The sequence below is a fragment of the Ambystoma mexicanum genome, chromosome 6p, assembly GCF_040938575.1.
Source record: "Ambystoma mexicanum isolate Mex_15411 chromosome 6p, UKY_AmexF1_1, whole genome shotgun sequence".
NCBI classification, from domain to species: domain Eukaryota; kingdom Metazoa; phylum Chordata; class Amphibia; order Caudata; family Ambystomatidae; genus Ambystoma; species Ambystoma mexicanum.
Window position 1 is genome coordinate 79,327,757 of NC_090935.1, and position 144,179 is coordinate 79,471,935.

At 46.1% G+C, this 144,179-nt stretch overlaps 1 protein-coding gene across 1 annotated transcript; it reads right to left on the minus strand.

Moving 5' to 3' along the window:
* Window positions 1-45,340: 45,340 nt before the first annotated feature.
* Window positions 45,341-120,935, minus strand: LOC138510680 (vomeronasal type-2 receptor 26-like). The gene is made up of 5 exons (XM_069626458.1): window positions 120,768-120,935; window positions 118,362-118,595; window positions 108,640-108,763; window positions 69,661-70,554; window positions 45,341-45,693 (listed from the first exon to the last, which is right to left on the minus strand). Exons 1-5 carry the CDS (start codon window positions 120,933-120,935, stop codon window positions 45,341-45,343), a joined length of 1,773 nt encoding a protein of 590 aa, XP_069482559.1.
* Window positions 120,936-144,179: the final 23,244 nt, after the last annotated feature.

Sequence of the window (144,179 nt, forward strand, 5' to 3'; positions counted from 1 at the left end):
TTGTGCAATCACTGACTGACGCACAGCACGTCCCTCCTGTGCATCGGCACCGCGATGATGTGCAGCCTCATCTTCTTCATCCCCTTCATCATCACCAGGTGGTAGCGGTTGAATGTCAGGGGGCAGGGGCACATTTCGTCGGATACACATGTTGTGCAGCATGACACATGCCATGATGATCTTGGCAACCTTCTCATGCATGTAGAGGAGTTCCCCACCCGACTGGCTGAGGCAACGGAACCGTGCCTTCAACAGGCCAAAGGTCTGCTCAATGACCACACAGGTATGGGTGTGTGATCGATTGTAGTTCTCCTCGTAACTGTTCTGTGGATTTAGGACAGGGGTGAGGAGCCACGGCTTCAAGGGATAGCCACTGTCACCTGCAAGGGAGGCAAGGAAAGGTATATGTCAGACGATTCATGATGGACAGCTGTACTAGACACACATGCCTGCAGATTACCATTGGTCAAATGCACATGTCCCCGGTTATATGCATGCCATTTTCAAGCCCTCAATGTGTCCTGTGCCATGGAATAAAGGTGTTGGTTGCATCTTCAAGATGATACATGGTGTGCACTGCCGTCTTGTTGCTCATGCATTGTGTATGCATACAGCTGAGTTTGTGTCATATTTGTGATGTGTTGTGTTCTGTATGATTTTCTTACCAGGAGTGTTGGCAGTGGTCTCTTCAATATTAGGCATTCAGCACGGAATTTTCACATGGTGACATGCAGCATTCCTGTGGTTGTGGCGGCCCTGTGACAGACAGTGGATTCCCTTGGTGGTTCAATTCAATGCACTCCCAAGGATGCTTGTCCTGTGTGGTGATTTGCTGGAGACAGCAACATAGTGCATATACACTGCATGTTTCTGGATGGTGCTACGAAGGGTGAGGTCCGCTGATGAGTGGTGCACGTGTTGCGGGATGTGGGGTGGTTTACTATTAGTCATGTTGTGATAGTTGTCGACCTTACTTCATTCATATGGGATATGGGTGTCCTGTTCCGTTTGGGATGCTTTGGGGCACAGTGTTTGGTGATGTGCACATCGTGCAGTCACATGGACATTGACACCATGGTGGTGTGTGCATCTCTCCCCCATTTCAAAGCCATGTGCTGGTCATGCAATTTACCAAGCAGTCAGGCACGTCGTCCAGCATGTCGCTCCATGAAGCTTGGTAGCGTGGAGTTCCGCAGGACGATAGAGTCATGAGTGATCCGGGACATTGGGCACAATAATGTCTTGCTGGCGTTGCATACCATCTGCACATTGATGGAGTGGTATTGCTTGCGGTTGCGGTACACCACCTCCATGGCATGCAGGACCACCATCTCCACGTGGGTGCAGTCGAGGGCACCTATACAATTTGGCATGCCTGCCAGTGCATGGAAGGCAACTTTTGTATCAAAAATGTCCTTGGGAGTCTGTGGTAGAGATATGTAGTCCCTTGTGTGCTTGAGGAGGGCATCCAGCACTTGCTTCAGAATGCGAGAAAATAAGGATTGTGATATGCCATGCATGTGCCATACTGTGTGCTGGTAGGTGCCTGTGGCAAGGAAGTGGAGCACAGACACTACCTTCAGTAGAGGGGGGATGGCGGTGCATATTTCAATGAGGCTGACAATGTTGTTGTGTATCATGTCAACGATGGTGGTGATGGTGTCCCGGGCCAGACGGTATAGGGTGCGGATCTGCTCAGGGGTTAGATTGAAAGGACTGGCTCTGATGCGAGGGATTGGGGCTGCCTGCGTGGTAATGCTGGCTGCACTGGTGGGGCATAATGGGTCTGTCTCACCCTCCTTCTCCTCCTGCGTCTCCTCTGTGGTGCCTGCTGTTGCTGTTGCTGTTGTTGTTGTTGTTGTTGCTGGTGATGCAATGCAAGCATGTCCTCCAGCTCAAGTATTGCTACTACTATTAGAATCATCTTGGTGTGGGAAGGGATTTGGTGTGTGGGTGTTCTCCTTTTGTACTGACCCAGACTCCATTGTCTCCACCTGTGCTGATTGTGTTCACCTGTGGCAGTTGGGAACACTGCGCATAGCATTTTACGGTTGGTTTTCAATGCCAGTATTTCCGGCATGCCGGTATCCGCTATTAGCGCCTTCATGATGCTGGTATTTGCTTGTCCACCTGACTTGTGATTTCCTCCCTTTAGGGCATGCCTCTATTGCTGGTATGATGGGCCGCATGCCCGTGCCCATGCCGCTATTAGAGGCACCATTATCGTAATAGCCCGGAGCGGTATGCAATGCCAGTTTTTCCCTTACCTCCAACATCGGAAAGGACCCCCAGTGTCTTCTTCCAGATCTGATTCTTCAGATACTGGCTTAACCACACAAGGTTGCACCTCACAATGTGCCTCAGCAGGTGTAGGAATCACAGCGGTGACTTTGGACAATATTGGGATGTCCTTGTTGGTAGCACAGGGGTGCTGACTGACTTTTTCCTGGAGGTCTTGGGTTTCCCCCTTGCCTCTGTTTTTTTAGAAATAGCAGTGAGCAACTCCTGTGGAGTGGGAGTGATAGTTTCCTCTATCAGCTCCCCTGCAGAGCCTCTCAAGGATCTCTCCCTTGCAGACCTAGTGAGCTCCTGTTTCCACTTACTTGGAGGCCTGGGGGTCTTGACACAACTCCAAGAGTTTTCAGGTCATTACCCAACAGGACTTCACTCTGCACACTAACAGTTATTTTGACAATCATATCATTACACTGGATGATAGCTGGTAACTGGGGAAGCATTTGCACAGGGCCTCCAGCTAACTTGGTGAGGCGTTTGGTTGCCATAGCAACATCCTCCACCTTGAAAAACGATTCATCCACCACAGTTACGCTGGCTCCAGTGTCTCTGATGGCAGGGGTTTCCTGACGATTCACAAGAACACTATCTTTATAATACTCTTTAGTATTATCTGGGATGGAATTATAGACATCTAAATTATGTTGTTCCCACTAGCCCATGGACACTAAAGAAACACTAGCTGATAATCTCATGGGTTCATCAGCCAGTAGGTGAAAGCGTCCATTTGCCATAGGTACTTCTTCCTCTGGAGAGAAGGCTAAGGAGAGAGTGTGGGCCCCTGAAGGTTTACCCTTACATGTGGGATCCCCTTTCACATGGTCAGTTGACCCACAAAAATAACATTTCACAAATGTTGTGATGAATGGGGGTTTGTTCTGACCTCCATCTGGTTTTGGTCCACATGGTGCACTAGCCTGATTTGGTTTCACTTGTGGTTTACCCTTATGTTGTTGTTTGTGGCCCTCGTTTGGATGGGAGGCATCAGCATTTTCTTTGTTATCTTTCTTTGGCTGTTCCCCTCATCCTTTTTCTGAGTAGCCCCAGAATCCTTGTGAATGGCCATGTTGGCAACCAACAAGTCAGCAGCCTTAGCTAGCTTCTTTGGATCTATCTCCTTAGAATCAGCCAAGTGCTGTCTGAGCTCAGGAGAGCAGACATCAAAAATAGACTCCAACATAACAAGATGTCTCATTCCTTCATAAGTGTTTACTCTGTAACCCTTAACCCAACCATCTAAGTTTTTCAAACATTCACATACCCAGGTAGCCCAAGGGGTACCATCATGCTTTTTGAGGGTCCTAAACCTCTTAAGGTACTGGGAAGGGGTCTTCCCAAATCTAGCAATTAAAGCTAGCTTCACACACTCATAATCCATCCTATCCACCTCCCCCAACTCCATCACAACATCAGATGCAACAGTAGGTAGCCTAGAGAAGAGCCAGGGAAGCAATTCATTCCCTGTAAGACATTGCATACTATGGTTATATTCAAACATTGCCAACCAATACAAAATATAAAGCTTAACCTCATACATACCCACAATTTCTTTAGGCATACGGGGTCTCTTAGGAGTGGAAGACCTAGAGGACTCTGGGAGAGAAGCATTTTCAAGAGACAATCTTTTCATTTCTAGACATGATTCAACTCCATTTCTCTGAGCTTAAATTCTTGGTGTTTGTATTCACTTTGAGCATTTAAACTTTGTAATTCCAGTTCAAGCCTCATTTACACTAGAGCAAAGAATTCAGGACTGAGTGTAGGATCTGTGGGGGTCCCAGTGGACAAAGGTTGAGGTTGCTGAGCAGGCAAGGGAGCAGAGAGACCTACATTAAGAGACACATCTACCTCTTCCAACTCAACATTAACAGATACATTATCATGCTCAATACTTTCCACATTTGCTAGAGTCGGGCATTTCAGACCCACTCCCTAGACTTGGATTCTTTAACAACTTCTCAATCAATTCAGACTTTTTGCCTTTGGCAGAGAGTTTCCTTTCCTTACACATGTTTCTTAAATAATCAACAGTGTATCTAAGGAGGGTCCCCTGACTGTAGCTTTCCATATCAGACATGATAATTATTGCTTTTTAGTGATATTAGCCTTGTGGTTAGTTGATCCAAGGTAATAGCAGCACTCTAAGTGTAATTACTATACTTTGAGCCTCACTGCTGTACACAAGTGTTAGGCAGATTTATATGCAGTACCCTTTGGGAACACCACACACAATTAAGACTACACGTGACAGTACAAATATCACATTTGGTACAAGCCTGTTCTACACAGTTAAAGTGGTAGCAATGGCTGAGTAGGCAGGCTTAGCTCAAGAGTAAGAGAGAAGTATTAAATAGTTGCACAAAGGACATCAATTACTATGATTCAGGCAAACACTGACTCAAGGTTTTCAAGTAAAAGAATATACATTTAGTTCACTCTTCAGTTGTATAACTTTACACTATTATAAGCAGTTTAAAAATCACACTCTTAATACACCACACCACTTCCCTTACATTCCAGACAAGTTAAGCTCAAAAAACGAAGTGGGAGCAAAATCGCACTTGAGCAATTTAAAAAGGAGGGAAAGACAAAAGTTAAAAGAAATTGAAAAGTACTCAGGGCAATTGAACAAGAGAGACTACAGTGATAAAATCAGATAGAAAAGGCTTAGGGCAAAAGTCAATGGGTCAAAAGTCTTTTACTCAAGATAATACAGTTCAGGGTAGTTTGCGGTAAAGTTTGTGCCACGGATTCCGGATGAGGTTGGTTGGTAAAAAAGTTAGTTCAAAGAGGAGAGAAGGACAAGCGTTCGGTTTGGAGAAAGATTTCAAACATTTTCGCCGCAGCTAGATGAAACGAACAACCGGATTTGCACAGTACCTTAAAACGGAGAGGAAGCTGTAGCTGAGGCGGACGATCCTGGTAGATCCTGCCGGCTCACGGTTCCTGAAGCGACTGTCGGACTGACAAGAAGTAGGAAGACTGGAGGGTCCTGCACTGCCCAGGGAAGAAATCTGCAGCAGAGCAAAGCAACAAATAAAATGTGCGCTCCTTAAAACCCAATTAGGGTCCGACCTTCCTGGCTATCCGGTCCACTGTAGCTCTGTACAGCGAATTCGACCAGAGGAGGGGTTCTGGCTTGCATTTTGTGCGAACTGGTAGGTCTTACCAGCTCAAGGGAAGAAGCTTCCTGGAGGATCTTCTATGTCGTCAGATTGTGAAGATTCATACGTGCAGCAGGGCTTCACCGGGCGGTACAGTCATTGTAGGGGTCCTCTTTCATCAGCTCCTCGTTGGTTCTTTTGTTCCAATGGTGTCTCTGTTCTTCCAGTCCCAGAGACCTGCTTTTTATGCAGTTTTGCCACATTCATACAGCCTGGGTGTCAATCACACAGCAGGGTGGCTGTCCTGGCAAGGAGAGTCACCCAATCAATCAAACAGGAGTGCGACTTGGGTTACCATGGGAACCAATGGCAGGGTTCCTAAGACCCCTCCTTCACATCCTGCCTATGCAGACTTTCAGGCGCCTTAAGGAGGGCTTCTTAGCAGAAGCTCGCGAAAAAGACGGCGAACAAAGGGACCAAACCTGGCTTGGCGCACAGAGTAAAACACGAGAAAGACATTTGCAAAAAGAAATGGCGAATAAACGCAGCCGGAACCATAATAAAGTATATATGGTCAAGCGGGTTTATGTTTGAGGCTAATATAATAGCCTTAAACAATACCATGGTTATTTAAGATAACTGCGCTATAAAAAATAGGGTAGCTACCACTGCCACCAGCCAAGTCTTAGTGTTAAGGGAGCGAATCAATGCTCCAAGAGACACAGACAAAAAGGGATAAGAATTAACCCTTTCCAATACTCCATGTAAGATGGGTGTACTGGGTCTGTGGATTAAAGTGACTATTATGAAGTTAATGGCAACTTTATCTTTTCTGGTGGACAGTAGTCAGCCCCAGAAAAATGGAGTCAGATGGAAGTCTCAAATACAACACTGTGTCACTACACTGAAGGTGCTGTGTAAACACATGAACAATGATGCTATGGAGTAGGTGAGGCTCCATTGCCCAATATCACACAAAAGGTAGAAATACACACAGCAAAACACATGTAAGAGTGTGAAAAAGGCCCACACTCTTACCAAGTGAAAAAATAAACCCTAGAAATCCAGCAAAGCTGCTGAGGGACTGATTAGGTAAGGGAACTCAGCCATTTATGAGAATTCTCTCTAACAGTAACAAGCCAGAGTAAGAAGCAATCAGATCAGCATATGGTTAAACTAGGCATCAAACAGCTACAGCACTGGGACACGGCCAACAAAAAAGAACAAGAGAATGGTGACGTATAGATCAGATCCCACTTGCAATTTTCTTTCGAGGAGGACTTCAGCAATCCAAATCATGCCCTGATCTTCAACACCAAGGAAAAGCCTAAGGCAGTTGAAAAAACTTGTATGGTTTAGAGCAACACATGTCGCCGAAAGTTCAAGAAGGGTGAGGATCGCTGGGATGCCTTTGCACAAGGAGCGACGATCACCATCATAAAAAGCAGTGCTGGTTCAGTACCCCTTAAGGGCTAGAATCTGATTGGTGATTGTGTTGTAGATTGTTAGATTCACTATGGAACAGCAGCATTTTGCCAATGATTTTCCTTTTGAAGGGGCTAGTAGTGATTTGCCTGTAGTTGCGTAGGACAGTTGGATTATCCAATGGCTTCTTAAGGAGTATGGTGATGTGGGTTTTCTTTAGACCTTGCAAGAGACAGCCTGAGTTGTGGGAGTTGTAACCCAGAACTGTCAACCTGGGTGTAAGATCTCAATATTATCTTTCATCATGGCTGTAGTGCTGCAGCAGAGCTAGTCAGATTCCCTCATTTTCTAGATGATCTTGATGTCTGAGGGGGGCACTAGGTCAAAGATAGAGGAGGTGCATTCTGGGGAGGTTGCAAGATGCTGAGGGGCCGGAGACTGTAAGTATAGTAAGATGCTGATTTGAATTGATTCCACTTGTTCCAGGAAGGAGGGCGGGTTGTCAACCAGGACCTGGGAGACAGATCACTATTGATCTTTGCAGTTTGCAAATTTGGTACAGCCTAATATCATTTTTAAACACTTATTCAGACATTTTTTGGGCCTCTTTGATGCAGTTATGGAGGCAGGTTTACATCTGGTTCGTGATTGGCAACCTCCTGAAAGCCTGTTTTCTTTACTCTGGACTGGGGGACAGATGTCTAGAAGCCTAATCTATATTGTGATAGGGACAACTCTGGGAGATGTAGCGAAACCAGTTCAAGGTAGCAGTGGCGAGTGGTCTAGTCTAAGTCTCAAGAGGTGGTGAGCTTATAAAGGGTCCACAAGGAGTACACACAATGAGAATCACAAATCACACTTCGAAAATATGTATAAAAATGCAATTATTTATGTATGGCCAACAGCACTATGAACATTGACTACTAACAGGTAGAAGTATCACACAACACTAAAAATAGAATGCACATATACAGTCACCACAGTAAGTCATAATGCAGATCAAAACCCTGTAAAGGAAATACAGATTTGATTATGCACTACAGGTCCACAGAGAATTAGCCCTAGCTTCAAAGGTCCTTCCCTAAGTTGTCTGGGACCTAATACCCAAAGGTTCAGGAAAAGTTCCAACACCGTTTGTAACGCTGGAACAAATGAAGGTAGGGTCTCTGGGGTCCAGTGAATGATTCCAAGTGTTAGGGGACCAGTTATTCTAACTAATAAAAATGTCCCCAACTTTCGGAAGGCTTGTGCAAGCAAGTATTGACAAAGCCAATGTGTGACAAAAGTGTGTAAAAGTTAGCAAAACGTTTAAAGGAAGTTTAGGGGACAGGTAAGAACCATTGTAAGTCACCCCTGTAGAGCGATTCTTTACAGGACTTGGAAGGTCCATGGTCACTTTTCCCATCATCATCCTCAGCCCTTGATTCACAGGGGTTGCAGTTTTGGCAAATCTCTGGTACAAGGACTCTGGGTGGAAGACGCAAAACATGACGCAGAGCACCTCTCAGGACTGGACTCGATTTAGGTGAGCTGTTTCGGACAGCAGTCACTGCAGCACGGCGACACAAAGGGACTCACTTGTCACGGTTGGAGTTTCCCTCCTGTCTCGGGTCCCCTTGATGCTAAGACTCAGAATTTTGCTTAGGTAGGTCTTGTAGGATGAGCTGAGGAACCCCCAAGTCCCAGCCCTGACGTCGGCAGCACGGCAGCCCAAACTCAGAGCTGGCGAGCCACAGGGCAGTCCCAGGGCACTTCCGAAGGCTCTTCTTCGCAGGTCACTTAGCAGACATCAAGAATGGATGTTCCCTCCATGCTGAGACGTTGCTAGGGGGAGTTTAGTGGGCTTTGGCCCCAGTCTTTTGGTTGTAGCCACGAATAGAATCTCAGGGTCTACAACCAAATGGCTTGCTAGCCCTGAGTCCCGACAATCCCAACATTAGTGTAGCCCCGGATCTTTTCAGGACCTAGCAACCCCTGCCTCCACTCCAAGGGTTGCATCTCCCTCGCAGAACTGCTGGAGATCGACAGCAAGAGAGGGCTCTTCTAGGACAGCAGCAGAAGTTGGTCGCCAGGCCTCCTTTAGACGGGGCACTGATCTCCTCACGGGTCTCACAGCTGGACAGAGGTTTTGGCTCCTATGGGTTTCTCCAGGACCGCTCTAGAGTGGGTGCAGGGGTCCTTGTCTTATTGCAAAAGACAGGTAACTGCAGAAAGTACCACAAGCCAATTGTAGAACTAGCCCCCACACACACCCCAGCAGTGGTCCAGTCTGAACCACTGGCAGGAACACTCATGCATATCACTCAGACACACTGAAACCAGTTTGTGGATTGGGACCAGACAGTCCCAGCCCACATTTTACCAGCAAACACACATAGCCCTCCAGTAGCCCGCAAAAAGCCTCTGCTTTCCTGGCCACTTGTAGTCCATATAAGGATTTTCCTGGCTTCACAGGCCAGGAAGAAGGCTAAAAGACAAGATGGCCGAAGAACAAGCAAAAAACCTTGTGGCATGGCCATGTTTGGTCACTAGCCACAGTTAGTAGCCAAACACGGTAAAGGAAGTAAGGCTAAAATGAAAATCACCAGAAAATGGTAAAAGGTCACTGCTGCCACCAGCTTGTCCATTTAGCACACTTAAAGTAACCAAAAATCCTCTCAGTGTTGGTCTAGGGTAAACAGAAAAGTACCCTACTGTACTGCATTGTAAGATGCATGGTACAATGATAAAAGTTATACAAGTGATACAACCCTTACCAAAGTAATAACAACAGTATCAAGGCTAAAGGAAACAATGTTTCCCAGTACTGACAGCCCGAAAGACATGTCAGTGTCCCCATAAGTGATGAACAGAAGCCAGTGTAGTGCAGCTGGAGGATTCACTGCACTGCACAACAGAAGGTCAGATTCAAAAATAAAAAGTAAAACGTGTGGGGGTCCATTAAAAATGGAAGGAAAGGTGCAGTAAAGAGAAATCTTTCCTAACACAGCCTAAAGCAATTCATCTTTTTTTTCTGTAAACTGTCATTTTATAATAGTTGTACAAGTATCTGTTTCTTTCTTTTTAAGGTTTTTTCCTCTTAGTGATAGTGGGTGCAAGGAGGTGTAGGGGTCATTTTGATCCCGCTGCTTAGAAATGAGAGGAAATGATGTGAGTGACCTGAAGGGATGGCAGAGCTGTTACCATGTCTGATGAGACTCATTTGCAGGAGGTCAGCACCCTGGGCCTGAAGAGGGGTTGGGTTATTTCCCCATCTGCTAAGCGTAGACAAGAGAAAGGTGGTGATGTGACCATTAGACAATTCATTAGACAGTAGAGAAAGTCCCCATGCAAGGAGAGTGTCCATGTTATGGGTCTTTTCTCAGTGAGATAGAGATAGCGTGGGCCTCTCAGAGATTAAGGAAAGAGGGCAGTGGAGGTTTTAACTGAGCTCACTAGATATTAAAATCACCCAAGAGGGGTATTTTTTTTTAAGTCATCTGTAAGTGGGCAATGAGGCCAGGCAATTTAATGAAGAACAAAATGGCTTCCCTGAAGGCCTAAAAATGGTGACTGAAGGGAAATAGGTATTGCAATCAAGTAGAACATTCCTAGCACCTGAACGACTTTGGTATTCGATTGGGTACTATGGTAGAAGAGATACACACTTGGGAGATGAGGACAACTCCTCCTCCAGTTCCACTTAGTCTGTTCGTCACAAAGATATTGTATCCAGCAGGTACAAGGGGGTCCACGGGCGCTGTCTGGTTGTAAGTGAACCAAGTTTCTGTGACCCTCAAGAAGTCTGTGTCATAATCTATCAGACAGTTCTGTATATCACCTTTGTGCTTGTTTGATGAGCAGGCTTTTTTATTTTATTTTAATTATTTATTCAGTGTTTGTAAGGTGCCTACACAACAAATGGTGTTTCAAGGCACCCAAAGACAAAAGGCGGGGGAAAGAGTGAAAGAGTGAAAGATAACAATAACGGTCCTACTAGGCCTTTTGATTTTTCGATCGTGTAAGTGCAGTAACAAGAAGTGCGAGGGAGAGTGAGTGCCAGTTTGCATGAAATGCAAAGGGCTATGATGGGAAGGGAGATGCAGGGCAGCAGGAGAGGGGGAAAGTGAGGGTCTTGAGGAGCTTCCAGAACCTAAGGAGATCTGTCTCAAACCTGAGATGCGCCGGGAGACCATTCCAGAGGAAGGCTCCTGCAAACCAGCGAGATCTACTCCACACTATCTGCTTAGAGAAGCATGTGATCTGCAGAGAGTTGGAGCTAGAAGACCGAACGGCACTAGAAGTGAGGTATTTAGGGAGAGATGGTTGGATGTAGCAGAGTCCCAGGCCCCAGAACGCCTTGTGGATTATGCAGCGGGTCTTGAACTTGATCCAAGCAGCAACTGGGAACCTGTTCAGGAGAGCAGTTTGCATGTTTCTGACTTCTCTGAAGCCAGACCGGTGGTCGTGGAGACATCCAACATATTCAGTGCATTGGATCAGTTGGGAGATGACCAGCTTCTCCAGGAGTTTGCTCAGGAAGGGGGTAATGGAGATAAGGTGGTAGTTAGCTGGGCATTAGCGGTCGGCAGAGGGCTTTTGAGGAGAGGATGCACAAGGGAGTGCGTGAGGGGTAGCAAGAAGGAGGCAGTGGCAAAGGAGTTATTACAGAAATTGGCTCAAGTCTGAAGCAAGGGAGGAAATGTTGTCCTTGAAAGTTCTGGAACATCAGGGGAGCACCTGTTTAGAGGAGACTTTCATAAAGAGGACTTATCTAGAGACCTCGTCCAGTGCTAAGGGCGACAAAGAAGAAAGCAGGAGGGAAGAGCACAGGGAGGTGAAGGAATGCCTGGGATCTGTGGAGGGAAGAGGTTGAGGACAGGATGCTCTGAGTTTTGGTTAAGAAGTGGGAGGCTAGTGAAGTACAGATGGCCAGCGATGGCAGGTGAGAAGTGGAGACTGTTGTAAGATTGGCTAGTTCTTTGCACATTTTAAAAAGTGGCAACAGAGATGCAGGCTTGGATATGGGGCCTCTTCTTCAAGTGGATGGACAGTCAGTATTGCCTTTGGAGCATGCAGCATGCCAGTCTGTCAGAGGATGTGCCTGAAGCCCGCCACTTCTGCTCAGCAACTATGCACTTGCTTTTCAGCAATGCAGGGTCGGAGTCATACCAGGTGTTGCGCTTGGAGGCAGGCTTCATGCAGATCATCACGACAGCAGCAAAGGGTGTTGGTGACTGAGAGGTGAATTTTAGCAAGGGGAGAGTCAGTGTTGGAGTCTGTTGCAGGAAAGAGAGGACGAATAAAAGTGGTGGCAAAAGCAGCCACTTACACTCACTCCATCGGTCGACTGATGGGTAAGGAGACTGCAGTGCAAGCAGAAACCTAGCCAGGGACCTAACAGATTCAGGTGAGAGGACAGGAGAGCCTGTTCAGACCAGGTGAGAGGTGTAGTGAGAGGGCTGGAGATGGGGGTGTCTGCTGAGATGAGAGCATCCAAGGTCTGACCAGCTGAGTGCGTGAGACATTTGAAGGAAGTGTATGTCTGAATAGGAATGATAGAAGCAGTGACACATTCAGGGTAGATCAAGGCCACTCCGCTTCCAGAACAGTTAGGTCTGGGCGTAGAGAGCAGAAGCACCGGCAAGGTTAGCACTGGACTCGTAATGAGGCATAATGTGGGGAGTCCATAGGTCTAGAGAGGGAGCAACAAAGAGGATGTCAGTGACAGTCCACCTGGATGAAGCTTTGGTATAGGTGTCAGTGATGGGCAGGCCTGAATTGAAGATCAGGAGATGTTTTTTTAACGTTTTCCTTCCAGGCTTCGAAAGAGAGGTACAATAGGTGATAGAGTAGCAGTTTGGGTATATAAGGGAGATGGAGAGCACCATGGGAGGAGAGATCCGAGATACAGAAAGGGGAGGGATAGAAACGGAGATACTGCAGAATGCATGACAAACTCACCAGTTGGCTTAGCAGCAAGACAGGCACAGACGAGTCAGGAGCACGAGATGTAACAGGTCGCCAAAAACAGGTGTTGGGCTGCTCCAGCAAGAGGGGGGCAGCTCCAGGGCCGAGCACGAGGGTGGTGTGATCCACGGCGACTCTTGATGGTAAGGGAGGCGCGAGATGTCCAGAGCAGAAGCCATAGGGACTTCAGGCTGATCCAAACGGCCAGGCAGCCTAGCAGCAAGAAAGGTGCAGATGAGAAAGGAAGTGCAGACCAGTGTAAGAGAGTCGTGTTGCAGTCGGAGGGCGAGCTCTGCGAGGAAGCTAAAGACTTGATCCTTTGATGTAAAGAACTCCTGCAGCAAGTCCTTCAAAAGCTCTCATTCAGGTCAGGTAAATGCCACAGGGGTTCGCCCACTCATTCCAAGGTGGCCATCTTTGTTGATTTCCGAGCAATAATCTCATATTTGGACATATTTGATGTAAAGAACTCCCGTAGCAAATCCTCCAACAGCTCCCACTCAGGTCAGGTAAATGCCACTCATTCCAAGGGGGCCATCTTGGTTGATTTCCAAGCAATAATCTCATATTTGGAAATATTTGATGTAAAGAACTCCCGTAGCAAGTATTCCAACAACTCTCATTCAGGACAGGTAAATGCCACAGGGATTCATCCACACATTCCAAGGTGGCCATCTTGGCTGATTTCCCAGCAAGGATCTCATATTTGGGCCAGCACATGTGGGCAACACTGGGCACCTTTCTTTCAAAATTTCACTACTTTCCTCACTCTCCCTCACAGAGTAACCTACTAACATTTGCAAGCTGGCAGTAAGGCAGGGAGTACAGTAATTGAATGCAAGCTGCAAAACCTTCTATTTTGCCTACAGCCATGGTTTCTGTGGTTATCAGGCCAATGGTCTGCCTCCTATCACATACCCGTCTCGGGTCACTGGAGACAGAGCTGTGTTCAAACAACAGCAACATGTGCAATAGCATATAGGGCAATCTCCTGACCTCCCGGTGGCACAGTCTTGACTGTAGCGGACGTGTCACAGCGAGATATGCCGGCCATATGTGTTTTACAACACCACATGGGCCACCAAGCAGCAGTGAAAAGTCAGCAGAAGTCACCCTCCTCCAACAGCAGGTGTAACGTCAGTATGTGCCATATGTCAGAGTATAGGATTTGTTGACACAAAGCAAAAAGTGACGTTACACTGGCTGCCTTCCCAAGTGCATTAGTGCTGTTTCTCTGTTGCTTCTTCGGGATCAAGAAAGACAACCAAAAAACACATGCATCACATGTGTTTTCTAGATACCTGGAGATGGTATCACTAGTCTTAAATAAGGCATTTTACCAAACCCTGGCTACGATCTCAGCAGACAGGATTTACTCAGATATATTAATCAGCCCCGTTTCATGGCCCGGGCGGGGCGGGTGACAGCCCGGGGCACAAAGCTAAATAGATGAGGAGGTGGGCTCCGTAAGGGGCCCGACCCTGAAAGCTGCTTCTGAGCTTCCCAAACAGCATATTTAAGCAGCCTGCTGTGCTGGTGAGTGCTCCTCTGCGATGTGCGGGTCGACTTGTGGATGACTGCTAGACTAGTGCGCACACCAGATGGCAACTCAATGTCACCTGGCACCTTTATTAGGAAAGTAGAGTTCATTGTGTGTTACCGTGCAGACAGTAGTCCATGGCAAATCAATGCAGTGGTATGTTTGCAGCAATGATTTGTGCGCTGCACAAGTCACCACCCTGTTGGTTAACGGTGTCTATGTGGTGCTCTCTTATGTAACTGAACATGTATATAAACCTGTTTTTGTCTGATGTGCCCAATGTCCATACAAGAGCACACTGGGATGTTTTGTGCATGTGGCTCTGACTAACAGGCCATACTTTGCCCACACTTAAACACATAAAGCAATCAAAGAAGTTGCCTCCAATTGTACATCCACATGGTGAAACGCCCTTTCTACACTGCTCCTCTATGATTTCCACTAGCTGCAGGCCAGCACTAAGAGATGCTAATGCTGGCTCTGTTAGATAAAGCATGGGCCTGCTTTTTTTACCGAAAAAAACCCTGAGGCCTGCTTAATAGTGAGGAGGTAGCAACAGAGGATCTGTGGACCCTTAACCATGCATCAGAAGCCGGTTTTGTTTAAAACTCTTCATCAGCTTATTACAAGTCAGGCTAAAGTTTGAAAGAGGTACAATCCTTTCTGTGTAGCCTTTCTCTGCATTGTTTATTGGGTCTTTCTTGTGCAGGATCCTGCCCTATCTGTAGATATAATTCCCTAAAGATGTTTCTGTATTGGGTTGGGCATGCCCACACTGAGACCCAGCCCTACCCCCTCTAAATAATTCTTCAGAAACAAGAAGCAAAAGAGCCCTTGTATCCCATTTGGGTGGCTGATGTTGCAGCCATTTTATACTTGCATCCAAAAACGCAAGCTGTCCAAATCAGCATGCATGGTTCATGGTTACAAACATTTTAATGTTAGGGGGAGTATTGTGAATGTGATATAAGCACCAAGCCATGCATCATTTATGAATTTAGAGATTCACACATACAATCCTTTTATCACATACTTGTTTATCAAATGTATAAATCTCTGATCACTGTTATAGTCCTGAAATGCTGATTTAATGCAAAGCATACAGGAATCCTCATTGGTGCTATTTGTCCCCTTTCCCACTCTCAGAGAGGTATTTTGAAAGAGTACAATAAGAGTGTACCAGACTGTCCATATTGGAATGATAACCTTCTATCACAAAATAATGCATATGGTTAGTCTAGTATTGCCCCTTGCAAAATACAAGTGAGGTGGTAGGAACAGAACACCTGCAATGCAGGGCCAGGTCAGTGGGCACTCAGACCCCGTGGTAGGCTGTTCAACCACAGTGTGCCAGTATAGACAGTTTGAATCTGCATTCAGGGGATGCTTCCCTAAGAGCAGGTGACAAAAAACATTTACTTGGACAGCAACAGCTGTTTTTTCACATTAGAATTCTTCTGTAAAGTACTTGAATTACAATGTAATAAAACCAGCTTCATTTATATAACAATTATTTATTCATATTGAGGAGGGGTTGACAGAGGTGTAGTTTGGGAGTGACATGTGCCATTGGGGGGCACATTCTGATGTTTTGCCCTGGGCACCAAGTTGGCTAGAAACTGCCCTGATATTAATAATAAAGTCTGGAGCCCTGTTCTCTGTTCCCTGTTGTGAGATCGCTGAAATGCAGAGCAAGAGAGTCAGGCTCCTCTAAGAAGAGGATGCCAGGAGGCTAACCAATCAATGGCACCATGTGTTGTCTTTCCATCAGGATATTCTTATACCCACAATCCATAGCAAAAATCTGCATAATTATGATCTGTTACTCAAATATAAAAGCTTTATTTTTCAAAAAAGTAAATGAACAAACTCATTGTTCATACATCAAGACGTTCTACATTGAAATCATAAAGTACGTAAGTCGTCCTATATTTTAGAGGTTACAATTGTTTTAGCGAACCGTAATACGTTTAACACAAAAGATATTATTTTAGTTAGTCGGGTGTTTATAGCAGGCTATAAACTCAATTTTTGAAACCATCACGAGGATGGTATTCTACTTCATCTGGAACTCCAAGATAGATAAAGAGAGCAACCATGATCAAGACACATGACAAAGGCGGGAAGGGGCTAACGGTCATCCCCACCATGCTGAGAGGCTTCTTCACCTGCAACTGCGTGAGGCTCACGCTGAGGAGCAGTGATGAAAGTCACGTGGGATTCCTTATGGCCCGCTACTTCCTACTCCCGGTATGGCGGAGGCTGGGATGGGTGGTGTGGGACGCCAGGATCCCATACAACTGGATGGCCCCCTGGTACTATGCTGAAGCGGAGTGTTTTGTACGAGAATTCCAGCTGGAGGCGGCGGCGCCGGACCAGTGGAAGAATGGGGCCATCCACAAAAGCATTCATAACTGGGATGTTTGCGAGCAGATCAGGACCCTATCATCAGAAGCCGCAGAGCGCGTATGGGGCAATGTGACATCGAAACGTCTCACGAACAAGCACACAGATGTCGCCTGGATGGCCATCCAGGGAGGTATGCTGGTGCAAGCGTTCATGCACGCCAGAGGTCTCACCCGCTTCAAAAACTGCCCCCGCGGCTGCACGGCGGACGAGACAGAGTACCACCACTTCTGGGATTGCCCCTACGCACGTGACTTGATGCGGGACTTGGCCACGGAGCTAGGGGGCACGATCCCGACAGCAAACATCACTGCAGACGCAGTGATGTACGGTTTGTTTCCGGGGACCCACGCCCAGGAAGACATCCAGGCCTGCTGGAGAATCATGTGCTGCGTAAAAGATGTGCTCCTTTTTTCCAGAAACCGCCTGGTGGTAGGGAAGAAAGAGACAACAACGGAATCCTGCCGACGGATGATCCACAGCCTCCTGAGCGACTACGCGATTATCGACGGGCTGGAGGACGACAGCGACGACGAAGAAGAGTGAGTAAATGTACATCTACACAACATGTTCTTGTGCTTTTTCTCAAACAAGACCCACCTTGGGGTGGAGAAAACGAGGGAATCGTCGACTGCACCCGAGGCGGTAAGACGAGGATGCGTAAGTAATGTGCACCATAACCTAACATGACCTTTTTCCTTTTCAGCGAAAAAGGTCGACAAAGTCAGGCTTGTGCACATGTTGTCAAGACTACTCTTGAAGACTGATGAGCAAAAGTGTAATTCTGAAAGTGAGGATCTCCCATATCTGAACGGATGAAAAAAATAAATAAATAAATAAACTCAATTTTTGAAGGTCCTGATACATGATGACATGTCTGAGACCAATGTAGTCAGTAAAGTGAAAGATTTGGTAATGTCATATACGTGTTATGCGTGCACACAGGGAAGATGGCAGATTTACCACAACAGTGCATACAGACCTATCACGTGACCCTCCACGAGCCCCAGGAGGGGCTTCGGTCACAACAGTTCGAGAGTGAGTTTGTCTGGTTTTCACGGCAATAAAGAATGGCCGGTTTCACTTGAGCGGCCCTTTGTTTCTAAATGGCCGCCCAGGGCTTTACGGCCGGTGTTGTGTAATAGTTGGTATCCCGTACTGTTTCCGCTACACCTGGCCTTTGTCACATTCGTTCCGCTGATTGGCTGCATTAGCCTGAGCCCCTTTACCCGTGAGCCTGTGCGCTGTCTATCCTTTCTGCTGGATTCCGCTTCATGGGACCTCTAGTAGCAGACTCTGGTACTGCAGCCTAGAATTTCCAAAACCAGAATCCGCTTCAATGGACCTCTAGTAGCAGCCTCTGGGACTACAGCCTAGAATTTCCAATGCTGGAGTCTGCTTACAGGGACCTCTAGCAGCAGACTAGGGGATTGCACCCTTGAATTTCCAATGCTGGAGTATGCTTACAGGGACCTCTAGCAGCAGAATCTGGGACTGCAGCCTAGAATTCCCAATGGTGGAGTTATCTTACAAGGACCTCTAGCAGCAGACTCTGGGACTGCAGCCAAGAATTGCCAATGCTGGCGTCCACTTACAGGGACCTCTAGCAGCAGACTCTGGTACTGCAGCCTAGAATTTCCAAAACCAGAGTCCACTTAAATGGACCTCTAGTAGCAGACTCTGGGACTGTGCCATTGAACATTTCTTACAGGGACCTCTACCAGCAGACTCTGTGACTTCAGGCTGATCCAAATGGCCAGGCAGCCTAGCCTTCCTCTGAGCCTGACATTGTTCAGATGCTCCATTTAAAATTACATTCTTCGCTCTGATAGATTCCCCCCCTAGGGCAGGCAGGGGTTTAGCTTTGTTTGTTTGTTTGTTTGTTTATTTAATAAAGCGCAACCAAAACCCCCAGGTAGCTGGGCGCGAGCATTACAAAGATACTTAAAATCTTAGTTACAGGGTAGTTATATACATACATGAATTGCTAAACATAGTTACATACAGTGATAAACATAGTTAGTACAGCATAATTTACAATATTACCAGAAGGTCCCAAAGGATAAACCAAAGAATAGAGTCAGGTGGTACAATGGAGTATGTACAATTGGAAAAGGACAGGCCTAGCGGTCATAATAAGATATACAGTCAAGGTGTAGGATCAGTTAGGTGTTGAGGAGGTCGGCAAAATTAGGCATCATTGGTCCATAACCAGGATAGAACTTTTTGCCTAAATCTAGAGTAGGGTTGGTCTGTTCTAAGCTCTAAAGGGAGTCCGTTCCAAGATTGGGCAGCTATAACCCGGGAAACTCGAACCACCGGCTGTAGTCCGTTAATATCTGGGAACCTCTAGAGTGTAGGCATTGGCCGATCTCGTGGGTCGGTCGGAAGTTCTCTTGTTTATTCTTTCTACAAGGTAGAGAGGCACTATGTTATTTAGGCATTTGGAGGTGAGCGAAAGTGTTTTGAGGAGGTTCCTGTCCTTGATCTTAAGCCAGTGGACATCTCTTCTGAAAGCAGAGATGTGATCTCTGTTCGGTATATTTAGAGCTGCTCTAAGGGAATTATTTTGGAGTCTTGCATTTTGTCCATAATGTACTTATTGGAACCCGCGTATAAGGCGTTACAGTAATCCATTCTAGATAATATAAGTGCATTGGCTAAGGTGATGCGGCTAGTTTCATAGAGAAATGGTCTGCAAGCTCGGATCAATTTGCAGGTATATGCTGTTGCAATGCTATTGAGTTAACTTGCTTCTTGAGGGTAAGCGCAGAGTCAAGATAGAAGCCAGGGGTTTTGACTGCAGGCATCACTTTAATGACATTGTTGTCAATGTTGAAAGAGGCATAGCTAGGGTTGAGTTTTTTAATGGCAGTCTCTGATCCAAGGATCAATAGCTCTGTTTTATCGTCGTTCAGGCAGAGTCCATGGGATGCCATCCATGCCTGAATGAGGAGGTATATCCTATTTACTAAGGCTGAGGCTTCCAAGAAGTTGCCCGAAAGGGGGATGAGGATCTGGGTGTCATCTGCATAGTTAGTATAGGTGACACCCAATCTGTGCAACTTGTTGTACAAGGGCTTAGTAAAAATGCTATACATGGTGGGGGAGACACATGATCCCTGAGGTACACCGCAGGGGACTTGTATGGTTGATTCATGGATTATCTCCAACCTGTACTTCACTTGCTTTGAATCACAATCTTCCTTGTGAACATTTGCTAACTCGGATACAATGGTCTCCTAATATAGCTGTTTACATGTTGCTGGTTTATAGGCCTCCTTCTTTATCCCTGCTTAATTTTGTTTAAAGTTTTGCACAATGTGTTGCTGATCTGGCTTTATTTTACCCTAATCTTCTTATCATGGGAGATCTTAATGTTAAGCCAAATAATCCTACTGATACGCAAGCAAAAAATGTGATTAGTACATTGGGCGACATGGGTCGTGAGCTGTGTCATCATCTTCCTACCCACACAAGGGGAAATGTGCTTGGTTTAACGTTTTTCTTCTTAGAAAGACTGAGTAGTATTATTCAACCCACTGTCTCTTCTTTAGTCCGATCATTTTTTCTCCCTTATACTATTTAGTTTTTTGTTGCCTTCTGGCTGTCTGTCTAACACTCTCTGTCAACGGCGGCACTGGGGTAAGGTTTCCCACGGTTGCCGCAGCCAAATGCCTTGTAAGCAGCACTAATCACTTATTTGCCAATGGAATGCAAGACCTCTGTAGTGCCCTGCTGAAGGCCATGGTGGAAGCAGCAAATGTTGTTGCACCCGTTAAGGCTAGTAAAACCCAGACTAAGCCTCTAGGCACCCTGGTTTAATGCTGAGCTAAGGTCTCTTAAGCAAGTGTGCTGCCAACTGGAGCACAAATGGAGAGTCGAATATAGTATAGCCTCCAAAGCTATTCATAAGCAGAAGTATCTAGATAGGCGTATCGCGCTGTGCCCAATATTTGTCAGATTCGCCACATTATTGACAGTGTAACAAAGATCGTAAGATTGTAAAAGATTTTTGAACAAAAATCTGTTTAATTTCTTCACAGAGACAGCCAACACGTGTTTCGACCAAAGTCGTTTTCAAGGCAGTCATCCAGTATTCCGTGAAAATAGTCAATGTAGTAGTGCTCGATTATTTGGATGAATCCTAATGAGGCCGTTCATCAATATTGAGTGTATATGCTGAAGTACAGATCACTAATGCTGTTGTTGCTCCCCAATCTGTATTGTGAGTGAATTACTGTTTCAAGTCCGGTCATCAGTTGTTAGCATACACACGCTCACTTTTGGGATTTAACCCTCGGACGACCAGCAAGACTCTGGTTATAAGACGGTTGATACCTGTATCCAGCAATATTCAAACAACTGATGACAGGACTTTAAACAGTAATTCACTCACAATAGGGTTTGGGGAGCAACAACAGCATTAGTGATCTGTACTTCAGCATATACACTCAATATGACTGCCTTGAAAATGACTTTGGTCGAAACACGTGTCATCTGACTGTGAAGAAATTAAACAGATTTTTGTTCAAAAATCTTTAATCCATGGATCTTTGTTACACTGTCAATAATGTGGCGAATCTGATCAATTTTGGGCTGAGCTTGATATGCCTATCTAGATACTTCTAGTTCATACAATCTACAGGTGCTTATGGGTGCACCCGTACCTTGATCGGACGATGCAGCCGCCCAAACACATATAGTAACAGTGGTCTTAGCGCACTCTACAGGGTCTAACACCCATACCTTAATTGTATTTATAAGCAGTCTGTTTCGTGGTATCAAGAGGCGATTTGGGTGGCTAAATATCAGCATTTTTCTGAGCGGATGCTATCGGTCTCCTGATCAGCATGTGAACTCTTTAAGGTAGCAAAGGAGCTCTCATTGGTAACCCCTCCTATCGATCCACAAGTTCACAAGTGTAGTGTGATCTAATCAGCTCCTTTGATTAAAAGATTCAGACAATTCGCAAATCTGTCTCTGGCAATGGGACAAGTGGCCTAGAGGAGAGGTTCCAGCAGCAACCCCGGAATTTGGTGTAAATCCAATCCATTTTTTTAAAATGGCAAAAAAGTAGGTTAAAAAAAATAGTGGAATCTGGGACCAGTCCGCAGACTCCCTTCCTGATTCATTGTCCGCGGACACCTCTGGACCAATCAGAGAGCAGTTTGACATTCCCGGACATCGTAAGCGCTTGCTGATTGGTCAATCAAAAACATGAGGTGTGTCAAAACTTTTGAAACGGTCGCCACGTTGGATTCGCACACTGCACCCGTAGCCCACGAACATCGCAGTAAAAACATATTAAAAAACACAACATTACACATGTCAAACTAATAAAAACAATTCTGTGGAGGTGAGGGGTGATGAGGATGGGATGGGATATGGACGTAAAAAGCCAGAAATTGGTGTTTTTACATCGCTGAGGTCCGCAAACATCTCACATCTTCGGGGGCAGTCCTGTGATGTCAGCGAACATCTCAGATGTTCATGGCCATCCATGCATATTTCTGCATTATAGGATCAGTGAAAAGCAGTTTAGGCCCATTGAGCCTCATTACAAGTTTGGCGGTAGCATTGCCAGTAAAACCGGCAGGCTACCGCCAAACTTGCGAATAATTCTGGCACCTGGCAATGGGGAAATACAGGGGCATTACAGCCGTGGTGGACCCTGTATTTCCCCATGGCCAGGCGCAGGAAATTATTAAACCCTATTCCCATTTGAGCCCCATAGGGCTCAATGGGAATGGGGAGACTGTTAGCACCGGCACCATTCAGAATGGTGCCGGTGCTACCATCAGTGTCTGCGGGCAGGTGCTGGTCCGCCCGCCAGGGCAGACCTGGCGGGCGAGAAGGCACCCGCCCACAGAACTCGTAGTTTGCTGGTCCGGTAGCAACAGTGCCGGTAGCTTACTGGCACTGTTCCTACCAAACCGGCAAGCTTGTAATGAGGCCCATTGTCTTGGAAAGTCAATAACACTAGGATAGCTTGGATAAGATGGACCTCTAGCCCTTGGCAATCGCATGATCAGTAATATGTTAAGGTGGCCATCCGGCATGAAAAACTGATTTTTCTCTGTGCAAAGCCAATAACACTAGGACATTCTGTATAAGATGGACTACTAGACCTCGTCAGCCGCAGTATCTGTGATCTGTTAAGGTGGCCATCCAGCTTTAAGAACTGATTTGCATCTGTGCAAAGTCAATAATACGAGAATATCTTGGATAAGATGTTCTACAAGACCTCGACACCTGAAGAACTGATCTCTCTCTATGGAGAGTCAATAAGACTAGAATAGCTTGGATAAAATGGACCTCTAGCCTTCGACATCAGTACGATCTGTGCTATGTTAAGATGGCCATCCCACCTGAAGAACCGATCTCCTTCTCTATGCAAAGTCAATAGCTTGGATAAAATGGACTACTACCCCTCGACAGCAGCAGAATCTGTGCTATGTAAGATGAAAATCCCACATGAAGAGCTGATCTCTCTCTATGGAACGTCAATAACACTAGGACAGCTCAGATAAGGTGGATTATTAACCCTCAACAGTGGTATGTTCTGTGCTATGTTAAGATGGCCATTCCACCTGAAGAACCCGATCTTGCTCTATGGAAAGTCAATAACACTAGGATAGCTTGGATACAATGGACTACTAGCCTTTGACAGCAGCAGGATCTGTGCTATGTTGAGATGGCCATCCCAGCTAAAGAACTGATCTCTCTCTCTATGGAAAGTCAATAACACTAGGATAGCTTGGATGCGATGGACTACTAGCCTTTGACAGCAGCAGGATCTGTGCTATGTTGAGATGGCCATTCCACCTGAAGAACCCATCTCTCTCTCTATGGAAAGTCAATAACACTAGGATAGCTTGGATACAATGGACTACTAGCCTTTGACAGCAGCAGGATCTGTGCTATGTTGAGATGGCCATCCCAGCTAAAGAACTGATCTCTCTTTATGTGGAAAGTCAATAACGCTAGGATATCTTGGATAAGATGGATTAAGATGGCCATCCCACCTGAAGAACTGATCTCTCACTATGGAAAGTCAATAACACAGGAATAGCTGGGATAAAATGGACTGTTAGCCCTTGACAGCGACATTATCTGTGCTATGTTAATATGGCTCTTACACCTGAAGAACTGATCTCTCGCTAATGAAAGTCAATAACACTAGGATATCTTGTTTAAGATGGACTACTAGCCCTCGACAGCGGCATGATCTGTAATATGTTAAGGTGGCCGCATGGATGTGTACAATCTCACTTTAAGAGGCGAAAATGCAGTGCGTCAACAACATCTTTGCTAATCCATGTTCTTCATTTAAAAACCGAAGGAAAGTGACAGTCAACAAGCACTTTCCAGATACAGTGCTGAGATTTTTTCAAGGAAAAGAGTGAACTCTATAGGACACATTCAGGGAGTGTTCTTACCACATTTAACAGCAACAGGGGGTCTGAACATTAGGTTTTATCCTTGAAATATTCCTTGTAAGACACTGATCTGACCTAGGAAGCTCATTATATCAAATAGAACTTCCTTTTGAATTGGACATTAGCACAACATGCTTGGTATGACCATGAACTAACTCAGTATGAGTTGTGAGTTGTGTATATTGATTTGTTTTTATTGATATATGAATTACAATATGTTTCGTTTCGATATTGATAGGATGTTTTCTCTGAATAAAATGTGTCAAAACGTATTGGTCTACGGGAGTTAAGTCTAGTGACTAACCCCCTAGGGTTTGTCTGTGAGGTGGAATCTCTTTAAGGAAAGTCAATAACATTAGGATAGCTTGGAGAAGATGGACTACAAGCCTTCGACAGTGGCAGGATCTGTGCTATGCGAAGGTGGTCATCCCACCTGAAGAACTGGCCTCTCTCTATGGAAAGTCAATAATATAAGGATAGCTTGGATATGATGGACTACTAGCCCTTGACAGCGGCATGATCTGTGCTATGTTAAGATGGCCATCCCACCTAAAGAACTAATCTCTCTACATGGGAAGTCAATAACATGAGGGTAGCTTGGATATGATGCACCACTAGCCCTTGACAGTGGCATGATCTCTGCTATGTTAAGATGGGCATCCGACCTGAAGAACTAATCTCTCTCTATGGAAAGTCAATAACACTAGGATAAGATGGACTACTAGCTCTCAACAGCGGCAGGATCTGTGCTATGCTAAGCTGCCCATCCGACCTGAAGAATTGATCTCTCTCTCTATGGAAAGTCAATAACACGAGGGTAGCTTGGGTAAGATGGACTACTAGCCCTCGATAGCGGCAGGGCATGTGCTATGTTAAGATGGCCATCCCACCTAAAGAACTGACCTTTTGTCCCTGAGTGTAGTTTGGGTTACAATTGTGACATCTGACTTACAGCTCTGCCACTTTCCCATAGTTAGCTGATACACACATGAAGCAAAAACAATTATTTTTGTTCCTGTGCACTTTTTCAACATTTGGAGGAATGCAGTCAATGCAGCATGTTCTAAGGCCCCTGAATACAGTGTTTTTTGGCATTTAGTGCATTTCCTACCGGAAAAGTTCACTTTTTTGCACTTTGCAGTACTGTTGATACAGAGAAAAATGTGGTTTTTTTTCAATGAAGAAAACACAATACAGTGCTGAAAATTCATTTGTGAACTCACTCACACCATGCCATTGTAGCCATATAATTTAAATTCAGGCTTTCTTTTGCATTTAGTGCATTTGTCACAAAAATGTTGAACATTTTGGCATGACGCAGTGAGAAATGTGTTTATTTTCTCAGTGAAGGAAGCATTGAAAGTGCTGAAAAATATTTTGTGATCTCACTAGTGCCATGCCATTGCAGCCATCTAATTCAAATTAAGGCAACACGTAGTACATTTTTGAGCATCCAAGGGGGACAAACTCAAAATGTACATGACACAGAGTTTCATGACATCAGGCCTAAGACGCCCTACGGAAAAAAAAGTGTGAAAAGAAAATTGAAATAGGCTATCTACTTATGTGATACAGCCCATCTACACGGCCTGTGGGTTAGTTGATGTTATTATTATTAATGAATCTCCTGGAACACAACATTAGTGATGCAATAAGGCTTCACACTGGAATGTTCACATTTTTCAACAAAAAAGAAATGTATATATAGGTTAGATACATATGCAGGAAACTCCATCTACACCAGTGGTGGGTTCTGAGTTGTACTAACGCCATCATAAACACAAAAACTATATTTTACCTTAATATGAAACTTTTTTCAGAAATCTGCCTTGCTTGTCGATACTTCTTCATAAGTTCCCAGATACTACATATATTTGCTAGTATGCTCAGTAAAGATGCTAATATGCAAAGTTAAAGTGTACTGGTGTCAACAGATGTTGGTTTCAGAATCGGTTGTCACAAGTGAACTGAGCAATAAGGTCTCACACTGTGATTTTCAGGTTTTCAAAAAAGGTTGTATCTGTCATTTAAATACATATGTAGGACACATATGTAGGACACTCCATCTACACCAGTGGTGGGTACTGAGATGCACACCATCAGAAACACAAAAACTATATTTTGCCTTGACATAAAAATTAGTGACTTTGTGGCAAATGTGCCGTATAGGACCCATTTGCCAAGATTTCACTTTTCTCCAACATGATGCTCGACTCTTGGGGAGCAAGTATCACATACTCTCTGAAAACCTGAAAGGCTCCAGCAAATGACACTTTTAACATGAGTGCTGCAAAGCACATATTTAAAACACAGAGATGCACCTATGGGTTAATAGCCACCAATTATCACTAGACAGCCAGCCAGCAGGGAGCACTAAATGCCCACTTAAAAGCTATAACTCCTTCTTTGACAGCAAGGCACTGATGAGGAGGAACTGGTGTTAAAAGGAACCAAGGTGATAATCAGTGGGTATATAGTGTTTCAGCTCCCTGCTGGCTGACAGTCTTGTGGGAATTGATGGCTATTAACCGCTGGGTATAATTATTTGTCTCTATTATAATGTATGCACCACAAGGGTGCCTCACACTGTTTCGGCTCAAAGTAGGGGCCCCCAACCATTATGTTGAAATGGTCCCTGCACATCATCAGCCAGGCCTGATTGTATGTGAGACTGCCCATTATGGGAAAAATGCACATGTGATGCACAAACATCACTCAGAAACAAAACGTTACTCCCAAAAATCCTGACCTTCGACTCAAGGCCAGAAAGAAAGTTGTGTTTTGTTTATGTATTTGGCCACCCCCATTCATTTGAACCTCACTTTCTTTAAAAATATTGACGGGTGGATTTTTTCAGAGAACATCATTGTTTCTCTGGCCTAAGGTCTAGGGCTTTTGAACAAGACCGTTTTTGTGCAAATCATCAACTGTATGAATTGACTGCAAATATTGACGTCTTGTGTAAAAACGTGAATTTAAATGATTATTTCACCAGACTTAGATTTTTTTCTCAGGATCATGTTAGGCTTTGGGCCAGTATGCTTTTATGATTTTCCATCTATCATCAACAAAATTGCTTTGAGGCATGCAAGCATCACATATGATGCTCTCTGAAGAAAATCAGCCTCAATATTCTTTTACAACAAAGTGGGGTTCAAATTAACATGGTTGTCCTAAAACATTAAAAAACACAACTTATTTTTCTGGACTTGAGTCGAAATGTAAGGTGATGATGGCTGTCCTCACCCAGAAGAATTCACAAGGACACAGACCTCTGGCTTATTATAACGATCATTTAGATCCAGTAATGCAGGGACATTTTCCATGTCAGCAGGCAGTTGCAGCAGCAGCATTTACATGCCATAAATCATCCACTATGGGCTGACCAGTGATGCTCTATGTGGAGCATGCAGTGTTTGCTATCCTAGACAAATCCAAGTCTACCCTTACCACCCAACGTGCTTCAGGGTTTGCAGTAATAGTGTCAAATCGTTCGGTTAACATTGTGAGATGTCACATTGTTAATCCATCAACATTTCTCACTGAACCAGTGCAGATAATATGACTAGTTACATAATTGTACTACCTATGAAGACACATTAGAAGATCTAACCCATGCTAAGAAAGGAGAAATTCTTTTTGTTGACGGGTCATCAATGATCGATCAGAACTCAGGTTATTGGCACACGGGTTAGCAGTAGTATGCTATGAGGATGGTGAGTTTCAGGTAATGGGTCTCATCAGGAGTCTGCCAGTATCCCAGTGGTAATACCAGTGCAAATAGCATTTCCGCTGCTCGGCCCAGTGCTATTAGCGCTAGACCACGAGTAGCAGTACAGCATCTATTGGACCCAATGAGGTTGGGGCGCTGTTACCGCTGGTGGTAATTGTGCCAGCAGTAATAGCAGCAAAAACGGCTGAACACAGGAAGTAAGGGGACATTTCTACCTCCAGCCGAAATCTGAAGGTAAAACTCTCACTTACCACCCGACTCTTGATTGGGCAAACCCTTAAGAGCGGTTGTAGTAGCCAAACCACCGCATTTAGAGGCTAAGGCCCAACTCATGATGAGGCCCACTGTCAAAAATAAGACTGTTGCTGCACTGTTTTGCACAAGCAACACAACTTGTGGCATTAATAACAGCAATAGAAATATCAAAAGGGATTCTGTTTCACCATTTATTCAAATTCAGCATTTGTCACATCAACAGTGCACTCATGTTTATCGAAATGGCAGAGAAGAGAGTTTGAGTAATCAGATGGCACACCCATACAACAGGTAAGGAAGCACATAAAGTGAAGCACCCCATAATTTGGACACCGGAAATGATTGACTCATTAGAAGAATTAAAGAATGCACCTGTTTTAATAGTCAGAGATTATGCACCTGTTTTAACAATCCCAGATTATAAGAAAATTTGAGGTTTTCTACATTCTAATGGTGGGGTGATCATGGCTGTCCTCACCCGGAAGACTTCACAAGGACACAGACCTCTGGCTTATTGTAGCAGTCAATTAGACTCAGTAATGCAGGGACATTGTCAATTCCAGCAGGCATCTGCAGTATATAAATCATCCACAGTTACTATGGGCTGACCAGTGAGGCTCTATGTGGAGCAGGCAATTTTTGTTATCCTGGACAAAACCAAGTCTACCTTTATCACCCAACAAGCAGGGGTATGCAGTAATACTGTCAAATCATTCAATTAACATTGTGAGGTGGCACATTGTTAATCCATTTACCTTTTTTGCTGAACCTATGCATGAAGGCGACTATGTACATGATAGTGCTACCTGTCAGGACACATTAGTAAATCTATCACATGTTAAGGAAGGAGAGCTACTTTTCATTAAAGGGTCATCAATGATCGATCATAACTCAGGTTATGGACACACCAGGGCGGCAGAGAAACGCTCTGAGCAGGGGGACTTTCAGCTAATATCAAAAGTAAGACTGCTGCAGCACTATTCTGCGCAAGTAGCAGAACTTGTGGCATTAATAATAGCAATAGAAATGTCAAATGGATGCTGTGTCACTGTTCATTCAAATTCAGCATTTGTCACATCAACAGTGCACTCAGGATTGTCGAGATTGGCAGAGGTGAGGGTTTCGGTAATCAGATGACACACCTGTGCAACATGGAGATTTACTTTCCAGATTAATAGAAGCTGTGCACCTTCCCTCAGTACTAGCAGTTGTGATTTGTGCAGCCACACCAACGGTACAGACTTAATATCTCAGGGCAATGATGTAGCAGACACAGCAGCAAAAGAAACAGCATACTTACTGCACATTACAGAATAGGTTTCTGTGTTGACAAACATTCCATAATAGCAAGTACAACTCACTGAGTCCTATAATGCCCTGCCTATGGCCCAAATCATAAGCTACAGGGCCATGCCTCATAGCAAGAGCAGTAACTATAAACAAAGAGAGGGTGTTTCCTATCCCCCACAGAATTAAAATGGAGACAAAACATTAAAGGGAAACCTGTGATGCCCCAAGAGTTACTTAAAATTGTCCTGTATCAATTGCCTTAACCAGCACACACATCCAAAGAGTATGTTGCAGCAGACCTCCACAAACATCACAGCAAGGAGAGCACCAATGTAGCACACAACCTAAAAAGGACAGCAATTGGTTTCCAAAATATATCATTAATAATAGTAATAATAATAATAATAATAATAATAGTAATAATAATAACACAATAATGTAGTGATTGATCCAGTGCTTCCTGCAGACAGAACAGTCTACTTCTAAGTGCTTTGAAAATCATTGATGCAACCGATTCATTATAACTTGTTTATGGACTAAGAAGGATGAAAGGGTGAAGGATAACAGGTTCTACTTTTGTGAGATTCTGTGCAGATTGCTTAATATTCATATATAATAATAATAGCGACCATGCGTTTGCATGGCACAATGCATAGGTCTCTTGACCTACTCATGGCAAATTATTTTAATGTAACGTCCCCTGATGTGTGCACTAGAGTATCACAGGCTGATTTGACACCTCGAGAGGCCATTTTCTGTATTGCCACTTACTGTGATGTCAATGCATACTCAGATCTTCAATTTAAGAGGGTACCACACAACTAGAAGAGATAGCCTTTCAGGGAGAGTTGATTTGTTTAATGAGACGATAAGACTCTGTGGGTAACAGCCCTCCACTCAAGTTAAAGACCTGAGTGCAAGTACCTTTCATACGCATCGCAGCGCCGGATGTACTGCTGTTTGTGAAGTCCGTTTTTCATGTTGATGACTCTCATGTCATCAATATGAAAACACATTTCACAGATAGGAGCACGGAACAGCGCTGGGCCGTGCACGTAAAGTATGTTTATTTATTTATTTAAAAAAACACCATTAGCATCCATGTAGGAAACTACATGGGTGTTAACTGGTGAAGGAGGAGCAGGGAAGCCTGGTTTCCCAGGCAGCTCATGTTCAGAGATGTCATATTCGCCAGCGCCCCCATCCTTGGTGCTAACTGCATTTCCATGTCTCTGCCTTTCTTCCTCTCCACTCAGGGCTGCTGACTTTTTTTTAAATGTTTTATTGGTTAAAGAAAAGAAATGTCAACCTTTAACATACATCCTTTTACATGTCACCCTTAAATTGGGACTTGTCAGAGCCTTAGACAACAGTTTAGGTTCTCCGGTCTTTTTAGTTTATAGTTTATTCCCCATCCTGTATCACCATGAAAATCCATTCTGCAAATTTAAGGGCATCCAATGTACACCCAAGTCTATCAACCGTCACCAGTCTTTCCCAATAGTCCTCCTCCGTGGTCTGATTAATTTGTTCCACCCACTCGCCCAGAATCCCTCTTCTTTGGGATGAAAGTCTCGGGCAAGACAAGATCAGGTGTCTCGTTGTTTCCAACGTTTCAGGTTTGCCACAAAAGTGGCATCCAGCTTCTTGAAGTGTAATCTGTTTCCTCAGATATTGAACCTCCAGAGATGGGAGAATATTAAGTCTACATCGCATCAGGAGATCCCTGTATCGGGGCGATGGGAACCTTCACAAATATGGTGGAGGATCATTCAATGATTTACGTTCCCATGATGTTGTGACAGTATTCATTCACTCTTTTCAATGTATTTGTAAACTCCCAATCTTTTCCCCGAAGAGTTTTCTTTGCTTTGTCGGGATTTCCCTTAAGCGGCTCTGTTTTGATGTTGTAATATGCCAAGGTCTCTAGACATCTCTTCTTCCAAGCCTGAAAAATGTTGTCCTTGTTTCTCACTTCTGTATTTGCCACAATTTCAAACTGGATTGTTGGATTATCCTGGATACATTTGCGGTACAAGGGGATGGTTTTCCACAGAACTATCACTTCCAAGGATTGCAACCTCAATTCGTATCTTATCATCTTCACTGGTAGACGGTTCGGGAGCCTAAGGACCTTTCGCCAAAAGTAAGCCTCAAGTGTTTCCCATATTTCCCATGGAAGATTTAAGAGGAATTCAGCGCCGTAGGTCAAAACGGCCACACCTTTTGTTTATAGAATGTGATGACTGGGATCATCGAGCAGGCTCTATATCTCTGGTGAAGAGCACACCCTTGATTTGATAATTTGACGAGCCTCTCCCTGATAAGACTATGGTGAGCCTGTTCGTTAATGTTTTTGTTGATCCTGACTGTGATGCTGGAAATGCATTGGAGGGTCAGGGCCTCCCTGTCCTTGTCCTGTAGTCCTTTTTCATTTGTGTTCGGTATTGTTTTCTGCCCAGGAGTCCGTGTGGGACTCCTGGCAGTGCATCTCTTCCTGTGTTTGGTTTGGTGTACAGACTCATGGGATACCCTTATGGCACCCATGGGTGGAGGTACAACCCTGTGCCCCTAGTGTATGTTTTGGGCACCTGTGTGTGGCCCACAGAGCAGGGTATGGGCTGGTGGCAGCTCCATGCTGAATTTGACAGGTGCCCTAAGTATCCTCCATTTTGGGATACCCAGGCCCTTCCATTGGAATCAGTTGATTCCTCATAGGAATCAAAATGCCCCCTGTAGCCTCTTGCTTTCTATTGACTGTTACCTTGTTTTCCCAAAGTCCTGGGAAGCCCTGACTCTGCCCCTTCCCCCTGACTGGCTGTTGAGTGGAATTTCCAAAAATGGTGTTGTTGTGAAGGCGCAGGCCAGACTGGCTGGAGCCTTCCCAGTGACTGTATGTTGTGGGTACACCCTGTGGGTGGGACCTGGGTGAATGGAGTGTGTGACCAATATGCACTTCTTGTTGTGGATGTCTGATATCTGGTGTTTGACAACATGCCTGAGACAGCCCTGCCCGAAACTGGCATGAATGCAGTGTGTAGTGTTGAATGGCTGGGTACTTGTCCCAATACACATTCCTTGTTGTGAGTGTCTGAGAGGGAAGAGTATGGCCTGAATGCACTGTATTCCTGATTGGCTGACTGACTGCTGAATGCCCTTCTGAGTGATTGGTTGCCTGAGTGTGACCCAGCAGAATGAATGAGAGATCAACTAGTATATCTGTGGACCTCACACTGCTAGAATTCGTTCAGAAGCTGGAGTTGAAACTAACATTGAAACTGAAGCTGAATCTCGAAGCCGAGCCTGAGGAAGAAGGTTGACTGCTGTCTTCCTTTTGGCGAAATCCGAAAGCTGAAAGCCGTCGAGACTGATCCAAGAGAGGACCTGGTTAGGTGCCCTCTTCCCATGCTCCGAGGGATCATCGAGCACTGCTAACCTTCGCCGAAGCGCTCTGGAAGTCAGACCCTCGACAGGCTGCCGACCGGAGACTGGGACTGCCGAGGAGAACAAAGATAAGCACCGGACATTCCGTCCACCGTCGTCGACCAGGGTTCGCAGGTGTGCATAACCACTGAAGGCCCGTCTAAGCCATGTTGCCCAGAAGAGGGGACCGCTTGATGCTGTGCCATCGACAACCAGAGCCGCGCGCTCCTTTGAATAAGACTTTTGATTCACGGATGCGTTCGTCCGCTCCGCCGCCCGCCTTATCCTGTATGGGGACTGCACTGTACTTAAGAAACAGCCTGCATGACCTCCTGAGAAGCTAGGCCCTGTTTGCTCGCCCATTGCTACCAACAATAGAGAATCTTGGCTGGAGTCCTCTGTGCCTCTCCTCTACTATATAGAGAGCAGAAGTACAGACCCCCCTCCAGTCTTTCCACTGACCCCCAGATATATTGTTGTGTCCACTATTTCCAGGACCTGGTTTTTGATTGTCCATACAAATGGAATCTTTTTCCTCTTAGGACCTCTAGCAGACTGCATGATCATGATCATGGATTTTGTTATATTGATCTTCATGCTGTTGTTATCGAGAAAGATCTTAAATTCTTCTCTGAAGACCTATCGCTTTTTGATCCAAAATACAACATCGTCTGCTTAGAGTATCCAGGGCAGTTCTGTCTCTTCAAATATCGGCGGGAAGGTCCGTACATTTTCCTGAGACGCCTTAATGTCTGCCAAGTATAAGGCAAACAGAAAAGGGGCCAAAGCACATCCCTGCTTGATGCCCTTAAAGGTCAGAATCTTTACGGTGACTTCACCTCCTTTAGAAACCACAATTTGCACTGAGGTGTTGGAATATAATGCCTGAATGGCTTCGAGAAGATCTTCCGGACTATGCCATTATTTTAGTTTGGCCCATAGTCGTTTTCTGCTGATTCCATCAAAGGCCTGTTCTAGGTCGATAAAGCCTAGATAGATGTTTCTTTTGGTTTCCAATGCATGCAGCTTTACTACATTTTGGAGGAGTAAGTTCAGTGAGGTCCCAACTCCGGACATGAACGCCGTTTAACGCTTATCCAGGATTCCTGCCTTTATCGCCCAGCTTTTAAGGTCCCTCAAGAGGATGGAAGAGAATAGCTTGCCTTGCCAATAGAGTACAACAAGGCAATAGGCCTGTAGTTCCTGGGGTTAGAGCGATCCCCTTTCTTGTAAATAGGTACTATAAGGGCCTCCTTCCATGTTTGCGGTATGGTTCCGGTTTTTAGAACCTGTTAGAAAAGCAGGTAAATAAAGTCTGCCCAGGCTTCCACATTTTCTTTCAACATGTGGTTGGATATTCCATCCGGTCCGGCCACTCTTGAGGAACCGAGTTTCTTAATCCACAGTAGGATGTCTTCTCTGTCGATTTCAATGAACCACAGGGTTCAATAGCTCTCTCTTTGCAGATCTTCGACCGTATCGGTCTCCTGAAAGAGAGTCATGTAATGTTTCACCCATTGCTCTTTTGGGACTTGATTTGAAGTCAGGGCGGCCTGGAAATCTTCTCCTTTATTTATAAGCTCCCAGAGGGAGCTTGTATTAGATGTTCTTATTGCTGCTAGCATTAGCTCTGCTTGTGACCTCCAGGCCCTTGAAGACTTAAGCAAATTTTTATATGATTGTTTGCACTGTCTTATCATTTCTTCTTTGTTATGGTGAGAACTTTTCCAGAGTTGATGCAGTTCCGCTCGATAAACCCTCCTTTTTTCCATCAAGTCTGGATTATACGCATGTTTCCTTAATATTGTTTTGTTTTTATTCAGATCGGTCTTCACTTCAAAGTACTCAACTGCGTCATGATTTCTTTTGAAGTTCTCAGCAAGGCGGTCCACTAATTTAGGAATGGCATGAGGTTTTATTTTGAGCCTATTCCTGCCCCATGATAATTCTATTGTGGTGCCGATGTGGTGTTTCGTCTTATTCGCTCTCCATAGAAGTTCTATTTCCAAAAGTGCATGGTCACTCGCTTTTTGCTTCTTGACTATAAAGGTGTTGATCCATTTTAGTGTATTCCCAGTGACAAAACAGTAGTCTAGACATGCGCTACACACATTTCTGGTCCAGGTGTCAACCCCTGGCACATCACCTGTGGTCTGTCCATTCAGCATTGTCATCTCCTTGATATCCATATCTTTCAGCCAGCGAGCTTCCTTTGTGTCTAGATATGATCTTTTTTCAAATAGCCCTTGTTATCTAGAAGCTTCAAGTTCAGGTTGCCACATATAAAGATGAGTTGGTTTTTATCCTCCAGCATTGACAGATCGATGACCATCATAATGCCCGCTAGGTATTTTTCCATTTCACAGTCCTTGCTGCTCCAGTAAGTGTTGATTAACAGCAGTCTGTTCTCCTGTGGACCGCTGTTTTTAGCTAATTTTAACACTTGAACGTAGGGGTTTGGTATCTGATGTTCTATTACCTGCATGTCACGCTCATCTTTGACCAGGGTTACAAGACGCGCTCGGGGTCTGCCCAGTGGGCCTTACTGTGCAGGTTTAATAAAGACTTGGCATCCCTCACACATTGGGGTTGTTCTTATCCAGGATTCATGCAAGCAGATTAGCTCATAGTTTTCCAGAAAGTTACTTTCACCAGAGTAGAGGTGGCCAAAGCTGCGAGAGTTCCATGAGGCCAGGAATTATCTTTTCTCCCCTCCCTCTGCAGTAATCTATTGAGTCTTTTCATCAGTCAATGTACCAGCTGGCTGGGGAGCTCTGGTAGGTGGTTGCTGTTTTCTGTCCTCCAGGCCTACCTTTTTTTTCCTCGAATTGGAGTTATCGACCGTAAACCTTAATTTTGATTGCGTGGTCTCCGTCAATTTCTGCATTCTTTTTCCCAAGTTCTCTGAAGGTAGGTTATCTCTCCTGGCTTCCTTGGATCGATAGTTGCCACTGGATCTTAGTTTATTAGAATCTCTTTGTGTGTGCCTATAACCATTGGGCTCCTCTCTGTTCCTTACAGCTTCCAATTGTTCTGTTTTTGGGCCAGGCAGGTCTTTTACCTTTTGCCTCCCATAGCTAGGCTTTACCTCAGTGAGCTTGGAACCTAGGTCCGCCAGCTTATCATTTGCACGGCATGCTCGGTCTTGAAATCTCTGCGATCTCACGTGTAGTATAACTTGGTCAGTTGTTATGCCTTGAAAAATTTTACGGTTACTATATCATCAGTTGAGATCTTCAGGTATGTTGGGAGCTTATTAAGTAGAGACGACAGGTATCTTCTGTTTAAGACAATCATCTTTCTGTCTCTCCGGGATCTTTCCAGTTTCATTTTATAGGTTTTGCCAGCAGTTTCTCCCCTCTCTCTACTCTCCATACAGGTGTCCTTAGCTGCCTGTTTTTAATGTTGGTGTGATGTGTTTTGTTGGTCTTCTCATTCGACCTTGTCGTTTCTGCTTGGGTTTGTTGCCTTAATCTACGTCTGATTTCTAGATGCATCAATAGATCTGGGCTTTTTGTAGGCCTGTCTCGTTCTCTGTTAGCTCTTGAAGATGCTCTGGACATAGGTGTGTGGGCTTTAGGAGTCGCGCTTCTTCTTTCTGACCTGTGTCAATGGGGGGTCATCTTCCTATGATCATCTCGCTTTGTTCCCGTGGACTGGGGATGTTTATACAACCTATTTCCCCTAGTAGGATCTTTGTCCAGTTTCTTTTTTCAGCGCCTACTACTCGCCTTTTCACCACTGGATCATTATTTGAGTGGTTGTCTATTGCTTGCCAGTCTGCAGGGCTGATGTTGTCCCACAGTTCTTCCTCTTTATTGGTTTTGATTATTTCAATCAGATCACTCAAGCATGCACTCGATTCCAGGTCTGTATCAATTTATATTTCCATCATTTGGTAGTGATTTCTGGGGTGCCTGATCTTTTGGCGCATGATTTAGTTTCATTTCTCTCCTTGGCTTCTTTGCTAGAGGTTCTGGCTCCTCAGGTGTTGGTATTTTAATGTTCCTTAGGAAGGCTCTGGAACCATTTTGCTTACGTTTGTGATCTTGTTTTTTTGTTTTCTTCTGGAGGGACCCTGTGGGTTCTTTCTGTTATGCTTTCCCTTGGCTTCCCGCTACTTTCTTACTTGACTGGTTTGTTTCTTGGAACTTTGCGTAGCTCGTTCTTGGTACTGCTCCACCCGACTCTGAAATGTCATCAATGGAGGCCGGGCCAGGAAGGCTGAGTCTCTTACCCAGGAACAAAGGACCCCCTACAAGCTGCCTTGCTTGCTCTGCTTCTGATCGTTTCTTCCCCTTTCCTATAGAGTCCAGGTTAGCCGGGGATCCCGGATGTATATAGTGGTTTGCAAGATCCTGAGCGGCGCTTTGCAGATTGTACTTTCTGATCCACTTACGATGTTCAAGGATGGCCTCCATCAACAGCTGTTTATCATTTGATTCTTGTCGGGCTAGGTCCCCTAGCCGATTTTGCCATTGTTGAGCCAGATCTGATTCCTTTTCCATTCTCAGGTCTAATCTTTTAGCGAAACCTTCAATTTCATTTAGTTTTTGCCTTGTTTTCAGGTTCAGTGCATATACTGATTGCAAAGTGTCATTGATGGTTTCATACAGTTTAAGGAAGGGTGCGATCGCAATGTTCAAGACTGCCATCACCACATTCTGAGTGTGGATAAAATCATCCATTCTTCCCTTACTGCAAAAGTCACTTATTTTCCTCAGGGAGATCTCATCAATTCCCATATGCTGTTGATCCTTAGGCGCCACGTGGGCACTCTCGCTAACTGCATCCGAATGATCATTAATGGGTGTGTATGTATTCTTTTCCCATGGCCTGGAGTTCATCTGTTCAGTAGTAGCCGAAAGCGTTTTGTCATCCAATGCAGCCAACTTCTCCATTATGAAAGACATACTTCTCCTTTTTTCCCTTACGATTTTACCTGTAAGGCTCGATATGTCTTGGATCAATTTATTGGCCAGGCTTGAGTTATTAAGCTTCATCTGGCCTGAGTCTGTCTTCCCTATAAGGTTCTCCCCACTTAAGGCTTCATCCGAGTTCAGACACCAACCTCCCCTGCTCCATGTATGGGGGGCATCTGGATCCTTGGTGGGTAGCACACTTTTTAGAGGTTCCTTCATATCACCTTTCCCCATTGTACAGTAACTTACTAGATCAATGATTTGGGGAGAGGTCTTTGATGGCTTGCTCATTTCTATCCATGTACCTTCCTGTTGCCAGCTCATTATCTCTATTTCACTTAGATCCTCAAAACAGGGTATGTCGGGGTCGGTCCCTTTAGTTCTGGCTCCGGACGCCCCTGATTTGTTTCGATGTGAGTTGGTCCAGGTTGGTTTATCAAGTTCGGGAATTTTTGGGTCATTGCCTCCGGATGGTATGTCCATTATCCCCGCATTCCCCCCCACCCCCTTGGTGGTTCCTTTACACTTGTTTTTGAGGAGGGTTCCTGCGGGATCTCTTTGGAGATTGGGGCCAGAGTCATGTTTTTTTCAATTGGAAGCTGAGATGGATTTACGAGGGCCGTCGGGCAGCCATTACCCTGTAGGCTTTCTGCATCCTCTGCTCGTGAGTTGGCGGGTTCCGCAAATCCTTCCCTTTCCAATGTTTGACCAGCAGCCTCTAACGTCACGCCCATCTCCTCCGTTTGAATGATGTGAATCTCCTCGATAGATGTATTACTCGTATAGGTCTTCGGTGATGGCATGGAGTGAATGTCCACTCCCTCCACCACATGTGTTATTTTCAGGTTGACATCCGAGTTCAAGGTGGGAGGTGTCATTTCCTCCTGGCAAAAGTCCTGTGAGTCCAGGGGGGGGGAAGGTGTAGCGTGCAGGTCTCTCTCTAACCCTTACCTTAACTAGTTCCACTTGCTCTTTATTCACAAAGGCCAGGCGGGACTGTCTTAGGGGCAAGGTTGATTTGCTTATTTGCATCGTAGTTGGTGACAAGGAAGAAGGGAGAGTGGGATGAGAGGTGATTCGCAGCCTTACCTGCTGCCATGTTTTAGTCTGCTGCTCTGCCCCCTGGTCTGTTGAGTCACTCATCAGGCTTCCCATTGCTCCCGAAGTGCAGCTCCTCAGTTAGTGGATCCTCAGGTTGATGAAGCTTAATCCGGTTAGGTCGGAGATGCCAGCCAGCCCCTTCCAGCAACACCGACAACACCACTTGCGCACCACTTCCGCTCTGCTGATGCGGAACTGGGTGCTTTTGATGGTGTGTCGGCCCGCAGCTGGCTCCTCCTTCAAGCCTTAAGGGGCTAGCAACAGAGCGCAGCGGCTCAGCGAATGATTGTGGCAGAGCGACAAGTAGCCAAACTTTCTGGTCACTGTCACGGACCGCAGGATTTGCTAATCCATTTCTGGCAAAAGACATGCAAGCCCCCCCTAAAATGCATATATATTGACAACCACACAACTTTATTTTTCACATTCCATTTGAAACCTAAACATATCAGAGTGCAAATTAAGTGAACCTTGATGATCCCCAGTGTGTTCTAAGACTGATTCATACATGCTTCCTCTTGCTTCCACTGTTTCTGTCTTCTTGCTCCACTTGTATGGAATTCTATTGCCGACGACATCCAAGAAACAGTCCACTCAGATTTGTTTGAAGATAAATTGAAACGCTACATCCTTGCCTATTAATTATCCTCTTAACCTACGTCTCATTTCCCTTTGAGCTAACATTTTCCCCTGACCTATAACCTGCCTCTGTCCTCACATTATCTGCCTCCACTCTAACACTTCTTCCATCATAGTCACATCCCTAACATAGCTGGCCGTACCACATAAGTGCACTTAAAATTATCTAATGTTGATTGACCTTAATCCATTTAACTCCACCCACATATTGACCCAGGTGACATTCTCATTTACTCCCCACCACAACTTTGATTATTGGCTGTCTGTGCTCTGAAACCGAGACGATGAAGGAGGAGGCCCTAGTGTGGGTGTACTAGCCTGTCCTGCCTGCAAAGTGCAGCAAAAGGCATCTTTTTTTTGAAGCGCCGGACTGTGTGAAGTTTTGAGTGGATTCACTGCCTCGGGCAAGCCGAAGACAGCAACAGCAGATTGAGAAGCACTGCTCACCTTCATAACACGGTGGGGCTCGGCTGAGCGGAGTGTGGCTTACGACAGACGTGTGAGGGGCCTGGTGCGGAGAGCCCTGCAATGGCAGTCCCAAGACAGCAGCACTTTATGGTGATCAGGTGTGAAGGGGTGGTGTTGGTAATGAGGGAGGAGGAGGTGCACACAGCACAGGAGACTTCTGCTGACCTTGCAGGTCTATACGGTCCCTCATTATCAAAGGAGCTACAGCATTTACTTGGCGCTGGCCTTGGAATTGATGCAAGTTGTCCCCGTATCTACTGTGGAACTGATCCTCCATTCAGTGCAGACATAGCAGGGCTTGAGCGGGGTGCCCATCGTGCGAGTGTGGATCCTGGAGCTGGCAACACCTGCGACTTTGGTTCTATGATATTGGCACTGCTCTGTGATCGAGTGAGTGGAAACTATTCCCTATGAGAGTTGGTGAGTGAGCAGGCGGTGCGCATATGCCCGGAGTCCTTAGCTGTCTTTGGGGTCTGTAATCTGTCCCTCACTATTCGAGTGGTACAGTCTACTATTTGGTCTTCCACAGAGCCAGTCCTGCATTAGCTGTGGATTGTGAAGATATATATACCCAATATCTATGACGTTCTGGTCTACAACAGGGATCACATACTTTAACTATTTACCCCTGCTTTGTGTTACTCACTTATACGTTTCATTTGAGTACCCAAGTCGTGATCTATGTTTATGCCCCTCTTCGTACCTGATTCCTGGCGGCCATATTGGAAGGGTGCCTGATATATATTGTATTCAATTTTAGGAAGTAGGTGCTCACAGTGCTGCAGGCGTAAAGGAAGCAGTGATTGGAGGAAACAAGCGTTAATCAACACAGGACGTACCTGAAGAAACATTCAGAGCATCCTTGCTGTTTTTCCCCCTCATCAAATGTTCAGAGCCAGAAGTCTTTTTTTAACATTTTATTTAGTTGTTTTGGTTTTTAAAAAACAAAACCTTTAAAAAATGCACAGTAACGTAGCAGCGGCAGATTCTCTCAGAACAATATATAAAATAAAAAAGAAAAGCTTCAAAAAGAAAGAAAAGAAAAAAAGACCATAAAACCACAGGGTGACCTAGCCATAACATAACAACAGTCTTTCGTGCTTTGTATATTTTCCCTCTCTATTGTGATGGTACTTGTTTTCAGTACTTGGACTGGTGTTGCTGTTAACATGGTCTCATGTCCGGCTATCATTCTGTCCCAAAAAAACTCTGATATCAGGCCCTCCTCTCGAGCCACGAATCACCTGAATAGCAATAATCTGGCTTGCCAGGTGCCTGCGCACCCCATTAATAAGTGTCTTAATGATTGTTTACAGGGCAATTCACATTGTCCGCAGAGTTTTTTTGCCTGGTCCCCCTGATTTCCTTTTGCCAATATTTCCCCGGTATGGGCAATATTTAACCTGAGTCTCAAAAAGTTATTTCTCGCTGTTTTATCTGGGAATTTTTGTAGGTATCGTGGTAAGCATCCTATTTCTTTTCCACTTTAAGAAATACGTTTGGGGGATTGAGAGATCTCACCCCAGCGATTGTGTCTATCCAATCGCTTGTTTCTAATGATCTTTTCACTTTCAATGGGTTTGAAGCTAGGGTTGCCAGATTCAGATCGAGTCTGTTCAGGGTTTCTCTTGTTTTCTGCTCCAGGCTAAGAAGTATCTGAGATCTTGAGTTTTTGAGATGCTCATTTACATCCGCATAAAGTGAATTTTTCTCTGCAGTGATTATTTCAGGATATATTGTGATGAGCTTCCAATCTGCTCGACACCCCAAAGATACTAGGCCCAGTTCAAATAGTAGGCTCGAGATTGGAGTACACATCGGGAGGCCCAAAGCTCTTTTCCAGAGAAGGCCCTCTAATTTGTTCCAGTTTGTCTGCCAAAGCAATGGTTTTGCTGCCAGGCCATAGAGTAGAACTCGGATTGCTTTGGCCGTGTAGAATCTGATTAAAGGTAAAATGGAGAATCTGCAATACTTGGCGTTTAATTTTATCATTTGAGGTGTTATTTCTGCTGCTTTCTCCATAATTTCCATTTCAACTTTGTTTTTGGCTGGGGAGGCAAATATCGTATATCCCAAATATACTAGCTCTTCAACACAGGTGATGGATTTCCCATCCAAGACCCAATTTCCATAACCAATTTTCTTTCTTGGTGCTTGAAAACTAGAATTTGGGATTATAGAGGGTTGATTGAAAGCCCGTTTAGGCTAGCATACTCCCCGAACATATTTAGGAGACGTTGAAGGCCAACTGCAGACCTGTCCAAAAGTACTATATCGTCCGCGTAGGCCAGCCAGTGGATCCTCCTTCCATTTATCACTGGACTGACCAACGCTGACGAATATAGAAATGCTCTTAGATCTGACAGGAAAAGATTGAAAAACAATGGTGCACCCAGGCAACCTTGTCTAACCCTTTTAAAGACGTGTATTAGTTCTGACAGGTGCGCTTGTTCGTCCAGCCGCAGTCTTATGGTGATGTCTCTATGTAGGTCGATTAGCATTGCTGGCAGAGAGTCTGGAATCCCCCAGCTATATAGTTTTCGCCAGAGCAAGGATCTATCCACCTGATCGTAAGCTTTGGATAGATCTACCCAACCCCCGTAAAGGGGGGTACCCGCTTTCTCCCTTGACTTTGCACTTACCAAGTTTAAAATTAGGCAGTTGAGACTGGTGGAGTGTCCCTGTCTAAACCCTGTTTGGTGGCATGATAGAATCTGCCTTGACTACACCCAGTGTGTTAGCTCTCTCAGGAGTAGCTTCATGAAGAGCTTGCTGTCAATATCAAGGAGGGCGATTGGGCGATAGTTTGCCGGACTTAGCCGATCGCCCCCTTGAAGAATGGAATGACGAGCGCGTTCTTCCACGAAGGGGGGAATATGCAGGTCTTCAAGATTTCTCGAAAAAGAAAATGTAATATCTTATCCCAAAGTTTTGGATTGTTTCTCAAAACCTGATAGGTCAGGCCATTTGGGCCTGCAGCTTTAGATGTGGATGATTTGGATATTATTTTGAGAATATCTTGTTCATCAAATGAGAGATGCCAGGGAGCATCTGTGACCAAGATATTTTCTGTTGCCCCAGAGCGTTTAAAGTTTTCTGAGAGATATTCCACCCATTTTGCTTCTGGGACTAAGTTTCACAGGGAGCTGTTGATCCCCATTTCTAATTGTCCCAACACCACCCAGAAGTTCCTGGAGTTATTCACACTTAGTCAATGTAACATTTGTTCTCCATCTTGGTGTAACCGTTGGTACCTCTGATTTTTTGACCAGTTCCTAAAAGTCTGCTTTGCTTTTTTTAATTCATGAAAGAGTATAGAAGGATCACTGTGCTTTTTTTTAAATTGTGCATTGTGCATCTTAGTTCCCTTTTTTTCCTTTGGGTCTCCTCATGGAAGATAAGAACATTTTCTTGCTTCGGGTTTGCACCTGTCTTACTCGGGGGATGTATAGACCAGATAAACTTTCCACATTTTTCTGGGTGAGACTCTTCCCTCCAGGTCACATTCTGTATTTCTCCTAGTTTCTTATTTAAGGTTTACCCACCTTGTTTGTATTTTGTCACTCTCAGCTTTCCTTTGAGTCACTCCACTTCATGCTCATTCATGGCACATCGGATGCTTTGCATCTCGGGAAAGGACAGTTCCAACCTTGCATGGTTGCTCCCCCCTTCATGTTTTATGACTAAACTTGAGCGGAGACGAGACAAGCCTGATGACACAAAGATGTAATCCAGAGTGGAAGCTGAGTTGCCCCTGCGCCAGATCACTGGGGCATTTTCTCCTTTCGCGGTATTCCCCTGCATCATCTCTAGATCCCATGAGGCCAGGAATTCCAGCCAGATTTGTCCTTTCCTCAAGGGTTTCCTTCCTGTTTGGCAGGGCTTTCTACTATCGTAGCTGGTACACTCTGCATTAAAATCGCCTGCTAAGAGGATATTTATTCCCCCAAACTCAGTTTTCACCCTTGTTAGTAGGGAGTCCAATTCCGCTAAGAAGTGTTGGAGTTCTGAGCGGGCGGTATTCCACTGGATATTGATGATTACCACTTTGGGGTGTGGCATATCTATTTTCAACTCAATTTTGCAAGCTTGTATTCCCATTGAATTGTTACACAATGGGATGATTGATTTAACAATAGAGTTTTTGATTGCCAAAAGGAGGCCCCCTGACGGTCTCCCCTTGGCTTTTTGAAGTGCTTGAAGATTCTGAATTGAGAAGCCCTCAATCTCAATGGGGTTTACCAACCAAGTCCTCGAGTAGCGAAATGTCATTTGGCCAAAATAGATCTTCTTTTAATTTCTTCCTTTTAAACAGGCCTGGGCCTCGCGTATTCCAGCTCACCAGCTACAGGCCACTTTGCCTAAAGACAGTTTGTCTACACTCTTAATTTTTCAAATATTTGAGAGATAATTTCTTGAGGTTTTGACAAAAGATTTCCATTTGTATTTATATCCAGATCTGATCTCCAGCAATGCCCTCTTTCTTACTTCTTTCTCTTTCCACAGGGCTTCTCTTGTTTGGAGAGCCTCTTGGTTGGTCATCTTTCATGGTTTTAAGCACATTAAGGCCTGCCCGGCCTAGTTCTTTCATATTGTTAAGTATTGCTTGCTGAGACCTTTGCGATTTTAGTCCAATTTCCACAAAATACTGATCTTTCTTGTGCGGGAATTTCCCATATTCAATGTCATCACTCGCGAGTTAATAGAGGTTTGGGACCTTTTTGAAGTGGGATAGTATCACTGATCTGCAGAGTGATTTATTTTTATAATTGCAAACCAGCCTTAACTAAACCTTTGGAATTGAGAAGTCGGCCACTTCTATTTCCTCTAATTCAACCAGGTCTTTGGTGATAATTGCTACTTGCTCCTCCACAGGGCTCCTGCCACTCATGATCTCCAGTCTCTACATTTTCCCGAACCATTACTTGCGCCCTTAGCTCTTAAAGTTTTCTCTTGAGGGGCCCCCTCTCCTTCATGCATGATTGGTTTGGGGGGGGGGCTTTTGCCCAAGTGGGGCGCAGGTTTCCTGTTCTGTATTAAGAAGATTGGTGCCAGGTCCTTGATTACCTTCGGAACATCACTTTGGATTTTGGGTTCAGCAGTGGTTTATTGATCCATGATTTGTTTCTTTTTTCAAAAATATTGGGGCTATTTTAATGCTGGCTTGTCCTTTTTCCCTACTCGACAAGCTCAAGGTCTTTGGGGAATGCTCCGGTAGATCTGTTTGTAGGCCAATAATTGTTTTTTGGATCTTGTTTCCCTTTTGGCCCACAGCTTTCCCCATTTGCCGACTTTTTTCCCCAGATAATTTTGGAAGCGACTCACTCTGTCTTATTTGTGTGTTGCCCTCACTCTGGACAGGTCCTGATGGAACGAGGACAGGGGGAGTAACCTCGGCAGCCTCGCTTTCCACAGGCAAAGACACATTTTTCAGAAACATGTTTACTCCTGTATTCTTTGCACATTGATTTTTCTGATTTTTTGTCTTTTTTGATGCTCTTCTTGCCTGTGGGAGGGGTGTTCTTAGCCGGTTTCTGCTCCCTTTTTCCGTTTTGTTCTTCTTCTACCTTTATAGTTTTGGCAGGACGCTGGTGTCCATGTATCTTCTTATTCCCCAAATAGTTTTCTTCCTCGCTCACCGAGGGTTTGTCTATGATCACCACATCATCATCATCGACCACATTTGCTAATCTCCGAAATTCTTCCAATATTGATTTGGATAATAGAGTATCATCAAATATCATCAAATATTGGATTTACATCCATTGCCCTCTTCACTCGACATTTGTCCGGGATTTGGATGTGGCTGTAAACCCACCGAGAGTTCTTTTATAAGCTTGTTGATAGTATCATTGTCCTTTTTCCCTATCTTCAGTAAATGGTAGATTTGGGCAATGTCGAGCCCTTATTTCACCCCTTCCAGTTGAGTCTCCTTGAGAGTTGGAATCAGGATGCTATTCACCACATTACCTAGTCCCACCATTGCGGATTCACTTTTTGCCGTCTCATTTGTTAATTCTAACAAGAAGCCGGCTTGTGCTTACACTTCCATTTTCAGTAATTCAAATACTGAAACCAGTGAGTTCAGCACAAAGCTCAGCGCCGAAAGTGTACTTTCGCTTGCCTGTGGTAAAGTGTCTTGTATACCGCCAGAGGTTCTGTCTGTGGGGTTCTGTATTATGAGCTGACTCGCCTCTCCTTGGTTGTTCGATTCTACTGCAGGGTTTTCTCTGGTATGCAAAGTGCTCCCTCTTGCATTGATTCTGGAGTTTGCCACACTCTATCTTGTTAATCCTCTGCATCATTAAGGCTTTTGTTTCTTTTTTTTATAAAAATGGTCTTTGATTCTGCTCTGGATTTGTTTTGTGGTTATAGTATATTCCAAGCCCCGCTTCCACCCCTTTCTTAGTGATGTGCTTGTGTCATCTTCCCCAATTGCTTGATGTATATGTGTATGAACAAGAGCACGTGAGCTGTGGAGTCTCATTATGAAAAGGGTCTTTTGTTGGTCAAACGGGGCGCAAGACTCCCGAGGGGAATACCAAAGTTAGAATGAGAGTATTTCCTTTTACGGGACTAATATAACACCTCTTTGGGTTTTCAGAGTAACACGCAGATTCACTCGCGTGTTTAGCACAGGTTCTGTGCACGAATGTCAAGCTCAGTTTTTTGCGAGGGGGAAGAGGTGTGGATGGCCGACCAGTGCTGACTAGGGCTAAGGTACTCCGCTGCAACACTTTTACCCCGACTCCTTGCGCCTTGCTGAGCTTTGATCTATCAATAATACAGCTGATATTCTAAAGCGCTTTTCGAAAATCGAATAGTTTTTATAGTTTTGTTACTGTTACCTTCTGATGTCGGTCCTTTCTGGTGGCAGAAGTTAGTTGTTGTAGGGGGCAGGCATCTGCCTCTACCTCTCCACCCCGGACACGAGAGCTGGCGGGCTGGAGGACTCTGCAACGATTCCGCTAAGTATTCCTATGCCCTTTTACCTCCAGGGCTTCCAGAGCCAAACAGCAGCAAAACAGCACAGACACCAGAAGTGCACCGCCCTTTGCTCCGCGGCCGGGCTTCACGCCGCAAGGGCTCGGTGAACTGCTTTTTCCCTTCCTGGTTTCAGGTAGCGTGGCTTGCAGCTCCGGTGGCCTTAAAGTTAGAGGCACCTAATCCAAATAGCAAAACAAATGCGCTCGGACGCGTGATGCATGTTATGATACTTACACATTGTGGGGTGCAGAAAATCAGGCTCCAACAGTCACCACACCAGAGCCACACCAGCAAAACAGCACAGACACCAAAAGTGCACCGTCCTTTACTCCGTGGCTGGGTTCAGAGCCAGGAGTCATGGCCAGAAGAAGGTCCTACACAATAATAGGGAAAGGTCTTCTTAAGCACCCGTCTCACAGTAGAAGATGGTCTAGCTACAATGGGATAGCCCCCAAGAGGGTGACCTGGCCACGATCCTAGCCACGATCACTACACTACAAACCACCAACCACCAAAGAACTGCCAGCCCTGTGCTCCTGATCCAAGCTTGTACAGTGAGGACCGGGCATCTAGTGGACTGAAATACCTTTCATGGCCAATGTGCCTCCTTTTCACTTGTGCCAGTCTTCTCAGAGGCACGACCTGGTGCTGGGACAGTAGTTGCAAACAGAGTCAGTGCCAGCACACTGAGGAAGATTCTTGTTTGAGGGACACCGCTACACAGAGCAGAAAGTCCAGGACGGAGGGAGGCGGGTGCTCAGTGTTAAGACGGATTTCTGAACTCTGTCCCGGAGGTGCAGAGGTTCAGAAGGCCAGCCTAGTTTCTTGGAACAGGGTAACCTCTAGACAAGCCAGACCAACCAAGGTAGCGATCGCGGCGGTCAAGACTAGGTCTCAAGAGGGGTGAGGGTGACTGAAAGCCTGCAATGAGCACACAAAGCAAGGACACATACAAATTACTCCAAACAGGTGTTATATCAAAAATATAGACACATTTATTACAAGGCCTTTGTAATATTGACCATAGCAAAGAATCACAATAACACTCTCGTAAACCAACACATCACAATCAGAATACAATATATATACAATACCAACGGGTCTACAGAGTTAGACGCACAAAATATGCAGACCACCTAGATGGGGAGGAAAACAGGCAGTGCGAATAATAAGTAGACCCAGTCCGCCTTCAGAGGCACCTAACTAGAAGGAAGTCCGAGCCCTACGAATAGTGGAGCCTTGTGCTCAAAAGTATATGCACACGCTGGTGCCAAAGGGCAAAAGGGAGTCTCTTCGAGGAAGTCCGGCAGTTCAGATTGGTGAACAAACAAAGGTGAACAAGTATCCGCGACTCAAGCGCAGCCTCCACTGTGGGCAGAAGCAGAGCGCGAGTACGGAAGGCGTGCTGTTTGACACAGCGGGGAAAAGCTACGGGCTACTGCAGGTGGGCGACCTGTTCCTAGCGTTGCTACTCACCGGTCCTCGATGCAGGCAGACCCAGGCTTCTCCGCGTTTGTTTCAGTGCTGGCAGGTTCATATGCGAGCAGGGGACATCTCGTCATTGTGTAGATTCCACGGCAGCAGAAGTTGGAGTTGAGGATGTCCCAAACGCAATGAACCCACACAGATTGTTACCACAGCAGGGCAACGGAGCGGCTGTGTGTATTTCAGCCCAATGTACACTACTCACTTCAGACCTGGGAACGCCAAGTGTACGAATCGTGTGAGAGTGTCAAGGACTCGTAATACAGCAGCAACCTGACGGCGGTTACAGAGCAAGGCTCCTGGGTAGGCTGGTCAGTCAACTGGATGGCCCAGAGACACTACCGAAGGCTTACATGCGGGAGATGGTGAAGATGCCGAGAATAGTTGTTCCCACTATTCCAATGGGTCAAAGTACCAGTACAGGCCTTCTCGTTCGATCAGAGGTAGAAAGGGTTTCACAAGTGACAGCAGTGCAGAGGAGCAGTCCTTCAGCGGGTCACCAGCGATTCCTCAGTCCAGCTTCTTAGTTGCAGGATACTTGGCTCCTGTATTCCTTTGTTCGTGAGAACTCAGGAGATCGACATGGTAATGGTGTTTCCAGCCTCCTCTTATCCAGAGTTTCCTTCGCGCCAAAACGGAGAGGACCCAATGGGAGATCTGCTCACAAAACACTCACACCATACGTGGATCTATCACGGACCACGGTGGTCCCAGGCATTCAAGACACACTAGACTCTCTGGCTCCCAGGATGTGTATTGGGACCAGACATCCCAGCCCACATCCTGGAGGCTCACACCAGACCTGTAGAAGCCCGCGAAAGAATCTGTGTTTCGCGGGAAAGTACATGCCCAAATAAGGAAGGCCCCGGGTCGGCTCGACCTGGGGAAGGTGAAGGGGGCAAGACAGTCAGCGGACAGGACAAAGAGCCTCGTGGTCTGGCCATCTTGGAAGCCAGGCCACCCTTTCGGGCTAAGCGCGAGACACGCGCTTGAACAGCCAAATGGAGCTCAAAATACAAAGAAACGATCGCTGCCACCAGTCCCGTCCGTGATTCACTTGCACCGTTCGTTAACAATCCATGAGAGTATCTAGGGCCCAAAAATGACTAGAGACCCAAGAGAGCAGTAATTTAGCTTACAGTGCTCTCTTGTGCCATGTTGCTCGAAAGCTGCAACATGAGTGAAAGAACTACGGAAAACAACGTCTCCCGGTACTGACTGTTTTAAGGACATGTCAGTATCCCCGTAAGAATGGAGCGAAAGCCCAGAGGAGTGCAGCAGGAGGCCGTGCTTCTCTGGCAAAGTCTAGTTCAGGGTGTAAAACAACAGCAAAAAGTTTATGGGTTGCCACATGGAAGGAAAATTACCTACAATTAGAAATCTTTCCTAAAACTCAGGAGCCCATGTGCATCTTGAGGAGGACTCAGTGCACTGCTCCGCCATGCGCATGGGGCGATGCCTGCTCTGAGCCCAAAGGAGTTACCATAATCCTGCCGCTTTCTCTGGCATGTGGCCATTCACGGGTGCCTCCTAACCACAATGCTTGTGGTCTTCCTTCATCTTGTGCCTTCTCTGTGGAATAACATGCCTTGCTTCTTGTAAGAGTTTAACATTGAGATAGAGAAGATAATGACAGGTCTAGCTGCTAAAAGGAAGCCTAATAATCCATCAACATAGGAGAAAAACAATTTTATTATGTATCAATAAACAACTTAAAACTAACAAGTAAATTTGTCATATGTTCCTGTTCATAAACTGGTAAGGTGCAACCATTTGTATTGATGAAAATTGAAATTAAACAGACACTGGGCCTCATTCCGAGGTAGGTGGTAAGGGATTACCGGTGCCGGTAATCCCTTACCACCCTATTCCGAGGTCCCTTAGCGGGTCCCTCGAGTAACACCTGGTCTGACCAGGCGTTATGGACGGGACCCGTTAAGGGACTTCAGAGCTAATAACGGTACCGCAATTTGCGGTACCGTTATTAGCTACTTCCCCATTCGCATTGATCCCTATGGGGGCTCAAATGGGAATGGGGAATGTTTTTTTCAATGGGGTCTTACCGGTCCCTCCAAGGTTGGAATGGACCAGTAAGTCCCCATTGAACCAACCCGGAGGCGGTACCGGTATGGGAGGCAGCCATGGAGCTAATTGCTCCATGACTACCACCATACTCGGAATGAGGGCCACTGGGTTGACGTTTTTTCCAAACAAAGGGCCTCTTTCCGACCTTGACGGTAAGGGGTTAACTGCGCTGGTAAGGATGCCAGTGCTGTTAACCCCTTATCGCTGCATTACAAGGTCCTTTAGCGGGTCCTGCTAAGGGCGGCTGGTTTTACCAGGCGCCCTTAGTGGGAGCCGCTAAAGGAAGAGGGAGCTAATAACGGACAATTGTTAGCTCCCTCCCCTTTCCCATTGAGCCCTATGTGGGCTCAAATGGGAATGGGTAAATTGAATGAGGCATTACCGGGTCCTCCAAGGTTGGAATGGCCCTGTAAATCCTCATTCAAGGAACCCAGACCCGGACCCGAGTTTGGAGGCAGCCATGCCGCAAATAGAAGCATGGCTACCTCCAAACTCGTAATGAGGTCCAAAGTGTTTTTAGCAAACACAATACCTGTGAAACACAGTGGTCAAATTGTTATTACCTACTCCATTGGTGTTTATCCCTATGTATTAATCCATAGGTCACAATCTCAACATGTTTCTGTCCTGTTATACTTAATATTGAACATTCTTCAGGAGAATTCAACAAGTTTGCTTCCTATCATAGGTGCCCAGCTGGATTCTTTCTGTTAAAATCTGCTTGGCCTGTCAATAAAAATGAGAAATAGAGTAAGCTGTAGTGGCTTGTATTCTATTTACATTCTCTTAGTGAACACTGAACCTGTATCCATGGTTGGTTACCTTGGCTGGCTCTTGTGGGGGCATACAACTTATATTTTTGTTGTGGCAGGACTGCGTCATGGTCCTGAGGTGCCTGTTGCAAGGAAAGCGAAACATGGCTTATAGTCGCTTATCTAGTGCTATGGTACTCGTACCAGAGAGGCCCTAACATATGCAGACCACTTTCGTGGAGCAAGACACCAACCAGAGTCTGTGTTGCTTCCCCCCAAATGTTTTTGTATTCAATCTTTTGCTGCTGCTGTGGGGTGGTGGGCATCCATACCATAGTTCTATATGTGTAGTCCCTGTATACAAAACATAAGATGGATTTTGGTAACGCTCTCCCTGTAAGTCCATTGTCGGTGGGAGCGTACTGTTGAAATGCAAGGCGCCATCTTGGAATGACATCTTTTGTCAATGGAATCGTCATTGAAATCCACTGGGATCGATGTTACAATGCGTTAGTTCCTAAAGCTGTCAAAATTCAAGGTGGCCCATGGTGTTATTATCGAAATATCGCCGCAATGGAGCTCGGATGGTAGCCTCAATGGGAATCAGGAGCTCAGATCTACAATTGATAGAGTGATCAATTCGGGGTGTCGCATTGGTAAGGGTGCATTCTATGGTATATGGTATAGGGAAAAGTTCCCTGTGTATTAGTAGACCAAGATACTTATCGGGGTGGCACGCACACCCTTATTGGCACTCAAGACCATAGTGGAGTCCGTTCTTTATTGGAGTAGTGCAGATGCCACCTGTATTAATGATCCATTCTTAAGGATGTTTTATCTTTTAATTTTGTGCCATTCAATGCATTCATTGAGCCCGCTCGTGTCACTTTTCATAATGTATTTCCTGTTCTTTTTGAGTAATCTGTCTTCTAATTGGGTAGAGTTATCGCCCTTTTGGACCTGTAGTACAGTCCATGTGACATCTTTGTGGCCATGATTTTTTATAATAACATTTTCACCGATGGCGCTTTCTTTATCTTGTTACGCAGGCAGCTACGATGTTCGATAATCTTTTTTTTTTGTTTTCCTGTATGTTTTCCTAACATATGGTAGGCCACAAGGGCATCTGATGAGATAGATGACATGCTCCATGTTACAGTCTGAGAAGCTCTTCTGTTTCCATTTTCTCTTGGTGCCAATGTCGATTTCCTTACTCTTATTGATCAGTTTACATACTCTGCAATTGCCACAAGGATAATGGGCCTCATTACAAGGTTGGCGGTCTGGTAATAACGATACCGGTAAGTGAATACCAGCATCGTTTACCAGACTGGTGCATTACGACCCACGATGCCGGTGCTACTGGCATCTGCAGGGACCCGTTGCGACGGGGTAGCACCGACACGGAATGGGCGTGGGCACGCAGCAGCAGTGCCAGTAACACCAGCATGCAGTAAGTAACTGCACATTACGAGGTTCACGAACATGCACTTACCGGCATCCAGATGCCGGTAAGAACGTGTACCATGATGCCGTTAACACCGGCATCACGGGGCAGCCATTAATAGCAATCTGCTGTGCTGAAACCTGCCACAGGTACACACAATCAGCACAGGTGGAGACAATGGAGTCTGGCACAGCACAAAAGGAGCACACCCACACACCACACCCCTTCCAAACACAAAATGCTACCATTAGCAGTTGCAATACTGGAGCTGGAGGACATGCCTGCACTGCCACTACTCCAGCAGGCATTGAACCAGGGAATGCAGCTGAGGTGCAGGAGGAGAAGGAGGGCGAGACAGGGCCAGCACATACCACAAGGACAGGCAGTTGTACCCTGCAGGCAGTCACCAATACCTCGCCTAAGGGCCAGTCCATTTGACCTAACCCCTGCACAGATCCACACCCTGTACCGCCTGGGCAGGGACACCATATGCACAATAGTGGACCTCATCCATGACGACCTGGTAAGCCTCATTATGGAGGAGCCTCCAGAACATGATCCATATCAATAAGTCTCTTATGGAGGTGCCTCCAGAACATGATCCATATCAATAAGTCTCTTATGGAGGGGCCTCCAGAACATGATCCATATAAATAAGTCTCTTATGCAGGGGCCTCCAGAACATGATCCATATCAATAAGTCTCTTATGGATGCTGCTCTGGTCTTCTAAAGGTTTCCTGGCATACTGCAGTAACAGTATAAACTGAGGTGTGATAAGAAAATGACATCACCACTGCTCTGTAATCAGTTATTACGCTTCAGTTTTGATGTCAGATTGCCTGCAGCTAGAGTCAGCTGTCATGGCCATTTAAGCTGTGAAAAGCTTTTCAAAAGCCTTGCTTACATAATATGTTTCTGTGTCGCTTTACAACCATTCATTGACAAGGGACTGTTCATGGTAGAATGTTTCATTTGTGCACTGCTGGAGTTTAACAAATGAGAGCAAGAATCTGCATTTTATACTTATTTTAGAGCAGAAAATGAAAACGCTTTTTCGATAAATTTTATTAAACTGCTTGAACTATTTTTCTGCATCACATTAGAGCTGCATTTCAGATTTTTTTAATATCCAAGCAGATTTTACAGTGATTACATGGATAAGCAAATGTAAGATCTTATGCATTATATTAAAGGATAGTTCCGGGACTTTTTTTTATTGTCCCTACGGGTCGGCCATGTGTTTGTAAGCATAAATCGGTAGATCGTAGGAAACTTTCCTATGGACCTTACCCGACTTTTCGCCCATTATCGCACTCGAAATCAGCCTCCATTTTGTGATAATCCTATCATTCCGCCGCATCGACCTGGCTCACCTGCCTTTGCGGCACTAAATCAAATCCCCCGCCCCTGAAACAGACTTTATCAAAACATTCATATTCCCCGCCTCTATCCGTGACGTGACTGAGCTGCGTAGGCAAACGCGCCCAGGCGTCTTCTACGCGACTCCACACAGACCCCGGAAATCAACACAGATCAGCTCACAATACAGCGCACCACAATTCGGAATATGAAACTGTACTTTGAAATCAAACCGCAAGATTGTAAATGTGGTAAAGTACATTTATTTGACATCAAATGTTTAGAGAATATTCAGCGATTTGCATTTTTATTTGCTCATGTTCCAAAAAGTTCGTATTGAGGAACGCGATGGTCCTTTGCTGTACACAGGGTCTTAGAGCATCTCACAATACAGCACCACAATTCGGAATGTGAAACCGTGGTTTAAAAGCAAACGGCAAGATTGTACATTTGGCAAAGTACGTTTATTGGACATCAAATGTTTAGAGAATATTCAGCGATTTGCATTTTTCTTTGCTCTCGATCCAAATTAGTTCGTCTTGAGGGAAGCGATGTTCGTGTGCAGTACACAGGGTGTTGGTTTACGATAAAAATAAGCTCTTCTGTCGCACTGATAATCGCATGGCTGTTCCAACAACGAGGCACTAGGCCACCACAACGGTAGGTATGTTGCATCTAACCGTTAGTACCGCGTAAGGGCATACTTGTACTTGGCGATCGTCCCATAAAATGGTCAGGGTGGTAACGTTGTTCACGCGGAGAAGCAACTGGCGGCTGTAGAAGCCGTCCGCCGGTGTCTGGTACTCGTGACACAGACAGTAGTGAATGATGTACCTAAAAACATAAAAAATGAAATTAGTCTCACCATCAGATCCTTATTAAAATTATTCATTTCATAGCGAGGACAGCGCTACTGGGTGTACACAAGTGTTTAAAGGCGTGGCGAGGCATGGAGGGGGGGGAGTGGAGTACAAGGTAAGTAGCATAAAATAATAAATAAATAGGGCCAGCTGGTGGCAAGTGCAAGGTAAGTGCAGAACAAGTGCTGGGAAGGGGGGGCTGTAGGATACTGAGACAGTCCCCCAGTGCAGGGGTTGACAGGGAGGCAGTGCAGGTGGAGAGTGGAAGGGCCCAGGACCGAGGTCGCAGACAGTGGACCAGTTGTAGCAGGGGAGAGGGAGAGAGAAAGCAGAAGCAAAGAGGAAGGTTTTGAGGTGCTTCAGTAAAAGCAGATGTTTCTCCTCCAGATAGTGCGCGGTAGAAAACACTATGCCACATAGAACGAACAAGTACAACTGAACCCGTCTTTAAAGCCACTGTATAGTAATGAAATTGCGGTATAAACTCATCAAAAGTTACTTACATTATATTTGCATTTTCCATTGTGTCTCTGTGTAGGGCAGACCCGAAACACCACTCCTTCTTTGCCGACGTTACTTCTTCTAATGAACGTGGCTCATCGTTTCGTTTCTGAAATTTTATTCATTATCTTTTCTTAGTCTTTCAGGATGGTCCCGGCCTGTCAAGGTCAAATCACAATAGAACCTTATATTGGGTCGTGGGCCGTTCCGCCTCCCGAGCAAAACATCAAAGCAGCTGACCTTCACTTTGAGCGAGCACACATTTCTAGTTAGCTCCAGTTAGTGTAAGGGCATCTTGTCTGCGTGCCTTTTTTTTTATTGTCCCTATGGGTCGGCCATGTGTTTGTAATACGGAAACATTCTATAATTTTTGTAAAAATGATTTATATTACTGTTTGGTTTAATTGCAATGGGCCTGCAACATGAGGAGACTCGAGAGAACAGACAATCGAATTACAATCATTTAAACCGTGATGTGTATTTCTCAATGAGCTCTGCTTTAGGTGGACATGGAACAGAGGCAATGTTGGGTGGCAATGCAGTTGTCCCCTGCATAGGTTCGTTCACCACTCCATGTATGTGCCTATCGAGGACATCTACGATAAGTCTCTCAATAAACTCATATTGCATATCCTCAAACACTGGTTTGATCACCCATTGTTTACTTCTTTTAGTGAAGGCCTTATTGTAGCGAAGCGTCCCTAAAGTTCCGGTCGTCCTACTTTGTTGACGGCCAACATTATGGTTATGTGCCAAGACCGCTAGAAGAGTCCGATTTATCATGCCTTCCATGCCAAAATGCAATCTTTTGGGCCTGTACTTTAGGCACATATTGTGGAACACCTCCAAATCTCCTGTGTGGCAGAATTCCGTGAGTCCCCTCAAATCTCTTGTTATAGTTTTATCAAATACAATCTTTTCAATGGCCTTGTGAGTGGGTGATGAAGGAATCAACCACTTCTTCTTCCGTGCCTCCTCTGTGGACAAATGGCCATGTTCACATTTGTGGAAATGCTCATTTGTCGACCATCGATGTACGTTGCTACAGTGCAACATTACTGACCGCCATTTTTCCAGTAGAATTTCCAACGACCCTTCACATGTTTTTGAGCTCCACCAAAGATGGTTGCTGATTGACTTGGACCACTGTGAAATACCTTGCATATCTTTTTTTTTTCCTGCAGCCGACAATTTTTTATTGATTGATTTTGCAAGATGCCAAACGTCAAATTGGTGATTTATATTTTTGTACTGTTCTCTCATTGTCTTGGCAATTGAAACGTGTCTGTCCGTGGCTATCAGGTCGATCACCATTCCCCGCGATTGTAGTTCTTGCAATGATGCTACAAAGCCAACTTTCTCCATGGCCACTGAGGATGTACTTTGTGACACCTGCACGACCACCGAACTCACAATTTTCTTACTTTCCATGTCCTGAAAGTGGTAGGTGCAGTACTTGGCTGAAAATCCTGGACTGTCGCATTGTCCATCACCGGCTAGCCTGAAGCGTTTGCCCGCGAATGTACTTTCCATTGACATTTTTTCCATTCTCCAAGCTTCGCTGATGGCTGGAAATAGATAATCGGTTTGGTATTTGTAGAACTGACTTTTCGCAATGAAATGGATTCCCACAAACTGAAAGAAATACTGTAACTTTTTAAAACTTGAACCACTAAAAAGTGCGGCCGCTGCACAAAGTAGATTGCCTGCTGGCAGTTGCCCCAGCATGGGTTGTGCAGACCATGCGAACGGATGATATTGTGTACAGGTGGCATGTATTTTAAGGTTAGTGCCTCGAATTGCACGAGTCACATTAATCAATGGCTCCCCACATACTTCCCCACCAACCCAATGCCCACATTTCATCATCATAATAATATCCATCAAACAGCTATCGAATACAATGAATTTGGCCTCTTTCCTTATACTGTCACTCTGCATCCCAGCTGGTTCGGCCTGTAACGTTGAGGACATGTCACTCGCATGAAAGGTACAATCTCTGATATCGTCTTCCGCTATGCTGAGTGATATTGATGGTGTTTCATTGTCGTCCACTTCATTCTCTTCCATTGCAACATCTGTTCCTTGTCCGGAGATGGGAGAAAAAAACAATGTCTTCAACTTTCGCCTGCTCTTATTTTTTGCGGGTGTGGATTCTGTGAATTGATCTACGACTGCATCCAAACTACCAGGAGGACATTCACTATCAATGGCTGGTGGTGGTATAGCTCCGTTGTCAATCACTTCATATTCTTCCCATTGGCACGATGCATCTCCAGTCTCAAGTCCCTGCCAAAAGGTTTGACAAGCAACATCTCTCGTTCGCTTCACTGTCTGTGTAGATCTAGTTCTTACACCCACTCGCAACTAGAGGACAGATTAGAAAAGGGATGTTCAGTTTAAACACAACTTACAGTATTGAACTATTGACAGTGAAAGACAACATAATATAGTGAACAGGACACTAACCTTCTTTTGCTTTCTTTTCTTTGAAACTTTCTTTCCTCGAACTTCAACATCTGGACGCTGTTGCTCCGACTCGTGTGTGCATGTCTCCACTTCCTCTCGCGCTGCAACGACTATACTTTCATGATAAGCACATCCATCACTCACTGAGGCTCCATCGACTCGCTGAAACATAGAACTTTCATTAGTATGTATAATAATATTGAAAACACAAAATGTACTTGGGGACCAATACCCATACGTACATCTCAATAGCAAAACACGAATGAACGCATTGTGTAGAACATTCAAACGACAATAGTTCACGCATTGTTGATCTAGTTAGATTGAACTGTCAAGATCCATACCTCGGGCTCCGCATAGACTTCCATTGATGATATTATTGAAGATGACGCTTCAGCAACTCCCTGAAACACAGTAATTGCATTAGTATGGTTTTCTATTTTGTTTAAAAGAACATAAACTTTCTGCAGGCGTCAACGGCTCATCTAAATAGACCTGCACAAATGATCAGTTGTCTAAAATAAATAATGGATATCTAAATATGATTCGATTTGCTCCATCGTTGGAAGTGTCACCACCCAGAGATCTGCATCAACTACTAGGGGTGATGTTCTTGTTGAAGAAGCTCCGTCAGCTCCCTGAAACATAGTACTTGCGTTAATAAAGAAGGAAGTATAGCGGATGTAATCACGTCATTTGATCTCGCATGATTGATCTGTCAGTATCCATACCTCGAAATGCATAAGAACATCAAGGGACGCTGTAACTGCGGTGCACACTTCTGCAAGCTGTTGCGCCGACCCGTAACTGCATGCTCCCCCTTCCTCTTGGACTAATGCTCCATCGACTCCCTGAAACATAGGACTTTCATTAGTAATGAACACAATATTGAAAAAAGAAGACACATAGGAGGGCGACGACAGAAGGACATACCAATGGCTAAAAACGAAAGAAACATTGTGTGTAACAATCACGCTACAAGAATGCAAGATCTGATGATCTCCATCGATGGAACTGTCCGGAAACGTACCTCGAGCATCTGAGTGACATCTACGGTTGTCGTCAATGCGTTGGACTCCTCAGCATCTCCCTGAAAGACAGTACTTGCATTATTTCGGATAACAATAATTATAACTGAAAACAAAGACTAGAGGACGAGTACTGTGGTGTACCATTAGGTAAAATAATTACACGATCAATTAAAACTATTGATTTACATGCCTAAAACAAGTCAGTGTCAGAATAGCTAAGTAAGATTACCCGATAGGCGCTTGAAGTGGCTGATGACTGCAATAACGACACGGATGGAGAATCTTCAGCCTTCATATTGAGTGGATACATAAATGGGGAAATTATTGTTAGCTAATGCTACACACTACCGCAATGCCGAGAGATAAATACGTAAACTTGACTCACCAGTGGAGGGATGTGGACGAATAGAGTGGGAATAGCGGTTGAGAGCAATTTTCGCCTCGCTCGCGGTGTTTTCGTCCTTATTAGCAATGATGTGGAGTACATGTCTGGGCTAAAGTGCCTGCTGCAGATGCGGTATCGATCACCCCTCTTGTCCGCAAAGACTTCTAGGACTCTACTTTCTATCTCAGAGGCTGGATATCCGCAATATCGGACCCATTCTCTTATCTGATCTATTGTCTTAGGGAAAACATGCATTATAGTACCTTCAGATTTGTTATGGGTCTTCGAAGGGCAACCGCCAATGGAACAGGCAGGCATTATGGAAAGTTCTGAAAAGTAAAGATCAACAATTCTCTATGAATACCAATGTGTTAAAACATTAAATGACACATAAAAGGTTCAATGCAAGGTCCGTTTTGGTTCTTGGAACTATACACGTTATTCACATGCGGATAAGTATTTCAATAACTTTCAAAAAATAGAAAAAGTAATTTGACTAAACTCAGAACATGTGACTAGTTCCTTGCATGTACTGTCGTGAACGAAAAGAAAACATGGATGCAATTTGATGACTACTAGCAAATAGATATAAATTAAAAAATTGGACGCAAAATGATTATGGTACATGGACTTACCTTGACGAACAAACAGTTAGATGCAGGGATCAGAGTAGTTTCTTGTCGTAGAACAGGGAGCAGTTCACAGGTTGCAAACTGACGAGTTTGCTCAAAGTGGTCACGGAAGTTCACAGAGACGAAGAGCAGATAACCAGCACCTTCACGGGTTGACTAGCAAAGCGCAAAGAAGTTCTCATTAGAAATATGAAGTGGGTTATAAAGAATTCGAAACAGGGGTGTGTTTGTGAATGAATGACGTGTATATGTCGTGGCATTATGCGGTCTGCAGGGGGCCGTCCAGCGTGAGCGGGGATGCTTGGCAGGAGACACGGGGTCTGGAGGTAGACATGGGAACAACAACCCATGCTCTATAGACCACTTTGAAGTGTACATGGTCTTTGGCACCTCTTGGCCTTTATCGCTCCCTGACAGCTCCACTTGCCAGCACAAGTACCGCGGTGCGAACTGCCTTTGATAGGGCGGGGGGTGGATCGGGGCGGTGGTCGTGCAGACAAGACACAGGAAGACTCATGAATGGAGACACACTTATGTGGATTGCAGGGGGCCGTCCAGCGTGAGGGGGGATGCTTGGCAGGAGACACGGGGTCTGGAGGTAGACATGGGAACAACAACCCATGCTCTATAGACCACTTTGAAGTGTACATGGTCTTTGGCACCTCTTGGCCTTTATCGCTCCCTGACAGCTCCACTTGCCAGCACAAGTACCGCGGTGCGAACTGCCTTTGATAGGGCGGGGGGTGGATCGGGGCGGTGGTCGTGCAGACAAGACCCGTTTGCCGCAGGGCCTCACCAAGGAGAGGCCATCTAACTGAATGTAAGAGGATGGCTGCAGGATCTACTACATGGAATGCAGGGGGGTGAGTTTATAAATACCTCACCCTCCCAGGAGAATATACACTAGATTCATTTAAAAAATCAAAACAACCATTGTTAAAATATATGTTGGGCTTTATTTTAGATTTTAATTAAACATAAATAATAAACATTACACATTGTAAAGTTGAGGTTGCAGCACATCAAGGGAAAATCCGCGGTATTGTCCACTGTCACTGGGGAAATGTTGTCTAATGGCAAGTACCGCACAGGCAGGTATTACTCTCCGAACGCGGTTTCCGAGCCTCCCGTGAAGCCACCAAGTGAAGCAACGATAGGCCACCAGCCTGTACCACCTGTGAAAAAAAAGATGCAAACTGTATTAAACTGACCAAACTTTCTTATCAATGTCGATTCAGGTAACACATGTCATTTTTCTTAGAAAAAAATTATATCTAGAAAATGCACTATATGGAACAAATTTACATGCGTTCGAATGATATGTAAATGTAATTTTATATGTGGGAGACGACCATGAAATAGTGGTGGCATCACTGACATCACAAACAGAGTATACTTACTCGTTACTCGGATTACGCGGACGAACAGTGCCGCGAAGTTCGTGCATAAGCACCATCATCATCCTCAACACGGTCCGTGAGAGGCAGGCTTCCCTGAACTCTGGCAGCTCGGTGATGCATTGCGGACTTTGCTCGCCTTCCTGCAGACTTTGCTCGCTTTCCGAAATGTAGGCCAAGCACCCGGAATTTTCACGGCAGCAGCAGTTCTCCTCCTCAGTTGGCATTAGCTCGCACCGATTGCACGTGCACCAGGTGGAGACGCCGTCCATGCGACATGGTCCAGGCTCTTCATCCGTTGACTGGTCCTCCCAACTGCCGTCCGAATCCCCATCGTTTTCGCGTGCTTGACTTTCCAGTAGTTCTTCCTCGGTGTACTCGGGCTCGTACATATACGGCATTATTGTGGCCATTGTGCGGTAAAGATAGTAAAATAATTTACAGAGATGGTACAGGTGTTCACACGGGCTACAAGCGGCGAAGGTAGCTGACCAGAGCACTGAAACGAGTCACAGAATACTCAAAGTAACACAGAGAGAGGAATGGAATCGAAAATCTGCTGCTGTGTGTTGTGAAACGGTCTGTTTATACTTATTGGGGAAAGAGGCGTCCTGCCATTTCCATGGCAACACGTCAATAGCTGAGGCGCAGCGATTGTTGACACGAGACGTGCTTGAAATGGGCAGTACGCGTCTGCTGATGTCAGGCTCAGGGGCGGGGGATTTGATTTAGTGCCGCAAAGGCAGGTGAGCCAGGTCGATGCGGCGGAATGATAGGATTATCACAAAATGGAGGCTGATTTCGAGTGCGATAATGGGCAAAAAGTCGGGTAAGGTCCATAGGAAAGTTTCCTACGATCTACCGATTTATGCTTACAAACACATGGCCGACCCGTAGGGACAATAAAAAAAAAGTCCCGGAACTATCCTTTAAGCAAGAGATGCAGTATTAAAGAGAATGGCCGTGTGTGGCCATGTATCATAAGGGATAAAATACCACCCACCTACCATACATACAAATGATATATTGTAGGTCATCTTGGAGTTTCTTGATTTTATAAAGGAACTGGGCCTTCAGCCTTGTTCCTCCATTCTGCTCTCTTCTTGACTTGCAGCATTCTTATAACGTATGATAGGGGGTACGTTAGCCCAAATATTACAGACTAGTTTTGACATCACAAATGACCTGTAATAAGAAAATGAGATCACAACTGCTCTTTCATTTATTTATTGGGTATTTATAATGCTGCTATTCAGCCAAGGTGTTTCTAGGCACAACAAGACAAAAGGGGGTGGGGGAACAGGGATGAAACAAAACAATAACGGTGGTCCTACTAGGCCTTTTCTCATTGGGATCATGCAAATGCAGTGACAAGAAATGTGGGGGAGCGGGCAGGGGGAAGTGTCAGACAGGGCAGAAGGGCCAATGAATTATGCAAGTGCCAAGGGGAGGCCAGATGAACACATGCTAGGGGAGTGCACAGGGGAATAAGTTCCACGTGCTAAGTGCGAGGGACGGGCAGGAAGGACTCAAATGGGTGCAGGTCCAGCCAGGCTAGTGCAGTGAGACAGAGCCTGGAGGGCAAAGGCAGGTTAGGGGGTTCATGGGGAACCAAGTGCAGAGGTAGACTGGTCGAGCAGGGCCTGGTGCCCTCACAGAATCTTAAGGACCCAGGCAGCCAGACAAAAAAGAGGCAGAGGTGAATATTAGCAGGGGAGGCAGAGGGAAGGAGGAAGTAAAAGGAGGGTCTTGTGAAGCTTCTGGATCCAGCTCAAGTCTGAGAGGGGCAGGAAGCCATTGCAGAGGGAGGCACCTGCGGAGGAGAGAGATTTATTTTAATTTTATTTATTTTATTGTTCATTTGTAATACGCCTATACATGTTAGTGTCACAAGGCATAACAAGGCAAGGGGATGGCGGAGGGGGGGGGCAATCCTACTAGGCCTTGTACATTCAGATCGTGCAAGTGCAGGTATTTATAACATGCTTAATACCCAAGGTCAATTCTAATCCTGGATCCAGGATGTGAACCAGTGTTACTAAGCATGATCTTGCTTCCAAGACCCACATATTGCCAGTGGGCTATCCTCCTGGATAGAGAACTACCCCCCTTGCTCTGCTTGGAAAGCCATCTGGTCTGCAGAGAGTTGGAGCTAGAGGACCGAAGGGCTTGAGCAGGAACGTAATTATGGAGAGAGAGTTGGATGTAGCGGGGTCCCAGGCCCCAGAAAGCCTTGTGAATGATGCAGAAGGTATTGGACTTGATCCTTTCAGCAACCGGGAGCCAGTGGAGAGATTTTTGGGCTGGAGAGATGTGGTCCCTGGTCTTGAGGCGAAGTATAAATCTTGCAATCCTATTCTGGATTAGTTGAAGGGGTGAAGAGAGGAGTTAGGCAGATTGAGGAAGAGGCTGTTGCAGTACTCCAGCCTGGAGGGGACAAGAGCTCTGGAGACATTGAGTTTCTGGGGGAAGGTGAGGAAAGGGACAATGCCTCTGAGGAGGTGGGTGCAGAAAGTGGACTTTCTTGGCAAGGTCACTGATGTGAGGGGAGAAGGAGAGAGAGGAGTTGAAAATAACACCAAGTTTTTTTGCCTCACATTAGGGTGAGGCGAAGGGGCTCATGGAGGGCGGCCAGAATGTAGGATGGAAGGAGGGAGCTAGGGTCCCAATGAGGAGGATCTCAATCTTACTGGCATTAAGGCAGACATTGTTAGCAATGCACCGTGTTTAAATAGCAGATAGACAGTCAGGAAGGAGAGAGGAAGAAGAGGAGGCAACGGAGGGAACCTTGAAGGAGAGCTGCTTGTAGTCTGCATAACACTGGAAGTTAGGTGAGAAGGCAGAGATCAAATGGGCTAGGGGGGCAATGTAAATGTTGAAACGCCATCGCGAGAGGAAAGAGCCCTGAGGGACACCACAGGTGAAGAGTGATATGGAGGAGAGAAAAGGGCCCAGTTGAACCTGAGAAGGTCGGTGTCCGGTCTTAAAGGTTCCTGTCCGCAGAAGCTGCTGAGCACCACAGTCCCTCAGTAAAGTGTGGTCAACAACTGAGTCAAGAAACAGCTGAAATCCCAACTTCACCGGGGCAAAGGAGAAGTGAAGAAAATAAAAAAGAACACGTTAAAGGCACCTATCTGTAAAAAATGAGACACAAGAAAAAAGATTAAAATCAAACTAACTCTGAGCATCCCCCCCTAACCCCTAAGAATGGGTTATACCTGTTTTTCTTCTGCAAGATGCTAAGTGGACTTGAACTTAGTTTATTGTCTCATGGAAAAATCTTTAATTGCATTGGGAACTTTCCAATATTTCATTTTCAAGAAAAGTCTTTTCAAAAGGTAACTTCAGACAGGCTAGATCCCAGTTGAATATTCTTGAAATAATCTTGAGAGCAGTTTATCCTACACTGCTGTGAAGCCAGCCTGGTGGTCGTGGAGACAACCCACAGAGTCAGTGTGTAATTAGTTATTATGCTGCAGTTGTAACATCACAATGCCTGCTGCTTGAGACAGCAGATTGCAGAATTACAGCTGTTCATTGCAGTAAATAAAGCAGCGACAAGCTTTTAAAATTCCTTTCTTGTAAAATAGTTTTCTGTGACACTTTACAGCCAATACTTATCAAGGAACTATTTATGGTACAATGTTTAAATTGTGCACTGACAGACACTATTGCAAGAGACCGCCACTTTCAGAAGCTCCCTGTGGGTGAGTAGCATGGCAGAGTGTGACTGAGTGTACGGTTTGGGTTGTGCTGTCGGGACCGCCCAGATACATCGGCTTAACCTCTGGAGGAAGGATGTCTGAAGTTTGCCAATACACTGACGTCCTGAGCACTGAAAGCTAGGCTATGAGGAAGTATCCCGTCTAATGAACAATCTTCGTATTGAAAGCAATGCACATAATCAAGCGGTTGTCCTTCTTTTATCTTGTATACTATTATATGCCTAAAAAAGTACAACCTACCTAGCACTGCGATGTACCACAAAACTAAATCAGCAAATGTGACCGGGTGTGATGCTACAGAGCTTAACAAAGAGATCCTTGTCACAACAACACCTTACAATGCAGCTTTGAGGAGCACCATAGAAAACGAAAAAATAACAAAATACTTTGTACAAACTAATGAAGCATCATCTACTGAACACCCTGACAATAGTACTAACAAATCAGCTGATACTAATGCCTCGCTAATACTACCTACCAGTAGATAACAACTCATTAATGAGTTTTTGTTGTTCATTGTAAAATGAGGTGAACAAAATAACTAATGTTGATCAGAACGTACAGCATATTAGCAGAATCAGCCCGGAGAGTAAGAAGGCCTCTGCAATATCATCAAGACCGGTTGACAGTCTTACTGTCACTGCTGTCCTGTTTGGGGACTGCGATTTGACAGAATTCTCTAATACTACTGCATCTGTTAATAATAATAAATCAGTCTCCAATGAGGCTTTACATGTTGCTATGAAAATATCACAAACTCTGTCTAGACATTCAACACCAAGTCAGGATACTGGAAAGAAAGGAGCATTTCTCATTTAATAAACAACCTTTCCAAACTTCCCCTGACTGCCACAATCTGCCATAAGAACCTCCAGAGCGTTGGTCTCCCTTAGTCTCTAATAGATCATCCAGGCACAGGAGAGACACAATGGAATCCATTAAAATGGGCCTTGAAATTCCAGAAGATGTATGTGTTGAAGCTTTGGGGGACAGCTCCAAAGAGATATATATGACACACAAAGAACATGGGAAGTTGAAAAAGATAAACATTCAAAAAGCCAACAATAGGAAAACATATTCCCACTGTCTACCCAATGATACCGGTAATAAATAACTGATACTTATGCCTGGCGAACCCTCTATACAAGAGGTAGTAACTGAAAAAGCAAAAAGAAAACTCAAGAGGGGAACTAAACCGCAAGGTACACTGACCAGCTGGGTAATTAGATCCAATGAGCCTCATTCCGAGTATGGCGATAGGGGGTTAACATCACTGGTAAGGATGCTGGTGCCGTTAACCTCCTACTGCCACATTCCGAGGTCCCTTAGCGGGTCCCACCAGGAACGGCTGGTCTGACCAGCCGTTCTTAGCGGGACCCGTTAAGGGACCATGGAGCTAATAACGGGCCTGCAATTTGCGGGCCCGTTATTAGCTCCTTCCCATTCCCATTTAGCCCTATGGGGGCTCAAATGGAAATGGGGAATGGTTTCCTGAATGGGGACTTACCGAGTCCTCCAAGGTTGGAATGACCCGGTAAGCCCCCATTCAGAGACACCGGACCCGGGTTTGGAGGCAGCCATGGTGCTAATAGCCAAAACATGACAGCATAATAGCACCATGGCTGCCTCCAAACTCGGAATGACCCCCAATGATTCAATACAAGATGATAGAAGCTCCCTGATAATAAACCAAATTGATGCCCCAGGGAAAGCATCTATTTCTGATCCCTCGGTAATTAAACCCAACAATACAACACAAGATGACAGTGGCTCCTTGATAATAAAGCAAACTGATGCCCCAGGGGGGAGCATCTATTTCTGAAACCTCAGACTCACCAGTAAATGCTAGACAGTATGCAGTGCCGAGGCGGTGGCGCACAGACATCTTGGGACGTATAATGCAGCTTTGCGGAATGACGATGACTATGTCTTGCCTCCCCACACCTTATCATCGGCAACAGAATTCAGTATTAGCATAGCTCTCAACCATTTATGTCGCAAAAGCGGGTGAAAACACCCGATTTTACTTTTGGCGGGTGAGAGGCCCATTGAAATGAATGGGCGTGCATGAGGTTTGGCGGGTGAGTCCGCTGTTTACATGGCGGGTGACACCCGCCAAAAGCGTGTGAGTTGGGGGCTATGTATTAGCAACAATTTCACTGATGGAAACAACTGCCCTTGAATCGCTCCTGTCTACTGCAACTGCTGGGATGCATTCCTGCATTTAGAGTGCTGCCCAGCAAGGACTTTGAGTATATGGAACAACTCGATAACCCCCCCACATCAATATATACGGTACATTGTGAATCAAGTAAGTTAGTGAGAACAATAATATCTCATTCATATTCATTGCTAAAAATGGGTTTTCAAAGAAAATAGATAGTTGCAATGTCAAACTAAGGATACAATAGACAACACAAGACACAAAAATCTATTAATCTCCTTTATTTTGCTGAGCGGTTTGGGGGATTTCCTGGAGGAATTATGCAAAACCACCCAAAACACTTACAAGAGTTTCTGGTTACATCGTATGAATGGGTCAGTAGCTTAACCTAGAAAACAGGCCTCTTCTAATAGGACATATGGTCCTAGTCCAATGTCCAGTTTCCAGCTCTACACAACAGGAACTTGGGTTGTGTCACCCCAGAAGCATCCTGCAGAGTACTTGGGGCCTCATTACACGGTAGGCGGTAGGGATTTACCGGTACCGGTAAAATACCGGTATCGGTAAATCCCTGCCGCCTTACTACGAGGTCCCTTAGCGGGTTGGAGTTTTAACGCCTGCTTTTTGCAGGCGTTAAATACCAACCCGCTAAGGGACCTCGGAGCTAATTACGGCACCGCTAAATTGCGGTGCCGTAATTAGCGCCTTCCCCATTCCCATTGAGCCCTATGGGGCAGAAATGGGAATGGGGAAGGGCAATGGCGGAAGGGGGATTTACCGCACCTCCAACCTTGGGATGGGGCGGTAAATCCCCTTTCCGCCAAGGCGGTGCCGGTATTTTACCGGCATGAGCCATGGCGCTAATAGCGCCATGGCTCACCGCCTACCGTGTAATGAGGCCCTTAGTCTCAGAGTATTTAAAGTGCCTCAGCATGCTTCTTTCTTGGTCTTGATGGTCGATCCAGAAGGCAAGTAGCCCAACTGAGATCTGTAGCTTTTAATACAGCACATCCATGTCTGTGATCCCTCATACCCTATAATCTCCTTCAACTGGTACCAATGGGAATTTCTTCCCCCCTGACTGTTTTTTTTTTCAGAACAACAGTATAATTACCCACATTACAGTGTCGCCTTCCTAGGAACAAGCCCATGACATGTTCTGGTTCCACCTTTGAAGATGTGACCCCACAACAGGCTCTGGCATCTGTTTTTCAAGTCTTGTGTTCTCCACAACATCTGGGTATGTGGCCCTATGCTGGGTAACAAAGCTGGCAAAACTCTAGCTCTGTACCTGTGCTCCTTGACTACCTCGAAGGTTTTGGTTATAGCAGGAAAGGAGGGTCTGCACAGGATATCTCACCTTTCAAGATCGCACACAAGGAAACGTTACCTCTTACCACCTCTATCTGTTTCTCTCCAATCACCTTCTCCTCTACAGTAAACACACAAACTTTCTGGTACATTGTCCCAACTCCCTCATTCATGCCATCTTTTCGTGATCTTTTTTTGTTTTTCTGACAACTCACATTTTCTAATAATAGAAGGAGTTTGCTGTGCCCTTCTTCCCTTGGTCTCTGGGTTTCCTTATTGTCATTTGCATGTGTTGTGTATATCCAGACTTCCTGTCCAGACCGACTGTCCTCTTAGGATTTATCAGAATCAATATGGCATTGCCCTGACCTGTTTCTGTTTGCTTTCTCATGGGGTTCTAGGCTCATGGCTAATTTGCTCACAGTCGTTCGTGAGACACTGCTCTGCTTTGCCTTTTTTTCAAGATTACTCCCCAGCATGTGAGATGCTAGATGAGGAATCATTAGGTCCACCAGATGCGTGTGGACTTTGTCAAGCAATACTTGTGTAGTTCCTGTCTCTACAGAATCTTTTCTGCAGCCACTTTATTACTGTGATTCAGAGCAATTCTGACTCTTGGCACTCAGGGCCCTCTGAGGCTCCAATATGTGAGATCTCGCCATTCTGCATATATAGTTCACCAGGTTCTCTGTACGGAGAGAGTATCATTTCCGGACGAGGCGTTCCAAGGTTCCCTTCTGTAGGGATTTGGGGAGTCTGGGTGGACTCTGGGGATCCCCAATATACTACCACAAGGGGTTGTCTACCTGAGACCCCATATCACCCCCTCCACTAAATGTGACTCCATCAAAACATACTGTTATTATATTTTATTGAAAGTCATTGATTTTGCATTCGTTATGAAATGCAATTTAATATTTCATGCAATTCTCAATAATATTCCACTACAATCTTTACAATTTCTTATGGTATACAATAGTTCAGATTGTTCTGTAAAATAGGTTAATGCATATCTTTTATTGAAAAGGGAAGAACAAATACATTCTAGTATAATATGCTACAGTGACTACAAATTACCCCTTAAGGCTAAAGGTTCTTTGGTGTTTAGATCTGGCCTGAGCAAAATAATATAACATTTGGGAATGAATATAAAGCCAAGCAGCCCAGCACTAGAAGCCAAGATGGCAAAGACCTCCACAGCCACCATGTACCTTCCCTTGGTGCTGAGGTAGGTTGGGATGAAGGAGATCCAAACGCTGCAGAACACCAGCATGCTGAATGTGATGAGCTGGGCCTCGTTGAACTGATCTGGGAGATTCCGAGCTAGAAATGCCACTGTAAAACTTGCAAAGGCTAACAGACCCATGTAACCAATCAAAGTATAGAAGGCAGCGATAGATCCCACATCACACTGCAATATCATCTTCCCAGTTTCCGAGAGCATGTCAGTGTCTGGATGAGGGGGAGAGGTGAGCAGCCAAGAGAGACAAATGGCCACTTCTCCCAGAGTGCACAAGAGGACCATGGAGCCTGATACCCAGGATCCCAGCCACCTGCTTAATCTGCTCCCAGGCCGGGTGGCATTAAATGCAATGACAACAATGAGGGTTTTTGCCAATACACAAGACACAGCAACAGTAAAAATAATCCCAAATGCAGCTTGTTGTATCAGGCAGGTTGATACTGCTGGGCGTCCGATGAACAAGAGGGAGCAGAGGAAAGCCAACATTAGGGAGATTAGAAGTATGTAGCTGACATCCCGGTTATTGGCCTTCACCATCGGTGTGTCCTGGTGCTGGAGAAAGATTCCCAGCACTCCTGCTGTGGTTATGGAAAGGAACACAGCAATGAAAGCTAAAACCACACCAAGGCCATCGTGGTATGAGAGGAAAACTATGACCTTGTTGATACAGCCGTCCTTCCTGTCATTGGGCCACTGGTCATCAGGACACTTCAAACAGTTTTCCATGTCTGTAAGTAAAAAAGTGACATAATTGAACTATATTAAACAGTTTAGAAATCAAAACTAAATTACAAGATTCTAAAAAGTGCTTCAAGCATCAAAATTCATTGACAATTGAAAATAAAACAGTCAGATGACCAATGATAGCCTTTCTTTAAATTGTAAAGCTCTTTGAAAATCTAAAGTAACTCATAATGAATACATATTGATGGACAATAGCATTATTCTGTCGTTCACACACAAGTCACTGTTATCACTGTGGGTATCATAATATCTTGTGCAACAGTTTTATGTGTTGAATTTGCCAGTTGACGGGCAGCAGTGAAATCATCAAAAGCATAATTGTAACTACAAGGCTGGCTTAGTACTTCATATTTCATGTAAAAAGACACCCTTCACTGCCACAATATCTAGCCCCTGCTCTGAAGTTGTTTTCCTGTACTGGGAAGTAATTGCACCTGAATACTCAGCTAGTGATCTGTTTCATACTAGACAACCCGTCCCATTCCATTCTGGAGTCCAGTCCCGTTTCTTCTTTCCTTGCATTTCCATACTTGCAGTCCTGGATTTAGCAATTATAAATCTGGGACTACAAGTCCTAGAATGTAAAGAGAAATAAGTGAATGGACCTACATATCCCAAATTGAATAGTTCATATTGGCAAGCATGTTACTGTGAAACAAGTCGCCTACTCTGACATTACCCATTGTTGAGATATTTCAAACAGCAGTGCTGATATTGGGACAATGTGCCTCATTACGATGTTGGCAGCAACCCACCGGTGAGAGAGGCGGGTTGCTGCCAACCCTGTAACGCTGAATCCAGCACCTGACTTCCCAGTGCCACTGGGACATTACGAGTCCTCGTGGTGCAGGAAGTCAGGGGCCGAATTTCATAAGTCCCCATTCCCATAGAGCCCCATAGGACTCTATGGGAGTGGGGAGACAGACGCACTGGCACTGTTGGTAATGGTGCTGTTGCTTCTGTGGCGACTCTGCCTACTGCAGTGGCCTGGCAGGCAGACTCGTAGTGTGGCAGTTTGGAAACAAGGGTGCCGTTGAGCTTACTCAGGGATAGGATGATACCAATTTGTATTGACAATTGATTTCTAACATAATTCACCAGAAAATAATTTATATCTATCAGAAGGAATTCCAGGTAGAAATCACTGGAGTCTGTGTTCATTACCAGAGGTTATTCCTCACCAATCTGAGTAGGCAGATGCATCTTTCCAGTGTACCCCTCTCACCTATGGTAGCTGTGCTCAAGTAGCAAAGACACAAAGGGTGTGGACCTTTAGAAACGGAAGAATATTCCTAGAACTTCAAATGAATGGAATGCGCAAACTTAGCCATAATAGTACTTAATCTGCAAGTACAAAAAATATACACATCAGGGCATCACACATCAGCTACACCAAACCCAGCACATCCTGACTAATACTAGGAGGGTTAGTGTTCAATCGAAGGAATGGGGTGCTTGTGTTGGAATCCTGATGCCTCTAGGTATTTCCCTCTGAACTGTGGCTAGCACCCTGAAATAAGAGTGGAGAGCCCGAAAGTATCACAGTGGGATTTGAATGAGATCACAGTTTTACTTTATCTTTTATTGCCCCCCGGTTATCTTGAGCATAACCAAACACACCAAAGTTCAAAACTGCCTAACACTGTTGGATGTCAATGGGGCATTCCTAGTGCATAGACCTGCGGCTTCACCATTGATTGTGATCCCTCCCTCAAAGCCAACTCACACATTGAAGAAAGACACAAACAGCATGCTACAAGCTCTTCCTCATGCACCGAATCAAACCCGTCACCCCTGCACTTCAGATCATTTTTCCAGGCCATGGTACTATCCCGCTTGGATGGTGGTGCCTCAACCACTAATCTGTCTCCTCCAAAGATGTTCAACACACCGCATCATGCCTCATGATAGGTCTGAAGAAATACAACCTCTTTTCTCCAACTCTTAGCTAACTTCACTCTCTACCACTACAAGCTTTCATCACCTTCAAGACCACCTGTGTCACCTAAAAGGTTCTAAGTTCCAAGTCACCACCATACTTTACTGAAAATGCCACATCTCAGGTTAATGCAACTCCAGGAGGAAAGATATCACCAGACTGGAATCCCAGAAGTACAGGAAGGACATGACCGGAAAACAAGCCCCTGCTCTACAAGGAATTCTTGAATGATAAATGAGAACCATAGACTAACAAGATGACCCCACCCCACTATCTTCTACTCCCCTCATTGTACAACACTCAGTTGCATTCTATGTTGCATTCTATGTAGGTTTCTGCTATTGAAATCACCTACATACATGTATACACACATTCAACACTGACCATGCCTGTACTGGAAACCCATCAAACGGGCATTGGATGTACTTCCAAACAGATTTAAAAGCATGCACATGACTGGTGGTGCCTTCATGCACCAACTAGACACATTCTGTTCCACTGTGATTATGTTACATAACGCGATGTGACTATGACTGAGGAGCCAGAAGAAGATACAGACTTTGACGATGGCCGTGATGGCTATGAAAGTCAGACACATGGACGGCAACAACAGAGGGCCAGTGTCGATGGACTTGTCCTTCGAGATGTAGTCCTCAATAGAGTTGAGTTCATCACCAACAAATTGACACATCCACGTCCCAAAGCCCTTTCATATGTGGCAACAGAAGATAGAGCACACATGTACTCTTCAAACATACTTGTTTTAAACTTGGAAGGGTTTCAAATGTGCTGCTGCCCCATGGGGATGTGCTGTAAAGCCCAAATCTAAAGAAGTTGGGAAATATCCATGAGAAAACACACAGCCCAGGGTTTAGCAAAAGAAACCCAGGGGTGAACTGAGGAAAATATTCACAAATGGAGAAAACTAGATTATAACAATTGAATTGTCTGCACACAGCAGAGAGGTTTTTTTTTCCTCCCCTACTGTGGCCACTTGCCCACCTGCCACTGTCTGGCTGGTTCTCAGGCAGGGCAAACCACCAATGGGGCAGTGGCAGGGTGGAGTGTAGACAGGAGACTGATGGACAAATGTAGGAGCAGTGGATGGTAAAGTGGACAAAGAGCTGTTAGAATCCTTCACCTGACACTGTTGCATAAGGGTAAGGGAGTGCTCCTGCCAGGTCAGTAACCCATCCTGCGACTGGGAATGCTTCAGGCTGGCCTCCATCCGGTAGCCTTGGGAATCATTGCTCCTGTCCAAGTGATGCACAGCAGAAGAGGTGGAATGACAGCACCACAAATGGACAGGCTGTGCTTAGAGGCCTTCTCACATGCCAGGTACCAGCAGATGCCTGCTCTCGTTCCAATCAGGTATCCTCTTAGACGCTACTGGAGGCCTCTGCAGCAGCCACAGCAGAAGCAGAAGTTTAGACCTGTTTCTGAGCCATTCAGGCATCATTTGGGAACCCAACGTAGGCCTCTGTAGCTGCAACAGCAGCAATAGAGGGATTCTTTCAGCATGATTTGGCATCCAAACGGGCATTCTCTCTGGCATGAGTGCATGCCTCTTATGATCTATAGCTACAGCTGCATCAACGGAGGCCAGGCAAGCATTCTCCTTCAGCTCTTGCCAGCCTGCTGTATCTCACCTACGAGGTCTTGCATCTGGCAATGGTTGACCGATTGCTCCTAAAGCCCATTTATAGGGGGCCTTGAGTGGCAATGCAGTGAGGGAAACTTTTATAAGGATTCAGGATTGGTGGATTCCTTGGGAGACAGGTGGATATGGAGAGGTATTCCTGTGATATACAGCGCAAATGTTCCTTTTGCAGAGGACAGTCAGTACTTCATGTCCACTGGGCCAAATCACATTGCGAGTGAGGCTCAGAGGAGAGAGGGAAGGTGGGCACATATGGAGCATGCAATATATTTCATACTTTGATGGAGCAAGTGATGGATGCGAGAACAATATGAATATCTGACCTTGTGAGGGCCAGGGGAAGAGGAACAGGAAGTACGGGCAGTAGGAGGTGATTGAAAGAAGGAGTGAAAAGGGTGATAGAAGTATGGACAGTGAGTTATTTGTGTTTGTGTTCTGAACGGGGGGAGAAGGAGTGAAGGATCACGGCAAGTGCGAAGGGTGATAGATGGCTGTTTAATTTTGGCATGGTAGATGAGGGTTTTGTGGGTTATGTGTAAGGACCAGTAGTGGCCAGTGATCCATTTTTAGGGAGGGTGGTTGATGGATATAGTTTAATGGTTGGGAAGGAACATGGCTTTGAGAGAAATGGAAAGAGAGGATGGTGAGAATATTAGTGTCCATGGGTCTGTGATGTCATAAAAACGGTGAAATATAAGCATGGTTAGTGGATGTGTGGATGCAAAAATATGGGCAGGGACTATAATTACAATGCAGGCAAAGGTACTCACAGATGCATGGGCTTTACAGATGTATTTTTGAGTGGGTGTGCTGAAAGTGTACATACTTGTTTGTGCCTTTTTTTCAATACATCGGACTGCATTGTTTGATCCTTGATACACCACAGTAACATTGCAGTGGGCAAGGTTCTCGCCCATTGACCGATTTGCAGCAATAACATAATCACTTGATTATGCCCCCATGTGAGTCTTTATGGTCCTAGCAAGTTCCAGAGTTGCAGGAGATACATTTCTTTGGGGCATGGATTTTTGGCATGACAGAAATTCACTGATTACTCTCTAGGACTCTCTAGCGCCTTGCCGTCCCATGACTGTAGCTCCAGAGATCAGGCTGGTGAGTCACCACCCGTGGCCAGGCACTCCCTAAGACCTCTTGGCACCACCTACCGGACATGCCCAAGTAGGTCCTGCCAGCACTTCTCAATCTGGGCCACACTGTGAGATGTTGTTGTCACTGCATTGACCTTCTTTATGATGGTCTTCCAGATCTTATTGCACAGGCAGAATGTAACTGTATGCCACTCTGAACTGTGTGGTTGAATGGCAGCTCCACGATCAAATGAACAGAAAGGCCATGTTAGGCCCTAATGTGCTGACATTCATTATTCTCATGGAAACGCACACTGGCAGAATGAAAAGCCACCCTCCAAACTTTAGCACAGTCAAGGTGCCTAGTGAATTCAAACTGTGTGCATTTCTGCCTTTGAAAGAAGAAATATGCGAAAAATAAAACCAGATTGCAGAAAGGAACTGGAAAGGCACATTGTGAGTTGATAGACGAAAAGGCAGCATTTCATTTTCAGCTGGCACGTTAAAAATGCTGTGTGCAAATCAAAAGAAGTACACTTACTCAAAAGAGCTTTGCATGCAATTGTTAGAACTCAACTCAAAAGGCCTATTTTTTAACATTGGCAACTTTGCCTGACAAAACAAAGATGTCTTGGAAATGTGGGTATTTTACAGTTTGGACGGAAAGGAATTGTTTTACAGTGAAACTCCCTGGCCTAAACCCTTCAAATAAACATCATAAAGTGAAGTGAACATTGATGTCATTAGGAAATATATTAAACAGGCTTCACATTAAAAGTAAATGCCACAGATTGAAAGGGCAGTATATTTTTTTTCAGATGGGCCTAATGTGCCCATGGAAATGTATCCTTCACTAATATAAGTGTCTGTTGCTAGCGGCACAACAGCACGTTTCTATTTCCTGATTGAGAGTTGGTTCTATTCAGGACACTTTGATGACCAGCAAGGGATTTTATGAGGGCCTGTTCTATCAAATAATAATGTTAGGGAGAATTCTCCAGAATGGCTAATTTCCCTTACCTACTGAGTCCCTCAGCAGCTTTGCTGTATTTCTAGGATTTGTTTTGCTGTGTGTGTTTAACATTTTTGTGTTTATAGACTGTGGAGCCTCAACTACTCCACAGGCATCATCTTTTTATTGTGTGTTACACAGCACCTTCAGTGCAGTGACACAGGGTTGTCTTTTAGACTTCCCAACTCAAACTCCATTTTCTGGGACTTACTGTTAAGATGGATTTCTGAACTCTTTCCTGGAGGGGCAGAGGTTCAGAAGGCCAGCCTAGTTTCTTGGAACAGAGTAACCTCTGGACAAGCCAGACCAATCAGGGTAGCGATGGCGGCGGTCAAGACTAGGTCTCAAGAGGGGTTAGGGTGACTAAAAGCCCGCAATGAGCACACAAAGCAAGGACACGTACAAATTAATCCAAACAGGTGTTATATAAAAAATATAGACACATTTATTACAAGGCCTTTGTAATATTGACCATAGTAAAGAATCACGGTAAAACTCAAGTAAACCAACACATCACAATCAAAATACAATATATGTACAATACCAAAGGGTCTAAAGAGTTAGACGCACAAAATATGTAGACCACCTAGATGGGAGGAAAACAGGCAGTGCGAATAATAGTTAGACCCAGTCCGCCTTCAGAGGCACCTAACTAGAAGGAAGTCCGAGCCCTAAGAAGAGTGGAGTATTGTGCTCAAAATTACCTGCACACGCTGGTGCCAACGGGCAAAAGGGAGTCTCTTCGAGGAAATCAGGCAGTTCAGATCGGTGAACAAATGAAGATGAACAGATCTCCGTGACTCAAGTGCAACCTCTACTTGTGGGCAGAAGCAGAGCACGAGTACGGAAAAGCATGCTGTTTAGATACAGCGGGGTAAAGCTACAGGCTACTGCAGGAGGGAGACCGGTTCCTAGCGTTACTACTCACCGGTCCCGATGCAGGCAGACCCAGGCTTCTCCGCGTCAGTTTCAGTGCTGGCAGGTTCAAATACGAGCGGGGGACGTCTCGGCATCGTTTAGATTCCACGGCAGCAGAAGTTAGAGTTGAGTATGTCCCAAACGCAGTGAACCCGCACAGATTGTTACCACAGCAGGGCAACGAAGCGGCTGTGTGTATTCCAGCCAAATGTACACTACTCACTTCAGACCTGGGAACGCCAAGTGTACGAATCGTGTGAGAGTGTCAAGGACTCGGAATACAGCAGAAACCTGACGGCGGTAACAAAGCAAGACTCCTGGGTAGGCTGGTCAGTCCACTGGATGGCCCAGAGACACTTCCGAAGGCTTACGTGCAGGAGATGGTGAAGATGGCGAGAATAGTTGTTCCCACTATTCCAAAGGTTCAAAGTACCAGTACAGGCCTTCTCGTTCGATCAGAGGTAGAAAGGGTTTCACCAAGCGACAGCAGTGCAGAGGAGCAGTCTTTCAGTGGGTCACCAGCGATTCCTCAGTCCAGCCTCTTGGTTACAGGATACTTGGCTCCTTATCCTTCGTTCGTAAGAACTCAGGAGATCAACATGGTAGTGGTGTTTCCAGCCTCCTCTTATCCAGGTTTCCCTTCGTGCCAAAACGGAGGGGACCCAATAGGAGATCTGCTCACAAAACACTCACACCATACGTGGACCTATCACGGACCACGGTGGTCCCAGGCATTCAAGACACTCTAGACTCTCTGGCACCCAGGATGTGTATTGGTACCAGACATGCCAGTCCACATCCTAGAGGCTCACACCAGGCCTGTAGAAGCCCGCGAAAGTGTCTTTGTTTCGCGGGAAAGTACATGCCCAAATAAGGAAGGCCCCGGGCCGGCTCGACCTGGGGAAGGTGAAGGGGGAAAGACGGTCAGTGGACAGGACAAAGAGCCTCATGGTCTGGCCATCTTGGGAGCCAGACCACCCTTTTGGGCTTAGCGCGAGACACGCGCTTAAACAGCCAAAAGGAGCTCAAAACACAAAGAAACGATTGCTGCCACCAGTCCCGTCCGTGATTCACTTGCACCGTTCGTTAACAATCCACGAGAGTATCTATGGCCTGAAAAATGACTAGAGACCCAAGAGAGCAGTAACTTAGCTTACAGGGCCCTCTTGTCCCATGTTGCGAGCAAAAGAACTACAGAAAACAACGTTTCCCGGTGCTGACTGTCTTAAGGGCATGTCAGTATCCCCGTAAGAATGGAGAGAAAGCCCAGAGGAGTGAGGAAGGAGGCCGTGCTTCTCTGGCAAAGTCTAGATCAGAGTGTAAAACAACAGCAAAAAGTTTAGGGGTTTCCACATGGTAGGAAGAATTACCTACAATTAAGAAATCTTTGCTAACAATGACTACTGTCTATAAAGATGCCATTAACTTTATTAGCCTCTGTAAAACCACAGACCCAGTACACCCTATCTTGCATAGAGTACTGGAAAGGGTTAATCCCTTTGTGTCTGTTTCTCTTGGAGCATTGTTTTGCTCCCTTTTCATCAAGACTTGGCTGGTGGCAGTGGTAACTACCATATTTTTCCAAGCTTGGTATTGTTTTAGGCTATCTTGGTAGCCTCAGACTTAAACCCGCTAGACCATATATGTTTTATTTCGGATCCAGCTGGGTTTAGTCGCCATTTCTTGTTGTAAAAGTCTTTCTCGTGTTTTACTCTGCGTGCCAAACCAGGTTTGATTCCTTTGTTCACTGTCTTTTCACGGGCTTCTACGCAGAAGCCCTCCTTAGGTGCCTGTATGTCTGGGGGGACAGGATGTGAGGGAGGGGTTTAGGACTCCCTGCACAGGGTCTCCAAGGAGACCCATGCGGCACTCTGAAATGATTGACTGTGGTGACTGTCCTGGCGGGACAGCCACCCTGCTGTGTGATTGACAGCTAGGTGGGGTGAATGGGGTAAAACTGCATAAAAATCAGGTCTATGGGTCTGGAAAGGCAGAGTCGCCACTGGAAGGAAAGAACCAACGAGGAGCTGACAGAAGAGGCCCCCTCAACGACTGAACCACCCGGTGAAGCCCTGCTGCAGGTCCGAATCTTCAGACTCCAACGACAGAGAAAATCTCCAAGGTTGAGCTGGTGGGACCAACCAGTTTGCCCAAACTGCAAGCCAGGAGTCCCTCGGCTGGTCGAATTCGCTGTACAGAGCTACAAACCCAGCTTGGGTTTTAAGGAGCGCACCTTTTATTCGTTGCTTTGCTCTGCTGCTGGATTCTTCCCAGGGAAGTGCAGGACCCTCCAGTCTTCCTACTTCGTGTCAGTCCGACAGTCGCTTCAGGAACCGTGAGCCTACAGGACCTTCCCGGAAACATCTGCCTCAGCTACAGCTTCTTCTCTATTTAAAGGTACTGTGCAAATCCGGTTGTTCATTTCGAGCAGCCGCAGTGAAAGTGTGTGAAAACGTTCTCCAATCCGAGGGCTTGTCCTTCTCTACTCTTTGAACTAACCTTTCTGCCGACCAACTTCGTACGGAAATCTTGGCAAAGACTTAACCGCGAACTACCCTGAACTGTGTGATCTTGAGCAAACAACTTTTATCCTATTGACTTTGGCCGTAAGCCTTTTTGATTTGATTCCATCACTGTAGTTCCTCTTTCTAGATTGCCCTGCTTACTTACCTGTTGGTGCTACTTAATTTCTTCCTAAACTTTGTCTTTCCCTCCCTTTTAAATTGCTGGAGTGCCATTTTGCTCACACTTCATTTATGAGCTTAACTTGTCTGCAATCTATTGGGAGTGGTGTGGTGTATTAAGATTGTGATTTTAGAACTGCTTTAACTTTAGTGAAATGTTATACAACTGATATGTAATTAAATGTATATTCTTTTACTCAGAAACCTTGAGTCAGTGTTTGTTTGAATCATAGTAATTGCTGTCCTTTTTGTAACTATTGATACTGCTCACCTGCTCTTGAGATAAGTCTGGCTGCTCAGCCATCGCTACCACTTTTACTGTGTAGTACAGGCTTGTACCAAAGGTGAATATGTACTGTCACTTGTAGTCTTAATTGTGTGTGGTGTTCCCAAAGGGTACTGCATATAATTCTGCCTGACACTGGTGTACAGCGGTGAGGATCAAGTATAGTAATTACACTTAGAGTGCTGCTATTACCTTGGATCAACTAACCACAAGGCTAACATCACGAAAAAGCAATATTAATCATGTCTGATATGGAAAGCTACAGTCAGGAGACCCTCCTTAGTTACACTGTGGATTATTTAAAAAATCTGTGTCGAGAAAGGAATCTCTCTGCCAAATGCAAAAAGTCTGAATTGATTGAAAAGTTGTTAAAGAACCATAGTCTGGGGAGTGGGTCTGAAATACATGACTCTCCAGCAAATGTGGAAAATATTGAGGATGATAATGTGTCTATTATTGATGAGTTAGAGGAAGTAAATGTGTCTCCTAATGTCGGCCTCACTGCTCCCTTATCTGCTCAACAACCTCAACCTTTGTCCACCAGAACCCCCACAGGTCCTACACTCAGTCCTGAATTCATTGCTCTAGAAAAGATGAGGCTTGAATTGGAATTCAAACGTTTAAATGCTCAAACTGAACAAAAGCACCAAGAACTTAAGCTCTGAGAAATGGAGTTGAATCATGAACTAGAAATGAAAAGGTTATTTCTTGAAAATGCTTCTCACCCAGTGTCTTCTAGGTCTTCCAGTTCTAAGAGACGCTGTATGCCTAATGAAATGTGGGTATGTATGAGGTTAAGCTGGAAATTTTGGATTGGTTGGCAATGTTTGAATATAACCATAGTATTCAAGGTTTTACAGGGAATCAGTTGCTTCCCTGGCTCTTCTCTAGGCTACCCACTGTTGCATCTGATGTTGTGATTGAGTTGGGGGAGGTGGATAAGATGGATTATGAGTGTGAAGCTAGATTTAATTGCTAGAGTTGGGAAGACACTTTCCCAGTACCTTAAGAGGTTTAGGACCCTCAAAAAGCATGATGGTACCCCTTGGGCTACCTGGGTATGTGAATGTTTGAAAAACTTAGATGGTTGGGTTAAGGGTTACAGAGTGAACACTTATGAAGGTATGGGAAATCTTGTTATGTTGGAGTCAATTTATGATGCCTGCTCTCCTGAGCTCAGACAAAACTTGGCTGATTCTAAGGAGATAGATCCAAAGAAGTTAGCTAAAGCTGTTGACTTGTGGGTTGCCAACAGGGCTACTCACAAGTATTCTGGGGCAACTCAGAAGAAGGATGAGGGAAAGCAGCCAAAGAAAGATAACAAGGAGAATTCTAATACCCCCAATCCAAAAGAGGGTCACAAACAGCAACATAAGGGTAAACCACAGGGGAAACCGAATCCGGCTAGTGCACCATCTGGACCCAAACCAGATGGAGGTCAGAACAAACCCCCATTCATCAAGACCTTTGGGAAATGTTATGTTTGTGGGTCAACTGACCATGTGAAAGGGGATCCCAGATGTAAGGGTAAACCTTCAGGGATCCATACTGTCTCCTTAGCTTTCTCCCCAGAGTAAGAAGTACCTAAGGCAAGTGGAAACCTTCACTACTGGCTGATGAACCCATGAGAATCTCAGCTAGTGTTTCTTTAGTGTCCCTGGGCTTGTAGGAACAACATAATTTAGATGTCTATAATTCCATCCCAGATAATACTAAAGAGTATTATAAAGATAGTGTTCTTGTGAATGCCCAGGAGACTCCTGCCATCAGAGACACTGGAACCAGCATAACTGTGGCGGATGAATCATTTTTCAAAGTGGAGGATGTTGATAAGGCACCCAAATGCCTCACCAAGTTAGTTGGAGGCCCTGTGCAAATGCTTCCCCAGTTACCAGCTCTCATCCAGTGTAATGATATGACTGTCAAAATACCTGCTAGTGTGCAGAATGAAGTGCCTGGGAGAACCCTGTTGGGTAATGACCTCAAAACTCTTGGAGTTGTGTCAAGCACCCCCAGGCCTCCCAGTAAAAGGAGACAGGAGCTCACAAGGCCTGCAAGGGAGAGGACCTTAAGAGGCTTTCCTGAGGAGTTGATAGAGGAAACTATCAATCCCACTCCACAGGAGTTGCTCACTGCTATTTCTGGAAAGAAAGAGGCAAAGGGGAAACCCATGACCTCAAGGAAAAAGTCAGACAGCACCCTCGTGCTACCAACGACATCCCCAAGATTGTCCAAGGTCACACCTGTGACTCCTCCACCTGCTGAGGCAGAGTGTGAGGTACAACCATGTGTGGTTGATCCAGTTTCTGAGGAGTTAAATATATGGAGGAAGACACTGTTTTGGTTGGAGATCTTGACCCTGTTGACCACCCTGAGCTGCAGTCTTTACTGGCAGAAGGTGGACCCAACAGGGCAGACTTCAGCAGAGGACAAAGAGAGTGTCCTACTCTCGAAGGTCTTCGACAACAGACTGCTAACCAACTTGATGGGCAAGAAGTTGGAAAGCATAGGCTAAGCTGGGAAGATGATATGATATGATATTCTATGTAATTTATAACGTACCTTTACACAAGTGTTTCAAGGCGCAACGAGGCAAGGGAGGGGGAACAAAGGGAAGACAGACAACGATTTTACAAGGCCAGCTGTCATTCAGATCGTGCAAGAGCATGGGAAGGGGGGAAGGAGGGAAGGGAAGTGCGTGGGGCAAGGGAGAGGGGAAAGTGCAGTACATGGGATAGTAGAATAAATAAGAAAAATAAATAAGGGCCTGCTGGTGGCAAGTGCATGGTAAGTGCAGACATAAGTGCTGGGAGGGGGACTGTAGGTGTACAGAGACAGTCCCGAGGTGCAGGGGTGGCCAGGGAAGCAGTGCCGGTGGGCAAATGGCGGGGCCTGGGCCCAAGATTAGTGAGAGTGGTCAGGTAACCAGTGTAGTTTCAGTAAGGAATTTAGCAGGGGAGAGGGGGAGAGAGCAGAAGCAAAGAGGAAGGTTTTGAGGTGCTTCCGGAACCGGAGATGGTTCTCCTCAAGTTTCAGGGAGGCAGGAAGGCTTTTCCAGAGGGTGGCTCCTGCCGCAGAGAGAGATCTACCCCCATCTCATTGCTTGGAGAAGCGACTGACCCTGAGGGAGTTGGAGGTGGATGAGCGAGGAGCCCGAGAAGGAAGATATTTAGGAAGAGAGAGTTGAAGGTATTTCGGCCCCAGGCCCGAGAAGGCCTTGTGGACAATGCAGAGGGTTTTGAACTTAATCCTCGCAGCCACTGGGAGCCAGTGCAGAGATTTCAGTCCTGGAGTGATACAGTCCCTGGGTTTGAGGCAAGGACAAGTCTTGCAGTCCTGTTCTGGATAAGTTGCAGAGGGCGGAGAGTAGAGGCAGGCAGATTTAGATAGAGGCTGTTACAATAGTCCAGCTTAGAGAGAACCAGGGCTCTGGAGACAGTGAGCTTCTGGGGGAAGGAGAGGAAAGGAAGAATACCTCTGAGGAGGTGCAGCTGGTAGTGTGACTTCTTAGAGACATCAGAAATGTGATAAGAGAAGGAGAGAGTGGAGTTGAAAATGACCCCAAGGTCTTTTGCCTTGCAGGTGGGAGCAGGAAGAGGGCCAAGAGAGGCTGGCCAGAGAGCTGCAGGGAAGGAGGGAGTGGGTGTTGCCAATGAGTAGAATCTCAGTCTTACTGGCATTAAGGCAGAGGTTATTGGCGGCACACCACTCCTGGATAGCAGACAGACAGTCAGAGTTGAGGGAAGGAGAGGAGGAGGCCGAGGGTACCCTGAAAATGAGCTGGGTATCATCTGCATAGCACTGAAAGTTGGGCCAGAGATGGCCTCTTCTACAGTGAACCGACTGAGTCTATCCCTGGGGACTGCAAAAGATTTGTAGTGCCCATTGCCAACAGACTACAGTTCCTACAGTTGGCCCATGAGATACCTTTGGCTGGTCATTTGAGTTTCATAAAGACCAAGGAGAGGCTCTCCCTCTACTTCTACTGGCCTAAAATGGGTTCAGAAGTTGAGAAATTCTGTAGGCGCTGTCACACTTGCCAAACCTCTGGCAGGAGTGGAGCCAAGAATGTGACACCCCTGGTTCCTCTCCCAGTGGTGGAAGTTCCTTTTGAGAGGGTGGGCATCGACATTGTTGGTCCCCTTGGCCCTCCCACATCTTCAGGGAAGAGGTTTATCCTGGTTGTAGTAGACCATGCTACAAGATACCCAGAAGCCATACCTGTGAGATCTGTTACGGCTCAGGCTGTGGCTAAGGCTCTACTTGGTATTTTTACCAGAGTAGGGTTTCAGAAGGAAGTGATATCAGACAGGGGATCCAATTTTATGTCCCACTACATGCAAGGCATGTGGAAAAACTGTGGTGTCACTTACAAATTCTCTACAGCCTCCCATCCACAGACAAATGGACTGGTAGAGAGGTTTAATCGTACTATGAAGAGCATGATAGGTGCTTTAGAGGAACCCCTTAAAAGAAAGTGGGTCCTTCTACTGCCATGCCTTCTCTTTTTTTTATAGAGAAGTCCCTCAGTAGGGAGTTGGATACAGTCCATTTAAACTTCTCTATGGCCATCCAGTCAGAGGTCCATTGGCCCTGATTATGGAGGAGTTGGAGAGTGCTCCTTCCCACAAGCCAGTCGGAGTGACTGACTATGTGATAGGTCTCCAGAGGAGAATGTCACACATGATGGCAGAAGCTAGTGATAACTCAAAAGCAGGTCAGGTTCTGGTCAAATATTGGCATGAGCAGAAGGCCAGCATGGTTGAGTTTACTCAAGACCAGCTTGTATTAGTTATGGTGCCAACAAGGCAGAGGTCCTTGCAGGACAAATGGATATGACCCTTCAAGGTTGTGGGTAAACTTGGAGAGGTGAACTATTTGGTGGACGTAGGCAGACCTAAGGAGGCTCCCAGAGTCTTTCACACCAACCGTTTGAAGGCATATGTCTCGAGACCAGAAGTAGGAGCTTTGCTTCTAGCTTCAGCTCAAGGGGAGGAGGAGATTGAGCCTCTACCTGACCTCCTCAGAGGCCAACCTTTGGATGAGAAAATAGAAGGAGTCAATCTCTCTTCTCAGCTGACTTCTGAACAACAGGAGGAGTGCAAAGTTCTGTTAAATTAGTTTGCCTCCCTGTTTTCACTTTCACCAGGCCTGACCCCTTGGAGCCAGCATGATATTCTCACTGGTGACTGTTTACCTGTGAGAAGCAGAGGTTACAGAATGTCAGAACATGTGAGATCCCACATCAAAGGAGAGGTCAACAAGATGCTTGATCTCGGGGTTATAGAACCCTCTAAAAGTCCATGGTCTAGTCCAGTTGTTCTAGTACCAAAGGCAGGATCCAAGGAGTTGAGATTCTGTGTGGACTGTAGAGCTCTTAATGCAGTCACAAAGACTGATTCCCATCCTTTGCCAAGGACAGATGAACTGGTGGATAGACTTGGTTCAGCCAAGTACCTCAGTACATTTGATCTGACGTCAGGCTATTGGAAAATAGCCCTGACAGACTATGCCAAGGAGAAAACTGAATTCTCAACCCCAGTAGGCCTCTACCAGTTTAAGGTTATGCCTTTTGGACTAAAGAATGCCCCTGCTACATTCCAAAGGTTGGTCAATCAAGATCTGAATGGGATGAAGGACTTCTGCATGGCATACTTGGATGACATTGCAGTGTTCAGCCCTACATAGAAAGAACATATTGATCACTTAGGATATCTTTTGCAGGCTCTTGAGCATGCCCATCTGACCATAAAGGCAAGCAAATGTGAAATTGGTCAGAGCAAAGTGGTCTACCTTGGTCATGAGGTAGGAGGAGGTGAAATAAAGCCATTGCCTAGCAATGTACAAGCTGTACAAAACTGGGCCACCCCTACTACTCAAACCCAAGTGAGAGCTTTCCTAGGTCTCACTGGGTACTACAGGAATTTCATAGAGAACTATGGGACCATATGTTCTCCCTTGAATGTGATCCCTTGAATGTGATCTCCTCTCCAAAATTCCCTAAAAGGGTTAGATGGAATGGGGAGTGCACTCAAGCCTTTAAAAACCTTAAGAAAGCCCTTTGTCAAGCTCCAGTCCTAAGAGCTCCTGATTACCACCAACCCTTCATTGTGCAGACAGATGCATCCAATACAGTTATAGGTGCAGTCCTTAGTCAACTGGATGAGAAAGGTAGGGAGTACCCCATTTGCTTCATCAGTAGAAAACTGAAGGAACCAGAAACAAGGTGGGCAACCATAGAGAGTGAATGTTTTGCCATTGTGTGGTCTTTGAAGAAGTTTATACCATACTTGTATGGATCTACTTTTGTGATTTAAACTGACCACCAACCCTTGAGATGGTTAATGCAAATGAAAGGGGAGAACCCAAAACTTCTGAGATGGTCAGTCTGCCTGCAAGGGTTTGATTTCACCATTGAGCACAGAGCAGGATATCACCACCAAAATGCTGATGGTCTCTCTAGGATGTTTTTAACTGACTAGAGGTAGAGATTCATCCAGGAGTGGATTAAATCCTCCTGTCCCTTAATCTGGGGGGTGGGGGTGAGTGTTAGGGAGAATTCTCCAAAATGGCTTATTTCCCTTACCTACTGAGTCCCTCAGCAGCTTTTCTGGATTTCTAGGATTTGTTTTTTCACCTGGTAAGAGTATGAGCCTTTTTTTCCCGCCATTACATGTGTTTTGCTGTGTGTTTTTAACATTTTATGTTCATAGACTGTGGAGCCTCACCTACTCCACAGGCATCATCTTTTTACTGTGTGTTACAAAGCACCTTTAGTGCAGTGACACACGGTTGTCTTTTAGACTTCCCAACTCAAACTCCATTTTCTGGGACTGACTACTGTCTCCCAGAAACCTATAAAGTTCACATTAACTTTATTAGCCTCTGTAAAACCACATACCCAGTACACCCTATCTACGTAGAGTACTGGAAAGGGTTACTAGTTCTCCCTTTTTGTCTGTTTCTCTTGGAGCATTGTTTCACTCCCTTTTTGTCAAGAATTGGCAGGGGTCCGTGGTAACTACCCTATTTGTCCTACCGTGGTTATCTTAAATAACCTTGGTATTGTTTTAGGTAATCTTGGTAGTCTCAAACTTAAACCCACTAGACCATATATGTTTTATTTAGTTTCCGGCTGGGTTTAGTCGCCATTTCTTGTTGTAAAAGTCTTTCTCGTATTTTACTCTGCTAGCCACACCAGATTTGATTCCTTTGTTCACTGTCTTTTTGCTGACTTTTACGCAGAAGCCCTCCTTAGGCACCTGTATGTCTGGGGGGAACAGGATGTGAGGGAGGGTTTTAGGACTCCCCGCACAGGGTCTTCTTGGAGACCCATGTTGCACTCTGAAATGATTGGCTCTGGTGACTGTCCAGGCGGGACAGCCACCCTGCTGTGCGATTGACAGCTAGGCTGAGTGAATGGGGAAAATTGCATAAACAGCAGGGATCTGGGTCTGGAAAGGCAGAGTCGCCACTGAAATGGAAGAACTGATGAGGAGCTGACAGAAGAGGACCCCTACAATGACTGAAATGCCCGGTGAAGCCCTGCTGCAGGTCCGAATCTTCAGACTCCAACGACAGAGAAGATCTACCAGGAATCTTCTTCCCTTGAGCTGGTGGGACCAATTAGTTCGCCCAAACTGCAAGCCAGGACTCCCTCCTCTGGTCGAATTCACTGTACAGAGCTAAAGTGGACCGGATAGCCAGGAAGGTCGAACCCTGCTTGGGTTTTAAGGAGTGCACCTTTTATTTGTTGCTTTGCTTTGCTGCTGATTTCTTCCCTGGGCAGTGCAGGACCCTCCAGTCTTCCTACTTTGTGTCAGTCCGACAGTCGCTTCAGGAACCCTGAGCCTGCAGGACCTGCCAGGAACGTCCGCCTCAGCTACAGCTTCCTCTCCATTTCAAGGTACTGTGCAAATCCGGTTGTTCGTTTCGTCCAGCCACAGTGAAATTGTGTGAAATCTTTCTCCAATCCGAGGGCTTGTCCTTCTCTACTCTTTGAACTAACTTTTCTGCCGACCAACTTCGTCCGGATCTCTTGGCATAGACTTAACCGCAAACTACTCTGAACTGTGTGATCTTGAGCAAACGACTTTTGTCCTATTGAATTTGGCCCTAAGCCTTTTTGATTTGATTCAATCACTGTAGCTCCTCATTCTAGATTGCCCTGCTTACTTACCTGTTGGTGCTGCTCAATTTCTGCCTAAACTTTGTCTTTCCCTCCCTTTCAAATTGCTGGAGTGCCATTTTGCACACACTTCATTTATGAGCTTAACTTGTCTGCAATCTATTGGGAGTGGTGTGGTGTATTAAGAGTGTGCTTTTTGAACTTCTTTTACTTTAGTGAAATGTTATACAGCTGATGTGTAAATAAATGTATATTCTTTTACTCAGAAACCTTGAGTCAGTTTTTGTTTGAATCATAGTAATTGCTGTCCTTTGTGTAACTATTGATACTGCTCACTTGCTCTTGAGATAGGTCTGGCTGCTCAGCCATCGCTACCACTTTTACTGTGTAGTACAGGCTTGTACCAAAGGTGAATGTGTACTGTGACTTGTAGTCTTAATTTTGTGTGGTGTTCCCAGAGGGTACTGCATATGATTCTGCCTAACACTGGTGCACAGCGGTGAGGATCAAGTATATCCGCATTAACTTTTGAACTGTGATACTTACAGAATTGGGACACGTATCATTTTACATCTTATTACGAGCTTGTGATGATGATTTCATTTGTATCAAACACCAACCTTTGGAAAAGGTTGGAGTGGTCAGTAAAGGCCCAATGAGACAGAGGTGTTCATGTTGCACGCACCATATTGGGGACTGGGGAAACCCTGTTACAACCTAAAATGTATTTCTAGCTCCCCAGCATCAGTAACTTTGGAGTGGAAACTGTTACAATTATTGCATAAAGTGCATGAAATTTGCATTTAAACCTGCAACCTCCTGCGGAGATAGTAGTCATCTTGATAAGTCCGGCATGAGTAGAGGAACACAAAAATATATATTGCTATGCTTATTTGTAAACCAACAATTTTTCTCATGTGGGATTTTTTCAGTGCAAAAAATGTCAAATGAAGACTCTGGTCGGTGGGTTCATCCTTCTTATCAATTCAACTTCATAATGTACAGGGGCCTATCCTTAGAGAAGTGTTGGGCCTTTGGGTATGATAAGGGCATAAACCTCCAATGAAAAGTCAGAACCAAAACACTTGCACCTCCTAATATTAATATTTATGAGGTGTGTCTTAGAGGGTAAAAAGGCCTCATACCATGAAAAGTAATAGAGCTGCCTCAAAAACTTCAAGGGAGACTTGCCTCAAAACCATCTGGTTAAATCCTGAGACAGCTGCCTGAAATGATCTGCGAAGAAGGCCTAACACTACCTATGTTGAAATTATTGAAGATTACTGCTGGATTATTTTTACCTGGGAGACAACAATTGGGAATTTCTAAAATCTGACTGGGCCATATGACCAGGGAGAGCCAAATAGACAGATGAGTGCTGGTGGGTATCTTTGAATGATGTTCCTGGCGAGATCCCTGTGTTTCCACAACAGAGGGTCCTGGAATGCTGCTGACTGTCCTGCGTGCAAAACCCAGAGAAATCCAATGTAAGCAGCTTATCCAACTGAACCAAGTATGTGGGGACTTGTTTGATTTAATACCTTCACCTTACTTAATGGGTGTGGGTATGGAAGTAGAACCTTAGTATATTTGACAAATAACAACAAATTTAATTCCCCTATAGCCAAATACCACAAGGTGATTTTGTTAACATTCAAAATTAACACATTTCATTTCCAGTATACTTTAAAAACTATAGTCTGTAAAGTAATTGCGTATACCTATTCTTCTTTTCAACCCCAGACTTTCCTAAAGGAAAGGAGTATCCTTGCACAAACACAAAATTCCTAACTGCGACCATTCCTTAGATCTGGCCTTTAAGCAGAAAGGTGCTGAATGTCACTGAAGGTCTGGGTCTGCTTTTTCTAAATGTAATAAAGTGGTGTGAGTATGTGACCCTGATTAAATAGAGATTTGTATTGCTTCAGGGTGAAGGAAGAACGGTTCTATCAATCCAAAGTATTACCACAACTCTCTTGTGATTTCAAAACTGCTAGCATTTTCCAGTGTTCAAGGACATTAAACATAGAAAGTGCTGCAGGTGTGATTTTGCTTTTGAACACAGGAAAAGGCTGCAGTAGTTTTAGATCTAAACCTTATCAAGAAATGCTAATGCTAATGATCTGGTAATGTTCCAAGCTATTGTTTACATTTTGACTTAATGGAGTTCATGGGACAAGAGGTTTGAACTGTTTATTTGGCCTGTGTTCCATATTCAAGAGACCCAACAGAAAAAAAGAATGAAATAGTGAATTTTGTATTAAACCACGTATTTAATAATTATATCGTCTTTATGTACCCCGGCTTAGATGTTTTTTTTTTTTTTTTTTAAAATGTATTTTATTTTATAACGACCACACAGTGCAACAGAACATAAATAGAACACATCAAGCCACAACAAAGGCCAAACAACAGATATGAAAGAGAAAAGAAAGAAAAAAACAGAACAGAATTAACTTAACAATCCCCTTCCCTCCCCCCTATGAGCCTGTAGGGTGTCCACCGTCATTGTCCGTTTCGTGTGGTGGGGTTCCATCGCTCTCAGATCCAGCCGAGGTCGACCCCGTACTAAACAGTTCAGCCAATAGCACCTTCCATGCCATGAGGGAGCTCACCTCTTCCTCCCCTCCTGCCCTGCTGGCCTCCCACCATGCTGTCGTCTCGGCGGCAGCCCATTTCTGGAGGTCACGCCACCATACCTCCACCCGTGGCTTCTGACAATTCTTCCATCCCATGGCTATTCTGCGTTTGGCAAGTGTATAAGCCAAATCTTTAAGCTTCTCCACGTGCCGAAGCTTGCGCGCCCTGGGGTACCCTCCAAGCAAACAGGCCCAGGACGAATCTATCTTAAGTACAATGCCCCTCCCTGCCAGCTTCTGCGCCACTTCACTCCAGTAGGTTGCAATCACAGGGCAGGCCCAGAACATGTGAATCATAGCAGCGTTCTCTGTGTTACACTTAGGACACGCCTGGCGCCCAGCGTCTCGAAATCTGGAAATTCTCAGGGGGGTCATGTATGCCCTATGCGTGATATATAGTTGTATCTGTTTAAACCGGGCATTCCTCGATACTTTTTTGTGGTACCCCAGGGCGCGCTCCCACTGCCCATCCGCCATCGGGGCCCCCATCTCTGTTTCCCATTCCAACCTCAGGTACCCCAAATCCTTCCCAACCTTTGCCATCAGCATCTCGTACAGCCTGGAGACCTCATGCCCGCCCTCGGATGCGTCATACACAATCTCCAGCGTCGCATCCGGCTCGTCAGCCAATACGGTCTCGGGCCAAGTGCTCCGGACCTCCCTGACCACTCTGTGGAACGTCATGTATTGCCCCGCATGCAGCCCCGCCCCCGCCTCCAGATCTGCGAACTCCGCCAAGGCCCCATCCTGCCAAATGTCCCCCAAAGTGACCAGCCCCACTGACTCCCAGTATGTTCGCAGGATGGCCCTAAGCTGTCCGTCTTCCCCTGCCAAGGCCACCAGCGGCAGCTGCGGCATGCACGGCAGGGGATCCCCCATCATCCGGCAGGCTCTTCGCCACATGTTCCTGCCCAACGCTAGCATTTTCGGACGCCCCCTCATCCATGTGCTGGATACCCAAATAATCTCTCGCAGGTAGAAGGGGGAGCAGTCCTTTCCCAACAGTCTATGTTCCGGGGTTTCGTCGTCCGAAAGCCACTTGGCCACGTACTGCAGCTGCGCTGCCACGTAGTAGGCCTCAAAGTTCGGCAGCCACACGCCGCCTTTCTCATAAGCCTTCTGCAATTTCCACAATGCGACCCTGTTACGCGTGCCCTGCCATAAGAAATCTCTACATACCCCATGTAGTCTAGCAAAAAACCCCTTGGGTATCATGTATGGAATGTTATTGAAATAATGCAGCAGCCTAGGTAGCACGACCATCTTAAGCATAGCACCCCGGCCCATCATCGCTAAGGGTAGTTTCTCCCAAAACCTCATGCACTTCTCGATCCTCCCCACTGCCAATTCAGTATTGTGCCTGTGTTCCTCCCCGGTCGTGTGATATACGTCTATGCCAAGGTACCGAAAGGTGCTTGTCGCCCATGGGATTCGCAATACTGGCAACCTCTCAGCCGGTATCCCCACATAGCCGCCCAGCGGGAACAGGGTGGATTTCCGAGGGTTGACCGCTATACCAGAAAGCCAAGCAAACCTCTCCATCACCTCCAAGACATATTGCAAGTTCTCTTCAGGGTATTGGAGGTACAACAGCATATCGTCGGCATACAGGGATATCAGATGGCTCTCCCCCCCACCTCTATGCCCACCGGGTCATACTGTTGCCGGAGGTAAATTGCCAAGGGCTCAAGGGCCAGGATGTACAACATTGGGGACCAAGGACATCCCTGCCTGGTGCCTCTACCTAACTGCCACCTATCCGACACTACTGCCCCCGTACGAACTCTGGCTAGAGGCGCGCTATATAATAATTCGGCCCACCTCCTGTACCCTGGCCCCATTCCGAAGTGATCCAGTGCCGCCAACAGCCACGGCCAACGAACAGAGTCGAACGCCTTGACCGCATCCAGCGCCACTATCGCCATTTCGCCGTCTTTGCTACATCCCCATTCGACCACTCTGTGTAGGCGTCTATGGTTGTGGGTAATGTTCCTGTCCGGGACATAGCCCGTCTGGTCAGGGTGAATCAGCTTGCCTATCACTCTCCTCATTCTAGCCGCCAAGACAGCTGTTAGGATCTTGCTGTCCTGGTTCAGCATTGACAAGGGTCGATAGGAGCCGCAACCGTGTCCCGGTGTATTGTGCTTGGGGAGTGGCACTATGACCGCTTCCCTGAGTGATTCTGGTAGCTGTCCCAGCTCAAACGCCTCATTAAACATGTCCAGCATGGGCGGGAGTACCTCCTCCCCATACGCCTTATAAAACTCACTGGGGAACCCGTCCGCCCCCGGGGCCTTGCAAGTGGGCAGCTGTCGCACTATTTCTCTGAGCTCTTCCAGAGTGATCGGAGCATCCATCTCCTCTCGCTCTTCATCGCTGATTCTGGGCAGGCCTATATCCCCGAGTACTTCATCTATCTCCTCTCGGCTCCCCCCTTCCCGATCTTCATACAATGTTTGATAGTATTCTGCGAATGCCCCATTTACCCCTTCTTGCGTATCGATCTCCGCACCCCCTTCAGTGATAACCGATCGGATCGGAGCCCTAGGGGTTTCGCTCTTATATAGCCAAGCGAGGAGCCTGCCTGTCTTGTCCCCACCCGCATGCAACCTCTCAATGTACTTCGTATAATTCAGGTTACAAAGTCTGTCCCAATGCCCAGAGCACCGCTGCTGCAGTTCAGTAACTACTTCCACATCGGTCCCACCCTTCTCCAATTCTTTTTCCAGCTCGATCTCGGCCTCTCGCAGGCCGGTCAGGATTCCGCCCATTAATCCCTTGGACTTCGCGATAGCAACTCCCCTCATCACCACCTTAAAAGCCTCCCACAAAGTACCAGCCGATTTGACACTCCCTGTGTTCGACTCAAAGTACGCGACTATCTCCTCCCTCATGTCCTCCTTGAATACCGGATCCCGTAGCGCTTCCGCCCGAAGGCGCCATGTTGGAATCCGTGCACGTGGGGGGCGCAGCCGCCAATGCATGATTAGGGGCGAGTGGTCCGAGAGGACCCTCGCCCTGTAGTCAATCTGTTCACACTCCGTAAGAATGTCTGGAGTGGCAAAAAAGTAGTCGAGCCTCGTGTGCAGTTGGTGCGGAGCCGAATAGTGCGAATACTGCCTCCCACCCGGGTGTCTCGCTCTCCACACGTCTACCAGGCCTAGATCCGCTAGCAGCGACTGCAACACCTTGGCCGCTGGGCTGGGCCTAACCATTTTGTCATCCGACCTGTCCTCCCTGGGGTTAAGCACACAATTAAAGTCTCCACCCCAGATTACTGTGCTCCCCATCCCTTCACTGAGTCTCGCGCACAGTGTCTTGAAGTAAGTCACTGTGTCCTGGTTGGGCGCATAAGTGTTTATGATACAGACAACTCTACCTTCCACAATCCCCCGAACCATGGCCAGCCGCCCGTCCGACTCCACAACCTCCCCCAAAAGCTTGAACGGGACATGTGGTGCAACCCAAACCAGCACACCCCTGGCATACGCAGAGAATGTGGATCCAACCACTGTCCCCCTCCATTTTCTCCGCACCATTTCAAGTTTATCCCGTGTCAAATGCGTCTCCTGTAACAAGGCCACGTCTATCCTCTGCCTCTTCAAATACAACATGACCTTATTACGCTTCAGGTAGCTATTCAACCCTCTAACATTCCATGTCAATACCTTAAGGTCTCCCATGATTTATCCGTAGTTCCCACTTCCCCCTCTGGTCTGATCGCCTCCCCCCAGTCCCGACTACATCCCTTCTCAGTTTCTTCCCCAGGCTCATATAACAACTAACACCCCCCACCCCCCTAACCCAACCAACCGCCCAGCTCCATCCCTGGATCTCAGGCATCCCCGTGTTCGGTTCTCCACGGAAGCCCCCGTAGAGAACCCGACAGGGTGTCACACCCCACACAGTGACTAACCTAACCACACACTGGGGTACGAATAAAACGGCCCTCGGATGCCCCCTACACATTTATATCCGCGCTCGCGGACCATGTTCGAACCAGTTAAAAAGTGCATCCCCATCACAAAGTGGCAAAGACTATATTCCAGTCCAAATGTTCAAAGTCCGCCAGGCCCACTGTTTCACTTAACTCTCCCTGCTCCGTCCGCCATCTGCTCATCAGGCTCCTGAGGGCAGTTCTGCGCATCGAGCCATTCCATGGCCTCCTCAGGGGTGTCGAAAAACAGCGTCTTAGCCTTGAAGAAGACCTTAAGTTTGGCTGGGTAGAGTAACATGTACTTGAAACCGGCCGTCCGCAGGCGCCTTTTGACCGCCCCAAAGTTCATCCGACTGCGCTGCACTTGTAGAGTGTAGTCGGGGTAAGCAGTGATGGTTGCCTCCCCTCGCCATATGGTGCCCCCTTTACGAAAATGTTCCAGAATCTTCTCCCGGTCTTTGTAGTTGAGGATCTTGGCGATCACGGGCCTGGGCGGATTACCCGGCGGTGGCCTTCTGATCAGGGCCCTGTGTGCCCTCTCCACTGCAAATCCCTGCGTTAGGGCACCTCCGGTGATCTCCTGCAGCAGCAAAGTCTCAATAAAATCTGTGGGATTCTGGCCCTCAGCTCCCTCCGGTAGGCCCACAATCCGGATGTTGTTTCTACGGGCCCGACCTTCTGCCTCTTCAGCCCTGCTTTCCAGGTTGCCTACCCTCTGCACCAGGGCATGGATCTCTCGTTTGTGCGCGGTGCATTCCGCCACAGTCGGGCCCATCTCCTTCTCCAGGGTCTCTGTGCGCTCGGCCAGGGTTCGCACATCTTGCCTCAGGAGGTTCACGTCCTCCTGTACCGCCCCGACCTGAAGTTCCATCGCAGTTTTCAGTTCGGCCACCGCAAGTTGGAGTTTGGTCTCCCATGTCGCCTTCAGATCTGCGATCGCTGCCAGGACCTCCTGGTTCGTTCCTCCTGCGGCCATCTCCTTGGGCTGGGCCTTCTCTTTGCTCCTGGTCCCCTCGGTGCCAGGCGATGTCTTGGCAAATTCGTCGAGCGTGGGCTGTTTATTCTTCGCCCTCAGGAGCTTGCTCGTCATATCTTCGATCAGGAGCGTCCCTTCGATCTCGCTTAGGCCCCAGGCCTGGGGGCACTATGTCCCCCCGTCGCCACACAGTTTCGGCTACCTCCAGTCAAGCTTGCTTCGCTGGATCGCGTTGAACGTGAACTGAGGAAATCGCCTCCAGAATCCGGTCCCCGATCCTTTGTCCCAACATCAAGCGACGGCGGCCATTTTGTCTGCCGGCGAAGCTCCGGCCCAAAAACTTCACGCGGCTCCTGAGTACACAAGCGCTGCACAATCCCGTATGAGAATGCATCCACATGTGCAGCTGAGCTTCGCATTTACAGTCATCACCGTCTATGCCACATCGTAGCGGCCGTTGCGCGGATTCAGCCGGATAATGTTCGGATCAGCGGGAGCTCCCGTTCAGGCACGTCCTTTCACATGGCGTCCAAGCCACGCCCCCTCCCCGGCTTAGATGTTCACACATTGTGCCACAGGGGAAGGGATCTACATGGCTCTATATGTGTCATAGACAGGGCTAGCTTGAACAAAATAAACATATTAGATGTGTTGTGTGGTACCTTAATGGGGGGAAGGAGGAAGGGACTTCCCATGTTAAGGGTGGTCTCCCAATATATTGCTACAAGTGGTGGCTTGTTTGCCAGGATCTAGCTTGCTGTTGTTGGCTCATGACAAGTGCATTGTGACAGGCTATTCATTCTGGTGTAACAGCATTTAGGTGGATAGAAGGTTGTTCATGCAATTGTTAAAGTAGCACTGTGGCTTGACCCCTGAGTTTCAGGGAGGTGTAACGAGAGATACCATTGTGCAGAGTAGTGCAAAAGAAATCCGATTTGAGTTGACGTTTGATTCGACATTGATTAGGGAAATCAAGCAGGAATAGGGTGAGCTTTTACTCCTGTACAGAGAGAGTGTAGAAGGGTGCATAAAGTTGTGTTTAAAATGAGTGCCATTAAACATAATGAGGCCAGGAAACATATCCTAGCTAAGTTATTTATTCAAGGAGAATAGGATGGTAATGAAGCTGGGAGCTGGCAAAACAGAATGATGCAGGAGGTTACTTTGGTAAGCACTAACATTTGACTTGAATGTGGGATGTTACCCAAAGCTTTAGTGGCATTTTACACAACCCAAACTATTCGTGAAGAACAGATTCAAATGGCTCAGCTTGTGCTTCATTTATATTTCCATTTGCAATTAGTTGAAGAGTGATTGCACAATAACGAGTCCAGTGTGCTCAATCAGACTGAGGTCCTGAAACAGAAAACACTCACACAGATAGAAGATAAAGCAAAGCAGAGTCTAATGTTTGAGCTAAAACAGGAAAACCTCATTGAGCAACTTCAAAATGAGCTCAAAACCCATCTACATGCCAGCGCAGAGTCATACATAGAGTTTGCTGCATTGCTAGATACACGCAAAGAGAGTGCAGAAACCGTAAGCTGCCTTCACTGCCAATTGAATGACCACACTAGTTACAAAAGAGGGTTGTTGGATGGCATTATGGCCTTTAAAAAGACCATTAATTAATTGAAAAGTGAAAACAGTCAGTACATCATAAAGGTGATTGACTCACAACAGAAATTTGATAAAATGGGACAGGATTTAAATATTCTGAAGCAACAGAAATGACAGCTGATTAAAGACCAAGATGCATTAAAGTTGAAAATGGATCCAGAAAAGGGTCAGTCAGATTCTCAGGAACTGACTAGAATTAGGGAGTAAAATATAGAGCGTATGGAGCATTTGAAGAAAGCAGAAGCTGACCTATCAGTGGAAGTGCATTGTAGAGACTCTAAAGAGAAAGAACTTGGCATCTTGAAAGAAAAGCACTGCCAAAATGCGTGCATAATACAAGACTCTCAGAAAGAACAAGAGACACTTCAAGATGAAGCATAGAAAATAAAGGGTCAATTGGTGGCTCAGAGCAGGGTGCTTGAGGCAAGCCAGTCCTTGGTGTCAGAGTTACAAATTCAGAGTTTAGAATACAAACAGGAAATAAGGACAGAGAAAAGCAAGTGTGAGAGTTTTACAAATGAAATTGAGAAATGTAAACAAGCCTTGAGGCACCCTGACCAATCAGGGTATGGGAAAGGGTGCTCTGATCAAGGAGCGGTGCTCCGTCCATCAGGGACCTCATCCCAGTTATCCACAAACTCCCATGTACAGACCGGAAGTGACATCATGCATACCAAGGTCAGTCCTTGTCTGACATTAATGAGAATTCACCTAGCCAAACAGATGGGATGGTGGCTGGACCAGTGTGTCCTGGGATATCAAAAATAATCATGTGAGTACTTCTGACCCTGAAAACACCTTTGATGATAACATCAGGCAGTTAGATTTACAGAACATGAGATTACAAAGAGACCGCCTAGCCTGCTTCACTGGAGGAGATAAGCCAGAGCTACAGCCTAGGAAGGGCATATTCAAAACCTCAATACATTCAGTGGAATGGGGAATTTCCCCAGACTACCAGAAAGGAGGGATGAAGAGGCTGAATTCTATCCTGTGCGTAGAAGTGAGAACAGGGAAAGTGACCGTGGGAGTTCATGAAGGCAAAGGCGAGAGGAGTCCAGACCCTGTGATTCTGGGAGGTATTCCCAATCTCATAGAGATAGGGAGCAGTTAGGGGACAGGCAACAGAGTTGAACTAGTAGCTCTGAGTCAGAAGGTGAATGGACACAGGTGCAAAAGCAAAGAAAGTCAGCAAAACAGAGAAAGGGTTTTGTTAAAGACCCAATCAGACAAATTAGATCAGACATCTAGGGAATTTATGCAGGAATTAAAATGGCATTTGCATGGATTTGTGACCACCTATTTCCATGCACTCCCCAAATGCATAATTACTCAGTTGGTGCTTGATTTCCATGAGCGCAGGACACTGGACTGGGTAATAGAGTTAGCCACCAGGATATATGAGGTCCAGAAGCAAACTGAAAATAAAAATAACACCAAAACCACAAAACCATCTACCACACCTGCCGATGAAACTGTGGCAGAGATGAAAACTACCCCTCCTTTGGACCTGGAGATGGCAGAGGTGAAAAATACTCCTCCTGCCAACAAACCAAACGAAAGGTAGAGGGGACCCCATGCCCGACCCATTTGAACACTAGCCAGGCAGGATTCATTAACAATGATACCTCTGACCCTGCCACCAATGTAAGCCCTGGACATGAGGGTACCAAACTGATCCTGGGGTATATGCACACACCCCCGGCACAAGGGGGTGAAAACCAGGTAAGTACTTCCCCAGGAAACTTACCTCCAAACATCCGATGGAGAGAAGTACTACTCCACCTCGCATCCTGAATATTTTCATCAGATACCCTCTGAACCAGAACCTCCAGAACAATCCTCCCTTTTCTCCCTGGTTTCAAGACAACAAATCCCTGAACTAGGGAGAAGGGAGAATCAGAATGGAGAATTATGGGGGAAATTTCCAATACCCAAGCTACTCCGGGAGAACAGACAGTTACCCATTTGGGGAGCAGCAAAGGTATTAATCGAGACCTCCCTGCAACCCAGAAAAAGCTGCACAGCTGGAGCAACAGGTCCAGCAACTGACTGAAGACCTGGGGCGCATGCTGAGGGCTCATTGAAACCCTCAACATAACCCTGCTTATCATAATTCTCCATCACCCAGGTCGGAGACACTTGTGGAGGAGATGATGGATGGAAAGTTCCAACAAGCAGCAGGTTCCTGAGGGTGGTGCCTGGGTAGAAGGCCGATGCCAAGCACTAGAGGAAGCTTGTTTTCTCACCAAAAAATAATCCCTGCAAACCTCTCAACCTGAAAGTGAATCTTCTATCCCTGGGAAGTTAGAACCCAAAGAGCGGGGAAGTAGGAGAAGTCAAATAAGCACCCACTTTGAGGAGGAGAACAAGATAATCCCCTTAGAAAGGGAAGAATCTGTGGAGGAGTCAGGCAAGCAAATCTTCTCTTTCAGGAATGGGGGGATACCTCAAAAAATGGGTCCCTAAAAACCATGAGTTTGACTGGGTAAGTATGGAGACCGACCACGCTAAAGAAACTCTTAGTGCCCAAAAATGTGAGCCAGAAAATATGGAAACAGAAGAGGTATCCTCCCCACAAACAGGTTCTAAGAACTGTCTTGAGATAAATGGGACAGTGAAGAATCTGGGGAGAAAGAGGATACCCCAACTACTCAAATTTCCAGATGTACATTTTTTCTTATTGGGAAAGTCGGCCAAGATCACATAGTGTCAGAGTTCAAAATCAGGAAAATGACCACTGACATGGCAAATAACTCATACTTTCTTTGCACCCTTAAGGAGAAAGAGGGCAGATTGTATGCCTGGTCAGGGTACAGGGTCAGTGTGAATTATCAGCTCTGGTGGATACTGGATCCCAAGCCACCCTCCTGCCCAAAAAGGCATTCGACCAACTAAACTTAGTAAGGGGGAGGGTCACCGAATTCCCTGCATACCTTGTCCTGGGCAACTCCAAAATGCTGATGGAAATGACATTTCCATTGAATTGACAGCGGTTCTGGAAACAAAAATTGGGCAACATCGGTTGCAACATCAGGTGATAGTCGAGACTCCAGAAGGCACACATCTGATCAACTCTGTGAACAAGGTCCTCTGGATCCTGGCTAGCCGGGCCATGAAGTTAGAATTGAGAACAAATTCTGTGAGCTTGAGTGGCATCTGCCATTTAATCGAACAACCTTCAGAGAAAGTGGAATGTAATTTCAAGAACAATCAGATCGCAGACATGAACAATCAGATCACAGACATCACCATTTCTTTGTAGGAGAACAAACTAGTGATGGGAACCTTACTCAATTATGGAAAATCAACCTTCCTCCCAGTTTTAAGTGGAATTCTACACTGGAAAAGAATACCCTGAAATTGTACAATAGTCCAAAGCCTGAAGAAACACTGAGTTGCATGCAAAAAAATTATGAAGAAGTTCAAAGTCTGACCAACATTCAGCAAAAGGGCAAACAATTGTTTTTCCCCATTCGGATAAATGAGGGGGAGGAGTCTGCTCTTACCAGAGTATGCCTGAATAATAGAAAAAGCTTCATCAGCAAAGGATTATTAAGGAAACTCTGAAAAGATTAGACTGTTCTCACATTTAAATTGATTGATAAATGGGAAGTGGGTCTGGAAACTCCAAATTCCAAACATTTCCTGCCTAGGTGGTGCATGCCATCCGTTTCCATTGGCAACAAAAGCATAGAACACAATTGTTGGGTCGTAAGAGATGTCCTATCTGCCTGAAATTGTGAAATGAATCTCAGAATTAAGCCTGTCAGTATGTGGCCATAGGTTTATATTACACATTACTTTTTCCCCATTAACCTTTGAACCATGATACTTACATAATTGGAACAAGTCTCATTTTCAAGCTTATTTCGAGACCGTGAGGATGATTATATTTGTATCAAAAACAGACTTTTTGAAAATGTTGGGGTGGTCTGTAAATGTCCCAAAGAGAAAGAGGGGTTCATGTTGTGCACGCCATATTGGGGACTGGGGGATCAGCGATGCTGATGCGATATTGCAATTTAACATGTATCTAGTGTAATTAATAAGAATGGGATAAGCGTTACTTTTAGTGTTACTTTGTGTTTAAGTTGATGCATGTTAGATTCAGACACGCACAGCAAGAAAAATGTCAAAATAGCAGATGCAAATATAAACAATGTAGGTGCGGTGTTCCATGTAGTGCCTAGAAACTGGGCAATGAGGAGCTTCATATGCGCATGCGAGAAAGGAGATTTGCCATGAAGAAACCACTGTGAGGAGGATGTGGTAGTCTTGAACATGCATGCATAGACATACTTACATGGAGGTCTTGAGGGATATATGTTTGGGACAGTTGGGTTACATGGTGAATATACAAATCTGTATGCTGCAAAGTCCTTTCATAAGCTACACTTGTGCTGGCTCTGAAACCTGGGTTGGCGAGATGAACTCTGTATGATTGGGAAACCTGGTTTAGCAAGGTTGAAGGCTGAGGAAGGGTAGTGAGCAGCAGCAATATCAGATGGTCAGTTACAGTCAGGCTCAGGTTTTTACGACTTGACTCTATTGCGGAAAGGCGATGCAATCTTTTTAAGCAAATGGGCGCCTGCTGTTCATTGTCCAGAGAGGTCCGGCCATCTGTTCACAAATACTTTATAGGTTTCGATTTGTTTCTCAGGATGTGTTTAGAGGCTGTGCGTGTTGAATAGTCGTGTAGATTTGTGTGGAACAAGGATGGCAGCAAATCTGGGCACGTATGATATTTATGGACAGTTCAAAGATAACTTGTTTATTTCTCCCTAAACTCATGTATTTTGAAGTGTCTTTGCAAGCCATGTGCAGCACGTCTGGTGTATGAGGCCCCAGGCCAGCTGGAACTTGTAATGAATTATGTATGTGTGCAAATATGTAAATATGGGACGACATCAGGACCTACTACAGAATGATCCCAAAAAGGGGTCTGCTACGAATATGAGCTGATGATGGTAGTTTAATAAATGTGTCCAATATGAGCATGGGATTTAGAGAGATTGGATTTCTTTCGTATAGATTTGACCAATCATGTGTGGTGGAATCATTTGTAAAAACATTTTTTTGAGTATTTTAACTGTTAAAAAATGTATTAAATGTGTAAACGTTTGTGGTTTGAGGAGACTCAGGTTAGTTTGACTATACAGTGTCATCTAGCTCCTCCCGGCCATTTGTTCAATAAACTTGCTTTACGGACAAATGTACACTCGGTTCTTAAGTGGTTGGCTTACTTTAAGTTAAGGTGATCAGAGGCTCATGCACACAACACCCTGTTACAACTTAAAATGTGTTTTTCAGCTCCCAAGAATATGGTATGAAGCCAAAAGTTGGGGTGCTGGTGGCCTATTCAATTAAAGATCGGAAGGTGGCGTGTGTAATAATCTAGTGTCAATATTCATTGAACCTTAATAAATATATATTCCTTCTGTACCCCGGCCTGCTTCATCTCCCATCATGGCACAGAGGGAGGAATCTATGAGGCTCTATATGAGTCACAGACAGGGGTAGCTTGAACAAAATAAAAATAACAGATGTGTTGTATGACACCTTCACTGGGGGGGGGACTCCCCATGTTAAGGGCGCTCTCCCAATAAATCACTACAGATCCTAAGGGACGTATTGCCCCTTTCACAACATCCTCCACCAGGAAATGCAGGTCATCATCTTAGAATGCAATACTTTGGTACTATGGTATGACAGTTAGTGTGGGGCAACTAAGAGGCATGTTGGTCTGGCAGGGAATGGTACTGTGAATTAGCATGGAGGACTGGGGATTTAGAAGGTGCACTGGGCTGCTGTTACGCTCACCTGGTATCCACGGGGACGCCACCCAGCCGGGTTACTCATTGGTTACTCACTGGTATGCTTCTCAGCTTTGCTCTGATCTGGTCTGCGGGGAAGGTTCTGCCTGAAAATACAGGAGGACTGTGTTCAAGACTGACCGTCTGGGGTAAGTATCCTCCCTCCACCCCCGTATGATTTCAGTCCCTCTGGCGCCCTCTCCTCACCTGTGGTAGAATTAGGCGTGCTCTCCGCCCTGCCTTCTTTGCAGGGGCGCGTTGTCTTTCATGGGCGAGTGCGGTCCAGTTACTTCACTGACGCCGGACCGTTTGATATTGTTCAGGTAGGTCTTATTGCTGTTCTTTAGTTTTGTTGCTATCCTGCATGCCTTTCTTTGTTTAAAATGTCTCTTTTTTCTCTTAATGCTTCAGCGCGGCGAACTGGCTTGGTTGAGCCCCGCTGGTAAATGATGGAGCATTAAGAGCGCTATGATGCGGTAAGTAAGCGCTATGCTCAGCGCTGCGAAGTCTTGCCTTTGCTAACCTGTGTTTTCCTTCCTTGTAGGTCGCAGTGTTCTTCAGCCCGAGTCGAATGTCCGGAGTGGTGCCAGGCGAGAGCAGTTCGTAATTTGTAAATGTCTCTAATGCTTTCTTTAGTTTTGCCTCTATCTTCCTCTTTCAGGTCGTTCTTTGCGAGAGGCGTGCAGATTCGAGGAAGCTGTTCTCAGTAGCTGCAAGTGTTTAAAGATGAAGACTCCAGTTAAGATGCTGCTGCTAATGATGTCCTTTTGTCTCCTTGTCGGTTCTGCTTCTCTGAGGTTCGAGGGGATAGCTGGACACGGTGAGCGGCACATTGCAAGCTGCAAAGTAACGTGAAGCGTGTTGTCTTGCTCGGGTGTGGTTTAAATAGCCCCAACAAAATAGTCCAGGTAAAGTAGTCCCTAGGTTACCACACCCAAAACACTAGACCGCATAGCTTGATACTTAGGTACCAAGCTATGTGGCTGACAATACAATAAAGTAGTTCCCAAGCACATTGTTTTTCATGGTGTGTGAGCCTGGCTCCGAGTCTTGACTCCACCTGGCCAATGGGTTTGCCATAGGGGGTTTTGGGCGAGGGTCGTGACAGCTCCTTGGGGGACAACTGATGATGAGGAAATTGCAACTGTCGGCAAATGAGGCTGGTTGAGGACAGCAGGTGCCATATGGTGATGCCAGGAGCCGGTGGTGTGGTGCAGAATTGGTGGGGTGTGCAGCAGTGAGTGGTAGAGAATGACATCTACAAAATGGGGTGAAGATACAAAGGGGGGCAGCAAGGACAAAGGGGATGACAACAGCAATCAGGGCAGAAAACACAGGGGAACAAAATCAGGAAGGAGTTGGTAGAAAGAATAAAACTGTGCAACAAAGGTTAGGGGGCAGAAAGGCACAAACTGAGGTAGCAGTGGTCAGTGCAGGGCACTAGGGATGGCTGCAGGGAACAAAAGGGGCAGCACGGCACTAGCGGGCCCTCAGTGCATTAGAAGAGCAGAAGGACTCCGGGCAGGAAATATACAATTAGTTGTTGCTAGCAAAAGTCAAGTGGGGTGTAAGGAAGGGATGGTATCAAAGTAAGACAGACACAAGTGATCACAGCTCAAGGGTCTAGACCTGCTGGGGTAGTTTTCCTGCTGTGACTGGCAAATATACTGCTCAATGGACCATAAGAGCACATCTGTTCTCCTAAAGCAATCATATTATTGTTCATGGTCACTACCTGAAAAATGTATTGTAACCTGAATGCAAGCGTCCCCAAAAGGCAGTACCCTCCCCACAATGAGAGGCAATAAGGACACACCCCAGGAGGGAATTAGACCAAGACCAAGTGCGGGTGATGTAAAAGGGGTTTATATAATCAAAATAGGGCATGCAAAGGAGTCTGACAATAGCAAAGACAGTCATATTTATTACAAAACCACGTCATAAATCCTATAAGCTATAGGGGGCACATCGTCTCAGGGATTGGGTGGCGTCGACTAAGTTATAGATGGCTCAATGATGAGCCGCTCCAGGATGTGTGGACATCAACGTGGGGCAGACGGGTCAGCTGGGCTCATCGGGGTGGAGCTGCCAGGCCAGGCGCGGTCTGTGTCGATTATTGGTGGCTGCACCAACACTTTGCCCTTGTGGCCACACACACACAAACACTCATCCTTTAGACGATTCCAGTTGTCCTGTAAATCCTATTCTAAGAAATATTAGGAGACCGGAGAAACAACATGCAATGTGAAGCATCACCAATACATCAGTGCACTTTTGACCTGTTGACCGGGTGTCATAAGTCTGGGTGTCTTGTCAGAGGGCACAAGGTGAGCTGCCTTGTCGTTCTGTTCTTTATGATTGTTAGTACAGGGTTGAATACCTATCTTCAGGGCCCATTAACTTGGGGTGAACTAGAGTACTACTGGATCAGCGAGGGCACACCTCTGGCCCCTTAAGGCGGTGGGGTTTAGGACCAGGTTGTAAATAATTCGTTTGGCCGGCTATGGCGGCCACGAACATGGGGGAGGTGAATACTTGAAGCGGGTCCAGCAGAATGAGGGGAGGTGAGGCTGTGCTGCTCGAGCACCAGCAAGCCCTGGCGGGCCTTGGCGGGAGGAGGAGGAGATGGCCTTGTGGCTCTAAGCGATTCTCTGTGCCTGGGCTGCACAATATATTATACAGGGGAACAGTTAGTAAAGTTAGCATCATTAGGATAAGTACATATTTCTATCATCTATAAACTCATTTACTTCTTCACACATAACTATGAGAGTTTGGCAGTGGCACATGTATTACATAACATTAGTTGCACACGTATTGGTAATTCATAAGGCAACAGATAGATAACACGTGAGGTAGCATCAAGTTTGATCGTGTATTCAGGAGCATAGCTGCAATACGTACATATACAATCATGCATTGTATTCTCGTTTATGCCAACTTAAACGTGTTTCACTGTATTTCACACAAGTATTCTTAGTAATGCTTTTTCACCTTCCTTTGTACACTAGCAGCAATCATTAGTTAGCATTAGGTGGGGCTCTATCACCCCTTTCATTACGTCTTCAAGGCACATGGTATCTTGCAATGGACTGAGGTCACTCGTGCTTTATTATCGTTATAAGCTTCATCCCTTCCCAACACCCGTATTATAATTTTCAAACAACCCTGTGAATCGGTGGGTTTTCGTATGTAGTCAACACTTCATCTGGGGGATGTGGGCAGAGGTTCATACAGGAAGGTTATTGACACCACATATTTTAACTGTTAGGGGTTACATGCTGGGTCGATGCCTGTTCAATTGGGATGGTTCTTGTTATTTTCCAGACTCAAACCACGAGTCAGGTCACTTCGGGGACAGTGATGTACTGTGGAAGGTAAATGATACAGTGTTTGTTCTGATACTCGTTTGTGTCTGGTTGCTCGTGTGAATGGGCCTTTAGCGGATCTGCCATGGGGTGGAGGCGCAGGGGGAGTGCATGGCTCTCTGCGCGCAGTGAGCGGGGGCCAAGCTGCAGCTCTCACAGGCAGGCTGTTTCATTGGGGTTTTGGTCGCTTATATCTAAAATGGAGTCTTGAAGCTTTCAAAATTGTGTCTACGGTATGTTACAGTACAAGTTGATTGGCCTTGCGTATCGATCAACAGCCCTCCTGCCTCCCGAGCACAGGTGCATGGAGGGCCGCCGACGAGCCACAAGCCTCACATAGGTGGGGTATGACGGGGAGGGGGTCCTATAGACCTGTCCTCCCATACAAACCTCATGGCTGTTTGCTCACCTCTCATGTTCTACAGCTCACCCAACATGGTGAAGTGCTCAGAGCTCATGACTGTGACCATAACCAGCATGTTCTGAAGGTGGCCTTGGTTGCTGTTTGGGTAGCTTATTCTTCCAGGCACCCACACCACAACACAAATGAACCCTGGTTGCAAAGTCTATACGCCCTTGTCCACCGGAGGATGGCCTGCTCGGATGGTGGGACTGTTGCCAGCTATTAATGGATAGTAGTGATGGAAAATAAAGTGGGAAAATACAGAGCATGAAGGTAAGGTGCAGGAGGGGGACGAGGTGCTGTGGAAGAGGGAGACATTCTATCAGGAAGTGAATGGGTGGTCAAGTGTTTCTTCAAGAGCAGTGTCTCAGCTCCTTCCAGAAGTGCTGGAGAGCTGGGACCAACCCTCTGGAAGTGCTGGAGAGCTGGGACCAATCTCTGGAAGAGCTGGAGAGCTGGGACCAGTCTCTGGAAGTGATTGAGAGCTGGGACCCATCTCCGGAAGTGCTTTAGAGCTGGGACCGATCTCTGGAAGTGCTGGAGAGCTGAGACCAATCTCCAGAAGTGCTTGCGAGCAATCTAATATGCATTGGAAGGTCATTCCAAAGCCTGGTGTGTAGCAGGACAAGGCCTGTTTCCCATTTCGTTCCTCATGCTATGACGTCTGCTGCTGACAAGGCACCTATAGATGGGGTTTATATTCATCCAGGTAGAATCCAGGGAGGCTATAACAAGATTATGGGTTTAACAGCATCAAAAATTGCACAGGTAAATTATCCTTCTAGAAAGCAACTGGCCTTACTTAGACCCTCGTTATGAGGCAGGTGGTAATGGTAAAAAAGGCAGTATATCAAATACCGCCTGTTTTTACAGTCGACATGATTGAAAGTCATGAGGTAATCACATCATGCAGTATTCTGGGGAATTCCACACACGGTAAATACCACACATTTATGAAGTAAAACACGTCATAGAACTGCCTGCATGTTTTAATTCCATCTCAAAATGTAGAGGTATAGATTTTTTAACTTTCACTTATCAATTATGTTCCTCTAACTGGCACTTGAAGAATCTCCAATGGCAATTAAGGCATACTATATATATATATATATATTTATATTTCACAAGGAAAAAGCTGGACCATCACTTTTTTAGATCCAATGTATACTTACTGCGGCCACTCAATGGGTTGAGAGACAATTATAGGAAGACCCCCAAAGATAGTGCCAATGATGCCCACCTTGAATACTGACCTTTCTGTGTGTTGTGTCACATGATAAGCTGACAGATTTGGGTGCCATTGAACCAAATCCAGGCCTTTCTTCCAAACCGCGATGGCAACAGATTTTCTTTTTTAAAATGAGAAAACCATTTGAAGAATGTATGAAATACTACATGAAGTATTGTCACAATATCTTCAAGTATTACCTCCATTTCAGCAGTAAAAACCTGGACTTGTGGAGACCATCATATTTCTACTTTCAGTAACAGTAATTATTGCAAACGAAAATAGTGGCTGAAAATCCACAGGGTTCATACAGAGCTACTATATGTGACCTGTTTAGCTCCTGGATCAGGTGTAAAGTCCCACTCACCAGAACTGTTTGAAAACTCTCCTTCTGCGCACGGCACGCAGTCAAAACAGCAGATGGGCTTTCCATCTATAGGAGCTTTCCGGTCCCCTGGAGGGCAGCTCTCACTGCAGACAGAGCGAGGAACCTGGGAAGAAAGAGGAAACCTGAGATGGCAAACTCCAGCAATTCAAGAGAGACATCTGAAAAACAGCATTTGTCTGCTCAAGGACAGCTGTGTTTGTTTGATTGTGGAATCAGACTGTGAGGCTAATAACATAGGGCAGCATGAGGGTCTGGTGCAAGACCTCTGGACTCCAGTGCAGGAAACTCTTCCATGAGCCCACTGGTTACAGTCTGTCTCACATGTGGGGTTATCTGCTGAAAGGAAACACATTGTATAACATGATCCTGCATTCACCAATGTCTTATGGAATTAATGTGGCAATACATTAAATACTTGTATGGAAACATCAACCCGGGTCTATTAGACAGAGGTTGCGTTCATTGGAATTATTGCCATTGCTATTCTTTTGCCAGTGATGGCCTAATCACAATGGGTGATTGGCAGTGCTCGCCCATGCTCAGATCCTCCTGATGATGCTGAATTATTGCCATTGCTGTTCTTGCCAGTGGTGGCCTAATCACAATGGCTGATTGGCAGTGCCCGCCCATGCTCAGATCCTCCTACTGATGCTGAATTATTGCCATTGCTATTCTTTTCAGTGGTGGCCTAATCACAATGGGTGATTGGCATTGCCCTCCCATGCTCAGATCCTCATGCTGACGCTGAATTATTGCCATTGCTATTCTTGCCAGTGGTGGCCTAATCACAATGGGTGATTGGCACTGCCCTTCCATGCTCAGATCTCCATGCTGATGCTGAATTATTGCCATTGCTATTCTTGCCAGTGATGGCCTAATCACAATGGGTGATTGGCAGTGCCCGCCCATGCTCAGATCCTCCTGATGATGCTGAATTATTGCCATTGCTGTTCTTGCCAGTGGTGGCCTAATCACAATGGCTGATTGGCAGTGCCCGCCCATGCTCAGATCCTCCTACTGATGCTGAATTATTGCCATTGCTATTCTTTTCAGTGGTGGCCTAATCACAATGGCTGATTGGCATTGCCCTCCCATGCTCAGATCCTCATGCTGACACTGAATTATTGCCATTGCTATTCTTGCCAGTGGTGGCCTAATCACAATGGGTGATTGGCAGCGCCCTCCCATGCTCGGATCCTCCTGCTTATGCTGAATTATTGCCATTGCTATTCTTGCCAGTGGCTGTCTAAGCACAACGGGTGATTGGCAGTGCCCTCCCATGCTCGGATCCTCATGCTGAATTATTGCCATTGCTATTTTTGCCAGTGGTGACCTAATCACAATGGGTGATTGGCAGTGCCCTTCCATGCCAGGATCCTCATGCTGATGCTGAATGATTGCCATTGTTATTCTTGCCAGTGATGGCGTAATCACAATGGGTGATTGGCAGTGCCCTTCCATGCCAGGATCCTCATGCTGATGCTGAATGATTGCCATTGCTATTCTTGCCAGTGATGGCGTAATCACAATGGGTGATTGGCAGTGCCCTCTCATGCTCGGATCCTCATGCTGATACAGAATTATTGCCATTGCTTTTCTTGCCAGTGATGGCCTAATCACAATGTGTTATTGGCAGTGCCCTCCCATGCTCGGATCCTCCTGCTGATGCTGAATTATTGCCATTGCTGTTCTTGCCAGTGGTGGCCTAATCACAATGAGTGATTGGCGGTGCCCTCCCAAGCTCAGATCCTTCTGCTGATGCTGAACTATTGCCATTGCGATTCTCGCCAGTGGTGTCCTAATCACAATGGGTGATTAGGAGTGCCCTCCCAAGCTCAGATCCTCCTGCTGATGCTGAATTATTGCCATTGCTATTCTTGCCAGTGGCTGTCTAAGCACAACGGGTGATTGGCAGTGCCCTCCCATGCTCGGATCCTCATGCTGAATTATTGCCATTGCTATTTTTACCAGTGGTGGCCTAATCACAATGGGTGATTGGCAGCGCCCTTCCATGCCAGGATCCTCATGCTGATGCTGAATGATTGCCATTGCTATTCTTGCCAGTGATGGCGTAATCACAATGGGTGATTGGCAGTGCCCTCTCATGCTCGGATCCTCATGCTGATACAGAATTATTGCCATTGCTTTTCTTGCCAGTGATGGCGTAATCACAATGGGTGATTGGCAGTGCCCTCTCATGCTTGGATCCTCGTGCTGATGCTGAATTATTGCCATTGCTTTTTTTGCCAGTGATGCCCTAATCACAATGTGTGATTGGCAGTGCCCTCCCATGCTCGGATCCTCCTGCTGATGCGGAATTATTGCCATTGCTGTTCTTACCAGTGATGGCATAATCACAATGGTTGATTGGCAGTGCTCTGCAATGCTCAGATTCTCGTGCTGATGCTGAATTATTACCATTGCTATTCTTGCCAGTGGTGGCCTAATCACAATGAGTGATTGGTAGTGCCCTCCCATGCTCAGATCCTCCTGCTGATGCTGAATTATTGCCATTGCTTTTCTTTCCAGTGATGGCATAATCACAAGAGGTGATTGGCAGTGCCCTCCCATGCTCGGATCCTCCTGCTCTGATCCTCCTGCTGATGATGAATTACTGCCATTTCTATTCTTGCCAGTGGTGGTCTAATCACAATGGGTGATTGCCACTGCCATCCCAAGCTCAAACCCTCCTGCTAATGCTGAATTATTGCCATTGCTATTCTCGCCAGCGGTGTCCTAATCACAATGGGTGATTGGGAGTGCCCTCCCATGCTCAGATCCTCATGCTGACGTTGAATTATTGCCATTTCTATACTTGCCAGTGTTAGGCAGAATCACCTGAAGTACCCTTCGGGAACACTACAGGTAATTAGGACTACAAGTGTAAGCACAATTTCACCTTTGGTACAAGTCTGTACTACACAGTAAAGTGGTAGCAATGGCTGAGCAGCCAGTCTTATCTCAAGAGTTTAAGTGAGCAGTAGAACAAGTTGTAGAAAGGACCAACCAATACAGTATTTCATGTTAACATTTACTCAAGGTTTCTTAGTAAAAGAATATACATTTATTTACTCAATCATTTCTAAAACATTACACTAGCACAAGCAGCTCAATATCACACACTAATATACCACACAAACCCAACTGGTAAGTATTTGAACAAGTTTAGCTAAAAAATGAAGTGTGAGCAATACGGCACTTCGGATACTTAAGAAGGGAGGGAATAGACAAGGTTCTAAGAATAGACAGCACAAATACATTTATAGGCAGGGCAAAGGGTTTCAGTTAAATACAACCAGCAATTCTTCTCAATAGGCCTAGGCCGAAGTCAATGGTTCAGGATAGCACAGTTCTGGTATGTAACGGTTAAGTCTTTGCCACAGATTTTTAAAGGATTTGACTAGGCGAAAAGTTTGATGAACGTTTAGGGAAGGACAAATCTTTGTAGTTGAGGAAAGTTTCACGCACTTTCTCGATGGCCGAAAAGATTTCCGGACCGCGTTTGCACAGTACCTTTTAAATGAAGAAAGCTGTAGCTGAGGCAGTTGTTCCTGAAAGTTCGAGCAGATCTCACTGTTCCTGTGCTTCAGTCGTGGGGACAAGAAGGAGGATGTCGGGAGGTTCCTTCACTGCCCAGGGAAGAGACCAAAAACTCTAGCAAGACGTCGTTTTAAGGTGTGAGTGCCTTAAAGTCCCCCTGGTTTCCTTCCCTCTGGCTATCCGGTTTTCAACAGCACTCTGAAGAAAATTCGACCAGAATAGGATGGTGTCCAGGTGGATTGCGAGTTGGTTGTTCCCACCAAACTCAAGGGAAGAAGTTTTTAAGATTGATTTTTGGCAAAAAGGACTGTGGGATGGCTTTGCACCTCATAAAACACAACCAGCTAAACTTAGTCCCCTCCTGGATGAGGTGACCACCAGGGTCTGACCTATCCGGTTTTTGGGGGTAGGTCTAGCTTAGTTCTGCCCAAAAATAAACCGGGTGATGTCGCCTGCTTTTATATAAGGGGTGGGAGCTCACAGGGACAGGACACTCTCTCCTGAATTTCCAGCGCCTGCGTATCCAGACCTTCCAGATCCACCGTTGCAAGATTCCAGACTCTACCGCCAGGCCAAAGCATAGCTGACCCTATCCCAGCATGGCCAAAGCATAGCTGACCCTATCCCAGCATGGCCAAAGCATAGCTGACCCTATCCCAGCATGGCCAAAGCACAGCTGACCCTATCCCAGCATGGCCAAAGCACAGCTGACCCTATCCCAGCAAGGCCAAAGCACAGCTGACCCTATCCCAGCATGGCCAAAGCACAGCTGACCCTATCCCAGCAAGGCCAAAGCACAGCTGACCCTATCCCAGCATGGCCAAAGCACAGCTGACCCTATCCCAGCATGGCCAAAGCACAGCTGACCCTATCCCAGCAAGGCCAAAGCACAGCTGACCCTATCCCAGCAAGGCCAAAGCACAGCTGACCCTATCCCAGCATGGCCAAAGCACAGCTGACCCTATCCCAGCATGGCCAAAGCACAGCTGACCCTATCCCAGCATGGCCAAAGCACAGCTGACCCTATCCCAGCATGGCCAAAGCACAGCTGACCCTATCCCAGCATGGCCAAAGCACAGCTGACCCTATCCCAGCATGGCCAAAGCACAGCTGACCCTATCCCAGCATGGCCAAAGCACAGCTGACCCTATCCCAGCCAGGCCAAAGCATAGCTGACCCTATCCCAGCATGGCCAAAGCACAGCTGACCCTATCCCAGCATGGCCAAAGCATAGCTGACCCTATCCCAGCCAGGCCAAAGCATAGCTGACCCTATCCCAGCCAGGCCAAAGCATAGCTGACCCTATCCCAGCATGGCCAAAGCATAGCTGACCCTATCCCAGCATGGCCAAAGCATAGCTGACCCTATCCCAGCATGGCCAAAGCATAGCTGACCCTATCCCAGCATGGCCAAAGCATAGCTGACCCTATCCCAGCAAGGCCAAAGCATAGCTGACCCTATCCCAGCCTGGCCAAAGCATAGCTGACCCTATCCCAGCATGGCCAAAGCATAGCTGACCCTATCCCAGCCAGGCCAAAGCATAGCTGACCCTATCCCAGCATGGCCAAAGCATAGCTGACCCTATCCCAGCATGGCCAAAGCATAGCTGACCCTATCCCAGCCAGGCCAAAGCATAGCTGACCCTATCCCAGCCAGGCCAAAGCATAGCTGACCCTATCCCAGCATGGCCAAAGCATAGCTGACCCTATCCCAGCATGGCCAAAGCATAGCTGACCCTGACCCTATCCCAGCATGGCCAAAGCATAGCTGACCCTATCCCAGCAAGGCCAAAGCATAGCTGACCCTATCCCAGCAAGGCCAAAGCATAGCTGACCCTATCCCAGCATGGCCAAAGCATATGACCAAAGCATAGCTGACCCTATCCCAGCATGGCCAAAGCATAGCTGACCCTATCCCAGCATGGCCAAAGCATAGCTGACCCTATCCCAGCATGGCCAAAGCATAGCTGACCCTATCCCAGCAAGGCCAAAGCATAGCTGACCCTATCCCAGCATGGCCAAAGCATAGCTGACCCTATCCCAGCATGGCCAAAGCATAGCTGACCCTATCCCAGCAAGGCCAAAGCATAGCTGACCCTATCCCAGCATGGCCAAAGCATAGCTGACCCTATCCCAGCATGGCCAAAGCATAGCTGACCCTATCCCAGAAAGGCCAAAGCATAGCTGACCCTATCCCAGCATGGCCAAAGCATATGACCAAAGCATAGCTGACCCTATCCCAGCATGGCCAAAGCATAGCTGACCCTATCCCAGCATGGCCAAAGCATAGCTGACCCTATCCCAGCATGGCCAAAGCATAGCTGACCCTATCCCAGCAAGGCCAAAGCATAGCTGACCCTATCCCAGCATGGCCAAAGCATAGCTGACCCTATCCCAGCATGGCCAAAGCATAGCTGACCCTATCCCAGCAAGGCCAAAGCATAGCTGACCCTATCCCAGCATGGCCAAAGCATAGCTGACCCTATCCCAGCAAGGCCAAAGCATAGCTGACCCTATCCCAGCAAGGCCAAAGCATAGCTGACCCTATCCCAGCATGGCCAAAGCATAGCTGACCCTATCCCAGCATGGCCAAAGCATAGCTGACCCTATCCCAGCAAGGTCATTGATGCAGAAACCCCACATAATCCCAATAACAAGGGGGAAAAGCTGTGGTACCCTTTTGGGAGCATCCTGTGACCAGACCGGATTTTTGCCCATTACCTGCATGCCCGCTGTACCCTTGCCGTCCAGTGACCAGACTTGCCCAGCTGTCTTTTTCAAGGAGAGTTCTCTGTGCGGTGACCAAAGCCTTAAGCCCAGAAGCAACCAAGTCAGAGTCATACCAAGAGTTGCAATTGGAGTCAGGCATCATGCAGAGCCTCATAACAGAGGCAAGGATGTCCAGAATGTTGGAGATGTAGATGGAGCTCTAGGTGGCAGGAGAGGAGAGAGTTGTCAGACCAGGAGAGAGGGGTAGTTAGAGGGTTAGAGAGAGTGATGTTTGCTGAGATGAGTTCATCTAAGGTGTGTACAGCAGAGTGTGTCGGGCCGGAGGAAATAATTGTGAGGGAATGAGTGTCACAGAGGTCACGGAAAAGTACAGTGGCTGCATCCTGAGAGTCTAGATCAATATTAAAGTCACTAAGGAAGAGAAGTTTGGGGCAGGAAGTCTGGAGAGAGGAGGAGAGGTCAGCCCATTCACAGAGGAAAGGGGGGTAGGTCCAGATAGCCTATAGTTCGTAGTGAGGGAGAGGGTGGGAGAGACATCCACCCTGCAGATGAGGTATTCAAAGGAAGAGTAAGACTGAGTGGGAATGATAGTGCCAGGGACCCAATCAGGGGAGACAAGGACCACTCCACCTTCAGGCCAGTTAGCTGTCCCATGCTAACCAAAATGAGACTAAAGTTGTGCATCAATTTCAAGGCCCCACTGATAAAGAGATAATAGAGCCTATCAAGTAATTATCCCAACGGTTCATAGAAGTCATACCTCCAATACCAAGTAGAGACTTGTACACTTCAATGCCTGACCTGTTCAGGCGAACAAAGGAACCAGAATTTTGGCTCTAAGACCGTGACTGCCAGATATGTGTTGTATACGTCCAGATGAGCCAGCCCGCCTCCTGGTTTTACCATATCTCTGCCTGTAAGTGAGTCAACTGTTCATTCATCTTAGATTGATTGCCAGCTTCACTTTATAGTTCCTGTATATTAAGAAAGATTGCTTAAGAACACTCTGGTGGCCTATTTATAGGTGGATTCTGCGCCTCCCTGTGCATCGGGGTACTCTGATGTGTGATGCACGCTGCTGCATTCGAGGCCTTACCTGGAAATGGAATCCGTACTCTTCTAGGTGGAGAAACAGTAACACCCATGTTTCCTCAGTAATCTTCCTTCATCGATCTATAAACAGCACTACCTGACCCCTCACTGAGGGACCATACACACAGTGTCCATCACCTGCAGTAATGATTGGCTGTATAGAAGCAGCTCCTCATCCTTTCCCATGGCCTCCTGAGCTCCATGAGGTGCAGAATGTCATCTGATGCTTGCTGAGCTGCTAAGGTGCCATTGTCACCTTCAAACCCTGTTCCTCCAGGGCAGTGGCTCACTGAGGGTTTTCAAACATGACTGGCCCTGGAAAAAACATCTAATGATGGAAGTATGCCCTGTGAGACGGTTACATGCACACAAATGCCATAATTTCTTTAGAGAAAGGGTCCTGAAGCAAACTCCCTGAGCTGTTGAACATGCCACTGAAAATATCAAGTCAGCTAACGCGCTTTTCCTTTCTATAAAAACACACCTACATCTTTTTGTGGAATTGGCAATATTTGTATTGCCGAAAAGAACATTGATCATTTCTACCTGGAGAGAACTACAGCATCCACCAGACCCACCTGGTCACAATCAGTCTGTCAGATGAACTATCTCGACCTGTGGACCAGGTAAGGCCAACAGTGTCTTCAGGGTGCATGTAATACCCTTCATGGGATTGTGCTGGGATCTACAACATCTCAATGAAAGCTAAAACAACTCAAGCCAAACTCAATGCAGCTATTTCAGGGAGATGCCTTTTGGGCCACTTCACCTCAAACTGTGTCAACAAACGTTATGGTGGTTCTTTTTTTAGTTATACGCCCCAAATCGTTATTCCAATACGGGAACAACCTTCTAACCCAATGATTGCCTTTGCTGACCCAGTTCAGCTTTTTACTTCACTTTTCTTTATTATTCATCTTTTTGTATTACTTTATGGTTCCCTATCTTTGAATGCCCTATTGTCTATTATTTTAAACCAATTGAGAAAGAAGATTTTTTCTTTATTCTCCATCAAATGTGTGTTAGTTTTACATGTTACTCCATGCAAACATTTTCATTGAGATAACCTTGCACTGAAATGGGTTGCATTGAAATTGATTGCTTGAAATGGGGGGACCCCATTCTGGTGTGGTGTAGAGAGGATGGTCATTATGTGTCAGCCCCACTATGGATCTCCAAGCCTTACCCTCAACAGCTGGTCTGAGCAATCGGCTCTGAGCCTGCTTCTTGCCACCGTATCTCAAGGGTGAATGTATGCAGCGGGCATCATTTAGCTTATTTTAGATGAAAGATTTGGGACCTCATTCAAATTTGACTTGCCGAAAATAGAGTGCCGCTAATAATGTGTACCAGAAGCTTTCCGGACCAGCTTGGAGGGTGGAGGATAGACCTCAAGCTAAGAACTACTAGCAAACTACTTCCGGTATTACTGCCCCAGTAACACTGGTGCAGTATTACCGGCAAATCCCCCCATGGAGCCCTATGGGACTCTATGGAATGGGGATTTCCCAGCCTTTCCACCACTTGGAATCTACCGGTTATTCCGGCACACCAAGTGGTGGAAATGGTACTACAGTTTGCCGGTACCCCACCAGTAATACCGGCAAACTGGTAATGAGGGCCATAGTCTAGGTTGAACATGTCCTCCACCATTTTGCCCTCACTCAATCCAACAGGAAAGTCAGCAGTGTCTCTGGGCTTGTTGCTCTGAATGGGGAATTGCACTGCACACTTTTATACATATGACATGTAACTTTATCCAGGCCTCACTATAAGCAAACAGTCCTAGAAACCCACCACTATGCCTGTGAATAATTCAACACAAGGAGGACATATTTGATTTACATTTAAAAACAAAAGCTCCAATTATCATCCAAACCTCTTCCATGAACCTGCAGTGCACTTTCTTCTAATCAGGAAGTGCCTTGAGTTGATTTGACAGACAGAGCCGCACTAATATTTAATTGATACATTCACTCCCTAACCCAAAACCTAACACCTGGTTGAATGTGCTTCTCTATAAAATAACTGGGGACACTGAAGGCATCGTTCACTGGGAAAATGAAAGCTGTGCCTTCATTAGCAATGGTATCAGTCATGAGAGCTCCGGGCATTGAAGAGCATGGTCGAACTCACAGACATTCACACTTTTAGGTGTCCATGAAGAATCAGAAGACATCCTAATGCCATGCAGATCATCTTGAGAACTACACCAAGCACTGAAGACCCTGCTGGGAGGAATGTATGTGTCCTGATGCAGAGCGCTCCGTTGCTTCATGCAGCTTGATTTGTGTGCAATAAATACCTAAAATAAAATAAGAATTAGCCGCTGCGACTCACCTTATGGTCGGAACCATCAGAATGCCATAAAATGGAAGTTTGGTTGATGAAAAGCTGATGGCCAGGTGATGACGACGGATCAAAATGTCCAACTTTGAAGCTTGCGATGTTCCCATTTGGATAGGAAATATAGTTTACAACATCATAGAGAACTGGTAATTCCCCATTATCATCAAAAGAAAACTCCTCCCCAGAAGGTATCTTAATACGAGTCTTCTGGAGAAAATGATTGAGCTGAAAGAAGAAGGAAATTGACTCTAAATAAGAGCAGGTTAAGTTACATCATGATAGGTATTTAGATAAACCTTCAGCATTTGCAGGTCGTATAGAATGTGATAGTATCATGTGTTGAGGAATGAAATGAGCTTAGAGCTAATATGTACCTCTTAGTTTAAAAATAACAGAAAGAATTAGCCAGAGACTATTATATGTAACATGGGGCCCTATCATAACTATTGGACAGCATGTAGACAAAAAACAATCACCGAAAGATATTCAATTCTAAATAGCTTAGCTTGCAAAGAGCAGACTCTACAAAATGTCACCCTAAAAACGATATTGCAACCTTGAAAATGCAATATATAACAAACATACAGTAGAACATGTAGTGAACACAAACAAAGCCTGCACCACTGGAATGCGAAAGGGCATTGAGTGGTGGTGGGAAGACATTATCCTATAATCCAATAATCCAATCCCTCTAAACGAAGGAGGGAAATGTGAGAGGCCACTGATTTCCAAGTGGCTGTTGTGCAGAGTGAGAGACTCAAGAAGATGGAAGAAGTCCTCCCTGGTACTGATTAAGGGGGAACATAATACATGCATGGAACCTGTCATGCCAGAACAAAGGGCGTGCATCAGGGAAATGTCTACAGTCTATCCCTTAGGAAGGCCAGTAGGGGGAAAACAAGGAAGATGGTACATTTATTGTTTAGCGGAGGCACCTGTCATGGTGAGGATAAAAGCAGGCACGACATAACAGTATCCTCTTCAAACACCTAATTCTGCACACCAAACTCCAGGTTTTTGGTTCTCAATAGCATCCCTCAGTAGCCGCACAGAGTCCATAAAAGGTGCAAGAAGGGACCCTGCCCAATGGTACTCACTCTCACTTGCCCTAAATGTGCATTAACAGCATGGGGTCAGTTTTAATTTTAAAGCAGGCAGACATGGCTTTCAACTGCATCCTGCCTGGTATGACAACCGACCTCTGCCCACCCCTGCCTCCATCTGTGGTTATTGAACTGATTATGCTGTAGACGTGTACAGATCAGAAAACTCAACGACTACCTTGGCCCTCCAAGTATCTGTGTCCCTCAACAGCATTGGGGCATCCGGGAGCCAGGAAAAAGTTGCCCACTATAGCTTGACAGTTTTACCTCGTGAAACTGCATTCATGCAGGTTTGTGCACTCCCTTAGACAGTGAGTGCTCTGCATGTTTCTTAAGCAGCAACCCCTCCTTTACCTCCAAGCTCCAATGTTGGGGGAGCATGAGCAGCTGTCAAACCAGTGACGTCAGTGCTCGAACCACTAGAAATAATCAATCTTTAGACAATGGGCCTCATTACGACCCCAGCGCTAAAGCATGGTGCTATTAGCACGAAAAACCCAGTTACTCTTTTCTTCATCCAACTCCCACCTCCACTTCCATAGCGGCTGGACAGTTTCTCCACCATTAAAACATTCCATACTCATTACCCTGGAGCCAAAATTCAAGTCAAAATGTTTAATCTTATATAGTGAACATCAGCCACATTGAGACAGAAGGCCAACAAAGTTCTGTTTTTTGTGTTGTATAAAGACATTTTATTACTGAGCAGTGCCTACAGCATGTACCTCAGCCCTCACACTCTCTAGGCTACACTATACAAATGGTCTCACACAGCATTCTCACATATGATCGCTGTTAAAGTTACATGTTTTATACATGTCGCTTGTAAATTAATAGATTATAATAGAATAAATAGATATTCAGGTCTATTGTTGTACGAGACTGTTTTATTTTTTACACATTTTGTATTGTTTCCTATATTTTTTTGCAGTGAGACGTTTTGTGCCATGTTAATCCAGTTTCTTTTTCTTTATTGTGTGATCACAGTTTAAAATGTAACACAAAACATTTTAAAACCGACATCATAATCCCATATACCAATGTAATGTATTGTATCTAACATATGCACAATCAAGAATAAAATATATATAATCATTAATTGGAACTAGTCGCAGAGGTAGGAGCAGTCTGTGCAGTCGCTACCTCCACGAGCTCCAGTTTCCTGCTACTTTCTACTGAAGTCTGCTTTCCAGTTCTACTGAATTTTGTGGGAGGACCCATTAAAAACCACCTCAGGCCACGAAGCGACCGCTGAGCTAGTCGCAGAGGTAGGAGTACTCTGTGCAGTCGCTACCTCAACAAGCTCCAGTTTCCTGCTACTTTGTACTGAAGTCTGCTTTCCAGTTCTACTGAATTTAGTGGGAGGACCCATTAAAAACCACCTCAGGTAGCGAAGCGGCAGCAGAGCTAGTCGCAGAAGTAAGAGCAGTCTGTGCAGTCCGTGCCAGGACTTGCCAGACATGCCTCCCCCCTCAGCGACTAAAACACCAGATGAACCACTATGGGAAGGAGAGGGTGATAAAAGAACCCTACGGAGCTCCAAACCACGGTTGAGCAAAATGGATCCACAAACGAGCCCAACTCCTCAAAGAAGCCGTCTGCAGTTGGCCCCGCCAAAACTCTGCAAACAACTTTTGGCATCGAGAGACAGTAAAAGGGCCGCACTGTCTCTGCCTCTACAAGCGAGCCTGGCATCGGCTGCAGTGCCGGATAACGCCAATCACACACATACGGGGCAGCTCACAGAAAACACTGTAGCAACTCAGGCGCTACAACACCCTGAAGTAGCTCAGATCAAGGGCCATTGCGACGCGGAAATAATTTCCCGCACGCAAGATCACCGGCTGACTCAGGTGGCTGACGGGCCCTCAACTCCAAGGCTGGAGGGCTCACAGAGGCGAGGATGCCCGCAGCCGCCTCTTCGGCTGCTACCGAGGAAAGTGCTGCAACGCGCGGTGGACCCAGAGACCAGGCCCAAGACGCTACCTCAGCCACTTCACCCGATACAAACAGGGCAAATACCAACAATACAGTGGAGTGCCCCCAACATAATGGGAAGAACCCGGAAGAACCAGGAGTCAACATGGAGACTTCCCCGCCTACCTGCCCTTCAACTCGCGGCACCCAGGATCGAGACGACGGCATCCTTCGCAGAGAAAAGCTGACCGCGATTGCCGAGCAACACAGCGAGGCATCCTCAAGGGGCAGGGCGTCAGCCAGCAAAGAGGACCACTGGAATGGATGTGTCCTCCAGGAGGACTCGCATTTTGAGCGAGATCCTCTTCAGGAGGATGGCGGTACTACGAGCCCGATTACTCTACCCAATCCACAGACTGAAAATGCCATGAATGAGCAACAGAGCTCACGAGAAGCAGAGGCGGGCTCCCAAGAAGGGGAGCCAAACCCAGCAACAGACAACTCAAACAACCATCCACTAAGTGATTATCAATGCCCAAATTTGCGTGACAGTCACAACCTAGGCTCAAGTAAAAGAAATTCAATCCCTAGAAGGGGCAAACTTTCAAAAAAAGTACAAACAAACACGCAAAAAAAGACGTTTGCCAAACTGGCACAACTAAATTCCCGGAAAGTCTTCTTTAAAAAACAGGGAAAGAGAAACCACGACCATCTGGATGCGCTTTCAGATGCCGAGATTTCAGAGGCAATAAAGGAGCCCCCACCAGCTATATAAATTAGGAAAACAAGCAACTTTACTGATTGTCTGCCTGGAGCTGCAGCAGCACCAAAGGAATCAGCAGTGAGCAAGGACACAAATGAGAATCCTCACGCAGAGCCAGAAGATCCTACCAGCCTGACCAGAGAAGACAGCGCACAATCGAAGAAACTGCATTGCAACATCCAAGCGGAAGTAAACAGACCGAACAACTATGAACATAATCAGCCAATGACAGCATCAGAGAGACCACCGAGGGAAAATCCCCCGCTATTGGATGGAGCAGCGGAACGACCAAACACAAGTGTGAGGCCCCCATGTCTAGCCTCAGGGGTAACACACACCCTTTACTCAGCAACAAACCTACCAAAAATGAAGCCTACCAGCAAGCAGGCAGACGCAAGAGAAATTGGCGAACTACCAGCACCATCAGGCAGGAACAACCAAAACTCCTCAATTGATCTGTCTCCTCCATGCGGAGTCATCCAATCTAACCCGCCAAGCACAGCTCAGAGGCACCAGAGCCTGGGCAACCAATGGCCACCCATGCAAAAAGACACTTGAACGACAAAAAAAACGATATGACAACTATCATGTCGGTGATCACAATTGCGTTGGCCCCCTTCTGCAAGTTATATGAGTCCATAAACGACAACTTAAAAGGCCACACAACGATCATAGTGATGATGCATACAAAATTAATATATCTAGAAGGATTTATTCAGGTGATGGAAAAAAAGCAAGTTATTTCTGATACTGACACAGCCAGATCCCCGCCTATAGACAATGATTCAGGAGCACAACGAAATGACAAAGAACAAAGCAATAAAAAAGGAAATCTTACAGCGTCAACCCAAAGTTCTCAAACTGAACAGCAAAAACAGCAGTCTGCTACAAAAAAGAGCATACAATAGGAAAACTTCGGCATCTTTAACTCCCCAAACGGCAATAAGTCACCTAAAAGCTCCAATTTACCAGAGGTCTTTTTCTTCAAGGAAAGTTCGCTGAGAAAATGCTGCAACGATGCCAAGACAAAGACAGGAGAAACTAACAAAAAACAAACTGTCGGGGAGCCCGAATTTGGCAAGAGCCCTACTGCAAAAATCCACAGAATTCGCCAATCCCCCACACCAAACAAACAATTGCTTCTAAAACTACACAATTCAACAGGTTGGCAAAGGCAGAACACTACCATCAGAAAACCAATGGAAAAAACAACCAAATTGGGCCCTACGACAGAAAAGGCGAAACCTTGGACAAACCTAACAAGGTCGCAAACAGAGAGACGCCCGTCGAATCAAGATGAGAAATCTCCAAGAGCAGCAGGGGAATTCCTCGCTGACACGTCTTCAATGAACATTTCACAGCATTTAAATGAAACCCTCTTAGAGGAAGAGGAAAAGACACCAAGTACACACACTACCGACAAGGACTCACAAAGGGCCTAGACGACAAAGGCGCAACACGCAAAAACACACAGCGGGGAGAGTCTAAGAAAGCCTCATGAGGAAGCCTCGTCCAGCACAAGAAGGCAGAGAGAGCTTGAGAGCAGTAGAGTACACTGAGCTCCATTTGCAGCGCCACCAAGAAATCTCCATTGTCGCGAAAGTGACACACCTCGAAAACAGAAAAATTCAGAGAAGGAAATAGCTGTGAAGAAGGTGGATGGGGAGCCTTACAGACACAGTAACCCAGGATCACCGGGAAGAGACTGAAACGAAAGAAACCAAAGGACAGATTACTCCAAAAACTATGGCAGGCGAGACCGACAGGGAAGATTAGAACACAGCTCAGCGACACTGACCTTGAAGCTAGAACAAGCAACGAGGAACAAGGAAGAAATGGTGTTAAACAGAAGAACAGTGAGAAACATCTTAAGTAAAATCGCGACACTGAAAAGCCTGAAACCGGAGGATTACGTGAGGATCGAACCATACCATAGAGGGAAAACCTCAAAAGCCTATAAACACATAAGAGCCGCTGCCCTCCCGTCTTCTATCTAAAAAGCCTTAGACGACCTAACCTCACAAGGCTTTCATCTTTCAATACTGACCAAATCCAGGCCGGACCCTGCCGCACCAGACCACAGGCTAAAGCAATCGCCAAGTAGGAGTCACTACAAGTCCAAAACAGAAGACCTATATAACACCACGAGAATGCCTAGGGACAGAGTTAAACCAACAGACCCAAGGCAACTGGGCAACAGCAGATCACCTTACATAATGGAGTCGGATCCAAAGAGGGACAGGACGCCAAGAAAACACTCAGGGAGGGACAATCAAAGCTAGGAGCGGCAATACAACTTCCAGGAAGGGTCTCGGAGTACACCAACTGCCTCAGTGACATCAAAGAGCTTTGAAATTGCAGACAGCACCATAGGCAAGCCTCTAAATCCGGAGGTAAGAAAATCACTGTCTTCACCATTGAAACAACTATGGGCATGGTTGCCGAAAACGCTGTCGCTTCAGAGCAAAAATATCAATTTGCTACCGAAGGTATCTAGGCACAACCGTCGGGGAAGCTAGAAGAACCTGTCTTTCCGACAACAACATTAACTTTTGGGTCCTGGAACACTCGTGGATACAGGCATCTGATGCAAAGAGGTGACCTTAACTTAAACGACTACGACATCTTGGCTCTTCAAGAAATTTGACTATTAGAAACTCCACATCTCGACGGGTTTACTATAGTGAACTCACCAGCAAAAAAAAATGCTCTGGCCCATCCATCTGCAGTAATTCTACTTGCGGTCCAATCAGGCAGAGGAATTACCATTGAACGGACTCTGTCAGTCTCCCTGACATACCTAGCAGCACTGACAAGCTGGACCGTGCCAGATCCCAAAAAAAACAGAAGAGACAAGAAATGACTGGTCACAATCATCGTCGTCTATTGGAACCCACAAATCACAACGGATGAAGGTTTTTTAAATTCCATCGAAAAACAACAGTCGATACGCTTTATACTGTAAACAAAGTGACCCACATCATAATATGCGGAGATCTAAATGCCAGATGCCCCGCTACATCCGCAGAGAGGCCACACAATACCACCCCAGCGGAGAAAAGAGGAATACGATGGTCGGAGTTGATGGAGTCGCGGGGCTCTTTTATCATTACGCACGCGTTCCCAAATCCAAACCGATGGTCGACATGGGAGAGAGACATCTCAAGTGCCACTATCGACTACATATTGGCGAGTGACAACATGCTAAAACTGGCAACTTCGTTTGAAGTCCTAAAAACGGTCGCAAGAGACCACAGTCTGCTCAAGGCAACCTGGACGATGACTATCCGGGAAACATTGAGGACAGAATCACAAATAGAGTGCAACAATCAAGGATCCCGACTAAAATTAACAGAGCAAAGAATAAAAGATCTAACACTCAATTACCACAACCATTTGGGCTCTAAAACAATGCAAGAGGACACAGAACCAGACTATCAACCATTACTGATCCCATATAAGGTGAAGACAAGAAAAAAATCCCGCCTTGAAAGACCACTTAGCGCACCAGTATGACAAGCAGCTGGTGGTGAAAAGAGCTGTCTTAAGATGCCTAAAAAGGAAGGCAAGAAAGCTAAACACTGAGGAAGCGCAAAGGGAACTGCGCAAAGAAACAACTCTATATAAAGCCAAACTGCAAATCAACATAAAGAAAACAAAGATAATGATCCTAGAGAGAAAAAACAACATTCGGTCAAAGAGCACATCATGGCAAGTTGAGAACAACAAAATTGAAGTAGTGGAGGAATTTAAATATCTGGGGGTCGCACTGGACAACTCTCGCTCAGAAGCATGCATGCAACGATTTATCTGGTCGAAAGCAAGATCATCAACAATTCAAGCGTGCATGATAGACAACAAATTCAGCCGCTTCTCCTTGATACCCCTGCTAAATTACTACAAAGCAAAAGTGGTCCCTACTCTGCTATATGGAGCTGAAGCTATTCCAGCGCTACCAGAGGAGATCTGGGATAAGATCAAAGGTTTCTTCTGGAGGTCCGTCCTGTCACTCCCCAACTCAATCTCAATGCCAGCCATCAGAAGAGAGTTGGGCATTATCTCTCTGAAGCTGAAGGCCACAGTGGAAAATAGCAGTATGTCACTCTATAGAAACATCCTCCTTCCGGAAGCATCACCCTTATATAACATGCTCAGGGGATGAGCTGCTACAAAACCCACTCAGAATTAAAAAAAAATAGAAGAACTTGATTGGATCAACACTCTAGAAAGGGCAGACAAGAACAAACTCTTAAGACATCTGCCACCTTTCGCCAGAAAAGCAAACGATCCAGCAGAAATCTACAAAAAATTCCCTAGCAAACCGCTCTGTCACCTCTTCCTCAGAGCCAGATTAAATCTACTTCTGACCAATGAAATTCGGCACATCAGAGGTCTGTCAAATTCGAATGCATGCAGACTATGCAAACAGGACGATGAAGTAGAATCCATCCGTCATCTAGTGACCTCATGCCCAGCATTGCAAACAACCAGAGAAAGCTACCTAAAATCGGTCCTAGAGCCCTACGCGGATCGCGAAGAAATGACCTGGGGGCCACGTATGATCAGCAGCCAAAAAACTGCATGGGCAATCGCCACTACAAATATCTTACAAATTGCCCTAGAAAAAATCGAAAAAGAAAAAGAAGAAAAAGAACCACAGAAAAGGAAGTAAGAAATGAGTCAGACCTCAAACAACAAAGAAAATTGTGCCTTTGTAAAAATTATACATTTTGTTAAACACAAATAAAAAAAATAAAAAAAAATAATCATTTACACAATTCATTATAAATTAAATCCATATTAAATAAAATCCCTCCTGTTTCTTTATTCCAAACTCATTCAATTATGGATATTAATATGGCTTTTAATAGTTCTAGTGCAAGTTTATTTAATTATTTAGGAAATTATTATTATTATTATTGTATTTATTGAGGACGGACCTAGCTTCGAGAAGCAACGCAGCGCTTCACAGAGGTACACAACAATACAGATACACAACTGAGCTCTTAACAGAGATATACAACAGTCCAGATACATAACCAAGCACTTTTCAGAGGTAATAACAGGATACAAAGAGGCACAGAGGAGGGGTACATAGTTATTTAATTCTCACTCAATGTTTGTACAAAATCTCATAAGAGCTATAATTAGGGATTTTTGGTTTGCCCGCTATACAAGGTATCCGGAACCCATCCACAAGCATGAAGGAGAGCAAAGATAGTCAGATAAAGTAGTCTAATATCAATAAGCTTCTCACAATGAAGGAACAGATGCCCACGTAAATCAAGCACTTCCTTCTTTCTGCTCAATCTGCACATTCTATCTTCTATCTTCTCTGGATATCCCAAGTCTAGGGCCTAATACAGCTAGACAGGGGAGCTGATTAAAGGCCTAATACAGCTAGGCAGTGGAGCTGATAAAAGTACAGTTTTAACGATAACCTTCTCAGGGCTGGGCTTGGGAATTCTGAAAGATAAGCTGCATACAGGCCATTATATACGTATCAACCACCAATTACTTTATGTTTTTTATTTAGTAAGGTCTCTTCACGGTTCATAATATTATCCCATCTAGTGGTTTTCCCCTTGAGTAGTGTCATTAGCTGATCATGTCTCAGATTCCAATCATTGGTCCAGTTTAACTTTCCCCAATAGCCGGTCACCCTATTACAAATGGTTTCCACCCACACACGTTTCTCTGTGTGCATCACTTGCTCCAAAAGGGACAAGCCAGGGTAGTCAGTGTTCTTACTCATTCTTATATATAATGCTACATCTCTAAACACGGCCTGACTGATAGTGATGTAATTCCTAACTCAAGTCTTATGGTGGCAACTGGAATACATTTAGGAGGACCCAGCAATTTCCTCCATATTGTGCCTTCAATGCAATCCAGTCTTCCCTTTGAATGTTCCAATCCTGCATTGATGCGTATAAAAATTTTGGAATCAAACAGCTTTTAGAGTTTTGTACCTTGCATGGAGAAACCCCCAAAAGTTGTTGTGATGTTTCTGATCCTTGCTAACTGCGTGACTGTTTTGCGATATATATGATCATAAAGAATGTTCTCATTAGGCATGTTATGAGAGAGAACTCCCAAGTAGAGGAAAGTTTAATTTGTTCCAGAGTGTTATTATTAAATGTCCCACTGATACCTGGACATGTTTGCTTCCTCCATAAAACATGATCTTTGTCTTTTCCATATTAGCAGAGTAGAGTGCTATTGTGAGTGCAGTAAGCAGTATTAGCAGGTAATTACCCTGCTGCTCTACACACATGACTGCTACTTGCAAGGAAGGACTCTGCCTACTTACTGAAGCCCTACAAAATCACTGGGCTACATGCTCGTGCACACAACTCTTGGAAAAGTGCTATTGTGAGTGCAGTTAGATATTTGCTGAGCTGCGGTGCGGTGCGGCGCTGAGTCTGACAAAAATTTCCTGATGGACTTTTTTCTTATCAACAAGTGTTCTTTCATTTGTGACCTTAGTGGTGATTCTGTTGGGAGTGAACACCAGATTGTATTATTATGCTGGAAAACGCCAGGAAAAGATCTTACAATTTAAGGAACAATCATAAGAGCGTGACGGTATATAAGGCAGCACCCAGTCCAGAGAGTACCTCAGACAGACAGAGCCAACGGAGATGGCAAACTATGTATGGCTCCTGCACCTCCGGCAGTGAAGGGGAACATCACTAATTCTTTTAAAGGCCAGTCTGAGGTTGTTGCAATTGGTCATGCAATAGCATGCCATTCGGATGTCATTGATAATGCACAATCTTCTATTTCGGCATGTTAAGGATTAGAAAGGGGCGTCACACTCCAGACCAGGACTCTTTATAGTGGCCAGGGATGCAGCGCACAATCAAAACGCTTTTCAAATTTATGAATTTGGATTCAGCTTTGAGAAGGCAGCCAACCCGTCTCACACCCCCTTAACGTACACCCCATGTTGCAATGGACCATGAACCAGGCTGGTGTGTAAAAACACAAATACAAATGATAGAATATTTATTTATTTTGAATTTTGAATAAAATCAAACACATTCAATATAGGGCAGCAATCACCAGCGTGGTGATAATTACACAGGAAAATGATAGAATACACTTAGTTTAACCTTCTAGCACATGAGACACAATGCACAATTGAAAGAAAACAACATTACTTTTGGGGTAGTGCTTTTAAATGGCACCACAGTTAAGCATTCCCCTGCAACACCCCCTCAAACCCCTGTTAACCAAATTGTGTGTGGGTGGAGAGGAGTAGTAAGGGGTCAGGCATACTATGCAAAAATCGGATTGAAAATCCGACCTACCACCCCTGAAGGGGATGCAAAAATCGGATTGAGCTCCCTTGAAAAATGAGTAAAATGGCACTCGGAATTACTAAACAGTTGTTTTACATGTGCGGTTCAAAGACTGAGGCAAGAATGTGTGTGGCTATATTAATGAGTCAAGAAAATTCACAAGCTACAAGGCAATGTACTAATAACAGGCATACAGTTTAGAAAATCCACTTCAGAATGAAAGACTCACACGTGTCAAAATTGCAATTTCTACGTTTCACAGGTTTAAATAGCAAAACAGCTGGGAAAATGAGCTAAGCAGATAAAATCAGAATGCATTTTCAATGCTAAGGTACAAACGCACATAGCAGATATGCGGAGGATTCATGGAATCATTGTGCGCCAGAATGTGTGACGGAAACGTGAAAAACGTAGCGCACGTGTGCGAAACGCACGCGAGTGCCCATTTCCCGATTTATGAAAGGCACTGGTTGTGGCTTACCTGGCACCTGCGTCGAATCCATGCGTGGCGCACACGTCACTGCGACATCCCGAAAACTGTGCGCGAGTCGCCCAGTGTAGGTGCACAATGTCCAGCGCACACACCTAAAAACGGGGCAGGACATGTGGAATGGGGAACAACATGCAAAAATGTGGGCGTAACGTGGGAAGTCCAGCAGCGTAATTCCTGAGCGCTAACAACAAGTATTCGTGGAATTGAACAGGGCACACCCGCACATGCCAAAAGAGGCACAAAGCTGGGAACACATACGCCACGCGAAAGCAGGCGTAAGCACCCCCGCGCAGCATAAAATGTGCGCGCAAACAACAAACAGCATATACAGCTACGATGAATGTCCCATTTCTCGCAGCAGTGATCGTGGGACACCGCAGGAGGAGGAGGATAGCCAGGCCTCGCATTTTCTTATCCAGGACCAGCCTTTTTGGGATGCTTGATGACCAGGTCTATGGCAGGTATATGTTTCCACCTCATATCATCCTAAACCTGGTCACTGAGTGGGGGATGACCTCACATCACCCATCTTGTGCTCCCAAGCACTGAGCCCCTTAGAAAAGGTGCTCAAGGTCCTGTATTTTTTGGCCACTGGGTCATTTCAGCGGACAACTGCCATAGTTGGGGGTGTCTAACAGGCCACGCAGTCATGTTTCCTACACCAGGCCCCTCAGTCTGCAGGCACATATACATGCCCTGAACACCCGCAGAAAGGCAGGCCGTGGTCCAGGACTTTTACGGGGTGGCACACTTCCCCAAAGTACTTGGTGCCATTGATTGCACCCATGTGGCCCTACGTCCACCTAGGGCCATTAGTACATCTATCGCAACCGCAAGCACTGGCATTCCATGAACGTACAGGTTGTATGCGATGCCAAGGGAATCATCATCTCTGCCTTTGCAAACTATCCCAGGTCCACCCATGACAGAATCATATTCAGAATGTCAGCCTTACACCGGACCTGGAAGCTGGAAAGCATGGCAACACATGGCTCATTGGTGAATACAAATGCCTGTGCAGATGCATGCATGTCACACACAGACAAATACACAGACCCAACGAATGACAACCATTATCACCTCCCCAGGGGACAGTGCCTACCCTCTGAGCACCTACATGATGATGCCAATACGGAACCCAACCACACCACCCCAGGTAAGAAACAGCACAGACCATATTGCAACTAGGGGCATAGTGGAGCGCACATTTCCGCTCCCTTGACCACTCTGGTGGGTAGATACTGTATGCGCCCCCAGTAGCGTGCAGGATCATTGTGGCAGCATGTGTCCTGCACAACATTGCAACCCGGCGGGGCATACCGGTGGACATGGTGGTGCCCCCACATCCCCAACCACACGCACGCCCGCAGCGCATGGGAGGGGAAAGGGCACTAGGCAGCCCGTACCCAGCTTGTGGCTACATTTTTCACCTAAACTCCCCCCCTTCAGAGTGCACACAGGCCTGACACATTCCAGGTGACAATCGATGATGACAAAGGGACAGTCAACTGTCACAGCCTTAACACCCTGAGAATGTGTCATTGGAATTACAGCATTGTGTGCATCCCTAGCCACTTAAACAAACATAATCCTGTTTGACTAAAAGGCACACATGCAAGCTACAGATTCCAACCCCCCATGATAAATAGCACATCTAAATGCTGGTATGTCACATAAACCTTCCTCAACCCCTGCTACCTACCTAAATAAGGCCCACCCTACATTTTCCGCTCTCCACCTGCCCTTTCTTATCCCTGTGGTTGGTGTCCCTTCCTTCCCCTCGTTTCCCCTCCTTTCCTTGTGTGTTGTGTTTAAAAAACCCAAAAATAAATAAAACAACAAAAACAAAAAAAAATGGCTCTTTTCAGAGCCGCCTTTCACAGTTTAAAAATAGAAGTGACAAATAAATAGTGCAGGGCTCTGTGCATTTTTTAGAAGTCCACGAATCAGAACCATTGCACTTTTCTATTGGAGGAAGTGGTGGCTCTGAGAAGAGCCCTTTGGTGGTGTTTTTGTGTTTGAAAAAACTTCAAATGTTCAACACCTACCGCAAAATGGACTGCTGTAATTCCAAAAAAGGTTGAAATGCATTTTGTACTTTTCTCAAAAAAATCTGATTGCCAGCATAAGTAAGATGGACTCCATCTCAGCGAAAAATGTATGTGCTGCGAAACATAATATTTTCATTGTGAAAAGAGGACATGCCAATATCTATTAAAAAGACACAAACAGCCTTATTGACATTGCGCCTCGCTTTCTCCATTTGTGGACCAAATGAAGAAGAACGCAGCCACATTTGTCTCTGCGCAATACGAGAAAAAATTACTTGGGAATTTGGAAACATGTCCATGACCTTCCCAAGTCCTTCTTTCATTGCAAATTGCAAAGAAATTCCAGACACATGTCCTAAACTGTTCCCTCCACAATGAATTATAATTATGTCTGGATGATGCTGTGTCTCCAAAGTAGCACAGAGAGGTACCAAGTCCTGCCACTTCATTCCATGCACTCCATGCCAGTGCACTTCCACATGAGGGAATTCAAGATATGCAGCTACTCCACACGGTTCTGCATGCATCTCCAACCAATGTATCCATGAGTCTCTCAAAATCCAGATAATCTGTTTTCTGAAACACACAGCCATAGCTATCTGTTCTTCTCTCAGGAAAAAGACTTTCTGACAAACTATCTCCTTACACAACACACCCAGTAAACTTTATTGACCAATACCCTGCTCTACTCATTCACATTTGCATGCCTCTCCACCCCAAAATCCATTTATGCAATACACAGTGTCCGCGGACAACCGCCATGTCCGCGGACATATCGAAAATCTGAGCGTGATGAATTTAAATTGAAATAATGTACCACATTTCCACTTTGAGGTTGGCTCTGAAAAGAGCCGTTTTTTGGGGGGTTTTTTGCAGATACTTGACAGACACCTGTTATTTTGTATTTATTTTTATTTTTTTACTCCTAAAATCTTCACATAAGCTTCTCCAAAGCAACCCTTGCGTTCCAAAACAGGATGACATTTCCCATAAAAGATAAAGAAATGCCATCTTCTTTAAAATAAACAGAATTACTGGAATCAATATTCTCATTATTGCAGAAGAACATACCAGCTCTAAGCATGAAGGTACACATGCCTTGGTTGATTGCACACCTAGCAATGTTTTGCTGTGGACAAAAAACAGAACTATTGTCCCATATTGCCCTAGATACTAAACCAGAAAACATAACTTTGGCATTTGGAAGGATGTTCATTACTGCTTGAACCAAGTGTTTCAAATCTGCCAACAAAGTAGGGGCACTGACATAGCCCAAATTCAAAGCACCACAGTGCAAAACTACCACATGGTGACTGTTCATCCTACCCATATCTTTACAAACTTGTACAATTCCCTGTACATTGCAATCAGGCACAGTGCTCCACACCACCTCCACTTCTTTAACACCAACATTGTTTGCCACATTCCTACATTTAGCATACTGCTGTAAACCATGCACAAACATATCTCCAACAACCAACACCCTGACTTTCTCCACCTCTGGCATCTTCACTACACACAGCCTCTTTCAACACAAATCCACAACCTCAACACCTGATTGGATAATCCCTATAGTCCCCTTTCCATGCTGGATTTGCTGGAAAACCCCAGATGAGGCACGCCCTGTCCGCGGACAGCCACGGTGTCCGCGGAGCGCGTAACTCTTGGAAAGCCCTTCTACCCTTTCCACTTCACTCTCTGTGCCATTCCCTCATTGGATACAGCTAAGCAGTCACACAACCATCCACCAATCACATCCAAGACCTCTACATCAAACTCCATCATCATAGTTCAGCACTTCAAATGTACTGTTGATCACTCTGAGTACAAGTCTCATATCATTGGAAAGCACCTACTACAAAAACTACTGTACAAGTCTCCAAGATTTGTACTTGCAGCTGCATGCATATCCACATGCATGAATACAAACTACATGTATGCATATTTTCTGCACAGTACATGTACAACTCTTATAAATGCATATAAACAGAGTAACTGCCACTTAACCTGTATAACCTATAAAATGAACTTACTGTCATTTTTCCCATCTGCTATAATCAACTGTCACTTCCAAACCGGTCTGCTACCTAAATTCTTTTTTACACACAGCTATCTAAAAAAGTGTAATTTAATACTAAAAGATGGGAGAAATAACAGTATAATTGTAGAAAAACACTTAGCAGTGTATTATAAAATTACACACAGCCATGATAAATGCATGCATATTTATACACTCACAAAGCTTGACACTATCATTAAAAAGCTCCAAGTTGAAATAACACCACTGCCTCTGCATCACATCCTTCTGCTTTATTACCCACACCTTCAAAAATGCACACATTCCATGCTTTTCGATACAGTTTCTGTCATTTACCCTATAAAAATAGCAAAATAAGTATATGATTATTTCTTCTATCTCCTAAAATCCAATAACACAGCCTTAAGAAACCAAGTGAGTTTCTTAAGTGAGTATTATACTCATATGCAAAGCATGTTGAACTAATAGATTGTAAGTAAAATATCAAGGCTGCACATAGACAAAGGACACTGCATACACACACTGGCGCTGATTCATGGAACAAATGTGCGCCGAAAATCTTGGCGCAAGTGTGAAAAAGCAGGCGCACGCGCACGCGTGCGATTCATGGGAGGCCCTGCGCGTGTTTCCCTCGGGATGTGCGCCAATGTCCGCCACGTCATTGCAACATCCTGAACGCTGTGCGTGACGCGCACATCAAAAGCGCACAACTTTAGCGCACAAACCAAAAAGTGGGCGGAACATGGGGCGTAACGCGCGGAATGGGGAACAACGCGTGAAAAAGAAGGCGTAACTGGGGAAGTACTGCAGGGAAATACATGGAACGCCCACACGCACACGAACCACACGTATTCATGGAATCAAATAGGGTAAACCCGGGCACGGCCAAACACACGCACAGGCCTAAACACGTCCGCCGGCAGTAGCGTCCCTGCGCATTACAAAAATGTGCGCACACAAAAAACATATATACAGCTACGATGAATGTCCCATTCTGTGGTACCCTAGGAGAAAAGACGTGTCACGCAATGCACAGGCATCCCAGAAAAGCAAGAAAAAGAAATAAGCGGCCCCTGTTGCCCACGTGCATGTAAAAAAACACACGCAGTACGCTGTGGCAGCCAGGAACACAATAAATATGTACGCGATCAACACGCAGGCTAGCATGCCCATAAAAAAAGGGGTATGCGACAAACATGGTCACCCGCATTGGGAAAAATATCATGTGCGACTGACCGTCTGCCTTGCGTCTAGAAGAAGAATGCGGAGCAAACACCCACCCGCTGTGAAGTAATCGTGTGTGAACCCCAACGCCTGGAAAACACAAGCACTGCTTCCCACGAAAAGCACGTACAGAGCGATGGAAACCCACGTGGGACCCTCAACCCGTCATGAGGGAAACGCCCACGCGTGTTACATCACATACGCGCTTATGCGCTAAGGGCCTTTCCGCGAATTACATGCTGATGTACAGTTTTTTCACGTGCCAAAACACTCCATATCAAGCTGGCCACGCGACAATACACGGAAGACCACGCTCCTGCCCAGAAGGCCATTTTCCTGCCCCCCAGAGCCGCAAGCAGCCTCCCACGAGCCAACTGCTGCTACCTGCCTGCCTGCTGCCACCGTGCCCTGCCATTTAGTGCCTGAACATCTGCCATCTGCAGGGGTCCAGCTGCTGTGACCACCCCTGCTGGAACAGAAGACTCCCGACTGGTGTTCCATTACTCCACAGCCCAGCCCCAGGACCCAGTTGCCCACCCACACCTGCCTCGGGGGTCGCCATGTCAGGGAAAACACCATCAGAGACCACTGGCGACCCTCAGCCAGAGAGGCAGAGAGCTACCAGCTTCAGCGATAAGGAAGTTGGTATCCTGGTGGAGCAAGTTCTTGGGCATTATGAGGCCATCTTCACGCCATTGCGCGCCGACAAGGAAGGACGGGAGAGGATCTGGGAGGACATAGTGGGTGCCATCAACGCGGAGGGTGTGGCACCCCGTGACATCAAACACGTCTGGAAGCACTGGGAGGACTACAAATCCAGGACCCTCAAGAAGGCCCAGTGTCTCTTGGAGGCAGTGGATGCAGTGGGGCACCAAGCCTAGCTTACCACCCAGCAGATGAGGGTCCTGGAGTGCATGCGACCATTGCATCACCACCAGATCCTCATGATGCAGGCCCGTCTGGAGTCGAGCGGTAAGTGCCCATGCATCCACGTTTGAAACAGTGCATGTTGAAGCATGGTGGTAGTTAGCTACTCGGCTGCATGTGTCACATGGGTCATGTATGGATGTGTGTGTGCAGGGAAATGATGGTGCTGCATGTGAGTCTAGTCAGGCGTGACCTACATGGATGGTGAATATGTTACAATGCATCATGCTGAGCAGCATGCGGAATGCACACATGTATGCATGCCTGTGTCAGTACCGTGACATGTTTGTGGTGTGATAGATGTGTGCTGCTGTCATGGACATGCATGAAGTACATGTCCATGTGTCAGAGTAGTGTGCGAACCATGGATGCATGACACATGCCTGTGACGATGTGTCGAATCACTGATACAGCCTACTCATCCTTGTATCCACTGTGCTGTGGGCATACGGGGCCAGATGCATGACCCTCCGGTCGTGCGTGTGCATGTGATCAGCATGTCCCATATATTCATGTGAGTTTCAGGCAACCATTGGATGTATCTACGGTGCGATGGACATGGATGCAAATGTTAGTTGCATGTGCCATGCCGGTTCCTGCATGTGTGTTGCCTGCACTGACCCATGTGTTGTTGGGAGACATGATGGAAGTGACAATTGACAGTGCCACTCATCTGCTATTGCTTCCTGTCTAGGGGACTATTGTACAGTACCCTGATGCTTGTGTTCAATATCTCCATTTACACAGCGGCGATTAAAGAAGAGGGTGGAGATGGCACTGTGGAGGAAAGCAGCAAGGAGCCTCCACCGGCCGGCGACGCAAGGCCCAGTCACCCTCCCAGGAAATTCCATCATCCAGGAGCGAGGGGACTGGTGCCACGTCTGCCACTATGGCTGCAGCGGAAGGGGTGGATGAGCCCCCACAGGGACTTGCTACGGCAGAAGACGGTGTGGAACCATCCAGGTTGGTGGTGTGCATAGAGGAGGAGAAGGCTGCTACAGAGCCGGACATGGGGCCTGGTGGGGGTGGTACCACTGGTGCAAGTGGTGCAGTCCAGGGGCAGGGGCAGGAGGTAGCACAGGTCGCCGCAGAGGTGCCTGTGCTTGTCTCTCTCCCTGACACTGTGACTGCATCACCATGCACCGTCCCAGGCCCGTCCGCAGGTAGGTGGGAAGTCCACGTCATCTGGCACTCCTCTACCTGCAGACGAGGGGACCCGTGACCGGATGGAGTCTGTCCTTATTGGTGTCGCGTTGTGCAGATGTGACATTCGTGATGACGTGCGTGGTTCCTGGGGGACCACGCACGTCATCACCAAGAGCTGTGTGCCAACGTGGCCCATTTGGAAGGGGCCATGGTCGGGGGTTTCCTCCATGTGTCGGCCAGCCTTTCAGCCCTCTCCTCCTCTGTGCACACTATACGCCAGTCATTCTCAATGCCGTCTTCCGGCTTAGATGACACCAGGGCCCCCTGTGGATCTGCCCCAAGCAACGCAGCCAGCCAGGTGGAGATCACATTGCTGCCGCAGTCAGGAGTCGGAGGTCCAGCAGGGGTGGCCAATCCACCAACTGGACCCCAGCGGATGGAGGATGTGCCGGCATCATCGGGCAGGGAACGTGCATGACGGCGCCGGCGGATTCCATCAGCCCGGATGTCGTTGTGGTGGCAGAGGCAGTTGCGTCGGAGGCAGCAGCAGGCTCAGCGTGGGAGGCATCATGGCTCGGGGCCATCAACACCCCGGGGGCAGGCATCGGACGAGGGGCAGGAGGACCCAGGACTGGGAGTGTCTTACGTGTAGCAGCGGTTGGGCCAGCAGATAGATGCGGAGAGGCGGCAGGCGGAGAGTGCACGGCTCAGGATGCTCAGGGCGGATAACTCCATGCACCGGGCTTTGATGCAGGCAGAGGGCCTCGAGGAAACTCACACGGATTTGAGGTATTCAATGGCTGCATCCCGGCGAGACTTCGAGTCAAGGGAACAGGCCCACCTCCGGAACATCGACATGGAGTTCGATGATGCCCTGGGCTGGAACATCCGACAGTGAGCCGTGGGACTAGGCCACCGCCTCTGTAAATAGCTATGTAGTTGTAGGTTTCCTTTATTTTATTTCCTTTGGGGTGCATGGACTATGCCCCGCCTTTTTGTATATAGTTATTCATTAGGTAGGTTTTTTCTAAGTTTTCATTTGGATTGTTGGGTTTATGGACCCTTGGATTTTCATTTGTAAATTGTTTTGGACCTGCGTTTATTTTACTTGGACCCCCGGTGGAATACTTTGCTTTTTTTAAACTCTGATTTTTGTTTGATGGACTGACCCGTTGGAGCCAATTTACTTTGGATTTTATTGATTTCTGCATTCATTTTTACCCCATCATTTTGCAAATCCTGGCTATTGTTTATTTTTTATTTTTTCTTGTGTGATTTTGTTTTATTCATTCTGTTTTTATATAATACATTTTGTATTTACTTCATTTGTGTGGTCTTCTCTCATTGTTTTCATGCATGTCACAATGTGGGCTTTCTCATTCATGTGTCGCCATTGTGTGGGTCTGACGGACATGTATTCATGGGCATACTGGTTACATGGGATTTATCATGACATGGGGATTTCATTGTGGAGTGGATGGAATGCTTGGTTGGGCGTTTGGACTGGGGTGGCGTGGGGTGGGATCTGGGTGGCCTTAAGGGCCATGTGTCTGGATTGTGATGACGTGTTGGGTGGGGGACATGAGTCAGGGCCTTCTGGCAGGTGCCCGTCACTGGGGGTGGGGCTGGGGACATGAGTCGGGGCCTGCTGGCAGGTGCCCATCACTGGGGGTGGGGCGGGGGACATGAGTCAGGGCTTGCTGGCAGGTTCCTGTCACTGGGGGTGGGGCGGGGGACATGAGTCGGGGCTTCCAAGTGCACAGTGCCATTTGGGCTGCCTGTGGGGCATGCCCAAGGGTGTAGGGTGGTCCCCTGTGATGTAGGCTGCCTGCAGGGCATGGGCAGGAGGGGAGGGGCACACACGGGAGGGCCCACACTGCAAAATCGCATGTAAAACTCCACACGCACCTCTAGGAATACACGTACCCCGCTCGTGCTAGGCCAATAGCGTGTAAAACTTCACACGCACCCCTAGGAATAAATGTACCCCGCTTGTGCTAGGCCAATAGCGTGTAAAACTTCACACTCACCCCTAGGAATACACGTACCCCGTTCGCGCTAGGCCTATCACATGTGAAACTACACGCGCATGGCCCAGAATTCGCACAGGCAGCCCATCCACCCTGGCCATGCCCCGCAGGCAGCCCATCCAGCCTGGCCATGCCCCACAGGCAGACCATCCACCCTGGGCATGCCCCGCAGGCAGCCCATCCACCCTGGCCATGCCCCGCAGGCAGTCCACTACACAGGGTGGACTTTTCCCACATTTTACACGCGATTACGCTGGCGCGAGCGAGTTATGTGTATTCTGGGGTGTGCGCGGGGAGTTTTACATGCTATTGGCCAAGCGCGAGCGGGGTACTTTTATTCCTAGGGGTGCGTGTGAAGTTTTACACGCTATTGGCCTAGCGCAAGCGGGGTACGTGTATTCCTAGGGGTTCGTGTGAAGTTTTACACGCTATTGGCCTAGCGCGAGTGGGGTACGTGTATTCCTAGGGGTGCATGTGAAGTTTTACACGCTATTGGCCTAGCGCGAGCGGGGTACGTTTATTCCTAGGGGTGCGTGTGAAGTTTTATACGCTATTGGCCTAGCGTGAGCGGGGTACGTTTATTCCTAGGGGTGCATGTGACGTTTTACAGGCTATTGGCCTAGCGCGAGCGGGGTACGTGTATTCCTAGGGGTGCATTTGAAGTTTTATACGCTATTGGCCTAGCACGAGCGGGGCACGTGTATTCTGGGGTGTGCGTGTGAAATTTTACACGCTATTGGCCTAGCGCGAGCAGGGTACGTGTATTCCTAAGGGTGCGTGTGAAGTTTTAGATGCTATTGGCCTAGCGCGAGCGGGGTACGTGTATTCCTACGGGTGCGTGTGGAGTTTTACACGCTATTGGCCTAGCGCGAGTAGGGTATGTGTATTCTGGGGCATGCGCGGGGAGTTTTACACGCTATTGGCCTAGCGCCAGCGGGGTACGTGTATTCTGAGGCGTGCGTGGGGAGTTTTACACGCGTTTTCATGGTTGGCGGGCTGTATGCTGGTCCACTGGCCTTTGCGCCATGTACTGGATTTGTGCGATGTTTTTGGCGCACGGGGCGGGGTTGGGCACATAACTGGCGCTGCTGCAGGGTCGCTGCGCCACTCTGCCCCACGGCTGTTTATGGATGTATGAATCCATGAATACGCTGTGCGCCTAAATGGATTTTGGCACACGCGTCTGGCGCAGTCTACCGCACGCACACTCTGTGCGCCAGCCACATGCACCACTTGTGCGCCGAATTCTATGAATTACCCCCACTATGTTCAGTTATCAAACAACAATACTACAAAAACATAAAAATCGACGTCTAAATTAACATGAGTGCTATAAATACACAAAATTACTAACTTCTTTCTTTTAAAATTGCAGTGAAGACCACTCTCCTGAAAAGCAGCAGCATCTGAAGTACAAACAACAACTCAGAAGAAACCATTCCAAACAGAAAAAGTAAGTACAATACTACCATAATGTTCTAACTGTCACTCAAACACACTTTGGGGTTGATTCATTGAATTTGTGCGCTGAAAAACAGGGATTTGTTCGACATTCTACCCACAAATCCCCATTTGTAAAACATGGATTTGCGGGCAGAATGGCACACAAATCCGCGTTTTTCGCCACACAAATTTCATGAATCAACCCCTAGAATGTTAGTATTGCAGAACAAAGAACTGTTTTAATTCTATACCATTAGATTTAGTATTAGTGCTTCTCCTCACCACTAGCTTACTTTGTATTGTCATCTGAACCCCAGTATAGTAACACACAAATACAAGAATAGCCTTCCCAACTAGTTGTAGCTGCCCATTGCACAATTACACACCTCCACATACATCCTTACAATCATACTCAGACACTCATGCACACAGCATACATACATTGCAGAACAGCCCAACCCATACCTTCTTTTTTTTCCAACAGACCCCAAAGAATGCCTATCGAAAAGCATCTATGTAGAAAGCAACGCAGAAGTAGAGCAATATCAAAATAAAAGTGTCCAAAATAAGCATCCATCTCTAGCAGGATTTGTACAAAAAGTTCAAACAAAAGATCTACAGGCCGATTCATGGAATGAATATGCGCTGAAAATGTCCGCGCAAGCGTGCGAAAGCATGCGAAAGCATGCGAATCACAGCGCAAGTGCGAAAATCGCAGGGAAACCCACGCACATCGATTCATGGAAGTCCGTGCGCGTGTAAATCCATGGATGTGCGCTAAAATCCTGCGTGGCATACGCTGGCGCACACGTCTTCAAACAGCGTGCGCTAAGTGCACAACGCAAGCGCCCATAGCACGGCGCACACAACAAAAGTAGGCATAACACAGGGCGTGACACGTGGAATGGGGAACAACTCGTGAAAATGTGGGCTTCACGGGGGAAGTACAGGAGGCAAATGCGCGGAACGCCCACACGCTCGCCTACAACACGTATTCATGGAATCAAATGGGGCTAACGCGTGAGCCAAAAAAGACGCGCTAATCCGGAAACACGTACGCCAGCAGGAAGCAGGCGTACGTGGACCCGCTCAGCATAAAAGTGCGCGCAAAGAACAAACAAGCTCAGACGCTAAAATGAATATACTGTTCCTTGCAGCAGTGGTGGTGGGATACCGCAGGAGGAGGAGGATAGTCAGGGCCAGAATTTTTACACCCAGAACCAGCCTTTTTGGGATGCCTGATGACCAGGTGTAGGGGAGGTACAGGTTTCCACCTCACATAATACTCGACCTGGTGAGTGAGTGGGAGGATGACCTCACATCACCCAACCTGTGCTCCCAAGCACTGAGCCCCCTGGAGAAGGTCCAATGTACTGCACTTCTTGGCCACTAGATCATTTCAGCGGACAAGTGCTATAGTGGGGGGGCGGTCACAGGCCTCGCAGTCATGCTGCCTACACCAGGTCTTGGCCATCATGACTGCACGCCCATCAGTCCGCAGGCACATAGACCTGCCCAGAACACCTGCAGAAAGGCAGGCTGCCATCCAGGATTTCTACGGGGTGGCGCAATTCCCCAAAATGCTAGGTGCCATTGATTGCACCCATGTGGCTCTACGTCCCCCCAGGGCATCTGAGCACATCTATAGAAACCGCAAGCACTGGCATTCCATCAACATGCAGGTAGTATGTGATGGCAAGGGAATCATCACCTCAGTATATGCCAACTATCCAGGGTCGACCCACAACAGTTTCATTTACAGAATGTCAACCCTAAACCGGGACCTAGAAGCTGGGCGGCATGGCAATACATGGCTGCTTGATGAGTATAAATGCCACTGCACATGCATGCATGTCACATACTGAGTAATGTCACAACCCCACTAATGATACCCATCACCACCTCTCCAGGGGACAGTGCCTACCCTCTGAGCACCCACATGATGACGTCAATTCGGAACCCCACCACGCCACCTGAGGTAAGATACAACACAGCCCATATTGCAACCCGGGGCATAGTGGAGCGCACATTCGGAGTGCTCAAGTCACGCTTTCGCTCCCTTGACCGTTCTGGTGGGCAGCTGTTATACGCTCCCCCAGTAGTGTGCAGGATCATAGTGGCAGCATGTGTCCTGCACAACGTTGCAACACGCTGGGGCCTGCCGGTGGACATGGTGGTGCCCCCACATCCCCAACCACATGCATGCCCGCTGCGCATGGGAGGGGAAAGGGCATGTGGTGAGGCAGCCCGTACGCAGCTGGTGGCTAATTACTTCACATAAAATCACACCCCCGTGGAGTGCACACAGGCCTGGCACATACCAGCTGATAATCAATGATGATGACATAAGGGACAGTCAACTGTCACAACCATACTAGCCTGAAATTGGTCACCTGGAAGTGTTACATTGTGTGCATCCCTACCTACCCAAACACCACCAATGCTGTGTCATCAAAAACATACATCTATGCTGCTAAATTCATCACCCCCTTGCAAAATACAACATGAGAACAGCGCCATGTCACCCAACCCCTCCCCAGCTCCACCACCCAACACACCATGGCATGTCATGCAATGTGAAAGCAAACAAAGCAATGCACAAGACCTGACACAAGTGTCACAAACTACACTGTCCCTAATGGAAACTGCCCACACACAATATGCTCAAAGTAATGTATAACTAACAGCACACATTACCAAATACTTACCACCAACACAATGCAGCAACACACCATGAAAAAATGCAAAAACATGACAGTACTAAGTTAAAGTAGTGGTAGTCTTACAACCTGAATACACCAGCACATTGACCCCTTCCAACTGTACAGTGTTGCTGCCACGCAAATGTCTCAGTGTACTGCATACAACATGAACTCCATCTGCAAAATAGACTGCCTTGTGAAGACATGAGGAAGTAACCTGCAAATTAGAAGGAAGACATGGATGCACAAGCACATATCAATACACCATGCAGTGTACAATACAACAACAATATCCACTAGGGATGTCTACACAGTATTGACTACAGACTGCCCACACAGCTCATGGGAGCCCAATGTCACTGTGTAATTCACTGTCACTTGGTCACACCCTTCGCAAGCCCATGGAAACGGGAAGCAGGAGGGGTGTGGGTCTCATGAACCCAAGCATCTAACCCAAACTCAGGACAAGCCTGCAAGTGCCCAGCCGAAATACAGTGGATGCCCACGGGAGCCACACAAGGCAACACACTGTAAAAAAATAAAATAAAATGGCCATGTGGTGGCCAGGGAGGGTGGGGGAGGCCACCCAGGAGGTTCGAGGACAGGGTGCACACCAACACCCACCTGCAGGGATGTTGCGAAAAAAAATACCTCCTTGGGCTCAT

Coding starts and splice junctions, on each gene's coding strand:
- LOC138510680 (XM_069626458.1), bottom strand. CDS start 120,935: ATGTCTGGCAAGTCCTGGCACGGACTGCACAGACTGCTCTTACTTCTG. Junction 108,764..118,361: donor CTGATGGTTCCGACCATAAG/GTGAGTCGCAGC, acceptor CTTTCTTCCCAG/GTTCCTCGCTCTGTCTGCAG. Junction 45,694..69,660: donor AGAACCTTTAGCCTTAAGGG/GTAATTTGTAGT, acceptor CAATATTGGAAG/AATTTCGGAGATTAGCAAAT.